We start from the raw sequence: 144,179 nt of genomic DNA, 5'->3' as shown, positions 1-144,179 counted from the left end.
TCAATGCCTGTCTTGCCCCTGGGACAGATTTGTTATTCTCCCTTCCTCTTCCCTTTCCATGCGATATCCCGCCACATCAAAACTATAATAAAGCAGCTATGGGACAATAAAAATCTCCTGTTTGAACCTATTTGAAAGTGCTTCTCTGGAGACTTTTTTAGGTTTGGGGTGGGGGGAGGGGGCAAAAATGCAGTGTAAAGAAAAGTCTGAAAAGCTAATAAGCTGAAAACAACATTAACTGCTGACACTACAAAGCGCTTGATTATCGGAGTGTGAAGAACATTTCGCTGCAGTTCACAGCATGCTCTTAAAAAACCTTGGGAAAAATGTCTTAAATGATTTACTTTAAATCTAAAAATTGATTGACTCAATGCACTAGAGCACACTGAACCTCAACTGGACAGACAGGTCCCTGTGTAGGCCAGGCAAATGCCAGCACACTGCAGTTCATGAAACATCAAGCAGTTATGATATGCCAGAAGAAGTTAGTTTGCTTCACGTAGAGATATAAGAAGAAGAAACGGTGTTCTAGAGTTTACAATCATGTGTGGAAACACAAGCCCTTTTATAATCTGTAATCATCCAGGCAAGTGTGTGCACCACAGATGACCAGTTTGTAAGAAAGTTTGTTGAAGATTTTGCAAATATGATCACCCCGTGTAGCAACAGTTTAAGACAAAGCAAGACTACAGAGCACACATTGCTACTGCATGTCACGCCCAAGAGGAAGTCACTGTGAGTCTTAATCACAACCAGGTTGGTAATAAGCAAATTAATCACCATGCAGGTCAGGCCTTGTCAGCATGAGAAAAGAGGGAGCAGTACTTGAGGGCTTACTGTAGGAATAAATCAAAAATGAGGACTGTGTCATGCGCTTAATTATGCCTCCCTAGCCCGTTTCTGGGGACCCATGAGTTTAAGTTTAATTATTTAGTGCAATGTTAACGCATGCTACCACGGAGTTACTTAAAATGGAATCTAACTTGCTGCTCTTATTAAATCATGTGACTGATGTGAGACAGTTACTGGTCTCACAGGGGAAAGAAACAAACTTTGCAATCGGATGATAAGACACTTATAACTCCAATGCATAATTGTTTGAAAAATTGTTTTCTAACACTGGTGCCATTGCTTTCACAGCTGCATTCCAAGGTTCTGAAATGTCAAGTTATTCAGATTTGATGTCACAAATGAGGTTCCCACTGTCAGCTATAGCATACCTAATCCAATGGCAGCACAAAAAAACATTCACATTTAAACTTATACTGCATGTATTTACACTTGCCCTTTTCAGCAATTATTTTTCAGTTCTATCTCAAAATATTTAAACAAACCCTATGCCAAAGAAAACACTTGTTAGAGGTGTCCTTCAAGATGACTGAATAGAAATAGTTCAGTTCTGATACACATTGAATAGACCAAATATTTGTCATATAAGTACAGTATCTGTTTAGCATTTTTTAAAACTTTCTAACAACTAGGTATTCTCCCAGCAGCTATATTACCCTGCAACTCACAACTGGCAACCCACTGAAGCTCAGCAGGTGTGAGCCGGGTCAGTACCTGGGTGGGAGGCCTCCTGGGAAAAACTAAGGTTGCTGCTGGAAGAGGTGTTAGTGAGACCAGTAGGGAGGGCTCACTCAGCGATCTGTGTGGGTTCTAATGCCCCAGTATAGTGATGGGAACACTATAACAGTGAGATGAGATCTAAAACCACCTGACTCTCTGTGGTCATTAAAAATCCCAGGACGTTTCTTGAAAAGAGTGGAGGTGTTACCCTGGCGTCCTGGCCAAAATATCCTTCGGCCCTTACCAATCACAGCCCCCAAATAATCCCCATTTATGAACTGGCTTCATTACTCTGTTCTCCTCCCCACCGATAGCTGATGTGTGGTGAGTGTACTGGCACACTATGGCTGCCATCACATCATCCAGGTGGGGCTGCACACTGCCGGTGGTGGAGGGGACTTCCCATTACCTGTAAAGTGCTTTCAGTGGAGTGTTCAGAAAAATGCCATAAAAGTGTAAGCAATTATTATTATTAGTATTATTCATAACAGTGATTACATCATAGGTTTCACATGAAGAAAACATAGGACCAATGTGCTGAGTTTCTCAACAAATTGCAATACAAAACAATGACGCACACAAGTGTTTGAACCAAATTACTTAATTCCTGATTCTAGTCAAAAGCTTCCAGATAATGTGTGGGTTTGTATTATAATACAGACAGTACAAGTCCCATTCATATGTGCTCTCTAGAGTATGAATCATCACTACATCTTACACAGATGGTGCCTTTCAGAGCCACAGTATTCACCAGAAAAGCACAGCTTTAAAGCAAAGGTTATTAAGGCGTTAATATAAGCTATAGAAAAATGTCTTTACTGACATCCAGATTGCAAAGTCATTTCTTCTCTCTGCCTTCTAATGTCTGTCAACTGCCTCCAAATCCAGCTGCAGTCTCACTTGATCAAAGCCAGCACTGCTTTTCAGATCTCCTGATACCAGGGTGTGTAAAATGAGCGTGCATCACCACACTTGCATTTTCAGATGGCCACTTGATATTTTTAAATCCTCTCCAGAGAAATGCATTGCACTTTTTTCTCCCCACTCAAAGCATACAAAGTGAAAAGTTAATAAACTTTAAAATAGCAATAAGACTGTTCACTCTAAGATCTGGACCATGGACATACTTTGAAATGAACATCTAACTGAATGAAGTGTCCTGCCTCAACATTGAATAACAGTCAGAAACAGGAGCCAAACGTGATTTTCCTTCTTTTGCCCAACAAAAAAGCAGATACGTTAGGAACAGCTGGAGGTTTCAGTACAGTGAGTGACAGAGACACAGACCTTCGTTTGAGTAAATAAACATTAACTATTAATTTTGTCACAATAGAAAAGTTGCAAAATTATACCACATGAAGGCCATATGCTGATTTTTGTGTTTCACTTGGAACATCTGGAAAACAAAAAGAGGTAATAATGACTCATTAGAGATAGTTTATTAGGTTTATACTGTAAATTCCACAATGTGGAAAATAAATATATCTGAAAATAAGGCTGGAGGACACTGCAAGCACAGCACTCTGTGAAATGAAACATAAATTCAATACATTAAAATCCACAGTAATAAGGACACAAAGTGAAATTTGTCATTAATATTCCAGTTCTCAAACATGCCTTGCAGTTTGCTTTTTGTTCTGGTATTCAGTTTTCCTAAATTCAATCATTGTGTCATTCCTGCAAGGTGAGCATCTGCATCTTTAGAACCAGACGGAGAGAAATCTGGAGAAATCTCAACAAGCCCCCTGAAATAAACCAGCCAGTCTGAATAAAAACCAAACGGATTTAGAAGTGAACAACTGCCTAATCATGTCCTGTTCTCTTTTTTGTCATAAGACATCAATTATGAAAACCGTGTCATGGGAAAGGGGCTCTCATTGAGTGTCGGCCTGAAAGCCACAAAAGTTAAATCCCATTTCAGTCTAGGATACCATCCTACTGAGAACTGGGAAGCTAATGTAAAGCAGCTCATCCTCACAGTTTCAGGGTACCCAGATAAAGGTAAACAAAGCAATTGGTTAGCATACTAAACTATGAAAGCAGGCCTTCAAAGCATCACAGGTATTTATAACATAATTACTTAATTGTATTTGTATTTCTTGGGCTCTGGGTTCAATTCCAGAACTGGGGTGCTATCTGCGTGAGTTGGTATGTTCTCCTCATGTTTTCATGGGTTTCCAGTTTACTCCCACAGTAAAAAATCATACTGGTAGATCAGCTGGTTTCTGGTGTCCCATCCGGGGTGTATCCTGCCTTGCACCCATTGCTTGCCAGGATAGGCTCTGACTCTTATTGGATTAAACCAGGAAAAAAAGGTATAATAAGCATCATAATGGTATATATTTTTCTCTTTTCTAAGAAAAAACTCAACTCTGACTCTCCTAACTTTCACTACTTTTCTTTCAAATCATTTTTTCCCTGTAACCCCTGTACTTATAATTCCAGCCGAGCCTATCGAGGACTGTCAGAACATCACAGCAGGAGTAATGCATTTCTTCCAGGAACAAGGCCCACTGCATAATACGATTCCAATATGATCTAGTGAAGCCCAGTATCTAAAAGGGAGCCCAGCTGGAGTGCTCAATTACTATTTTGACTCCATTGTTCCTTCCCTTTTTTTATTGCAATAGTTTTAAACGACTTTCAGAATCAGGCAGTTTTCATTTAGTGTTCATGGCAACGGAGAGCGAGAATGAAACACAAACTGCACCCCATGTTCACGGAAGCATTCATCTTCAGTGAAGATTATATTCCTCCAGCACAGTCATCATGGTATCACATTTACTACCAATCATATTATGTGAACGTGTTTATTTGTAAATTGTATAACAAGAAATGTGTTACATTGGCATTTCCCTCTTTTTATTTAAATCAAGGCTCATTTTTTTTTACCTATTGCCACCTCTTTTCACAGAACAAGCTTCTCATCGCATGGGAGAGATAGACCATTGTACTGATGCACAAAGCAAAGGCAGCACTTACGTCTAATGGATTTAATTAAATATTTTTTTAAATAAACAACAAAAAAAAAGCACAGAGCATTTGGACACATGTACAGATTGAAGAATTGTGATCCGTTCCCAGTGTGCAGTGTGACACTGTCAGAATATATTGTTTGTACTGTATGTGTTGACACACAGACCTGATCAGCCCTGGGACAGACTGCTGTGGGATGTGACTACTCTTCCTGTGTGGCAGCAGCCAGTTGGTGAAGATTAACTAGTTGAGATTGCCTGGCATCTGAAAGGTGGTCCCACCAATAATCTGCTGGCCTCAGGTTAACATAAAAATCTGGCCACGATGGAACCTCAAAGCTTTCTCTTGCAGTTGTTCCTAAGTAATTCAGGCACTGTGCGGTCTTACAGCATCCTGCTGGGCAATCTACACTTCCATACTGACTTGCAAAACAGAAGAAATCATTGGCTCAAGGACTTAATGTATGTCGTGTTGAGCAGTGATTATGGGCTCAGTTTGAAACAAAAGTGTTCTTATGTTAAAGCAGGCGCCAATCCATATCACCACTTCCAATGCCTCATCTATAGGCTTTAACAATGCAACAGTAAGCATACGAATTCCCAGTGTATCTCCACGAAGCTCTATCCCGTCCGAGAATGTAGTTCATTTTGTGGAAGGGAAAATAATAATACCGCCAATGCAGAAATTATTTCTTTCTGTAGCCTGAGAATTATTACATAGATCAGACAGATGCAAAGATCCTGGGCCACTATGGTGACCCTGTGCCTTCCAGGATCGCTGACAGACCTGGTGTTCTGGATTTTCTTTGGACTAATTTGCTGATTGTTGAAACAGACCATCTTATTTTCTGGCCTGACATCATGCATTGAACACATGCCAGGATATTGTCTTGTCCACACTGCCAATCTACAGTTCCAATCAACAAGCTGCCTTAAATAACTATTTTGAAAAAAAAAACAGCTAGACGAAACTTCATCCCCTACCTGCTGTAAGATCTATTCCTTGACTACAGCACATCTAACCATGACACTGCAAATAAGCCTAAATTGACCATTAACAAAATGAGTATGCTAAAACTGAAAGACATTAAGGCAGAGCTTTTCAGAATCCATCTACAGTCCATTTAGAAAATGGAAACTATTCAGAGAAACTCAGGCTGACATTTAGGCAAGGTCATTTAGAGCATTTCAGACAAGGCAAACAAAGAGGAAGAACATTGACCACTAATTGTATCTGCAGTACAACAAAACTGCTTGTCCAAGAAAGACAAATATTAAATTGACCTCTTGTATGCAGGTTTGAGGTCTTGTTTCATTAACCTGACAGTATTCATGTCTGTCATGGAATCTGAGGGGGTCTCTTTGCTAGGCTAACCTTGAAGTGATAGTGGGCCACATTCTTCTGGCCATTAATCAAGGATTACATTAGATTCTGCATGGATTTTGTTTTCAATAGAGTGATTTTTCACCACTGTCATTAGATCTGTTTCCATCTTGAACAGACAGTCTAATGAGATCATCCTGGGGTCTCTCGGAAATCTCCGGAAGTGGCGAAGAAAGAAGGAACAGAGAGTAGCTGACAAAACCAGGAAGTGGAAGCAAAGAAGCACAAAGCACAAAATGAGATTAAAACAGAAAACCCACCGGGCATGTACTCCAGCCTTTCACAGTGCTGCTGTACTACATGTCCCTACCATCTCTGCTACACCACTGGGCTGAGTGGGTGCACCTTATAAAGAACACTAGCTACTGCTGCAAGGAAGACTGAAACTCGCTGCAATACAGCTACACTGTAACATAAAACTGAACTGTTTTATCTGGGAGTCTAATAAATGCAGATATCCTGTTTTTTTTTCACAAAATTGTTCAAATTCCTTCTTTACACTAACTGCTCATTCAGATGATTTTTATGCTGCCTAGTAAGTATTCTAATGGTAATCTCTAACATTTGACATCCCCCCTTTCTCCCCCACCCCATCTCCCTGCAGCCACCAGAAAACTCTCAATCTCCAAATTGTTTCTCTCTGCTTCTTATTAAAGAACAGGAAGTCCTTTACCAAAACTGCAAAAAGGCTCCTGGTCCTGATCTGTTTTTTCCAGCACTGTGCTGCTCAGCTCTCCCCAGTGTACACAGACATATTCAACCAGTCTTTGGGGCACTGCCGGATCCCTGCCAGCTTCAACTCCTCTTTTCTCGCCCCCGTTCCTAATAAGGATCATATAACCTGTTCTAATGACTGTAGACCACTTTCTCCTGTCATACTAAAAAACCCTTTGAGGGCCTGATAATGAAATACTTTAAAACTGTCACAGATTCATATCTTGACCCCATATGGTTTTCATACAGAGCTAATAGGTCAGTGGATGATGCTATATATATTTGTCTCCATTATATCCTGCAACATCTAGAATCTCCAGGAACATTCTGTATGTCAGACTCCTTTTTTATTTTATTTTTGCATTCAACACTATCTTCTCTCCATGGCCATCGCCCTGCTTAACCAGAACACATGAGTACACAGTGTAGTGTGTATATAATTGTGGACAAGTATATGTTCTTCGTGTGAAGTGTACAGTATGTATGTACTATGTATGTTTTTGCCCCAAGACACCAGATCAAATTCCTTGTATGTGTAACGTGCTGGCAAATAAAGTCATTCTGATTCTGACCTCCTAAGTTAACCAATCATACTTACCACCTCCATTGATACAGATCATTCAAAACTATGTCAAATAGAGAAAAGCTGACGATGTGGAGTTCTGGAAGAGGATACTAAAATTGTATTCATGCACAGGTGAAGCTGCAAGGATAAATCTTAAGTTGAAATAATTATGCTACTGTATATGTGTTCTCCAGCTCCTTCTACTTTAGCTCATTTTCCAGTATGGAAACAAAAGCTAGTAGCATTTAAAGCTAAACAACAAGGCATAATAAACTTAGGCAAATAAGTGTTTAAAATAGTTATTTATAGCATTGCATTTGAGATCAATCAGATCCATGCAAAACATTCACTTTTAATTGTAAAAACAACTGAGTTTAGATTGGCCCCCTACCAAGAGCACAACCCCTCTGTAATTCACAATCAGGTAAATTTTAAAGTGCATTTAAGAGAGCTTTTGAATCAAAGAGTCCTCTTGTCTGTACTCATTAACTATGAACATGGTTGTTGTCTCAAGTTAAAAAAGGGTTCTTGACTAATTCATATTCAGAAGTCCCTTTGTTTATCTGCATTAACATGAAGATGGCTAATTCACAAGTACTACTGAAAGTGGTCTGTAATTCTAAGATAAAATACATTGTTTTCTGAATCAAAGCAAATGGTATGATGAATCAACTAATATCTAAACAAAAGAGCTGTGAAATTGATCTATGCAATGCCATTTTGTGTATTTTTATCCTCAATGGATATCAATTAAATTATTTGTCAGAACTTTATTTTAGGGTCATCCTTGATGCTGACCATAAAGAGCTATTAATGATGGGTAGAAATGTTTAAAAAAACAATACCTTTCTTCTAATTCTTCTTCCACTGCAACATTAACAAAGAATATTTAACACACTGAAAACACTGGTCTTACATATTAAAAAGCTGTTAAGTGGATTCAGTTTCACTCATGAGGGTCACTTCTGATTTTTAAATTGGTGTCTTGCTGAGAGTTGTTAGTTGGTGCCACTTATCTAAAGAAAAGACATATTCAGGGAGTTGCTTGCCAGCTCATCAGATTTAAGTATGACATGAACAAGCCTATCTTCTAAAGAATTAAGAAAATAATACTATAATGCAGTTTCAATAGTTTCCTGATTTTAGAATGTCAACAAACAACCCAGGACAAACTATTAAATTGTATGGCAGATGTGAATCCCCACTTAGATGATACATATAACATATAGAAGATAATACATCTTTTTTACCTTCCTCTTCCTAAACCATTTGTTGGAGGAATTAAAAAAAAATCTCTGTGACTGCAAATCATACTTGATAAGGTTATGATTTCCAGAAAAGAAAAGTGTTAAACATTCACATGCAAAGACATTCATTTCCTACTTTTTGTTCTGAAAGACATGATTTACAATATATTATAAATTAGTACAGTCTTTCTTGAATTCCTATGAAGGAATAATTTAAGTTAGCCCATGCAACACAATTCTTATTCTCCAATGTTTGTGCTTGGAATTCTGCATATAATCAATCCTGGATTTAAATAATTCTATCCTCCAGGTTTCTGGCGATGAGGCAATGAGGCGATCTCTAAGTCATCTTTTGCAAGTAAAACATAACTTTTTCTCCATTTTAAACATGACAATGAGATACATATCCTAGCGTATTCCTGGTGTAATAAATCACTCAGTTTTGCATTAGCATAGAAGAGGTGACTTTATCTCATTTAAAAATGTCAGTGCCTGTAAAAGAGCCATTGAATCTTCATGGAGAGCTGCATTCAACCTGGCCTCATTAGCAGAATTTCTTAGCGGTAAGGTAATTCTAAAGAAATTAAAAATATGTTTTACCGTATACAGCATGTCAAATTCTGAAACACATGAGAAAGTACCTAAGTAAAAAAATCATGCAGTGTGCTACCTTGAGAATATCTATAAAAGCAGCTGTCTAAAGAACACGATGCACAGCGGAGAAGAAAAGCAATTACTGTGAAAATGTACCATTTCAGAACACACAGCAAAAAGACCCCAGAATTCATCTCATTTTGAGAAAGGCTATTAGGCCCAAATGTCTAGATTATTATAGGGACATAAATTGCACAGCTGAAGAATTCCAACCAGCAGATGTTTTACAGAGCTGAGACGACTGCAACTAGATATCAGGGAACTGATACTGAAAGGTTTAAGCTTGGTGTGTAGCAAGATGCATTCACAGAGGTTAACTATAATGAGCGCTTACTAAACACTGTTGCAAGAACATTAATTTTTCCGGAAGTCATAATTTATACAATGTTATTATTAGGAGGATGGGATCTATTAAACCATAATCACGCGGAGGATTTGATTAAAAAATATTATACCCCCATCTTAAATTAGATGCTGAAGATAATGCATCTATCACTTTTTTTAATCCGTGCAATTTAGTCATTGACAACGGTAAAAGAGCAGCACTGTCTGTGGGCTATCAGACATTCGGTCGTTTTGGAAAGATTGAGAGACTGCAGTGATAAGTTCATTCTAAGTGTCACAGAATGAATGAATAGAAGAGAAGCGTTTTTGGCTCCAGTCCTCCAAATGATTTATAATCGAGAGCATGTAAATAAATAAAACCAGAACTCAGCAGGAAATAAAGAGCGAACGTACAGAAGAGATCTGCACATTCTGGACAGGTTTGCTCTCATAACTAATGACATTGAGAGCCACTGTAGACTGGCTGTTGCTGACACAAGCCACATAATAAAATGCAGAATTCAGATTTGACAATTCACTTTTTTCTCATGTGTAACCTGTGTCACACTTTGGTAGTAAAAGGTTTTTTACATTAACCAATTAGGGCTTTGAAAACGTATGACAGCCAGCGTGTTTGTGAGGATTGCAGTGTCCGAAGACATCCGTCCCTAAAGCCTTTTCCCCCTGGCATGACTTTATGTGGGGACTTGCAAGATCCAGTATAAAAAAGCACAGAGAAAAGCCTGTGCTTCAGAGCTGAGTGAATCAGAGTACATTACATTGGCGTCTATTACACGACTCTCCAGGGCACCTGTAATAAACTTATTTCAAAAGTACACCCAACTGCGGCTTCCTGGACACTTAAAACAACTGCAGATTTCTGCTGTGTCAGTTCAGTGGACTGTGTAAGACAATAATAGTTAACTACAGGTACATGATGCGCATCTGTTCTGGAAAATACCTTAGTAATGTCAATGTCAGAGCCTGATGGTCAGCATGTCATTCAACACATGGATTCCAGCTCAGCATGTTGAAGTATCTCAACAGCATATTTTACAGAGACAGTGGTTCTTATTTAATGTAATGTAGCCAAAGCTTGTCTTGCAAGGTGACGTGCAAACAGGCATTAGGACTAATCTGGGCTGATTTGTAAGGCTCTAGACAGGATTAAAAAGGTTTGATGTGGGAAAGCATTTACAATCTACAATCTGGCATACTATTCCAATAATGTATAGAAGTCCAGCTGAAGTCCAGTGGAGATTGGACAACAATGTTTAGAACACTTTTACTACTATGCTAAAAATGAAGCCTGCTTAAAAAGAATAAAGATAGAGCAAGCTGTACAGTATCACAACAAAGAGGAAAACAATTCAAAGAGTCAATCTTAAACAGATGTTACCCAAATGGAAAAAGAGTCTTCAACCATACAAGGTGGTATCCAAGCACAGCAACTATTTCTTAAAAATGCAGTGATTTCTTGGAATATTTTAAATATTTTGTTAAGCACATAAATAACTGAAAAAAACACAATTATAGTGGATTGAAAACACTGGGAAACATGTCTTTGACAATGAACTACGAATTTATCTGTAATAATCTACTAGATTTAACACAGTAGATAGAAATGGTTTTCTAAATATTCCCCTAGCAGTGAACTTGTTGACATGCATAAATTATACAAAAAATATTTAAATAATGCAAGGAATATGGAATTGTGCTCTACTGGGACAAATGTATCTATTAAATTGCATCCATGATTAAACAAACAGTGATTTTGAGATCATATTCTTTTAATACCCCTGGCAAATACTCTCATTATAATGGGAATTGCTCAGAGGCAGTAGTAATCATGGACCGGAAATCAATAATGTAACAGAATCCCATAAATATATCATTAAATATTAACCATTTCATAAAGATTTGTTTCATTTTACTTATCAGCCTATGTATTATGAAACACCCTGTGAAACTAAAGCACCATTATACCTTAAAGTAAAATGACTTTTCATGTTGAAGTATAGGATGTTTCATCTCTCCTTCTTTCTTGTAGAAAAGCCTTTAAAAACTGTTTTATTGGTTTCCAAATGCTATTTTTCCAACACTTTGCATGCAGGGAAGCAACTGACAAAATAATTACTGTACTGATGACCAATCGATTTTTGCATTAAGGAGGTGGCAGAAAAATAAGATGTAGATTGAAAGCTTTCTGATCACTGACAGGAATTTGCAAATGTCCAAATAATGATAGCTATGCTTTGATTACTGCCATCATTTGGCTAACCCAATAATACTGGTCTGAAAAGAAAAATGGATGAATAAATTTTTATTTTGTTTATTAATTTATTTGTTAGAACTGAGCCCATACGTCCAATAGAAAACAAGCATGCTGATTAATCTGTCTCTCTAGAGTAACTGTAACAGTGGGTATCCTGATCTGGTGCTTGGGAGAGTGATCAATAGCACGGTTTCTTACTGTCGCTCAGCTAGCTTGGAGGAAGTCCATCACAGACCAGACTTGAAAAATAAAAAGGTTTCTCCCATCAGACCCTGTTTTAATATAGATATCTGAAAAGCCCACACAGTCCATAGAACTAGTGAACACAAAACGTGACAATTGCTGTCAAATCAACATTGTCAATAACTTGAGATTAACCCTGATTAACACACATGTGCTATCTTTGATCATATTACAATACAGATGCAAGAAGAAATACATTCTCATGGGGTCATCTAATTCTACAGATTCATCCACGATGAGAAACGAATATTACCTTTATCCACAATTTCTAGATGCAATATGCGTCAATCAGTGTTTCTATAGTGCATAAAGGAACTTAATGTAAGGCTATATATTTATTATATATTATATTTTCATGTTTCTTGGCATTATGTACCTGCAGCTGATTCTTTATGCAGTAGAGGGAATACTAAGGTGATGTTATGGATAGGAAATGAAGGTACTGTAGTGTCACCTTGAAGGCAGCTCTATTTACTATCTCAGTAGGGTCTCACCCTGTGCCATGGCAGTTTAGGCTTTTGTGCAGATGAAAGTCCAGTGGTCTGATTCCAGTTACAGAGAGAAACATTGGTAAATGTTAGGTGAGCATTGAGCAATGGTAGTGGAGAACAAAGAAACAGATTGTCCTCTTATCAAACGGAGAGCAGAATCATATCACGAGGAAAGAGGTGCTGAGCAATAATACGCTCATTATCAGAAAATACTGCAAATCCAGAAGTTTACATCCAAAGATTTTATCACACATGTTCATGTGTTAGAATAAACGTCATGTAATGTTAATGAAAAATATTAGCTATTGATTGTTGCAAGGGAATCATTTTTATTATGCTTTCTTATGTGCTTCCTGGAAAATAACTTTCAGAACATTTCAGAAAAAAACTGAAGATGCTGTGTGTATGAAACAAGCAAATGTCCTGGTCATAAACATAGAGCAAGTGCCTTAATCTATGCCTAGTAGTGCATGAAATGATTCAAAAAAGTCAATTTGCACAATTATTGAAAGATCTGCAAGTTACAGTTTTTGAATGCTCGGACAATCACAGAGGGTGATTTGTATCGAAGATAACTTCCCACTGTTTCATCTTTTAGTACTGATGTGTTTTTTTCTATAAGAAAAAAAGGTGTACAACTCTTGTGCTTAGGTCTTTCAATGAATTATCTTCTTTCATCAAAGGGCCTTTTTGTATAAGTGAACAGACATTTAGGTTTGTTTTTTACTTTATCGTTCAGCAAAATATGCCCACAGTGTGGTTGATCAGTATATAGTTTACTTAACACTGACATTTCTGCTTTTATGTGTATTAGCAAGATGTGTGTGTGGCCACCTTCTAAGAAATCTATTTTTTCCTACAAAACACTCAATCTGAACATTTCTGTAAATTAGCCATTATCTGCTGTTAAATTACATACTGTTACAAAAATTCGTTAAGACCAAATAATTTAGATTAAATTGAATTTTGTAACACAGTAATGTTACATTTGTCTTTTGTTGATTGTCTTTCTTGTGGTTATCTGCAAATAACTTATTACAAAGTATTTATTCTTATGTAGCATCCCTCATGCTAAAGCATCCCAGAGCACTGTACCAATTCAAAAGCAAACAAAACCTCAGCAAATGGAAATCCGGTTGCAAGCCATTAGACTAAAGCACATTCAAAGGAAATGTTTTTTGATTCATTATAAATGATCTATTGTTTCATTATTTCTGATGAATTGGTTGGTCGTGTTTAGAGTTCCAGTAAAAGGGAGAAAATACAGACTCTAAAAAACAACAAGCTGACAAAAGATATTTGGTTATAACAACTAAATCTACATCTTTAGATCTTGGTGAGTAATTAGGCTATGAACTTAGAAGTGCCTGAGACAATGTGCTCTGTGAGTCAGTGCCCTGCTATGTTATTACAGCTGCGTTAGAGTTACTTAGAAAACTTACAGGCTACCAGTGCAACTGGCTCAGGACTGGGGTGACGTGGTCAGCAAAAAAAAAAGTTTTTTTCTCAATTGATACACAAATAAGAAGCCCTACATTTTTAATTGAACAATTAATAGAGGTAAGAAGATTAATATTTTTATAGTCAAATGAGGTTTTTTGAAGTTTGTTCATATGGTAAAAAATAAGTTCCAATTGAAAGTCACAGAACACTAGTCGTGTTAAAAAAATAATGTTCCACAATGAGGGTTAAAATCTTTCTAGAAAAAAGGCCTGTTTCAAAAGTCAAGAACAACCCACACTACATTACTGTTCTTAACCAGCTCTTCCCCATTCAATATTTAAAGATTGGTCACTCACAGGTGTCTCAGCCACAGAGAATCTCTCACATTAAAAGCCTGGGCACCCTCAACTCAACTTAACTGAAAATGCCAAAGGGGTGACATTGTTCAAGTTCAATTGTCATTCCAGCCATATACAAGTATACAGAGGAGCAAGATATAGTTCTGCAGGTTTACGGTGCCAATACAGACAGGATTGTGCAAAGAACTGTGCTGAGAAGACATCAGACAGTATGCCTGACATTAGGCAAAAAAGAACTAAGCTAAAAAGCTGTTAGGGAGTCTGGTGGAGCTGGCCCGTATACTGCGTTACCTTTTACCAAACGGTAGGAGGGTAAAGAGGTTGCAGGAGGGGTGGGAGGGATCGTCCACAATACTGGAGGCTTTGTGTGATCAGCGTTTGTGGTAGATGTCCTGAATGGACGGAAGGGAGGCTCCAATGATGTTTCCTGCCGTATTGACAATTCATTGCAGGGACCTGCGGTCTGAGACAAATTCCCAAACCAAATGATGCAGTTTGTCAAGATGCTCTCGATGGTACCTCTATAGGATGTGGATAGTATGGGGGGGGGGGAGGTTTGCCCTTCGCAGTCGCTACAGGAAGTGGTGACTTTTTTTAGCTAGGGAGGTAGTGTTGATGGTCCAAGTGAGGTCATCTGTGATATGTACATCAAGAAACTTAGTACTTCTAGCTGTCTCCACAGGGGAGAAGTTCATGTGCAGTGCGGAGTGATCAGCGCGGGCCCTCCTGAAGTCAGTTATCACCTCTTTTGTCTTATCTACATTCAGAGACAGATGAACAACATTGCACAGAATACATTCTTTGACATTCTGCATACACTGTCCGTTTTATTTTCGTTACAAATTGGCGCATTTTCCTCCATCAACCCAAGCTTCCATCCCCATTTCTATCAGGAAATAACATTAATGTAATGAAATCCCTGCAGTAACCTCACGGCACGGAGCCCATCAACAAAGATGGAGATCTTTGGCTGAAATAAGCTTATTGGCTTTGTGATAAATGTTGGAGCCCTGCATTCCTGAGCTCATGATTCTCTTCCCAAAATGCAATTCCTCAACAAACACTTAACATGCTGGCAAGGAGCCAGGGAAGCTGTTGGCTTGGGAGTGTTGATCTTGTGCAGCTCACTTGGTGCATGTCTGTCTATTCCTGGCAAACTAAGCATTATGAGAAAGGCCTATCAAACTGTCAGGAAGTTGCGACTTTTTCATGAGGTCCATTAGAAGGTTAATAAAAGTTTATTATGTGTTAATCAGCGCAAAAATCAACAAAAAATCAATATCAGGGTTCTCCTCCATTGAAATTGCCCCTTTGCTCTGCTATCTACTCACAGGAACTGGCTTTAAAGCTAGGAAGAGAGTCCCGGCACACTGGCACACTGTAGGTTAATTAGCTGACTAACCATGCACTGGCAATGTGTCAATGCCTTCTCATGCTATGCAATTTGTCAGTCAGTCCCCTCAGCAGCCCCACATCCCAGCCCAGTTGCATTTAAGGGCAACAGGACACTCTGTCACTGGTGCATACATGTAGTGTAAAATCTACAGCTTGTAAATCACATTCAAGATATACATTTTCAATATTTTGCTCTTTGGAATAGGGAGTACCAGCAAGATACGCTGATACTTAAGTGGCAGAGAAGAACAGTTAGGACTTCTTCATTTATAATGAGCACCAGATGGTAAAAACATTTTTAAAAAGCAACTTTTAAAAAACATGTATATGAATTAAGCAGATAAACTTCTTCCTTCACATTAAAAATCTACCATATCTTTAAGGAATTGATACTTCGCTTCGAACTAGGAGACACAAGTGAATTGAACTTGGTATTAAGAGGTCTCAGCTCAACCCATTCTCCACACTAATTTGCCAAAGTCGCATTTAAGATCTCTAGTGAATTCCTGCAGTCTATCTTGGATGCATTCAAACACTGAGGTGTGAGAGACTGTTGACAGGCTGGTAAGTGGTTTTATCAAAATAAAATGAAGTGATAGATGCTGCTACTCCATCTGTCTAATCACTCTATTACGATCTCTACCTTTGCAAAAAAAAAAGAATTCCACAGACATTTTAAAAACCAAAAAAAATGAATATGGAATGGTCAAAGGTGATAATTAACTTTGTACTTAAATGATACATATACCCGCAGCAAGCATCACCCACGCAAATTTCTGCATAGGTTATGATTCACATGTATCGCTGCAGTTATTTAAAATGCATTCAGATTAGATTTCAAATTAACAAATGAAAGAAAAAAGATGATAAGCAAAGGTCTGATTAACATCTACTCCCATGCAGTTCAGGATTCCAGTCTCTAGCTTTAATCCGATACAACTCAGGAGCAGACACTCACTCTGCAGACACAATCACTCTTTTGGTGATTCAAAAGATTGCAGTTTATTTATCACAAAGATAAAAACATGTTTTACTACCGATGCCGATGAAATGATCAGTTCATGCTGAGATGAAAAGAGCCTTTCACTGTACAGAAAGAGCTATAGTGTGTAAACAGATCAAATAATATTTACATCCAGAAACCCAATGTGTAGTGCTATTTTGTGATACACTCCATTGCTATTGGTAGCCACACCTTCTGCTTCACTACAGTAAGCAGTCTTTCTTAACATCACTTTAACATCACTTACTGGCCTAGTCTTGCAGAGCCAGGTGGTTCAAATCGGGTTCAAACATGGTTCAAATGTGGTTCCTTATAAAACGTGCAGCATAGTTGTGTAGTCCGGTTAATACAGTGCATTAATGTATGTTATAGCCTGGATTACAAACATGATTATTCTGAGATATAACATACTTGTTACCAAATAATCAATGGGATTATATATCACATTTTACATTATAAGTTCTTAACAACAACCCAAAAGACAAATAAATGCACCTAAGGCCTACAGAAATTTGTCTCCGAGGATGTCATTACAATGTCAGATAAATCTGAGAAATGATAACCAATACCAAAGGCAGTGAAGGCTGGTGACAAATACAAAGTTAAATGAGACTGTAGACAATCAAAATGAACCGTTAGAAGTGCAAATAAATACAGAATCTCATGGCATTAGACAAAGGACCTGCCTGTATATACTGGATAAGATAACATTTCAGAGCAGGAGAAAGAAAAGGATTCACAGTCAACATGGTCGATAGGTCAGTATTCTGGCTGATAGATAACAGTATGTCAACTGAGAATTATGGGAACAAGTCAAATACAGGACGCTTATCATCTGAATCGCTCTTTCATAAATGAGCAACAATACCAGCCCAGGATGCTGTTCTTTATCATCATTGCAAAGACAAAATAAGAGTAGAATACTTGATTTACTGAGGGCTTTGCATTATGTGATGCGTGGCTTTATGGAAAGACTCTGAATAAAGTTACAAACATAGCACTTTGAACCTGTCACCACTGTCTGAGTTCCTAAATACCCACCTTAACACAAAATGGTAGACCGGTTGGGGGCACACTTCCTTCCCAATCAGAATTTCCAGACCAATGCTCCTGTATGGTAGCCAGGTTCTTGTCCACCATGGTAAAACCACAAGTGGAATACCACATTTTAAGTCAAATCCAATAAAGATTCCCATGACACTTTTTGTAAGAGTGGGAGTGTTAAATCCCACTTAATAAGAGTGTCAGGGATAAATCCCACTCTCTGCTTGCACAATCTGGCCTCCCTAAAGCTCCCTCTTAATACAGTCCATGAAGTAGTTTCCTGATCTTCCATCTGATAGGCTGTGTAGTGGGCTGCTGGACAACAATACTGTATCTGCTGAGCATTATTTGCATGGGTACTGCAGAAATGGGGTCACCTCCCATAGGTAAAACATTGAGGCTATTCTGCGACAACAAGAAGATATTGAAACACAATACATTAATTTATAGGCTCTGTTCCTTTACATAATAATAAATAAATTAATAAATTTAAAATGAATAGATTTCTTAACATTTTGAATTTCAAAACAGCATAGTTTACAGTAGAGCCAACCACATGCTAATATCAATGAAGGATATTCATTTTTTCTCAAGTTTCCAGATCTTGAATTGTCCTCAGAATTAGAGGACCATATGGTCATCCTGATTTATATTTAAAGATAGGGAGAAATGCCTGTTGTATGGAATCACTTAGGAGCACATTCCCGTTTAGTTTACGCATTAATAGTCACTTCCTCTCTTAATGTATTCATGTTCTATCTACCTTTACAAAGTGGGAGAGAAATAATATTTTTTAATTGAATATATTTACGTTATGCCTCTACATAGTGTGTCTCTTTTTAATCCTACTCACTAACAGGTTACAGAAGGCAGCTACAGCTGTTACACCCTGATTTGTCATCACAGTAGCATTTTAATAATGCCTGTTATAACAGCTAGCCATTTAAATACACCGATTTCCATGTGCCCTCTGTCACAGAAATGGTCAAATGCTCACACGTTGGCAGTGATCAAAACTGCAAGGAAGATCTAGAATGCAGCTGTGACTCTATATTAAAGATCCAGAAGATTCCAGTTTATTAAAAACAACCTAAAATGATTTAATGTTTACTATTCACTGAGAGAACTTAAAAAAAACCAACAAGTGATACAACTCGAAAACATTCAGTCTGAGATAAGAGCAGAAGGGCTGCAGGATTTGTGACTGACTGACAAGTTTATCAAGTCTTGTTCTGTTCTTTGCTGTACAAGCTTGGCAGAGCACTATCAGTGTAACACCAGACATGCTTGAGGTAATATATGATTTAACAAAAAACAACAATAAAAGCTTTCCTGCCAAAGCATGGTGAAGTAGGCACTACAATCAATCCAAATAAAGGAAATGATTGTAAGTGCAGGAGGACTCCAATTTCCACACATACTGTATCCTGGACCACGTTACGAGTTATTTTTTACACTCGGAAATGGAAATCTAATATGATAACAAAAATGAACTGTCACTGAGTTAGCGTTGATAATGTACACACCTTAAATTATTTGCAATTCCACAAAGATATAGCAAAGCCTGATAGTTCATCTGGATGAACACATGTGTATGGCCTATCTCAATGAAATGGCTGGTGCCATTTTGTCAATTTCACCGACAGGATGTCTGGTTTGAGAGATGTCAGTTCAGCCTTAAATCTAATCCCACATCACATTTTTCTTTTGCATGGGACTCCTTATAATGGCTCCGTGGGCCACAGGCTGGGAGTTGCTGGGTTATAAGAACCAAGGTGCTGGGCTGACTTCCACCTTTATAGAGTCAGTGTTTAACTGTCAGAATCTCTTCAAGGGGAAAAACAAAGCTGCAACTCAGATCACACCGCTCGGGGAAAAGGAATTTAAATCAGTGTGCTCATTAATATTACACTTTAATATCACAGCACAGCAATGGAGCTTGCTCAAGACCCTGAGCCATCCAATGGCACATCTTTAAAGCTCTGACAGTGCAAGCCTTTCACAAAGCGAAGGGACAGGTTAAGAGCTGAGCCCTGAGCCCTGCGAATAAACAGCACGCGAGGGAGAGGGGGGAGTGTGCGTGTGTGGGGGGAGGGGGATGGCGAAAACAACTGCCGCATTTCCATTTTCGCCAAGGGGGTTATTTTTCAGGACTGTGAAATTACTGCTTTTTTATGTTAAGCGAAAAAGTAATTATGGTTATTAAGCACAGAAATTGGATTTATTAATGCAGAGCGTGACTGACCAAGTCGATTGATGGTTAGGAAAGACTTTGGAGTTTGGAGGACTTTGGCATATGAAGTTTAGAGCAACAGGTTGAGTCATTTATTATGATGATTCGCACACTGTTGAATGTAATGTACAAAAGCACAAACAGACTGGATGGACATTTGCACATTCCCTTTGTAGACTGCAACTGGAAAGACATTAAAACCAGATATGTACAGCACATGCATGCATAAACAGTTCTGTACATTTCTTCCTCCTTTTTGGCATGTTTCAAATTAATTCGTCTTCATCAAAACCAAGCTCAGTCTTTCAGCATCGGAGCATGTGAGCCCAAGAAGAGTGGGGACCCTTTTCTGGGGAGGGTCAGCCCTGCCTGAGAGGACACCGTACCCCACCAGTCTCTGGACAGAGCACTGTGGAAAAACCATCTGGATTTTTTGCTCCTCTGCCACCTAACAAGTGCTGCGTTGACATTTAATGCCACTGCCTAGATGGCTTGAACCCTGTAACAGGCTGCGATCAGTGAGCCACACGAATACTCCCCCACCGTACATTCTGTCCACTTCCAAAAAGGTGCAGACAGCTGGTCGGCACCTCATCAGGTTGCTCAGTTTTAACCGTTACAAACGACCTGTCAAGAGCTGTAAACGGCATTAAGTGTAGAAGCTATGAGCAGACATCATGCAGGCAGAAATGCTGTGCAGTGGAGAAGAAGCAGAAATGACTTATTTCTGGGGTGTCTGAACATGAAGCTCGCAATTCCAGCATATCCAACTACAATGTGCACTATTGCAAATATCAAGCCGTGCACAAATATGATACAACCAGAACATAAAAAACCCAAACTAATACAGCTTGGGAGATATACAGTAGTATCTAAAGCGTGACATCAAACAAGACCAGCCAGACAGGGACTTCAATAGTTCAACCATGATATACTGTACATTCTTTACTCAGATAAGCAAGGCTGGATTTGCACAGCAAACATAATGCAGCTCTAAACTCAACTAACAGAAATATAAAGTGAAAGTCAGTGAAAATTATCTGCCTTATTTTTCTCCTATCCAATATTAATGTCTTGTACATTCATTACAAAGGATCCCATAGCACTTTACACATAGATGGGGACTCTGTTCGTGTAGCACAGCCACCACTTGGTAAACCTGATAACCTACGCAAGCCCATCTACTGGTCAAAAAATCTACTACTGAAAATAAGAGACATTTTTACAAAATCTGTAAGGACGCCGAAATTAGGATAAGTTTTACCTCAACATCTTTGGAGAGTGAAAAATCCAGTGAAAACTAGCACCACATTCATTAAATATTCAAACAGTAATCACCACAAAAAGAGTTACAGTAGTATCTACAAGAGTTGGTGTCAATTCCAAACTAAATTGAAATTAAAATTACATTTATTTAACTGGAAGTAAAAAATAGTTAAAAGGTGAAATTGGAATCAACATCCTACATCCTACATCCAGCAGCCATATCACTCTGCAACTCACAACCTGCAGCCCACTGAAGCTCAGCAGGTGTGAGCCTGGTCAGTACCTGGATGGGAGACCTCCTGGGAAAAACTAAGGTTGCTGCTGGAAGAGGTGTTAGTGGGGCCTGCATGGGACGCTCACCCTGCGGCTCATGTGGGTCCTAATGCCCCTGTGTAGTGACGGGGACACTAGACTGTAAACAGGTGCCGTCCTTTGGATGAGATGTAAAACCGAGGTCCTGACTCTCTGTGGTCATTAAAAATCCCAGGGCGTTTCTCGAAAAGAGTAGGGGTGTAACCCCGGCGTCCTGGCCAAATTTCCCATCGGCCTTTATCAATCATGGCCTCCTAACAATCCCCCGCTATAAATTGGCTTCATTACTCTGTTCTCCTCCCCACTTATCGCTGATGTGTGGTGAGCGTTCTGGCGCACTATGGCTGCCGTCGCATCATCCAGGTGGGGCTGCACATTAGTGATGGTGGAGGGGACTTCCCATTACCTGTAAAGCGCTTTGAGTGGAGTGTCCAGAAAAGCGCTATATAAGTGTAAGCAATTATTATTATTATTATTATTATTATTACATTACATGGAATTCACCTTCCCAAGTCCACATATTTTGGTCCAAACTGGCTGATTTTCTTGAAAAAAACCAAAACAAAACAGAAACAATAGGTATCATCTCTTTCTGAGACATTTCCAGATGTAAACATTTTCTGAAAAGAAAATTGAGAACAGTTGCAGTAAAAGATGAAAGAGGTAGACATTAAACAAACGTCAGTGTTTGTTTAAACTGTGTTTACAACTTGTATTATGTCATAAATAGGAATTAACCACAGGTAGAACTGAAATGGAGCAACAGGGTGATGTATTGGTTAGCATTGCTGCCTCTCAGTGCTGGGCCTCTGGGTTCAATCCTGGATCTGGGTGGAGCTTCTGGGAAAATCAACCCTAACCAAGGTCAGAGTGGGTTTGTGTCTGCCCTACGATGGACTGGCCTCCCATCCGAGGTGTAGCCAGCCTTGTGCCCATTGCTTTCTGGGATAGGCTCTGGTTCCCCCATGACCCTGAATAGGAAGAAGCTGTTTGAAGATGGATAGAACTGGAATTGTACAAAAGGAACATATCACAGTTCTGGTTTCAACACTTACTGGGTTTAGGACTATCTGAAACATATGCCCTTTCTCAGTGAATTCATTATTGCTTTGCATTAATCCTGTGGGGTATTATGTGAACAGTGACTTGCTTCTTTGTTTAGAAGAACTGTAATTTTATTGCTCATCAAAAGAGAAGCTCTTTTCCTCTATTAGTACACAGCACATGTGTGAGGCTTATTCATACAGAAGCTTTAGTTGACTAATCATAATGCAAATTAGGCACCAATTTTAATGTCAGACCCCAAAAAGCAACTTCCATAACCTTTTCTGGATAGACGGTAGAAAGCTGAATAATAAAACTATTAGGACTGATGGTAATCTCATTAGAAAATTGAACTATTGTTCTTTACCAGAATTATGACCTGCTCAAATTGAAGTTTAATGAGTTTCTGTGCACAAGGCAATGGTTGCAGAAGCGTTTTTAATTTTTTTCATGCACACAAAAAATAAGTGTTCCCTTGTCTCCTCTAGGAAATGTCAAATTTCTATTTTTTAGCTTTAACCCCCCCCCCCCACACACACAATTAAAAGTGCTGAATTTAACTAGTTTCTTGTTTTTCAAGAATTTCTTATATTTTTCAAGACCAGTATTTTATATTGGGCAGTGCAGTATAAAGAGTGGGGTACAATGCAGCTTTGTGAATGTGAAATACATAAGGAAATGAACTGCCAGTGTGGAGCATATTATATTGCATTTACATTAGAAAATTATCAGGTGTGTTATTGTAAGCAGGTTTCATATGTCTCTTAGAAACTCTAACAGCAGGTGAAATCCTGTAATTAAAAAAGTGCCAATTCAATCTGAGAAATAGTGTTGCAAAGACTGAAAACCTTAGAAATAATGTATTTAGTCTTAAAAATGTCATCATTACAAAGAGCATTGACTTTTTAAATCAAAATCCCCTTGGACCCTTGTGTGTTTAACAGCTACAATCACAAACATTAATGCTGGTTATTCATGTTTCCTAAGAATACCCTCCCTTACCCTTTAGGAAGAATGGCCAGTGTTTAAGTCTGCTAAATGGCAGCACTGACATGGAAATCTACCCTAAACCAGGGGTTTCATTCAATTTCTAGTGCTTACGGTTAAACCCTGGACCCAATGACTCACCTGCATTACAAAGGTTTGAACCCCCTTTGACTCACATATTGTTTTGTGCAGATTAAAAAGCAGTAAGGAATTTCTAGTTATTTCTAATAAATGCCATGTCTTTCGTGTCCTTGACATCTTTCTCCTGTAGTCTGACTGCATTAAACAGCTTCAGTGTTCAGCCATTTCTCATGTTTCCACTAAACGGAATGGCTGTGTCTCTCAGCTCAGCCTTACTTAATATCTGTGGCACCTTGCTTGTTGAATGATCACAAAACCGCCACTCCCAATACCCAAACAAATAAAAGAATACGGGACCACCAATGGCTCTGTTGAGTGTGATTATTACTAAGTTGTTGCTTCTTCAATTCCTCAGTGTGGAAAAGAACCAAGGTCACTTCTTGCCGGTGAGAGAAAGAAATGTATTTCTGAATTATATGGAAACAAATAGCTCAAAAGTGTTACTGACAATGATTAAAGTACATTCTGGCCAGAAATCCATTATGGTGCATGTCATTTTTCTGGTTGTCCACTGAGATAGCCGTGCTATTTTCCCCATCAATTACATTCAACAATCCATTAAAGCATGCCTACAAGATCTAAGCTACAAATAAAAGCTTACTGCAAAGAATAAATTGGTTGCCTGACACCACATCGCCGTTTCCAGGTTGACCTTTTATCATATAAAGCTAAAAAAAAACAAATACAAATGGTGTTGGGCAAAACTCAATGTAAGAAGGCATAAGAGTTGGAGGGGATAGAGCAGCATGTTCCCATGTGCGCAGTTACAGGAGAATCTTCTGCTGGCCCAGCACCTCCTGGGTAAGTGATACAGCACACTAGGTCCCTGTCCCCCAGCCTGCAATCATTTTAACAGTCAAACAACTCTATCTTTGCTCCTTAGCTTATTTTTAGCCACAAACTGAGAAGCTAGAGCAATGAAAAGGAGAAAACAAACATTTCAATTTCTACACTTTACAGTCGCCTCTCATTTCCTCCTTTGGTAATTCATCTTTCTTTCCATCCACAAGCGGAGAAGGCAGAGCAATCAATCAAGGCAAAGAAGAAAAAAACAATATGGTTCAGTGTTTAGTAGACAGTCAGCTCAGTATTTCTTCCCTTCTCAATACGTACTCTTGCAAATGACATGCCAGGGAGATGAGTTTAAAAGAAAAAATAAATTAAAGACTAGGCAGCACTTTGCTGTATCCATGAGTGCTGCTGCCTCACAGCTCCTTAGCCTGGGTGCAGTTCCTGGTTCGAGCATGTTTTGTGTAGAGTTGGCATGCTGTACCCATCTCTACACATGGTCTCTTACAGTGCTCCACTTTCTGCCCACTTCAAACATTCTGTCCACGTTCACTGGCATCTCTGAAAAATTTAATTTGCATCCCTCTGCTCAGGAGTGGGTCTCTGGAGATTTATCCACTGATAAAAATAATTTGTGAAGACTGAGGTAAAGCAAAGAAATATCCTGCATGACAATTGCTTTGGTCTTTTTCCTATTTTAATTTTTGTTTGCTGTCCATAAAATGTCTTATTCTATCCATTGTACATTGTTTCATACACAAAAGGCAGCTTTAAGATCTAACTTGAAGCTAAATGTTTCATTTCCTAACTTCACTGCCTACTTCCACAGTATCAGTGAAAGTATGCATGCACAAACAATCCAAACAGCTCTTGCAAAAAGAGCTAGTAAAGTAAGTGTAAAGTAATCTGAACTGCTCACATTTTCTTTCTGGATGTCTTAGGAGTTATTTCTCGGAAAACCCCAATGCACGTTTTTTCCTTAGCTACTCTATCAGATTGTCAGAGGGAATACAGTTGATCTTAAATTACTGCTGTAGTTTATTACAGGAGTTATTGATTTATGCTTACACTATGGTTTCTGATTCCCAAAAGCAATTACACTGAATAAAGACTTCCTGATATAACTTGATGTCTGCGGGGATTAAGACATGTCAATATTTCAAAGACAAATAGCTGTAGGGTGGCACAGTGCCATGGTGGCTGGTGCTGCCTCCCAGCACAGGGTCCTGGGTCCGATGCCAACCTGGTGCTCCTTCTGTAGGGACTTAACCTGTCTCCCCCATTTCCACATTTTCTCAAAGTGGCCTGTTTTCCTCCCGTCTCCCAGAGACATGCACTCTCCTCCCTGTTGATAGGACTCTAGGTGGATGAAATGCAATACAGTAACACCTTGATTCAATGAGGTAACAGGAAGGGAAATGCTGTCCTTTCATGGTGGGTGTGCATTAAATCATGAAGCGTACTGTATATATACACATATGTATGTGTAACTATCACTAAACATGATAGCGTAAAGTACCGGTGACAACCTGTTACACAATACTTGATCAGTAATGAAGGCAAACAAGAGTGCAGTACAACTAATAGGAAACTCAAAAATGGAGAACAATGTGTAATTTAAAACAATAATGAACACTTCAAATTCCTTAACCAGGTACTATCATATACTATGTAGCACCAACAGTAGATCATCTTGTTGTACCTACATCAACTTTTAATGTAAGCTCTTATAAATTTCCTCTTTTTTGATATCAGACACAGTTTGTTTCTTTCCACCATGTGCTTGCTTTTCTCCCCATCCTTTTGAGCCAGGATGTACAGTATATTCTCCCCTCACGTCTGCGCAGAAATTGAATCACAAAAGAAACTAGATTAGGGTCGTGGAGGAGTCATAGCCTGTCCCAGCAGGGCAATGGGTACAAGGCAGGGTCCACCCTTGGACAGGACACCTGTCCATCACAAGACACTCACACCAGGACCGACTTTTCCAGAAGCCAATTAACTTACCAGTATTACTTTGGATTGTGGGAGGAAGCCCACCCAAACATGGGGAGAGCCTCCAAAGTCCACACAGACAGCACCCCAGAGCTGGAAGTAAACCCGGGGCCCCAGCAATGCTAACCACTGCGTCACTGTGTCACTTTTAAATGGTGACACTGAAGTTGAAATTTTTAAACTGACTTCATGAACCAGATACACATTTGCAGTACATAACTACTGAATCCCGTGTTTTAAACAATGAGTTGTATATTACCCTCTCATGAGCTCAGAGCTTATCAGACTGCAAGGTGATGTTCCCCATCACAGAGTTTCGTGACCCACTTGGCTTGTAGGTTTTTTTTGATCTAGTGGAATTTAAGATATGGAAATGAGAAACATCACCTGAAAATAAAAACACTGCAAGTAAATTTAAATGGAATGCAAAAATCCTACATAAACATCTGCACAATGGATTACTATCCCCTTATGTGCTGTTAGATTAGGGATCCCATTATTTTTTCATGTTTTTCAGAAAAATCATGTACAGTGAACCATAAGACGTAGCAACAGTGACTGTGTTTCTCTCCTCAGTTACCCAAGATTCCTCTGTGGTTTCTATACTTTTCTTTCAAGCTCTTTGTTTTCAAGGAGTTGAAATAAGACTTTTCTGCAGGTCAGTTACACACTTCAAAGCTTGAATTTCTTGAAAACATGGCCCATTTTTATGATAAACCACATTTTAATGAGTATATAGTTGACTGGGGATGCAGAACAGAACTCCAAGCCAAACAAAACTACTGTCAGCAAACTAAATTGATTAAAACAGCATATTTTAATTACCCTCCACATCACTGAACAGACAAGACTCCAAGAATCAAATGTGTTCCCAGCAGAGAAGAGAAAGTTCCATCATTTCCTTCAGCTGCACTTTCTGCGTACTGAGCCACTGCTCCCTTGAGTCACAGGAAACTGGCTTTCAGAGGAGTAGCTGTTGTAAAGTGTGAAAGAATTCAGAGACATCTTAATACAACACCCAAGTTAGATAAACATAATCCGTGCGTGCTTAAATAAATAAACAACTTGTCAAAAACTCCTAAAGTATCTGATTTTGAATTTCCCCTGGAAAAAATGTCCACTTTATTTTTGGAACATTAAGGCAAAACTATTTGACATTATAAAAGGTGTCAGGTCATTGGTAGATACCCTGGATTTAGATTAATAATATTTTACTTGAAATCACTTTTCACAAAATGCTTGTTTCACCAAAGGTGTGCATTTAAGAACCCAGTTCCCACTGTAATGCGTCTTTGTGAAAGGAAGAGAGTTGCCGACAAAATGGTATTTGTAGAAGTGGCAGATTCCATTAGTTTGAGGACTGTTATTACAGTAAAATCATACCAGATGAGTTCCTTGAGACAAGGCAGACTGAAAATATTTCAAAGGATGGACAAACGTGGCAAAAACGCATGGAAATTCCCTGTGCTAATGGCATCTGTGATCCTTCACTCATTACAGGCATGGGACAATGCTTCAAGTCAGCTTCAGATCTCCTACAGTATATCACAGGGAGATCTTCAATATCACACAGAGGTCCCTCTCACCACTCTGTGGTATTGGAGAGAAGCACATCAATGCATCTCTGATAAAGGAATAAAAAGATAAGCCATTCATCCTGTGGCTGGACAATGCATGTTGCAAGATTCATTGCACCCTTTAATGCAATTGATTATTTCCAAATGAATTACGTGAGGGTGTTTCCACATGGAATACCTGTAACATTACCCTGAGAGTGACACCGGGAAAAGATTTTACTGCACACTGCCATTATTTCCTGAAGCAGTTTATTTATTACCTATGAATATGACCTTCACAAGATTTTTAAAATATAGAAAACCTGAAGAGGAGCAAAATTAGAGGAATAAACACTGGGCTTACGGAAGAAATCAACTGAAAAAAACTGAAAATGTTAAATATTTTTTTAAAACGAATTGACTGTAGCATAAACTCAAATTTAATTTACATGACAAATTAAAGGGGTCAGATGGACATGTGAATTTAATTAACAAGAAGCCACTTCTCCTTCTCAAAAAGACTGCAATATCTTTTCATAAACATGATTAACTTAGGTACCTATATCAGTTTTAAAACTATATTTACAGTTTTCTGTCTTGCCTTTCTCTTAAGCAACTGATTAAATTTGAAGTGTGGATAAAACCTGTTGATTTAACTTGCAATTAAAAGTAAAGAGGACTGATCATCAATTAACACAACAGCTTTACTGTAATCATGCCAACCAAATGTAGATAAACCTTTTTAGCTAAACAACCTGAAAGAATATACAAGAGAGACTAGCTAAATACACCATCTGTAAAACACAGACTACTTTGATTTGAACTTTGCAGCCTCTGTTAATCAAAACATTTTTAAAAACAAATCACTTTGTTAAACACAAGTCCACATTCTGTTTATAATTATGGCCATTGCATGAAACTAACATCAGGTCACTCATCAGAAAACACAGAGGTGCTATACATTAATAACCAATGTCTAAAACAAAATCTATTTTTTTGCACTAAATGATGTTAACGTTTTCACATCCACGCTGCAAACATATGATAATTGTATCCATAAATGTGGATTTATGGGAGAAATAAATTATTGACAGCCAACATTTAACCACCTAAGCACTCATTCACAAAGTCTTGAGTATATGTCTACAAAGACATGTAAAATATGCATAACTTCATATTGTATTCATAAAGTTGAGTTCTGCATATGGAGATCATTCCCACAACTACATGTTAGTGACATGTTTAATTCATGCACAGTTAATATGAGAAGATAAGTTCCTTATCAGAAGGTACCCAAAGGAAATAGGACATAGGTAGCACTGGCTATGAAAGATAGGGCAGACACTGAGAACGTGTTTGCTGGAGAGAGAAAATGTCGAAGCAATTAATTTTATGTTTTCCAAAAACTCTCTGAAGTATTTAAAATAACACTCTGGGTAACACAGCTCCTTCAGGCTCTGAATCTTCCTTCGTCATTCCTATTTAATAGTAATAACAGATAATAGGGTCTTTTCTTGTGTGCAGGCAGTGTCACCATGCTCAGATAATGGCAACATTTTATAAGGATATCAGCTCATTACACCAGGTTTTCATCAGTGCAGAAAAATACACAAGAGAAGACTGAATGATGGAACTTTTTCACAAACAGTGTACATATCAATACTTAATCTTCCTCATCATTTACATACATTAGCATATTAAAATGCTTATAACTAAGCGTACTGTAAAGGACTTTTTCCATGTTCTTTTCATAGCTTTGAAATAAAGCATAGTATTTCATTACATGCACTTTTACCTTGCACAGTTTTGATCATATTACTAATATTATTAGAACCTTTTGTGAATGAGGCTCATGGTGTCTGATGGACTTTCTTCCTCAGAAATCAGTTGAACTAATATATGACATGGATGGCAAACTGTAACAACATACAGAGCTGCAAAGGCAACAATTCAGCCATGCAAATATTAAAGACAGGTAATCTACTTCTCACCTTCCTTTCCAACAGAAGAAAATGTGAAGGGGGTCTATTCCCAGCCATGGAGAAGTGGAATCTGGAAGTCAAATGTGAGCTGAATATAAACAATTTGTTAAAACTAATTTGCAAATACAAATTAAAAAATGTGCCACTCTATCCGTTCCAAATTATCCATCCATATATGCAAGATTTATTAGTTACCTAATTTTGAAAAACACTACACTATTTACGAGGAAGCAATACATATAATAAAATCAAAATGAATATCTAAAGAAATCTTGAGTCAGTTGGCTATTATTGAGATGGTGACTTCATGCCATTAATAATAATAATAATAATAATAATAATAATAATAATAATAATAATTGCTTACACTTATATAGCTCTTTTCTGGACACTCCACTCAAAGCGCTTTACAGGTAATGGGGATCCCCTCCACCACCAGTGTGCAGCCCCACCTGGATGATGCGACGGCAGCCATAGTGCGCCAGAACACTCACCACATACCAGCTCTCAGTGGGGAGGAGAGCAGACTAATGAAGCCAATTCATAGATGGGGATTATTAGGAGGGATCATTAGTTGAACCAATATTTCCTGTTCCACTCACTCATCCTACATTCAAAAATATTTTATTCTTATAAATTTAATAAATTATTTCCTAAACAGTCCTGGTCTATGGATTATCAGACAGGATTATGTGGGACATCAGATTCATCAGTCCCATTTTGACAATTTGTTATTTGTCATATCACAAACCTTTTCCTCTTTTCCTTTTCCTCCTCAGTACCTTCCCCCTGGTTAAAAAACCCTGATTACACCATGTATAAATCTAATGAGGCGGCTAACTTTCCTAAAAACAAACCTATTCCTGTATTACCACTCCTTCAAAAAAAAATACAAAGAATGGTAATTAAATGGGAGTTTTTTTATTTTTAGAACCTCAGCCATACTGATGTTTCTAACAAGAAAAATTATTTTGCATAAATAGATACTGTATACTTCATCCCTAAGTTCAATGATAAATTAATCATCTTTTAAAGACTCCTTAGGGCCTTTGACACTGATGACCATACGAAGTATTAACTTCTTATTTTATAAATTTTGTATCATCTTCCGATTTGGTCACGGCATCTCAAGAAAGACAAGCACCAGTCACTCAAACAAACTTCATCTACATACTGTATTTCCAATGTAGCATATCTGAAACCTTCTTTTAAAAATAAAGGTTAATCACCTTTCAAAACAAAAAAAAACAAAACAAAACAAAACAAACATCTTTTTTTCCTTGAGCAAAAACAACAATATTCTCCTTCCAATTATTTGTAAACACATATGCAAGTCTATCACAAACTAGACACACTTATATCCATCACAGAAAAACTGAACCACAGTCTTGGATATAAAAATTTGGTCAAAGACCTCCTCACTGTTTAGCCAAAAGGAATATATTAGCACTCTCCTTAAGATCATCCCTCACACTACAGATATAAGGGCTCAGCAGATGCTGGTGGACTATCATCCTGTCAGCTAGTGACAGGTACTGTATCTCTGTGTGCACTAAGACTCCAATCCAGTCAACTTCACCTAATGCACGCTTGACAGTCCCAGCTAATTTGCTGTCGTTATTGGAAGCCTTCAGCCACAGTCATTGAACAGAAGAGCCTGGGATTTAAATGGCATCAGAGAATTTGGACTCGGCCAAAATTCAGAGGATGCTTGACTCACTAAAGAGCCAGGTGAAGACTTTTAAAAATGTACTGGGATCAATAAAGTCTATGAAGCCATGACATGAAAGAATCATAGGTATCTGCAGTCAAATGTGAAGCTTTATAAAATTCCATTGTATCAAGGTCAACTACTCATGAGATTATGCTCAATGAACTGAATATTAGTACTTCACTGACAGACACTCATAAACACCAACAAAAAGTAGACTGTAGGAGACTGTAATGAATTTCAGTCTTTACATTTACTGTATGACTCTTCTACATTTTGCAGGATCTAGTGTGAAACAAGTTCTCAGTCTGTATAACGTCTTTATTCTTCTGCTTGGGCTCATCTTCAATAGTAAGCAGTTTTTAAAGTCTTACAAAGTTAAATTGCAGAGAAGACACATTTACATAAGTTCTAGAAACTAATATACCCTTACTTGTTGTGTAAAACATGAACTATATTGCTATAGCAGGGACTTGACATCATGGGGTAGGTTGATAAATTGTTATTTTATGGTAGATTTCATGTATTAAGATGTGATCCAACTTGGCTATAATACAAAAACAAATGGACAAAATCCAATCCTCAATCCATTTTTTAATCACTGCCAAATAATTCTCATCCAGTGACCCTGAAACACTACAAAATAGTACTGCCGAAATGGTAAATGGCTTTGAACATTATTTAGTGCCAGTGCAATCCACTGGTGATGAGCTGAACTGGTCCGTTAGTAAATATTTCATGATTGCTTGCATATATAACATCAAACGTTATGCGCCTTACTTTCAGCACTGCAGCACTTCTGATATGAAAATAACGGGAACAACATCTTTGATGTTTTCACCGAGTACAGTGTGAATACACGTATACATTTCACATTTCAAACACGGGTTGAATTCTCCAGTATCCATTTGCCTGTAGAAGCCTCGTGTATGAGTGCATGCAGCACAGATGAGAAAACGAACTCGCTACACCTACTCTTTCAATCTAGCTGATTTTTTGTTCACACTGTTGTACCATAGCTGCTAAATTCTTGCTCCTCCATTTTATTGTAGGGATGCAGGGAGTCATGGCGCAATCCAGTGAAGGTTTGAGGTTAATTTAATTGTAACGAAAATGGCCACTCCCGGAGAACACTGAAGGAGACACACACAAGGTGTATTTCCCACAGTGGGTTTTTATAGTCCCTGTCCAGCCATTTTATTACCATGAACGGGGGCTTAAAAGACCACATTCTACTTATGGTCCAGTGGCTATTCTTGATGATGTTAAAAGTTTTAATTTTAAAATTGCAAACAAGAGGAGACATTCTAATATGAGGAGCAGGAAACACAACCAGATCCCAAAGTTTAATATAAAGTAATCGCTAACTTGATTATTTTAGAACCCTTAACATGTAATGATTCTTTAAACATTCCTCTTTAAAAATGCCCCAGTTCAGGGGTCAGCAATTAGCCAAAATCAACCCAGCCGATTTATTTGGAATGAAAAGTGAAATATGAACCCAAAGGGCACAAGTGGATACTATGTTAAGTGATTTTAAACCATGAGCAAGATACTCATTAAAAACCATTTTGTAGGAGTATAGAACCTTCTCTCCATCCATGTTGTTGTCTTATCAGTTCCAGGCTTGGAGACCTTTAAGTGTGGAGTTTGTTTGTGTGTTTCCTCCTGCCTTCTAATAATAAGTCCATATATGATTTTGGTTCCATTGAAGAATGCAGCTAAATCTCATTACTCAGCCCTGATAAAACTCCAGATGAGGTACCATACTAAAATAGAACTCTCTTTATACTCCAATTCTGTAGTCGACTACCAGATCATGACCGGGCACCTACAGATCAGTACTACATGGATGGTAATGGAGTAAATACTAAATATAGACAAAAACTGTTGCAGCCAATTAAAGGTACATTTTTCTCTGTTTTCTCTACAAATATGATGTGTTATGGTAGGAATGGCATTTTAGAGCCTTCTACAAACTACAAAACACAATTCTGCTCTATAGCCTGTTATCTGTGATGCAAATGTAAAACTGGGTAGAAATCTTGAGAATGTACAATGTTCAGAGTGCCCAATCCCCCACAAACTGTACTTTTGTATTCTTCATCTGCTTTAGGCCAGAATGCATAAAGGTCAGACACAAAGTTCTGCAGACAATAGACTGTTTGCCTCTGTTTGCCTCAGGCACAGTAGAGCTGATAAGAGCTGTACTGGGATTTTAATCGATCTGTAACAATGCATCATACCCAACACACTAAGCTCCAAAACTGCGTATTCAGTGATGCTGTCTGTAAAAGTTTTAAAAGAAAATGTCCTATGAAAAGAAATCACAAAGCTCAGGCCATCTGTGGAGACAGATGTTAAAGTGTTAAAATATGGCATAAAATGCTATGCATCACAAGTAGTGCAAGAGGATGAATAGAATTTCCTTCGGGCTTAAAAAAAAGACTTTCCAGATGCCGGCAATGCTGATTTTTCATGATTTTCATGTACATGTTTGGTGTGGTTCTTTTCATTAAGATTCGCTTCACTGTTAATTACCAGGTGCAGCCGTTTGCATCCTATTTAAAGAATAGACACTAGGACATTTCCCCACCCAATCCTTCCCCCTTTTGCAAGAGAGTGTGACCATGGCAGGAAAACCAATTCTTGATTAAGGCACTGCTTTACAAAAAGCCATAAGGAGAGGGAAGAATGATCAGGCTGGAAATATAGTTTCAAAGCTTGTGGCAGAGGCAAAGGCTATTCAGATATCCTACATTCCAAGATGGAAAAGGAGCAGGAAGGAAGTGTGATCTGGGTCTTTAACTAAGGTAACCGTCAGGGTGCTCTTACACACTCTCTGTGTCAGTGTGGACCACACACCTTTTCTAGGTTATATGCTGCAGCGCAAAAGGTGCCTTAGGTTAGTAATGCAAAAGTGTCCAAGCTGCGGACCTGAAGCACTACATGTAATATCTTTGCGTTTCTGAAATTGCAGTGCCATCTGCTGATAAAATGAAACAAAAGATGAAAAGTGATCAAAATATTTAATGTTAGTGCACACCCATGCTCACAAGGACCTCCGGAAACATATTTGCAACAAAGGCCGCCAATTGAAATGCATATCAGAATTGCAGGGTCTTTTGTGAAATCAATCCAAAACTCATATACAGTAACTCACTATCCAAAACTCACATACTGAGTAATACATCATTTATCTCATTAATGTCATTTATCAATTTACCTTAAATAGAATTATGCTGCCACATTTATGATGTTTAAAACTCCAAAGACAGCGTACTTCTTACCCAAAGCCATGTGCATGGAGAATAATACGGTTTGGGTCTAATACATTTTGGCTGATACAACAATCAGCGCAGACCAGTATGAGATCAGCAGACCAAGGAGAGACAGGCCATTTCCTGGAGGGCAGAAGGTCTCTGCACTAGCCCAGGGTCATCACATTCATCGCATCCAAATAGCAGTTTCCAGGGTGCTGTGGCTACAGCACAAGACATTCCAGGAATGAATAGGCCACAAATCATCAGAATTACTGTATTTCATTGTCAGCATGAATAGAACTGGCATGCTCCCAAGTCACTCAGGGTAAAGCTGGGAGCCGAGTGATGAAATCACCGTCTTCCATGGGTCAGAGAACATCCAAGGTGGTAATGTTTTATTTAACGATGAGTGACCTTGACAGACTTGAAGGAAGACCACTAGTGGAGACTTTGTAGAGAGTTATGCTTTTGCATTATTTGATCAAACAGGTAGGGTTTGTGGAAGTGTAATATGGGTAGAATTCTATATCATAAGAAGACATGTGGTGCAGACGGTGTGGCTCCTTACCACACAGCGATATATTGGCAATGTCTTAGAGACGATTTCTGTACCTGGAAGCCCATACAGGAGTGTCAGTTTTCCAGCAGAGCAATACAAATGCAAGTGATCAAGAAGTGCTAGGCTGACAACAGCAGAAGTTTCAAGAAAAATGTTATGGCTCTGCCTTAGTCATATTTTTTTTGTCAGACTTGAATCCTAGAGAACATCTCTGGAACAAATCCATCCATCCCATAATTACCAGGAGACAACTGTGACCAGCCAAACTCCCTGCTGCACAGGAAGAGTAGAAGAGCACCCCACGGCAGTCTGTCCCTAAAGGTAGCAAAGAATCAGCTTAGCCATTCATTTATCACTGGTCTGTTTTGGGTCACTTAGCCCCCTTTCCTCAGGTGGCTTGTTATCCATCTAAAAAAGAAATTCATTTCATCCATCTAATAGGGTCTTTCTCATAAGCCCCCATTGATCATGTGCACAAAACTGACTCCCTGCAATCACAGTGGACCACACGCGGACAAGAGTCAGAGTCTGGTAGCGAACCCAGACTCGACCAGCTCATGCACAAATTTGATGGCTAAAGACTGAATTAACTTTAACTTCCTTGCATTTTCTGTTTCCCACAGAACAATAGCTAAATTACAATATTAACTGTCAGATCTTCCAAAAAATAATATAATGAGTGAACAGTGGCTGTAAGAGAATGAAAGGGATTAATTACACATCAAATAATATGTCAGCAAATGCAACTGCTAAATAAAAAGCTATTGATTATGTATGAATTACCTTTTGCCACCCACAGAGCTTATTGATTTTGCCAGGATTTGGTAGGATAAATGTTGTGATGAACCACCTGCTACACTGCATATTGAAAGAGCAGATGAAAGATTTGACTATGATGTCTTCTGTTTTGAACTGCATGCATATTCTGTTTTTAGGTGCTATCTGGGTAAAATACCATTCCAGTTTTAAGAACTATCTGACCTCCTTAAAACAACTTCTTAAGCTCTTAAACAAAGGTCTATTGCAGAGGATTACACTAGAGGACATGTGCTATATAGAGGTACTGTATGTGGATTGTCCTAGAGTTTGAAAAAGCCTGCTACCTGTTATAGACAGTTCCTTTCAGGATGGAATTTCAATCAGAGCTAGTGATGTTATAGCATGGAATGGTAATGGCTACTCTAACACATATGAATGATTGTAAGACTGCCAATACACTTACTCTTTCCCATTTTCTGTTCTCAATTTGATGGTATTTCATGAAAAAGAAAGACTGTTAGACAGACCACTAAAATGATTGTGCTATAAGCATGACTACAGAAATTAGGCAGGTCAGAAATTATTAAAGGTATGAGTCCAACAGTTCTGAGACTAACCAGTGCCCCACACTGCTAACCCATTTTTAGTGTGTACACCTTACTATGTTTATAGTGATAGAGCACTAAACCAGTCCAATCAATACGAATAAGTGTCCTTCTGTTTGCTCGCTTAGAGGTTCACATTTGAGAGCCTTGTTAGTCTTATGGCAGCGATTGCTATCGATCGCTTGCAGATTACTCAGTGAGAGGTCAAAGAAGCAAAACTGTTGGGTCATAAATCATTGCAAAACAGCACAGAATGGTACATTTAATAATTTTGGAGAAAGACACGGGAATGGAGAACTGGGTTTGTTTAAAATATGCACCCTTTGCACAGATTTCAATTAATTCCTACTGATTTAAAAAACAGAGCTCACTGGAAGCCAACTAATCTGTCATGTTTTGTTGTGCATAAATCTACAATACTTTTGGATTTTTTTTTGTGGATTTACCATAGTAAATCTGGCTTGTATTATACAGTATCCTACAGTTAATTTTAGTTTGACTTTATAGATGCAGTTTATGCTATACCACTACGTTGAGAAGCAGTTTGGGATATTTAGATCAGAATAGTAAAATATGGCTTACATGGAAATCCTTCTAAGAATAAAGAGATTTAGGAATATAGGGTAAGCTTTTCACATGATGCCAGTTTAAGCTTTTTAAAAAAATCCAGTAAGTGTTAGTGATAATACCATTTTTAATACAAAACAGATTTATTTTCCCAAGACAAGGATGGAGTAAGTGGATCTAAGATCACACAGGTCCTTTTGCAGTTGTAATTCCAAATTTTCCAGTAATAGAAAATGTATTTCACATTCAAATTGAAAACATTTACATCACAGGTTGTTTTTAACCTCAGGACAGTTTCAGAAAAGCACTACAAATGTTGTATTACAAAATGCCAACCGATCAGCAATTAAATAATTGTTAACAAAAAGTCATCTTTTGCAAATGTAAGATGGCATAAAGTACTGTAGCTAATTCTTTTATTTGAAAATTTCTCAAAGACAAGTCACAAACATCTTTGAATTCAAATTAAATCTCTTCAGAAAGGATCCGATTTTTATATTTTGACAGGATCTGAGATCTGGCTCTGCATATAAAGGAAAAATAGAAATCAGGAAACGTCATTAAATGAGTTATTGAAAGTGATAAATATATATCTTGAGGTTTCCTGGAATCTACAAAAAAATAAATAAAAAAAACATAGCAAAAAAATATTTGTTTATGACCAAACTAACACAATCTGACCCATTTGTTTGCAATTAAAATATAAATATCATGATATAACCATGTACCAGAAAGTAGTACAGTACATAAAAGTCAAAGCAAACAATAGTCTTAGTCTAATCATCCCTAATATGCCTCAAGTCTCATTGACCACTATAGATGGTGGCAGGACTCTCTTCATAGTTCTCTTATTGGTTTTGCAACACTTACCATAGTCCCACATATTTTCACAAAAAAAGCATTTGACCATCATTTGTTCCCATTGAGGCTGTTTTCAGCATAAAAAACAAACAACAGCCTTGTTGTGACCAGACCATAAACTCTGTCTAATGAATTCCAGTTCATTTCAAGGACTGTCATTGAACCTCTACTCACCAAGCCATATGTAACACCACATCTAGTGGAGTGGCAAGTTATTAGTTCGGATTTATTAAGAATGAGTGCAATGAAAGGGCGGAAGATGCTTTTTGTGCGTGCCCTGGTTATCAAAAACAGAGCACTCACCTCTCCATTGTGAGCAAGAGAACCAGTAAGCCAAGTCTTGGAAACGGTTTTCTGTGAAAAGGGGAAATAGTTTCTCACTAATTAATTTTGTGACACACTAATTATCATCAAAAAGACCTCAGGATGCATTGTCATTTGAGATTCGAATAGAAAGTGTTTCAATTTCCAAAACAGATTCTGTGGCAGTAATTGATTGCTGTGGGGAACAGGCAGGGCACCATGCTCTGCAGATGTGACTCCAAACCCTGTGGGGTTAAGAGCAGGATTTGAGAAGCAACAATTCTTTGCTGGTAGAGCAACAGATAATGCTATCTCTCCGAATAATGGAGAGAAAACTGATTCCAGAAATAAGTTCTCTGTCTGACAAAGTGTTAAAGTTTGCCCTCCTGTGGTTTGTTTAAAAGGATAGGGACTAACTGGAAAAAAACATCATTTTATTACATTAGGCCACAGACAGTCACCCCTGTATCTAGACAGGCCACCCTGATATCATCAGTTTGAAAAGACTTAAAACACGTGAGCTTAGATCTATTTTGTAGTTTAATTGGTACAATTGTGAATGGACAATTGTGGTGTTGGGAGCTACAGGGTGCTGGAATTTCAGATGATCTCTAAACTACTTAAATAAGCAAATCACCCTGACTTGTGTGACTACCAGTTTCAGTTGTCAAAACCTCCCTGTATTATCATCTGTATAACAGAATTCAAAACATTGCAATCCTAAATATTGTGCAAGAAAATGCATCCAATCATTTATGAAAGGTTAACCCTATGTTAAAGAATATAAAGACTGCTTTTCAATGGGATAAATGTTTCTCTATTAAACACTTCACGTAGCTTTTAAGACATTGGATTAAATCAATGTCAGTAAAAAGTGAAAATGTAGCCTTTAAGCAAAATGACAGATTACCACATGTCAGGAATCAGCAATGGGTTGATCACTTTAAAAACGAGAGGCCAAGAACTGCCAGAGAAAGAGTTATATGGTAATGAACTTCCAGAACAATGAAGACAGATGTATCACATTCTGCCAAAAGTAGAGCCACACAGTCATCTTCACTAATCAATAGTCCGACATAATGTCATTAACAACAGGTTGTCCAATATCCATAAAAATCTCTGATTCATCAGGGATTTACAACAGATTAATAAAACAGGAAAGACAGGCACAATGAAAGGGAGAGACTTACTGTATCTCCTCCAAGTCTGCATACAACAAAACACAAGCAGCTGCTCCATAGCTTATGCAAAACTTCAGAACACTAGAATAAGGCTTTCTTCTACAATGCAAATTTTGCATAATCTTTTCTGAAAGCAAAACACTGATAGATAAAACCATTTACACTATAAAGTCTATTTACTTAAGCATAATGAGGTACAACAACTGAACTTTTTGTCTGTTATTCAGCATTTTTCAAACTAATTGCTTGTTTCCAATTAAATGGAGTCATCAGGATCATCATAATGTTTGTTCTATAAATTACAGGACTGGTTCTTTATTCTGTAAATCACAAAGCGGATATCAGTACAGCTACAGTGTGCAAAGTAAGCAAAACTCAACCAGTAACTACAGAAAGTAATTACAACAGAAGTCATACAAAAATTTATTTTCTATGCTTGTCTGCATATTTGTGTTACACTTAACCAGGGGTACTAGCAAATTCTTAAAACTGCAAAAAGTGGTTAATCGACAATAGTATTCATCTTTGCACATCCTGGTCTTGGAGTAACCTGGTCTTGTTCCTAATGAACTTTCAGTTATTAAGCTTACTATTCCTGTAATTAAACTACAGTACTTGCCTTTAAAAATCTGTTTCCACTCCTGAATACTAAGATAGGATAACAAATTAGCATTAACCCTGGTGTCAAAGAGTGGATTTGTCTTGTTCGGGTTTATTTTTTCAATAAGGAATTTTGTCTGTGCATCACTAGGAATGCTTGTACAATGTGTTTTTGATTCCTACCATAACTAACTCATAAACAATCAAAAGCTGTTGAGAAAAATCAGGAAAGCAACAATTTTGAACTACACTAAAAATGAGATCTGTTTGCTACATTTCATGGAAATATGGCATGAAAAGGAAATTTCTGCAACTGATGGTGTGTCAAATCCAGCTATTGTGAAGGAGCTATTGTGAATTTATTGCCATCTTTTGTTTTTCAAAATAACCCACTCAATAGATCAACAGAGTTCACATTTTCTCAGAACTTCACAGCCAAATGTCAGCATCTCAGGAAGATGGAAGAATTGGATCAAAATGAAATCTGGTTTTAATTACTCTAAAATCTCTCTGATGGATTAATAATAATAATAATTCCATACACCTCTGTAGCGCTTTTCGGGACACTCCACTCAAAGTGCTTATCAGGTAATGGGGACTCCCCTCCACCTGGACCTGGACTTATTGTTTCAAACTTCCTCGGGTTAATTTAATTTTCACTGCGGACTATGATGCTCAGAGTTCACATACATTGTACTGACTGGTGCAATTCTCAAGTACGTGGAAGGCACATCCACTCTAGAGACTCCAAGTTGCAGACATATGCAGGCATTCTATCAGGAACAAACTAATTCTGTGGTATACAAATGACATGATACAGGATGCCAAGTACTTAAACTATCGATTCCATAAAGACCTCTAGTACACTTCATCATGAATCATTTAATTCATTAGAACATCTTAAATATCACTTTCTTTAAAGGATGAGTGATCAATTAACATCAAAAAGCTGTCATGGACAAAAAAAACTGTGGTTGAGTATAATACTTGAACAAATACATTTGACGGTGCAAACCCATTCATTCAAGGTGCCAGTGCTGAAGTCTGCAATTAAACATTCAAAGAACACCATTCTAATAGAAACTACAGAATAGCTTTCATAGAACGTGGCTGTACTAATGAAATATCTTAAGGTTGTGTCAGCACAGTGCAGTACACAATACAAAATTGATTTGCTACAAAGCTGTTTCCTTCCTTGAAGACTATAGTATTCAGTGCCGGAAGTAAATGATGAATTCAAAGATGGGGATCATTAGCAGAAAGGCATTTTACCTTAAAAAAACACCAGGCCCACTCCTCCCACTGTGTGATCACAGTTCTGTGGACCTGAGTGGGCGTGCAACTGTGCCATACAGTACATAGACTGCGTGGGTAGGAGTGCTTCAGCTACCTTGGTGCGGAAAGGCACACAAAGAGTCATTTTCAATGGCACTGAAACAGTGCCTAATGCAGTCACAAAATAGCATGCATCTGTAAAAGTGAGAAATCGGTAAGCTAGCAAGATGTCATTCTTGCAAAAAAAAAAGATTTACGCATTAAAGCTTGTGTTTTGTTTCAGATCAGTAGATCTCACTATGGCAATTGTTTCACAGCTCTTCTTTGCTACGTCTGTGGTAACTCCATTAAATATATGATTCCCTCGTCAGAGTATAATATTCTAGATTTTTTTATCATCATCAAAACAACTGTGAAATAAAGATTTACATTTCACTGGACTGTAGATATGCATGTCCTTCATAATGTTGTTCTGCACCTCAACAGTATCAGTCTTTATATCACTGTGACGAGAACAACTTACCAATTGTTCGTTAAAAAGACATTATGTTGTAAATGTACACGGAGCACATCGCTAATATTTCTTTTCATTAAAAGCAAGGGTTGGCGTACAAGATGCCCCACCACTCCACACAGAAAAAGGACAGCTTTCCAATCTGGTGCCAGAACAAGGTGTGGAACCAAACTGGCGTGCTCTTAAGTTTAAGAAAATCAACCTTTTTGCCTATTCGACCTCAAACCTCCTGCTAAATACTACCTATGCTGCTTGGAAAGAGAGAAGCTCACGATACGTTTGGCTGTAAATATCATCTCGCCTAGGCAGCCAATAGTTATCAAACACTGCTACTGTATGTTTTGTTTCAGCCACACCTGGACTTTCTACTGCTTACCTAAATTAAGAATATATAAATAGGAAGGTAAACATGTTTACTTTTCAAAGCAAACGGCATCATTGTGCCCCTCTTGATCTCAAAGCGTGTTACACATGCACAATAAGACACTCTCAAAAAGGAATCCAATATCCTTCACTTTCACTTTGTAACCATGGCAACAATCATCTGAGGAGGAGGAGGAGCAGGAAGTCTTATAAAGTAAAATACAATTATGACCATTCAAAAACGACAAAAAATAAACCCCAAAATATGCCCAAATACTGCAGAAACAGTAGTAATGGACTTTACACAGTACAAAATGTGGTGTTAATTGTTGTTTATATACGGCTTATATATACATGATTAATAAAAACAGCGTTTTCAACTTAGTTTCTTATGCTAACACACACTTGGACAGGGGGAGAAAATTATTTTTTTAAACAAATATGCTGACTTTTCTTTTTTTAGACAGGAATTCAAAATCTTTGTGCTATTTTAGTAAGTTATGGTTGACTTTTGTGGCTTATTTCAGTAAAGCTCTGTATCTTATAACTTGCTTGATTTTTTATTCTTACATGCATACAAGAGGAGCAGGTTAAAAGTCAGTTATTTATCATCAACAGCCCTCCGGATCGACAGTGTCTGAATTACAGCAGGTATTGTACCTGTCTCGTCTCTGTATTTAAAGTGCTTTAATTGAAACACACACAAACAACACAAAGAGGGACATTATATCTATACTTGTGGGTGCTTCACTGAGTATTTGTGAATAAACCATTCTTATGAACCTATTTAAATGTCCACATTCTGGGCCGTGCATTTAAGTTAAGCAAGCGTGTATTGCATTGAAGTACACCTTGAAAACAGTGATTGGCCATATGAACACCTGTATCGAGGAACAGGGCTCTGTACGAAAGCTTTTTAGCGCCGCGGAGAAAAAAAAAAAGCGTTTATACGAGATTCTTACAGTACACGAAATAGCTCTGCTAGCACGTCACAAGCAGCAAGACTCTTCAAATTCCCAGCCCGCCTTGCGTGGGCATGGCCAAAGGGGACGGAGCGGCCGCTAAGCGCCCCACCTGGGCTCTAACCTGCCCCCCACCTAAGAGTCGAGCGTCCCGCCGACTCCAAGCCGTCCCTCCAGGCTGCTCCACGGGCTCCGCTGGGGCCTTCGCGTTGCCAGGGCTCCCCGCTCCACGCGGGGCGCTTACCGGCCGCTCAGTCCCCTTTGGCCATGCGCACGCAAGGCGGGCTGGGAACAGCGCCTGGGGGGCGGGACTTGGGGGAACCGGACTGTATATAAGGGGGCGGGGGCTATGGGGCGGCCTCCTCCCTTTCGTATCTGTGTTGGTGTAGCGCTGTAACCCCTGTCCCTGTGTGTGTACCTACAGTATCCCTGGTTCTGTTTAATAAATGTGTTGTTCAATGTGTTCCCCTTTTCCTGAATCTTACGCCTGCTCCATTCCGTGCCGAACCCCGCGGTCGTTACAATATATTAGGTTATATGGTTTACAAAGTAATGATCGAAACAACTGCGTTAAAACGCGTTTATACACAAAAAGTCTCTCTTGAATTCGGAAAGTATCTAGTTTAAAGGCAAAACCTTTTTTTTTTCCCCCCAGTGGCGCCAATAATAAGCTTCCATAGCTCTGACCTTGTGAGATGGAGTTCTGTAAGAAACGCAGACATTTATAAACCAGGTTAAGAGATGCAAAGTGAAGATGTAGGTTATGCTGAAAATGATAGTATACTTTGAGATCTTCAATTTGTTGAGATGAAACCTTTAACCATTTCAATGGCAATACAGTGGACATTTGTAGATTATTTATTAACATGATGGTGAAGTCTAATTACTTGTGCTAGGCTTTTTGAGTACTGATCACATTAGAAGATTCCATGAAATACTATTATTTTAATATAACAGATGATACATTTAAATATTGAAATGTAAACATTTTTACCTATCATTTATTCACTACTCTGTTGATAATGGTTTGTGAGAACCTAGATTCTGACCTTTATATTTCAATATAAGTTCCAATACAAAGTGCTTTGCCATTCATAGTTATAGGTAAATAATTATATATCCCATAACTGGAGCTGGATCAAGGAAACAACACTGACACAGTGCAATCTAAGGTTACTGTTTCAGTATTGAGCTGGGAAAATCTCATTGCTAATGCTTTATATTATTTAAAGGAAGCATTTATAAGCATAAATATTTATGAAGCACCCTATATTGGATTCTCGCATTTAATGGGAGTGAAATTTCATTTTACATTCTCATGTGCAGGTCTTTGTATGGGTATGTGTTCTTATGGTGTTCTTGTACAATGGCGTAAATGTGCATTTACATGTAAAAGAGCATATCCACAGAAACATAATCAACATTTAACTAGCATCAACACTACCAGACTTTAGAGCATGCGATCATATATTTGCCATCCAAGATGTGCTGAATGGAATCCCATCACATGAATATTTAGGAGTATTCCCATGTGCAGAATGGATAATAGGTTTTGTTCGAACTTTGTGGAGGTGTTGAGGGGGTGTTTGTTGTGTTAATTTCAATGAACTTGACCACATTTTTCTAAAGTACGATAACAGTAAAAAAAACGTCAGTTTCCAAAGCTGATTCTGTCATTCATAAAAAAAATTAAGTGAATAAACGTGGCCCTAAAAGAATGACTCTGTCTGGACATATCCGTTGTTTTAAACACTGCAGAATTGCTACTGGTCATATGATTTCCCACTGGGGTGTAACACTGCAGTAAATTCTTGTATCCTCAAGGCTGTAGCTGCTTTATGAAACGTTAATCCAGCCTTGTGAGTTTGGCATTGCAATCTCCATTACAAAAACCTCCAAAACCTTAACAGACACCTCTGAAGAAATACACATTCGACCAGCTTACAGGTGGCAGGCCAAATTCCCTTTTTTATAAGATAAGATAAGATCACTTTATCAATATACAATTTGGCTCTGTGGATAAGGATCTGCGCCTGTGGCTAGAAGGTTGCCGGTTCAAATCCTGCGGCCAGCAGAGGAATCCTACTCTGTTGGGTCCCTGAGCAAGGCCCTTAACCCCAACTGCTCTAGGGGACAGCGTATAAGTGGCTGACCCTGCACTCTGACCCCAAGGTAAAGTAAATAAGATGTGCCATTTCATACAGATTCCTCCCTTCATAAGCAAAAACCTAACTAACTCGTGAAGTCAGAACATCTGTCAGGGCAGGGGTGGGGCTCCCAGTCTCATGCAAGTAAAGGGCTCAGTCACAAGGAAAGTCCCCATTACCAGGATTGGGACCAGTGTACTGTACATACAGCAGCTCCTGATACAGTACAGTGTAATTCCCAACAGATCACAGTTTTACTAACAAAGTGCTGAACGATCCAGAGAAGGCTGGGTGAGATCCTTGATTCGAATACCTACTAACTACCAAACAAACTAGACTCATTTGTGACCTATCTCTTGTCTTCTGAAACTGTTAAAGTCCAAGAATCTGCACTCTCAGGTCCTAGAGAGAGCAAGTGCTGCAGCTTTTACAGGCAGCCTTGATGATTAATGAGCACAGATCCGGACAGCATGTTAATTCTTTCCAATTAAGGGACTGGTCGATCTGATTAAGTCATTAAGAGCTCAAGTGGAATGAAACCCAGTAGAAACTCGGGTTCACGAGGACAAGGGTTGTACACACCTGGTTCAAGGAATAAAGCACAGGGTACACACCAGCTTTCTGGCTCAACGCAATAAGTGCAAAATCATTCTCAAGGTCACACTGCCTAATGTAACTCTATAATGCCTCTGCCAAGCTTCTGCACTTGTTAAGTTTAGATCATGGTGAAAAGCAGATGCTTCCCCATTGTGAAAACAGCCAGCCCCAGCTGCATCTGTCCAAAAGCCCAGCCCTGTGAATGTCTGAGCTTTGTCACGATTGACGAGAGCAGGATTAGTGATAGTGCTGAAGTGTGCACTTTACTGTACAAGAGGCTTATCAAAGGAGCCACAGGCTCCCTAACAACTCTTAGGGAGATAAGAACCCTTGCCTGTATAAATTCCTATAGAACATGCATTACTAAAGATTCAAAGAGAAATGGAGATATGTCTACATAAAGGACCCTACCAGTGCTCTGTGGCACAGATGCAAGTTTTGACACTCCACAGAGAAGGCACGTCTCAGTGGGTTTCTTCTTCATTTGTCCTGCCAAAAATCTTCTTTTAAAAACAAGGTAGTGCAGCCCATATACTCTCTATAGGCGCTACTACTTGCAGTGTTTTTAAAAGCATGATGTGGCATTAGTGTTCATTTGGTTTACTGCATTAGAAAAGCATTAGTAAGTCAGATGTGAGGATTGAATAAGAAAAGGGGTGAGACACAACAGAATCATTCTGAATGACTACTCAAACAGCGACCTATTCAGCCCGTGTAAAACCACTCTGTAAGATATCCTAACTTGAAAATAAGCTCCTATAACAGAAAAATACTGACTTTTAGTTGGATGCAGTCTTTCCAACAATTTCATTCTGCATTCTCCCCTGCCCCCTGCACCTCACCCCTCGGTCTCAGGGGACACCCGGCACCCCTAATATTCAGGTAATTGTCTTTTTTTACTTGACACTGGTCATACTGTGATACAATTGCACTTAAGCTCACAGACCAATATGCCAACAGCCTATTTGCCCTTCACAAATCCAAAACAGGCAAATGAGCTTTTCACACACACATTGAAAAGGTATGCACATCATTATCACTGTCTTGATCTTTTTTATGATGGGAATTGGAAACGATTAACATTTCCCTCTTGTGTCTAAACAACACTAAAACACACACCCGTGGAGGACTCCAGCTGAGGTCCACACACCTATGTTGATCGTGTCCAAACAGGTGGGATATCGGAACAGGTTTGGGACAGTCAAACAAGAATGGTCTAAAAATCATGAAATGGACATTGAAAATCATTCATCTACAACAATAGAAGCAACACATGTTTATAGATAGTATAATCTTGTCAGGTTATATATCAAATGTTTTGTGTAAGCTTTTTTATATATTCTTTTATATATTATTTTAAAACCCCGCCTACATTGGAATCGAAACTGTCCATATTCACTCTTGCCTGGAAATATCCAATGTTCATTAGTGTGTACGTGAATGAAAAACCAAGAAAAGAGGACGGCGGACATTTAGACGAGAAACAGGAATAAGGCATGTTCTTGTTTTGTAAAGCATGTGTCAGTCAGTAAGGCAGAAACAGAGCAAGAAGGCTCCACAGACGAAACGTTGTTTCCTTTCTTTTTAGCATGGAATAAACCCGTTACCAGTTCATTTGCAGCCTACGCAAGCTGACGCAGCTACCTACTTGAACTACAGAGGAGTTTTGTCTTTACGGTAAAAAAAAACCTCCTCCACACTTTTTCCAGCCGCACAGAATTTTATCCCAACGACGCTGAAGGCGCGACATCTGCAATTGTTACTGTTTTCATCGCCTTCCTGCTTAGGGATGAAACTGACACAAACAGCAGAGCCGGGGGAACGGAATTCTTAAAAACAGGGCCCCGCAATCTTTCACTTCTTGGCTGTGCTAGTCAGCTCCAGCAGGCTATTGAGGTATTATGTTCAATTATGCATTTGAAATAGCTTGCGAGTAGTAGTGTTCCGTCAGTACCGCTGTACCACTAAATCACCTGGAGACGATTAAGGCACGATGGTGTTTTTCCCCATCTTGAAATCAGCACGGGTAAATTTGTTGAAATAAAATTGAGGATTTAAGGTTCGGATTTTTCTGGAGATGGAATTTGCAACTATTCACTTTTTTTCACTTCAGTCTATGCATCAGTACACTGAAGACAAAAAATAAAGTCGGACATACTAGTAGTACTCCATTTTACTTTCCAAGAACAGATCCTTTATTTTACACTACACTACAAGTTGTAGCAGTTCTATCTCTGCGGCAGGGTTTGTAAATTCTGGAACGCCTGATAAGTAATGGTTGTACACAATGATTTCGTGAGGAATTATGAAAAGAGTATTGAAACAATGGGTCTTAAAATGAATAATTGCAAAGGCCGGTATTTATGAATTAATACTTACATTTAAAATACCGACAATTTTGGTAGTTACCGGTTGTAGCGCAGCAATTTGTAATGAAATTAAATATTCGGGTTTAAAGTTATCTGAAGTGTCAAGATTTAATTTGATTTCCAAACTTAATCCCCCTTTTTTCTCAAGTACCGATATCTTCTCATTGTATATATTTTCTTCCGCGAATTTCCAGTCGCTTCTACAATGTTTTTTCTGAATTATAAAAAAGGCTCGGTGGCACTGTAATGCACAACAAAAGCAGAGGCCTTCGGCCTGTAATAAATTAATTATGAAGATTTAGTCGATCCTTTTAAAAGCCATGCCATGTTTATAGGGGCATAACAAGAAGTTGGACAGACAAACGCACGGCTTTGGATGCAACAGGTGCAGATTTAAAAAAATAATAATTTAAGTAGATATTACAATTTTAGCTTGAAAGGTTGCAGTAAGCATACAAAATATTTAATAATAAAAAACATGTAGTGAATGTGTTCGGTTACCTTTCAGTTTAGGCATGCTGATATATAGCAGTGTAGAAAATAAGCTTTAACTACGAGTCTTCACACAGAAACTAAGCGCCCCACGTGTCGAATGTCATGAGATTTCAATTCTTGTTTCAGTACACGCGTACCACGGTACTGTGATTTTGATCACTATTACGGTCTTGCTCTTTCTTATGATGGAAATTTAATTTTTTTAAAGATTTCCCTCTCGGGTCTAAAAACACAATACCCACTCGTTGAGGACTCCAAAATCATGATATGGGCATAGAAACACGCAACACAATACAAACGTATTGTAACGCTTACGGCCGACAGGCACTGTGTAAGAGCCGGCGTACCAGAGCAGGTGACGTCACCGCCCTTCCCTGTGATAGCAGGACTACAGCTACTGAGCTGTAGGGAGATCTCTCTTTAGCTCACGGGGCTAGGTCGCTGCAGAGAGACGCGGAAGTCCCGGGTTCGAGCCCCGGACAGTGTGGGGCCGACCTGATGCGGCAAGGGCGCCCGCCTGAGCCCCCGTTGCGTTACAGTATTTACTATTTTAGCAAATGGTAATAAAATCTTATTTAAAGCAAATTTATCTATCATACGTTTCAAAAACTAAATGCAAGTCACGTCTTTGACAGAAAAGTAGCGTTCAGTGCGACTCTTAGGCGCGAAGGCGGATTGTGCCTATGAAGCATGTTAATGAAGCATGAAGCGTTGTGGCTCATGAAACAAATCCATAGGCGCTATTCTGAGTTGTTTTATTTAAAATTTAAACGTAGAAGGTAATTTATGGAAACAAACTTAGCCTACTGGTCGAAGCAGATACATCCAGAACTCGAGTCTACTGATTTTTCTCAGTCGATGCATCTAATCAGTTTGGAACTGTGGGACAAATGAAACATAAAAACTATGAATAATATTGCCGTGTACTAAACTATTGCAAATATATGAACTCAGTTGCTATGCTTTTATTAGAACCAGTTGTATTTTGAATTCTATTATACTGTCATTGGAGTTGACCTAAATAAAAGCAGTGTCATTTAGACCAGTATAGTGATGACAGTCTATTACAAGTGGGCAAATGGTGCTTTCTGAGGCCTTCTGAATAGTTCCAGGTTGGGTCCATTTGCACTTTGGGCTTGTTTCGCAGCCCATGAAACCTACTCATTGATGTCATATAAGTCCCAGATGAAGTACTGATCGATAAAGCCGAGCTGACCATAGTATTGTTGAGCCTCAGTGTTGACACCCATCAAACAGAAATTGTGTTCTTCTTTTTCGCCTCGGAGCTATTGTGTTTGTTTCGCTGAGTTTACTCTTGAGCCACCGGTCAAGAAGTGAAAGATACCCCCGCCCCCCCCTCCATTAAAGCCCCCATACTCACCAATGGAGAGTACATCTCTCTTCCCCAGAATGCTCACACCCTTCTCCAGCTTCACTGGCACACTGGGCCTTGGCCATCAGAGTAAACTGCACCTCCAGAGGCCCGAGTGGAGAATTCCACACTGTCTAGGTCCCAGCGATCCCCATTACAGGCAGCCCTTCAGAAAAACACATCTGCAGCCAGGTCATGCAAAACGTGTGGAAACTGAAACTCTGCATGGTGGGCTACCCTGAATCCTGAGTCACCAAAGTTCTTGCTGTCCAAAAACTTTTTCAATCCCCGTTTTTCGATCGAAAGGAAATGCTTACAGATAGTTGGCAACAGAAACACAGATTTCGCCATGCTTGTAGGTTTTATGCTTAAATGATCCAATTCTGCATACAGTACAAAAAGGAAAAAAAATGACTGCACAAGGCAAAAAGAGAACTAAGAGGTTTTGCATTAAAAAACGTGATCCTACAAGTGGTGTCCTGGTTTGCATTTCAAAGGCTAGAAAAGTGCTTAGAACTCTCATTCCTCCCATTCAAACCACAGTCCAGACAGTACAGCATGAATCATAAGCACCTAAAACAAATGTAACAAAAAGAATAAGGCCAGGTTCTTAATTTAATTAACCATATTCTTATATATGTTTTTGTTTTAAATTTAAAGGTTTAGTAAATCATATTTTCTTAAATGATAATTACAATGTGCGACATGGTGATGCTGTGGTTAGCATTGCTGTCTCACAACATAGAGAGAGTACTGTCAATTGTAGTCTTCTGAACTGACTAGAGCTTCAGTTGTGTTCATGACACTTCTCATCAAAAATACCGACCACTACAATATTGTCCCATTTTAAAACCAGAGCAAGGCATTTATTAGTGAAGTATTTTAAAGTCAGGCATTACTGAAAGGCGCTAATTATGTTTTTCTGTACTTCTGTTCCTAATCGGATACACCACACGTTTCATGGGTACGTGCAAGCTACGTCGAGCATTTAATATTTCTTATAGAACACTGCCCTCTGGTGGTGAGCTTGTGGTAAGACGCAAGCGAACCAATTAAAATAGTTCAGACAAAGCCAACAACAGAAAGGGCAATTCAATTCAAACCATTAATCACATTCATTTTTAAGTTAAATAAGTGAGAACTTAGCTTATATTAAACCCAGAAGACACAGGGTTCCTCTAGGATCAGGGTTAATAAATCCTGCCTTAGGAAGTTTTCTGTGCTGGAGGAGTTCACTTATGGATAGCTATGGTCATGGACTCAGGACGAACAAGTAGAGTACAGAAGATTGATTTTGTTTTCCGTGTTTGTATGAGTCACTCTGACCCACGTCTGTAAACATCTGGAAATAACAGTAGTGGACCGTTGTGACTTATGGTAAATAAATGTGTTTTTAAGTATGCCGCCTGGTTATTACTTTGTTACCAAGCTGTGTCGGATAAACCGAAAACTCGGGTCATGTAAAGCAGCAACCCACGACAACAGGGGGTGTGAAATTGTTAGTACTGATAAATTTGTGTCAGGACCCAATCTGATGGACATTTCTTATTGCATAATTTAATCCCTCAATTCTGGATGTCTATCCAAACTTTTCACTTTGCCCTGTGAAATTAATTTGTAATAACGTCAACTCAATCTGTGACTCACTTGACTTCCTAAAAAACATTTAGAGCTAAGTTGTCCATATTTTTTATTAACTTATTGTTGGGGGTAACCTTTCAGTTCAGGTTATTTACTAATGGCTGTATATCCCTTACGGTTCCAGTTTTCTCCGATTCAAAAACGACTCGAATGACCGATGTTCATGGCTTTATCTTAGTCTAGCAACGTAAAAAGAAAAGTAAATAGTTACAGAAACAGGTTCACTTTCCATCTTTAAGGAATACATTAACTTAGCCTCCTTTGTCCTGTTAAATATTGTATGCATACTTAATTCCTGTATAAACAACAAAATCAGATTACTGCAAGTGAGTCATGAAATTATGCACAGCAGGAGATCAATTCTAGAGACGTCAAAGCTCTTAATAAGAACTTCTTAAAGCAATCTCTTAAAAAGTAACCCCTCTCTTTCAGATCAGCTTGAAATTAATCCAGTGGAAATAATTAAATCATTACCACCTACTCCTATCTGGATTCTGTAAAACATCAGTTAAAATAATGCCTTTGACATGCCTATAAATAAGACTCTACCTTTCCTGAATAAAACCATCTCCAAATTCAAACTTGATCCTAGGTACAGCATTGGAGACCTGCTGCCTGATCACTAAGAAACCATTCTCAAATTCTTAAAATTAATTAATTATTAATTCTCAAATTATAACAGTCCCATTGCAGAGGGAGAGAAGTCAAAAGGCTGCATTCACATGAAACAACAGCACCTGGTAGCTTATGGGATCACAACACACAAAAGGCAATACTGCCAAAACTAACTACTACCTGCATGTTCCTATTTTCAAATGAGAAGAAAACCAATGCTGTATACACCATGATTTTTTGTAAAGCAAACAAGAAGTATATTAGTTACAATTAGAACAGAATGTTAGCTTGCTATCACAACACCTGCAAATCTTGACAATGCAACCAAGAAGTCAGCAATAAACATATCCCTCGTCTCTGCAAGAACATCAGAATGACCTAGTTAAGTTAGAATTGTGTAAATGGCACTGGCGATCGTGAGAAAGCCAGAAATAAATGTTCTTAAAATAGCACAGAGCATCCTGCTACACCAATCTATATCAATCCAGCTTGAACCTGGTTCATGGAGCTGAAATAAAGGACTATTGCCTTTTGCTTCATGAGGGACACTTAGTACTAAAATAGTGCAGAATGTAGATTCTACAATATTTGGGCAATTTCAAACTTTCACCATTGATGAAGAAAATAAACTGCAACTCATCAAGTCAGTTGTTTGTTCTTCAGCACTAGAACAAAACTGAAATTTGCAGGTTTACAAACGGAATGCACAGGGCACAGTCTGTCTCTGAGCCATGAAGGAAAAACTGCTCCTAGTACACAAACCACAAGCAGCATTTTCAAAACTGCTCTTAAACATCCACTTCACGTAATGTTAAGGCCAGACTACAATCATCAAAGCCACTGATCAGCATTCAGATCAGATACTGTGGCTCCTTATTTTTTAAATCATAATACATTCATCAATGCCACTTTCTCTATTTAATAAAAAACATTTCCTGAACTTCTTGGGTAGAACAGGCTTATGCATATAAATGTGTACTTACAGAAAAAAAACATGATTCATACCGAAATACCCATTTCAACAGTTAAGTATATCAATATTAAGTAGCATGCTGCACTCACCGTTTATGAAATCACCTTGGACCACAGCGGGTATTACAGAAAATATACTCAACCAATCAACAAAACTTTCAGAGGAATAACTGATCATTACTCTATTGTCTGGCAAGTAGAAAAAACTTTTAGTTCTTTGGGATTGTAAATAAGGAAATCCATTGCTAAAGAGTATGGAGAATTATTCATCCACTCCTTTTCTGTTGTTCATTAGCTAAATAATGACATGGCTGCCATTCTTGCCAGACACGAACACCACCGAACACTTGTGAGATGAGCTGGAACGAGCTCAGGGATCAGTGATCAGGCTCATGCTTGTCCAGGCTCTATGAGGAATGGGACAGAATCCAAAAAGTCAGCAAGTGCAGCCTATTACAAATCCTGCATTAAAGACAGTTGTACTACTTAGTTTGCGATTTTCACACCAGAAACCTTGTTGATCAGCCTGAGGACAAGTGTTCACATGGATAGTAAATATACCTTAAATGTGTCACATCTGTTCAATAAGATGATACAAACATATTTCACTTTCCTGATAACCATGAATTTGAGACAATCTTCGTCTGATGCCTTAGGATAATTAGTATGGTGCTAAGATGAGGGCTGGCAATTATTTAATTATTTTTTTTACAAACTGATCCTTAATGTGGAACGTGTAACTTGGTTTCTTACGAAATGTTTTGAGATCATGCATGATCAAATATAGTACTGTATTACTGCACGATGATGTTAAACGGCAGGGATAAAATTAAAATGTGCTACGGTTTTAGGTTAATATTTAGGCAGGACCATTTTGATAGTACTCACGTAATCATAAAAGTGAAGCCACACAACTGAGGATTAAAGACAGGCATACCTATACATTTCTAAACTTCATCTGCAAATTAGAGACCCCCCCCAAAACAAAACAAACAACTACAACCAGACTTATACAATAATACAGGGCACCTTATGCAAAATCTCCAAACAGCCAGGCCGACAGGTCTCCCCAGTTGTGAGGGACAGTGGAGTCCCAGTCCAGTAGATTTTATGGGTAAGCATAGATTTCTAAAGATGGAATAATTCAATTGTAATCAAAGGAACAGGTCATTTGTTAAAAAGCATAAGCAACCCTTAAGTAAGTGTCTTTCACACTCGGGACTGACAAAAGAACAAGTTAAAATTCTATAAACAAGCAAGCAGATCAATGACGTAATCTATTAGCACTGGAGATTTCATGCTAATCAGACACAATATTCCTCCAGGATTAGGAACCACTATCTTGAAGGTGCTCATGTATGCTTTAGCATATGCATACGCACTTATTGACTGCCTGGAACTAATTTAACTGTAATAGATGTTTATTTTTATTCTGTTCCTTTAAGTAAGCAGTGTTCCTTGTCTGATAACATGCAATTATATCAATTAATGGATTTCTGACATTGCTAGTGATTAAGAAGCATCAATTTAAGGAATGAAAATGTTCATTACTGATCATCAGCAGCTTTGGACCTAATATAGGGGTAATTTCAAACACTACCTCTGACCCAAGCTGAAGCCAGGATAGTCCAGTCCATTACAGAGTATTTAACCTTTATTGCTATATTGATCTTTCTAAATACCAATTAGTTAGAAAACTGTGAATTGGAAGGGCTGTAAGCCAAAAGGCCTAACCTGCATTCCCAGTTTATTTTAATTAGAACTAAATAAGTTTAGATCATGTTTTACATAACAAAGGCTAATCATGAGGTTAAGGTTATCAACACCGTATTTATTGCTTCCTCTGAATTAAGTTTAAAAGGTTTATAGCAAGATTCTAAAAGGTTGTTTTTTTACACAGCTGTACGTCAACATCCCTGAATAACATTCTAAAGAATTTTTATAAAATAATTAAAAAAATGAACATACTCAAGCTAAAAAAAATATATTTTCTTTGATCGTATTCTAGCAATCCAACACCAGTAGAAGATATGGCTCCCATTGACCCGAGCAAGACTGTAACAGGGTTATCCCCTCTCTAGGGTCACTGAAGGTTCAGTGCAGAAGTCTTTCCCCCTTGCTCTCTCTCTGCGTGGACTGGGTGCAAATCAGCTCTCCTGCTTTTCCTTCACTAGTAGGACAGTATGCTGCCCCCCACTGGACACTGACAACACTTCACGGTTCTCCAGCTGCTTCCCCATCATCTCCACGGGGCTCCACTCATCATCTTCCTCTCCGGTGCCCAGCTGCAGATTGGTCCCCATGCCCCAGGCAAACACAGACCCTGTAAAAAACACACATGTTGGAAGTTTCAAGAATTAGCTGGAGCAAAAACCAAGATGGCAATCCCTAGCATATATTCTGGGATTGCCCCAAAATGAGGCTTTTTTGGACAGGTATATACACGGAGCCCTGAAGAACACGTTTGAAAGGGATTTCCGCTTTCTATATGAGGTGTTACACTTTGGTAAGTTGGATTCTTATTTGAGGAGGACTGTTGGGTATCTGTTTGGAATTCTTTTGCCTGGAAGTAAAAAGGCTGTAACATGACTTCTCTCCGATTCACCAGAGAATGACTACCGATTTAAAAAAATGAAATGAAATGCATCTAATGGAAAAGTAAACACTTTCACCTCACTTACGGATGAATACATTTGTTAGACATTGGTTGAGAAGGGGTAAATACAATTCAAAAATAAATTTGAGAGACAGAATAACTGAAACTTGAATTAAAAAAAATGTTTCTTTTGTTGTTCTTGTCTCTCTTCCCATGTAATGTGATTTTCTCCCTCTCTGTAGTCCTGAAAGATTATACAGCTTCATTGTCTTGAGTATACATAGTTCTTTTCATTTGTATCTAATGTGTTACTATCTTTCACTAAAATAAAAAAAGAAACAGCCAGAGCAGCTACACTGACCACAGTGGGCAGATCACAGCGCACCGCGCAGAGGACTCACCTTGCATGGTGACAGCATAGCTGACAGACGCTCCACAGGCCACAGACTGGACATCCACCATCTCTGGCACAGGGGTGGGCTCGGCCTTCTCCTCGGCCCCCTGCCCCAGACCCAGGCGCCCATACTCCGCCCGCCCCAGACTGTACACCTTCCCTGTGGGGAGGACCACAGCAGCTCAGTTACGCACTCCGACGCTTCTTTCACTAATAGCGCAGTCCTTAGCATACCTTCACCTCAAGGGCTCCACAGAATATCGCCCAGTCAGCACCACCTAATAAGGACTCTTATCACCTTTAAAAATGTTTAACAAAAGCTACAAGATCCCTGAGTTACGCACTCTTCGGCTAAATCTAAACAGACTTCAATGACTACTCAACAATAAGGCTCAAAGCACGCCTGAATGGCTTAACCATGAGCCCAGGCTGAACGTTATGTTTCTATTCAGATCCCAAGTCATGCCACTGTGTGCCCATGACCAGGACTCCTCAGCTTTGGGCGTACAAGAGCATGACTTCCCTCAGCTTTCCTGCTAACTGCCACCTCATGACTGACCAGGTACCCTTCAGTCTTGCAGCAGCATCAAAGAGGAAAGCACCACCTCTCAGCTTAGAGCTAACTCTCTTTGTCAGGTATGGACTACAGCAGACTTAATGCAAGTTAAGATTCTGTCCCCTTAAACCAACGAACAAGAAGCTTATTCTGCTGGGGACACTGTGATATCTGGGTGCCTTACCCTCAGAATCAAGACAGATGGTGTGATGCTGGCCCCCAGAGAAGGCCACCCAGGATGTGGTGGAGTTCCTGAAGGCAGTGAGTTTGACGGGAGAGAAGCAGGAGCTAGTGCCTTGTGTCCCTGCAACAGGAAAGAGTCAAAGTTAAAAAATGGGTAATCCAGCTTGGGCAGTCTCAATAAGACCAAAAACTGTTGCTCTACTTGCTCATTAATGACACACGTCGACGTTCCCTGCCAACTCTTACGGCTGAAAGCAAAAGCTAAAAGATCTCGCACTCTGAGCGCAATCTTGGAAAACTACAACTATTTGAAGGGGCCCCTGTGTGGCTCACCAGTAAAGTGCTTGCCTGAGCACTACCCATCATGTTAATCAGATGTTTTTGACTTTGGAAGTCAAAACCCTGTAGGCTTGGGAGCCGGAGGTTTGGATGATGGAAGTAATCTGAGACAGAACAGATTTTTAATACGACCCTGCCCTCAGACTGAACTGACAGTGGACCGGGTCGGCATTAGAAGAAACATGACAATGTCGAAGAAATAAATCGTTGCACAGCTGATGCTTACCAAGCTGGTGGTAGTTGGAAAGCCCAAAGCCATAGACATGTCCCTCTTTGGACACAGCAAAGGTGAAGTATGCACCGCAGAACACATCCTTAAAGTGAACTTTGCCTCTGGCACGAACCAGGACGCGCTGGGGCACCAGGAGACGCTCTGTAGTGACACCAGACAGCACAGAACTCAAATCCGGAAATAGCGTCACAAAATTCCACTCAGAGTATTAAGAAATGAATGAGCTAAATAGTTCTTCGACAAAACAAGTGGAGGATGCATGTATTTTTGAATCCCATCCGATTAAGAAATTAACTTTGCAGCTGCCACGTTCCTCATCACTAAGATGCAAGTCATTATCTCAACACGGTCTTGTTTCAGCAAATCTAAGCAGATAACTAACAAGACAGTCCAGGCAGTGAGTGAAAATATCTTAATGTCAAGACCGACTTTTATGTGATGAGAGTTTTAGGGTTACAGGGACAAGAAGCAAAACCAAAACGTTCACAGGGCTCAAACGAGAAAATGTTATCAAAAACAACAACAGAACAGTGGCGTCAATGCCCATGTCATGTCAGGCCGAGCCCGAGTCCCTCTTGGGGAAAAGGGGGTACGGTGCACCTACTTAATCCCTTCCTGCCCCCTCTGTTGGTGAAGCGTTCAGGCACCCTGCCCAGCTGGCCCTGTTCACCACAGCCCGAGCTGTACAGCTCCCCACTCAGTGTCAGCATCACCAGGTGGTCATTACCTGAGGGAGGCAAAGCAAGGGGTGAGTCTTCAATTTACTCTGCACCGATCCTGGGGGTACCCCAGTGAGGTGGCTCTCAAAGCGCCTCTCTATGCCTTTTGAATATTTTAGATGCCAAGAGCTGAGATTTCATGATGCCACGCCTGACAAGAGTAGTTTTGCACACAAGAAACACACAGCTCTTTAGGTTCCAGGTTTTGTTAGACTATGACTGAACTGGCAAGTTGAAACCAGTCATCCCAGACGACAATATTTCTGCCAGGCATTTTCATAGGAATGCGATGTCGGCTGTTAATAGAAATTTTAAAATAGGGTGTCAACCTTAAGACATTTTTTCTTATTATCATAACCGTGAACTGTAAAGTGAAGTCACCTCACCTGATGCAATCTTTACAACGGGTTCATCGATAGGAATCTGGACAGGCAACGTGCATTTTTTCATTGGCTCCAGCAGACCAATCACTCCATTGTTGTCCTGAGGCAGTGGGGAAGACCGTAAAGTTAAGAAAGCTCAGAAACAAAAACTGTCACCATCTCACAGAGTTCGGAGTCTCCCGGGGTGCTTCTTGTTCAAAGGCTCCGTACCCTGAAGGAGCCCCAGATGTAGACGGTGCCGTCCTCTGTCAGAGCAGCTGAATGACTGTCTCCTGCTGACACCTGCACCACCTTCTCCTGCAGCTCCACCTTCCCCGGCCTCGTCTCCGAGCCCTCCTCCGACGTGTCCCGGCCCAGGGCCCCCTCGTCGTTGCAGCCAAAAGTGTAAATCTAGAAGCCAGACACAGAACAAGTTTACTCAGACCACGATATAGGACTTTCATATTATGCCATGACAGTTGCAAATAATTACAAGCTTTTCTCTCTATAATAGTGGCTTGCAGTTAGCGCACTGAGTTGTATGTTTTAAATCACTGGCACGCTTTGTTGTAGTCAGGGCTGTAATATACCATGTTAAAGATCTGTTAAATAAGCAAGGCCACTGTCAGGTTAATATATTATTTAAAATCTGCAATACTGGCATAATGGACAACTCTTTACACAAAGGGTTGCGGGTGCGTGGAACAAGTTGGCCTGCCGTGCTGCCAAATTCGATACTCTGTCGGACTTCTTTCAAGAGAAACCGGATGAGATCATTGGATCAATTAGCTTCTTGCTACCAAATGGGCTGAAAGGGCTAAATGGCCTCCTCTTCCTCATGCTTGTTTGCCTCCTAAATAACAAGAATGGTCCAATTAAGGGAAGGCTATCGGGCCCATCTTGTCTAAGAAGTTTGCCCAGTGTTTCGTGTCCTTAAATTCCACTGGAGCCTACCTTTACACCACACTGAAGATCCTTTATTTTATTAAAAGTATCTGCTGGGTAAAGAAATGAAGTTGTCCTTAGGTAGACCACGGGTCTGGCTTTCAAGACTTATTAAAGGTGGAGGGGGGTGGAAGTCACTTACGTTTCCAGAGTCGCTGAGACACACCGTGTGCATCCCTCCAGCTTCGGCCTGCACTACACTCTCAGGCAGGGAGACCAGCGCCGGCCTTTTCCTCTCCATCACATCCTCGCCCAGCCCCAGCTGCCCAACGTCCCCCTGCCCCAGCACCAGCACCTGCCCTGCCTGTTTCCCATGGGAGCTGTGGGACACTGTGGGCGGGAGAGGAAACAGCTGGGGTTATTCGACACGTCAAAGCAAGCACATGGTCGAGTGAATGCGCTTGGAAATCTGGCAAAGCAACTTTGCGCAAGGTTCTGCTAAAAAGTGGTAGGTAAATAAAATGCATGTCAGGTTTGTGCTGCAGACTATGAATTCTTCTTAGAAAAATGTAAATTCCCACAGAATACCGACCGATGCCCTCACATAGGTGTTTTAAAGTCTTTCAATGCCGACTTAAACAATTGAGGAATTCCGTGCAATGAGTGGTTAGGTGCAAAACGAAGTGGTAATGTGAAATTATAGGAGCTTGGAGTGACTGTGGAAGGGAGTAAACTCACAGGTTCTGGTTATCTGTGCGGATTCCTGAAGGAGTGGTACATAAGGACTATGTATAGGTTGATGTCGTTTGTGTAATGTTAAATCTATTTTAATCTAATGCTTATTAAACATAGTTTTTGTATGTTTTTTTCCAAAAATTAAGAAATAAGGTATAACTGTATTGCATATGAATGAGAAAAACACTTATAGTGTCATTCAAATACACCAGGCTTCTCATTTCGGTCAAGATCCTCAAGTTCAACTTGTCCTAATTATAGGTGAATACTGCTGGTATTAACACTCACAGATCTAGAAATGGGCAACACAGGACATGGATGGATCGGAGCTTTAAGCAAACCAGTATTCTTATACGGGGTGCTGTACTTCAGTCATGCACACATTGGCCCCAGATTTTACTTGATGTGAAGTTTACATCATATTTGGGATGAAAACATAAATACAACTACTTTACTGACTGCAAAAAACACCCAACAGAAGAATCGGATCATAAAGTAGAAGGAGAGAACCCTGAAAATGCGAACTTGTTTACAATAAAAGAACACCTAAGGGAATGCCTCCTCTGAAGATGTGTAGTTTTCTGATGTACAGAAACCAGCAGTAATTAATAAACACCATTTTACAGCCAGAACTCTTCCCAATACTTTTCAGCAGCCCCAGCATGAGAGGGCTACTATAAGTCAGAGAGACCACTGGACACTCAACGACCTACCTTTTACTTTCTTGGAGGGCTTGACTTCCACTGATGGGCTGGGCCTCTTTGCAGCCTTTTTTCCAGGCATGTTGGTCTCTTCTACTGTTAGAGGAGACAAACAGAAAATCAAACATACAGGCCTTATACAGATCTTAACATGCAGTGCACACAGATATCACGACTTTGGCTACATATGTTAACAATATAGAGGCAGATATTACCGCTTGTCACAGGTAGTATAGGACCACTACAGAATATTTGTATTTATGTCTCTGGGCCATAGGACTCACACCACTTAGTAAATCTAGCTACAACTGATGTCCAACACCGACACACCATGCCACGTCATTGTACCGAGATCCAACGACCAACAGACGTAGGAATTTTGATACGTTTGATAAATAAACCCTTAAGAAATAATCATAACTCACTGAAAGGAACTGTATATAAACGCGCCTACACCGCGATTACGCAGAATCATTCAGTTATCGTGCAGCACCGAGAAGCTCAGTTAAAGCAACTGCTGCTGCCTACGCGCATGGCCTTTGGTAAACATGCAGAAAGCTTTTTTAGGACTTGCAAACTAGCAAGTCGACAGAAAACAACGTCACTCACAGTGTTTCAGGGGTGGCAACGATAAAAAAAGTCCTAGCGACTGGACGAAAAATAGAGGTAAAGAGTATTAAATGCAATAAATCCCTTATCGGTTATGTCGAATCGATTTTTAAAATTAATTTCTGCCTGTTTTTTTTTATGAGGGGGACAACCTCCTTAAACGCACATGAACTACAGCTGCCGGTGCAGCGATCCACGCGTTTGCAAAAGATCTCCCGATTTAAAAAAAAATGACTGACAGGGGCTGATGCACAAAGTTCAGGAAGACTACAAAACAAAAACCGCTCTGTTCCCGTTTCAGATGCATAGGCTCAGAGCCTTATTTTAGGAAATGCATTTTTAAAGCATGGCGGTACTCGCTCCCAGTCATTCATTTCCTGGTTCACAGTGTATTCGCGACCCGCTATTTTTTTTAAAAGGCCACGCTGAGCCATCCAGGTTTAACCAGGTCTTTCACACAACCCAATCATTCTTTTTTACACACCGCAGGGCTCTACGAAACATTAATCTGCTCTTAACATGTAATACGTTACCATTACTTTCAAGTCTGGCAGGATTACCACGAAGGGCAAATACATATTGAATAACTTTATTGGCACAATTTGAGCACACGTATAGGACAGGGTACTTTTAAAGTAACGTGCACAGACAATCATGCGCAAACATAAAAAAGCTTTTTATAAAGTTATAATATATCTAACCAAAAAGACTTTTAAAATAAAAGACACAAAGCCTTTTTTTTATAAGTCGAAGTCATAAGAAACCGAGCCAATAAAATGTTCTGGAATTGTCTGTTCGCTATTTAAGTCGCGAATTTCAACTTTGACCGTCGGATATTACAGTTCATCTACAACCTTTCAGTTGTATTCACTAAAAAATACTGCGAGAATAACAGTAACGCGCTAGTTTATTGCCATACTTTACCACAGCCGAGAGTGTCCTGTTGTTAAGTTGAAAACCACGCAATTTCCACTCTCCCTCTCCATGCGGTTGCTCCTGCCTGCCCTCTTAAAGGGACAGACACCTCTCCTTACAGCTCCTACACCGTCTCTGACGTTTTGGGGGAAACGTTTGTTCATCGGGTGCTCCACACAGGTAAAAATGTAGATAAATACTTACACTGTAAAGCCTAGCATATCTGCTGATTGGTGACAATCAATGGGTACAATCGCAGATAGAAAAAGAAACATAAAATGTATACTAAGGATTTTAGGTGGGATTATATACAGACATGTACAGTGCCTTTTATAGAATATTGGATACAGTTATGACCACAAAATATTTTCCTTTAGAATGAGTAATTAGGTACATTTCTGTGTTACAGGAATGCACTGACAGGTTAAAAGAACCAAATCATTTTAGTTTTGAACAGAAAAGGCTAAGAGTGGTGACCTGATTCTAACCTGATTTGGATTACTATATATCATTCTGGTCTCCATTACACAAGAAAGACATTAGTGTTTTGAAATAAGTTAACAGAAAAACAACAGATATATTTTTCCCTCTGACGGAACAATGCTACGTTGTGTTATGCCTGTCTTTTTTAACTTAACAATTGCACACCTCCCTACATTTGGGGGGGAAAAAAACTAACGGATAAAAAAAGGGTAAAAAGCTAGTTTCTTATTGACACCAGCTACTCCCATTGGGGATGAAACGGTAAAGTCGATAAAACAAAAAGAATGAAACAAAATAATCTTTAATTCTTTCCCCTTGGTCAGTGTTCACACAAGTCCTAAATTATGCAGTTACTAAGAATGTCTTCAGAACGATATGGTGAAGGTTAAGTCGGAGTGCCATCTCATTTAAATTTCACACGATGTACTCTTTCAAATGCACATGCGACACGGCGCTATTCACACTAGAATTTGGGTAAACAAAACCAAACCCGAATATCGCATGCACAGATCACTCAAAGACACCCAATTCCCTTTCTGGGGAACAGTAAGGGGTCAGGAACTGCGAGACAACTGTCTCCTGACAACCCACACCTTTTAACAGCTTTCAGCCAAACTTGGCAGAGTGCACATCTCCGCTCAGTTAAAAAGTTAAAGAAATCACTTAACTATTTCGTAGCACGAAAGAGGACAAACACAAAAGAGTGGAAAACAATCGCCACCCGTGACTGTCCTGAACAAAAAGATGTTAGACCCAATTAAATGAAATTGGGATGATAAGCTTTTTTTTTCATACTGTAATATCTTGCCGCCAGATGGTAGCAAAGCTACAAGATTAGAATTGGCTGAGTAACTGAAAACTCAGCTGTTGAGAGAACGGGAATAAATCATTTTCACTTTCGGAGCTTTTCATCTTTCTCGCTTTTTAGAAAGGGCCAATTGTTACAGCCCCGGTATGCAGCTAACCCGTCTAGTTTCAATAAATGCTACAAAACCATGCGTCGCTCGCCTTTCAAAGCCAAGTGTTGGGCATATTATACGCAGCAGACAAATCTTAGTATTTTAGCTCAATTGACAGGTACATTGCACGAATAATTTGATTGTCAATCGTTGATGTGCGAGGGCCATTGAAGACGCTGAACGTTTTTAATCGCAAAAAAACAAAAATCTCCTCGCAGCTCAGAAACTGACAAAAACAAATCGAGGGAATGTTTCAGGAGGAGTAACAATGTCAAGACCCTCCCGGCACAGAACCGAAATCAGGTTTGGGAGAATTCAGAGCACAAGACGGCAGACGGGTTTGTAGACTAGATGGTCCAAAGGAGTCTCTTCTAGTTGGCAATTTCTGTATTCTTACACAGATGACTGTATGAGCCTGACGCAAGCACCTAGCCATGGCGGTGAAGTTGGTTGTGAGGTCGTTTAAGAAACTGTTATAATTTCTATGGGGTACATGACAACTCACTGAGATCAGGATTTTTTCTTGCTGCTCTACTTTGATCTCTTTCTAAGGTTCGTTTTTTATGGTAATAGCTACCATGGCTGTACACAATATTCGAAACGAGTCTCTGTTAAATCTTGAGTACGATTGTCCTCTTAAATTCCACTGCTGTTTAAGCCTCAACGATGTTTGGGTTTTTTTTCTATTGCTTTGCTGCACTGGTTTGACGTGGACATTAAAGATGACTTTAAAAATGTGCATTTTTTTTACATTTATACAATTTACATTAGTATCCCCTAATCTTTATTTCAAATTAATCTGCGGACAATCTGACAGTTTTAAAGTGGTTAAGAAAGCTGATCAATTTAACTAAATGGCTGAACTGACATTTCATTTAAAATTCAATTTAAAATAAAGAAATAGAACCACATACCCTTTCCTAAAAGTTTAATTGACCTCATTCTTTTACAAACATATCCTTGTTCAAAAAGGTTGCCAGTACATTAAAAATCAGTTTTACAGCTGCATGATTTAAGAGAGATTTTTTGGAATATTAAAGGACTAACAGGTTTTCTATAAAATGAAGCTGAATGAATATGCAGTTAACTGTTCATTAGTCCATATGGAATCATTCAAAGGACCGAGCATTCAAAAGGCGTCAATGTTCACCAGCTATAACATTATACATCGGATCCCGTTCACTTCAGCTGTTTCTTTACCCGTGTTGATAAACACGCACAATTACAAAGTATGTGGCCGCACTTTGCTTTTGATTATTTCCAAAAGAACTCCAAACGTCCCTCCATTTTGAAGATGTTCAGACATGAACATATTCTCTATATACAGTATACAAGAGTCTGTTGAGGTTTTCACAGTCGAGCCAATTAAAGGAGCTCGTTTTTTTAAATATATCTAATAAAGGTATATTGAAAGAAGTTCAGTGGAGGAATACACTACAACAGATGAGACCATGCAGTTACCCCACAACGCACTTTTTAAAATCGAAACAAAAATGATTTAAAGCTGTGCTGAAAACGAGAATTCCTTTTGTCCTTTGAAAGTAATTTCTTGCTCTTTTATCTTGTATTTCAACGGTTATTTCCCCATCAATTACCCTTCGTCAATTAAATGCACTATTTGAAATAACCTGACATTTTCCTATTTACTTTGTATTAACGGGTTTTATGGGCTGTCAATACACTGTAACTGTACAGTCATTCAGTGAATTCAATTTCTGCCACTATCGCTTCGTGCGACATCATTTTCTCATCTCCCACAGTGTCTTCAAAGCTGGGAATTTAGTTTGTAATTTTTGCAGAGCACATGGCAGTCTTTTGAAGGTGTTAATTTATGCATTTGTTCTTGGACCCATAAGATAGGAGTCATCAGGCATACAAGAGGAGCCAAAAAAAAGCATGCTCTATTTCCTAAAAACTTTTCTTTGCTCTTTTAAGAAATGCCATTAGTTCTTAAATGGTAAAGATACGATGCTTGGAAAGAGACATTCATATCATTGACCACACGGCGAAACCGCATGTACCACACGTATCTTTAAATAAGAAAATTTGTATGAACAGTAAAAAAATGTGCTATTTTTTACAACAAAAGTCCCGATGACCACGGCTGCCACACTTGGTATAAAAGCACTATGATGTCTTTTCCTAATTACCTCTTGGTCATTTCCTCCTTTTAGGCTTGTATTCTGGGTTATAAATACCCAAAGGACCAGAACTCATTTACAGAAAAAAAAATATTCTGCCTAAAGGGCCCTGTATGTGCAGCTTCATAAGCCAACCAGCCGAATCCTAAGGGACTGAGTAGTGGAATACCGAGACTTATTCGAGAGAGAAAGCAGAACTTACCTAAAGGTTAATACAAGGTATAAAGCTAAGCTGTTCTTGGGGTTTAGGGCAAGTGGTAAAAGTATTGCTTTAGTGGTGACATGCTGGTTACGTTGCTGTGTTCTTTAACTGCTTTCTCCCCATCATTGATCATGCTTGGTTACTGAACTGGTGGTGGGTTCTAGGTTTGTTTGCTTGCTAATTGTGCACGCTTTGTGTACTGCAAAAGCTCTTTACTATGGCATGTAAAGATTAACATTCTGCAACCATTTATCTTCTGTCACTGTGTTTCTAATTGTAAGCTATCTACATTCTACTCTATTCTCCGCATTCTAACAGAGACTGCACATAATAGTCTCTTTTATAGTTTATTAATGCACAACACTTTGTGAAGAATGCATTGCTTGAAAGGCACTGTTGAAAATTGATTCATATCAAATAGACAACATGGACTTAATCCAGCAGAGTCTGTAGAAAACCTTAGCCCGACAGCATGATCAATTCCCCCCCCCCAAAAAAAATCTCCTCATACATAAGAAATATAAGACAAAAGAGGCACTTTTCTATAAGCTTTTAATTTGATTCTGCAGTGGCTGTTAATTGCTAATTAGAGAGGTGCAGATATCAACTGCCTAAATTCCATAGCATTTCTTTACAAAAATTATACATCCTTAAAATAAAACAGACGTTTTTATATACCAGTCCTTGTAGTGTTGCTGAACCACCAACCATTCTGTCATTAAGAAAAACAATGAAACAGCCTATAATACTTTTATTATATTTAAAATCTTTTTTTCTTTTTAAGATAGGAAGACAAGATATACAATGCATTCACTTAATCTACAGAATAAATCTATACAGCAGAGGTGAGGAACTTGTTTCCTACTGGCCCCAAAAAAGTACACTAAAACATTGTAAGTAAAAATGAGGAAAAATATGTTCCTGCCGAAATGATTTTCCCTGTCATCCATCAGAGAGGCGGATTCTTTTTTCTGTAAAAACTAAGAGAGCTGACCCTGAATGTTGATCTTTTATTATTTATTTTACATTTACTGTAAAGGTTTAAGGTGCTGTGTTCTCTAGTTGCTAAAAGTTTCAGTCTGCACATTTTTTTTTCAAGGGAGGGGTAAATAAAATAAAAAGAACCAAAAAAACAGTTAAAAGCACTTATTGGACAGATGTTTGCATTTACTTCTGTCACAGTTTAACAAACACGTTTCACCGCTTGACAGATGATATGCATAAACTGCATTCTACTTTAAGACTGAAAGTTTATGGCAGAAAAAAAGAAAACATTCGGAAACAACCAGCTTTTCCTCCTATGGTGGCTGAGAATTTTTAAACAGCCCCCCCCCCCATCTTTCAGAGACGAGGTGCACCCATATTTTAAATCTCCATAAAAAAGTTCAGTAGTGATTAAAAAAAACTTTGTGCATTAGGAATATTTTCCTTTGTACACCTTTCCAGGTTATTACGCTATGAAACATTACAGTATTCTATACACACATACACATTAATTCCCAGTGCACTGTTCTACGTTATTAAGGTCCATAACTTTTTCTTTTTTTTGTCTTCTCCTGATCAAGGACAAAAGAGAACAAAGCATCTCGTACAAAATGAAAAGGCAACCCGGCTAATCCCAAGACAAGGGACTGGCTGCAGAGACCAGCGTCTCCCAGGAAAGTCGCAGCATCCCTGGACAGAGTAGCACGGCTTCAGAAACCCCAGAAACGTCTTTCAGCTGCATTGGCACATGGTTCCCCAAACTCCTGGGCAAAATACTGCATTCTTCCTTCCAGCACTATTGATGTGATTAGTAGCGGTAGGATTACTGTTCCAGGATTCCTGAAGACAAGCTGGTACTGTACATTCAGAAAAGGCAGTCCATTAGTGAGCACCATGTCCCATCACATCTCTAAGTGCTTTGTTTTCCAGTCGGAGGGATGCTAAGGCCGATGAAATCTGAAACGAGACAAACATTTTTAAATTGCAAGTTGGTGCTGGAGAGGCTGGGGTTGCTCTGTAATGCAATACAGTGTTCAAATAAAGAGATGACAAGAATTACTGCCTTTTCAAAAGTTCAAAATCTACAGCCTATTGCTTTTCAAAGTTTTACTCCCATTGTGCTACAAACGAACTAGAACTTTTTAAAACCAGATTAATTCATTCAAAATCAGATCGCACATCTCTAAAAAGGAGAACCTCTAATGTTCCTCTGGTGTAGGCATAAAGTAGATATGATAGAGAGTGATGAGGAAAGGCTATTTTAAAATGACAAATGCAGACACACATTGGTATATTAAAACACCTAGTCAAAGTGCATTATGATTAGAATGGGGATGAAATTATATACAAAAATCCAGAATGCAAAATAAAGGGACTATAATACTGCTGCAAATACCTTGTGTATATCCTACTATCCTCATGAACTTCCATTTCAGAGCTCTTGAACTCATTGAGTTCCTTTCGGATTGCAGCCTGAAAACGGGGGAAAAAAAGATCAGAATTGGTCAGGAGATGAAAAAGCAGGCTGTTGGCTTCAATTGAGGTGTTTCCATATATGCTTTCATATTGAGACATGCTACTTCAGCCAAATGACAAATGGCCCTTTTGCCTCTTGTGATTCTCCTGGAGAAGTTCATTTTACTTGAAGAGACTCTTTCCACTAAGGAAAAAGGTGAAGGCTGATAGCAAATTAAAATTGTATAGTCAAGACGCTGTTTTCAATGAAAAGCAGAGAAAATACATTTTCCAGTGACAGAGAAATGCACAAGAACATGCACAGATGGAAATGCATGCAGTGTTAGAAGACACCTTATTCAAGATAAACTGTATTTTAAAGTGCAGTGTTAGGCTAGTTTAACAGGTGGAAAATATAACAAAGAGACACTCAGCACGAAAGTATAATACAAAACTTCCAAACCCAGCTGTTTATACATCACCATGGCTGAAAAACTACTGAGACAGAAGGCTATTGAGCTCTGGATCGGATCCTAAAGCACAAGCTCATTTAGAATTTCACATGGACATGGGTGTGGATTCTGTATTTTATGGGATTTTCCCTGCCCTTCCTGTTTTTTCATCCCCTGGAGCACAGACTCCCTTCTCTTGATTCTTTCTCCCCAAAGAGCACATGGATTGCCCTTCACTTGATGATACCACAAGCAAACACGCCGATGATCATGAAAACATGAGCAGAAACCTGGCTTGGCAAACAAGGAGCTTGGATTTAACATAATAAGCGTCAAAGGATTGCCACCTTTATAATCTAAAACACCCAATTTGGGACTTTCTTAAAGGACAGGAGAAGAAAACTGTGGTCTTGGCTGTTGGTGAACTGCACTCTATGAACTGCGAAAGTGCAGGTTGTACCTCTAATTTTTCTTTCAAGCAACAAGAGTAAAATAAGCTGAGAAGCTTTATGCTTCCCTGGGTTATAAACCTCTGTACAATTCTGAAAAAGAACCAGTGAGTTTGGGGGTTAAAGTGGCAAACTTTCAACAGGCACAACTCGACAGTAAAAGTTAACACTTAACTTAGGCAATGCAGCACAAAAAGAACTACAAAGGACCTAAGATTTTATTTAATTTTAAATCTTATTACATTACAATTTGATGAGAGAGAGAGATGAAAAAAAGCACTCAAAGACAGCCAATGTCACGATAAAAATGGTTATGAAGCAATAACCGTTGACCTAATTACTATACACGTGTCTGGTGATACAGGATAATAAAAGCGAAATGAGCAAGTCTCGGATCATTTTTTGTCTGGCGCAAAAATACAGATGACATCCGAGGTGTGATTTCTTTTTCGGCAGGAGGAAAGGGTAGAGAGATCGGATCGAACGGTGCAGGGATCAAATATCAAGTAGGCGGAAGGGGATCTTACTTTATCCGCTGGTGTCAGCTTGGTCCAGGGTTTGTCAGCTCTGCGGTCGTAGTCATGGGCGTCTGTGACCTCCACGTACTCATGGAAGCGCAGGATCTTCCGTGCCTGCAGCTCCGCTACCGTGGGCCTCTGGCTCAGCTGGAATAGACACGGATGCATTTCAGCCCCTGCCAGGACTGGGAGGGAGGTTTCCAAAGCACACATCTCGGTTAGAGACGTCGCTGCTCTCGTTTTGCTGATTTTTCAGTGACACAAAGAAGCTTATGGCTAGCAGTTAAAATAACTGTTTCTTGAGGTAGCTCATTAGGGTAAAGGCATCTGCTTACACGCAGAATGAAATACGTACTTACTCATTTTTACATTTGAAATGTTTTGGCTTTGTATGAATTTACCTTTAAAAGTTAAATCTGAACGGCCAGAAACACAGTATATTCCAGTTCTAGTTACTACGTTTTTAGTAGACCAGTCTCACATGCTGTGAGGACACCTGTCTCTTGTCTTTCCCCATCATGGCAAGCAAAGCACTGTTCCTACCTTTCTGGTCAGTCGTCTCTTGATCTCTCGTTTCTCTGCCTGCCGATCAGCTTCATTCTTTGCTACAGGAAGAAAAGAGATCAGAGAATGACTCCAGAAAGTGATTCAGAAAAAAAGTGGCTTTAAAAAGAACCCCTTTTAATGCTTGATCCTTCTCTTAAAGCCTGATTAATCAAATTACAGTTTATCATTAGAACACTGAACTAATTGAACACGTGCACACAGAAAAGGCTAAACTGTGATTTTTAGATTTAATTAAATTGTGCAGTGCAATACTTTTAATGAGGTAATAATTTTACATCCTTCCAAAAACCCACTAACCAGACACCCCAGGACTTTCTTTACAGCCTTATGAGACCACAGGTCGAAGGGCTTCCTTCATAATGACAGCCATGCAAATTGAGTTGGTAGCTACCTACCTGTGTCCTTGGTCCTCTTCCTACACCCCTACTCAAAACTAGCTTCTCGGCTCCTTGTCCACTTATTAGTTACCTCAGCAATGACCTCCCAGAAATCTGGTATCCCACCTGTAGGCTTAAGGTCTGGTGTTATCTCACCTCCACTGAAACAAACCTGGCCAGAACCACTAGGGGCTGAGCTATCAGTCAGGGTCTGGAGAGAGGTATTTACAGAGATCTTAATGATTTAATGATGTAGTTAATGATTTCTTGAAGGCTTCTGTATCATTTGCCATCACTGAGTTAGGTTTCACTTCTATTCTTCTTGACAGAGTGACTGCAGACATACTCAAAATATGCACGGAGTCCTATTTTTTCCACGAATGTCTTTTAACCTATTGTTCAGTTTTACTCTTGGCTCACAGTTTTTTTTTGCTGAGCTTTATTTCTCCTACTATTTATGTTTTGTTATATTTATAATATTGGACATTTTTTTTTCCTTGAAAAGCACTCAGAAAATTGTACTGTTTACTATGTAATAATTTTACCCAATTTGAAACCGTCTCAGTAGTTAGTCCTATCTCTCTCAGACTTTAACTTACCTACTATACTAGTTTTTGCAGTTCCCTTCTAACAACTGTTGTCTAAACCACAAATACTGGACCATATGGTTAAAAGGTTCTTGGTAAAATATGGTAAAAAGGTGTTCTTTTTTAAGGATTTGTATCATAGTTAACTTCACAGATTTTAGAAATCTTAAATTCAGAGAGGCCTAAAAATTAAAATGGTCTCAATCAACTATTTTAATTCCCCCTTCTCTTAAGTGCAGTAAACTATGATAAAGGCAAATGTATGTATTTGCTGTACATCACCCAGCTAGAATACCAACACCAAGGGCAATTGTTGGCAAGCAATGAAAAAGCAGGAGAAACTGTGCTTAAGGTGCCAAAAGTGATATAATATTGTTTTTAAAAACATTTTGTGGGGTAATTTCACAGTACCTGGAAAATAGTTTGCATCACAGTTTGGATATGACACCTTTAGATACATGTGCAGTAACTGCAGTGATGAAACACATGCCTCAGTTTGTAATGGAACAGGCAATCTAACCATGAACTATCAAGGGACACAACGGGAAGCATGAACCATGCACAGGTCAGAAAATCTGATTAAGATGAAAGTGCATGATGTGGAAATAGAATTAATATCCTCAAACCATTTCCCACTTTCTTTGGAAGGAGAGATCGGTGTGGAGGGAGGTCTCAGCAGGTGAGATTATAAGGAGACCTGCAGATTCAGAGCCGTGCGACAGAGCTAATGAAATTAGAGGGAAAAGGATAATAAAAACTTACGCTGAAGAATATTCCTCTGCTCCAGCTCTTCAGGTGTGGGCCTCTGGCTCAACCGTCTGGAAGGGCAGAAAAGACATAATTAGTATTACTAACACTGCCACATCATATATTATTAACCCAAAGGTCAATGCCACAGAGCACCACGAAATGTACTAATTATAAAGGAATCTGGGAATGTGGCCACACATTAGTACATGTGTGGAAAAGTAAAATAATAGACTCCTCTGTCAAAGCTTTAAAAGACATTTCTAAAAAGTGGTGTTCAAGAGCTTCTTGCACGTTTATTTTTAAATCAGGAAACGGGAGAGGCAAGACCCCATATGAAGACACAAATATATTTTCATTTTTTTCATTGAATTTTCAATATCAAGTCAATCTAAGAAACACAAGAATGGAGACATGTCCAAGAGAGGGCACTACATGAATTTCAGCTGTTTATACTTGATTGAAAGGAATAATCTAATGAAATTAAATTTAATTAGTTGGAATCATTAATTAGAAACACACTGAGAAATAAACAGGATGCCTCTTAAAGCTGATATTTCAACAACAGTAACTGATTAACACTTGTTCGAATTAACTCCTTCAAAGAGCAAGGCTTAAGCATGGCTATCGTAGGTGTTGTAGTCAGACTGAATAGATAACGGAATGAACTGCTGTCCCCACAAAGCAGATCCCCAAGTTTTTAGTATGTGGGACCCAGCTATGCAATTATTTTTGCCGGCTGAGTAGAAGAATACTTCTATGCTTCCTACACCGGCTTTATCCCTCACCTCTCCAAGTGATACACCAGTGACCGCATCGGTGCTGCCCCACGCTCTGATGACCGACTAGAGCATTTCCTGCATCACTTCACCAGCTTTCACCCACCCTTTCAATTTACAATGAATATATCTTCCACTACTCTTCCGTTTCTGGGCATAAACCACTGCATTAACCATCCGCGCCTCTCAGGAACCAAAGTTTGCCAAGCTGCGAAGAAAAAAAAAGAGCTGGCACGCATCCCCATTTCTATTCAGCATGCGTGGGAGAGGGCCTGGCGAGTTGTGTCCTGTAAATCCAGCTAACACCTTGCCTGTCTGTGTGCATACAGCTCCTCCTCGGTGCCCCAGGGACTCCCACAGGTCTAGGCTAGGCCCTCCCAGCAGGCGGCTCCCTCACTGAATGTTTGCTTTTTTAAAGGTGTGACTTGAGGCCCGCCTGTAACCTGATCACACCACCCACACAGCGGAACCAAGCACATGGAGTGGGGAATGCAGCTAGCTTCTCTCTTCCCAGCCAGGAAAGGTCAAAGGCTTTTAGCTGCAGAGTGCCGGCAAAAGTATCTTCCAGCTCAATTCAAGAAGTCAGCACCACAAACATTCTGATAATGCTAAAGCAGTAACTGGCAGTTTAAGGCTTCAGAAAAAAAGGATGTATATAATTATTTAAACTAAAAAACCAGGACGTTTTTACAGACGTTTAACGGGCACCTTGTACTTGAAGGAAAATGATTCATTTAGTGTAATAAACAACGATAGTTTTAGGGATAGCATACACAACTTCAATGAACACTCATTCTAGCAAGCAGCACTTGATAATCTGGTGGGAGAACAAGCCCCTCTGTTCGGTGTAGACGGCAGGAGTGTGGCCCGCGCAGTGCTGTCGTACCGTGTGAGCGTTGTCCCGATCTGGGTACGGATGAGCTCCCACTGCTCCCTGCTCTGCCAGGTCACGGGGTTCTTGTCCTCCCGGTCTGGGGCTGACGGCCGGCTGCTCAGCTTGAGGGCCAGAGTGTCCTTGCGCTTGACCTTGCTTGCCAAGGAGCCTGCAGCACAGAAACGACCTCTCAGATCAGAAAAGGTTAACAAGCACACCTTGCAATGTAAGCCATACATTCAAAGAGGATCCTTCCAGTATGGTGGAAGCAGCATATGCATATTAACACTTATCACCTGTATAACACTACCAACACCCAAGAGTTTTTGAGCAGTCCTGCCCCGGGTAGTTCTCTCTCATTTTAACACCCTTTAATAACGTGCAATGTTATAATTCCAATACCTGATGGTATATAAAAGGTGTGACGGCATCCTTTTGCATGCTTGAAACCACAATTTTTACAGAATTATTTTATTTCAGGAATGATTTACTTGACTGGGTGCTGGTGTGTAGACATCCAAAAGCTTGTGTTCATTTTCATCTTTTAAACAAAAGTATCTGGCTTTACTTAATAAAAAAAAAACCTTTTGTAATTGAGATTAAGTTGGCCAAATTAACCATTAAAGGAAAGGAGGGGTAAAAGCCTACTGAATGAGTGGATCCTGTCTGAAGCATCATAGTCTGGGTCACTAGAGGTTTAGTTCATTGCAGCTTATCTGCCAATGATGCTGTCTCTTCAGATTGTGAGAAGTTGTAGCCGAAGGTTTCTAACCATTTACCTATAGCATTTTACATGGAAAATAAGTGAAAGGTGTTGTTAAGAAAAAATAAGTAACCGATCCATGCATAATAATTAAGAGAGGCATACTTGTTTGGGTGTCATCTTCATCCTCCTCCTCTTCATCCTCGTCTTTGTAGAGGACAGGCCCGTCCGAGTCACTCTCCTCCTCTTCGCTGCTATCGGACCCCTCCACCTCGGGGATCACGCTAACAGACAGGTTGTCGCCCACGTACCCCCTGCGGCTCCGCGGCTCCAGCTCCGGATGGGTCGGCTGCTCCTCTTCCTGCTCCTCTTCTTCCTCGAAGTCGTCATCCTCGGGGCTGAGAGGGAAGGGGTGAGAGCACTTATCAATACGGCATTGAATAAACCCGTAATTTCGACACACTGACAATAACTGTGTGTTGGAGAACGGCATGGTGGCACAGTGGTTAACAATGCTGCCTCGCAGTGCTAAAGCCCCTGGTTCAATTCCCGGAGTGCTATCTGTGTGGAGTTTGCATGTTCTCCCTGTGTTCATGTGGGTTTCCTTCAGTTGTTCCGGTTTCTCCCCCAAAGTCCAAACACATACTAGCAGGTTGACTGGTTTCTGTGAAAATTGGCCCTGGTGTATATGTGCGTGTGTTGGTATATGCCCCGTGACGGACTGGTGTCCCACCCAGGGTGTATCCTGCCTTGCGCCTGTTGTTTGCTGGGATAGACGGTTCCACTGTGTCGCTGTATTGGGTAAACCAGTTAGAGAACAGATGGATGGAATATAACTACGTCCAGCTGAATTAACCCACTAGACTAGCTTCTTGAATTCCTTGGGATACTAGGAATGACTTGACACTGCCCAAGCCTGCGTGTAAAAATGGTTTTGCTCTTAAGAGAAACAAGGCAGCCAAGACAGTACTCACAGTTTGAGGGGCTCGATGGTGACGGGAAGGGAGCGCACACGGGTGGCGGGGTCGTTCTGGACCTCGGGGGTGGTCTCAAAGAGCAGGGAGTGGGCCCGCTGGGAGCCGTCGGGATTAGGCACGGCCGGGCCGGGGCTGTTGAGCGCCCGCTGGATCATGATGTGCAAGGGCACGGCCGGCTGGCGCGCAGACTCCGGGGCGGGGCTCGGCGGGGTGTGCTGGACCTGCGGGACGGCCTGGGGCTGGCTCGGCAGGGCGATGGGCGGCAGCGGAGGGGGGTGGGTGCGAGGCGGAGAGGGGGGAATGTGCGCGGGCAGCTGTGGGGAGGGGGGAGCCGGGGGCGGCTGGGAGGCCTGGGCGTTGGTGTCCTCCGGCGGGGGGGCGGCCGTGGCGGCGGGAGTCGAGGGCTCCTCGGGGTTTCGCTTGGTGACGGGGGTGGTCCTCTTCGGAGGTAGAGGCGGGGATGGCTTTGCTGGCACTAGAGTGCCCCCACCAGCTGCCTGTGAAAGCTCAGCTGTGCACAAGAAGAAAAACAACATCCAGACCAATGATATGAACTGCATGGCCCAGTGGAAGATGGCTGATGACTGCAGGGTGGACAAGCACTACTGAGTCAACATGTTAATTTCAGGTGTGCGCACTAGTCAAAGCAAAAACATTACAAGTTAGAAAAAAAACATGCTGAGTCACTTAACCCCTTAAACTGCTTCTTATAACAGCTTCAGCAATCTTCACACATAAGCACACGGATTATCCAGTGAGAAAATCAGTTTAAGGGGACAAGGTGCATGATCTGAGGAATGCAAGCAAATGTTTAAGCTTCGCAAGGATGATTAAAATGAATCTGACTTTTTTTACGCAGACTGTTGCGGTCTTAGCGTTTCAAGAAGTTCCGATAAACTGTAACCAAGGATGATTTGCTAAGGAAACCTGACTTTAAAACTACTTTCATGATTATGACAAATTAATTAATCAGCAAAGGAACAAGTAATAGGTTTATTCCATGCTGAAAAAAAGAAGAAAGAGAACACAACGTTTCGGCCGTGGAGCCTTCTTCAGGTGTGTGCTCAGGTGTGTCACACCTGAAGAAGGCTCCACGGCCGAAACGTTGTGTTCTCTTTCTTCTTTTTTTCAGCATGGAATAAACCTATTACTTGTTCCTTTGCAGCCTACGCATGCTGACGCAGCTACCCACCTGAATTAAACTTTTTGGTTCCAAACTGTAAATACATGTCTGTTGCAAATCAGAATCTTGAAAATGGAATCAATGTAAATATTCTAGCTAAAATCAAACAGCACCTTTAACGTCTCATCCAAAGTTCAAGTCATTTTAAAACGGAGCTGGGCCAGTGGGCGTTTTGACAAACACTAACAAATCACGCAGCATTGCCACTCCACGTCCGAGAAGTCATCTCATTTCAAGTTAATAGCATGCCATGAAGTCACAGCTGTGGGGTTATCATGCCATCAATCTGCATGCTGTCGCGTACGCAGCATCGCTTACAGTGCGTCATCCATGCAGCCTCGTAAAAACACTCCGGAACAGAAAGGCTCTGTAGGTCTCTTTAGGCGTAAGTATTAGTTCGTCTCTGGTACATGAAACAAGCTGCAGATGTGTCAGCCAAAAAAAATAAAAAATAAAGATGGAATTCCCTGGTGAGTGAGGGAAGCAGCTGGAGGCCGGACGCCGTCGCCATGGCGAGCGGTGGCGCCCACCTGCCCTTTACCTGAACGGGGGGCTCCAGCCCGTCTGCAGAGATACACAGGCAGGGAGAGGTACGCGTCGTACTCGGCCTCACGTTTCCAGCACGACCAGTACAGAGGGAAGGAAACGTTTTCGCCCCTGTGCAACGTTGAGGCTAGCAAAAACGAGTCAAGAGGTTTTCTCGGCGTTAGGGTGGCGTGAAGCTTCCGGGGGTGGCGGTAAAATCTGTGGAATGTTCCTTTTAGACAATCGTCACGCCGACTTTATTTTAATATCAGGTTCATGTCACATTTGCGAGACTGTGTGACCTGACAGCCATACAGCTCAGACAGCACAGGAAATATTGTCAAGGGTAAGTACCTTGATTTAACCTGTGTCTGGGGGACATTCTAATGTCCTCTGAGAGGCTGTTCCACACACTGCCCGAGAAACTAAAGGCTGCTCTACTTTTCTCTGGGGGAAGACATATGTGGAGCGTTATTATATTACTATTTTTGGAAGATGGATTTCAAGGTGCATTTTAGGCTGGATCACAGAGTGTGGGTCAAGATGATTCACAGATCAGGAGGTATGCTGCTCAGAAGTCCATTCTGTAAGTCAATGTCCCCACTCCAACCAAAAAGAGTCATGTCGGCTATATTACAGGTCCCTGGGATATAGTTATATACGGGCCCTAAGGATATTTGCAGTTATAAGGTTGTATTAGTATTGAAAATATAGCTTATCCCATAAAGCTGTGCTAAGAAACTCTATGGTCCTGTCTCTGAAGTTTAACTCAGTGGATCCTTACTACACTGCAACTATACAGCCGTAAATTGTTTGCATAAATAAATGAGACCTTTTCCTACAGGTTCTTTGTCTTTGCATTGCACAAGACATTTAAAAACACTTTACAGTTAAAAACGTGCAAACAAAACAGATAAAATAGGATGAAGAACAGAAACAGGCTGATTAAGAAGGGAACATGAGAGCACTACAATCCAGCTTCTTAAACAAACCTTATTTCCCCAATACAGAACAGCGTCTGGCTAACCTTGTCCCCAGAGACCATGAGTGATGGAAAAAAAAAAAGTCTCCTCTTGTGATTTTTGCACCAGAGATAACAGCTGTTGAAACAGCGGGCAAATCCTAGCTGGACAACACCCATGCCTCAAATGGGAATGTCTAATTCTGATCCGACTGCAGCAAGTGCGTGGGTGGGTGTGAACTTGTTTTCCTGAGCAAGTGTGCACATGCTCAGACATCATATTCGGAGCACAACACATTGCCTGCAGTCTAGCATGTTTTGAAATTAAAACAGCTGTGACATGCTGAGAACACAGTGGCTACTGAACCTACCGATCACAGCACAAAATAAGCCTGTCTTTAAGCTAAGATTCTCTCCCCATTATTTATGGACTTCAGAATTAATACGCAGAAAGGAAAACCGATTCAAAGTCTGTGAAAAACACATCGCTACCAAACACATACCCTGTTAAAGGAGCTAGTCCGACAACAATGCAAACATGACTACTACAATTTTAAACTGGGCTGCAATTTACATATTCTGATTCTGTGGGCAAGCAGAAACCAATCATGTTTTTTTCCCATAATGTGATGTTTGAAATTCCTCCTCGGATCATGACATTCTTGTTTTTTTAGGCTTTTGCCTTCTGACTACACTTTGACTTTCTTCCAGCTTCATTTTGTTTCTTTCCTTCTTTCATTTTCAAAGGTCATATATCACTTCATTTACTCTCCATTTTTACATGCACTACTGATGTGCCAACAAGCATACCAAATCACAGGTACAGTATTTTCTGTGGTATGAGGGGATTAGACCACTTTGAATCTTCTGTACATTATTCTTTCTTTTGCAATCAAATCACAAATAATTATGCAACGATTTCCCAGGTGAAAAGGCAGGGGAGTTTTCATGTTGAAGATAAAATTACATGAAAAGGCAAATAGTACCATAATCTCTTGCTTGCAAGCATAGAACAAGTTAATTCTATGACAAAACACTTAAAAAGTGCAAGTCCAGATTCTAGATGAACATAAGATGGGATATAAAGATGGTATTTTATGGAAGTTTGTTCTGTATATTTTGACTACTAATTTTATGAGTATAATTTCTGAACAGTTTCTGGCAAGAGAAAGTGCAGCCTTCATGAGTACTTTGTATATAATAATGCACTGACATCAAGCACTCCACTGTAAGTCCTCCAAAACCTAGAGAGTCGACCACAGGGTGGAACTCAAATCCACAAACTGCACAGCAAACACTGGCAAAGACTACACACAAACTAAGGTAAATTTCCTCCATTCAGTCTGTAACACAACTGCCAAGCCAACGATGTTGGGGGTCGTTGCTATTTAACACATTTAACACATCCAATGAATCCCACAGGTCCTGGACTGGGTGGTGGCAGTCAATCATGTCTTGCATTTCCATCATATTTCTGATCACAAAGCACATAGGTGGAGCGACACTTTGTCCACCACCGAAAAGCAGCGCCCACCTGGGTGAAGCCTTGTGGCCGGAGAGAAGCTGCTTCATCAGCTGATGGCCAGAGACACAGTAGGCTCTGCACTGAGCCAAGACTGAAGCAGGACGGCCTGAGTGGCACTTGCCAAGTGCAGAGGAACACTACTTTGTTGACGGTTGAAGGGATTATGTTGCTGTAACAACCGGTAAAGCAGGTCTCAAAATGTGGTCACCATAGCCACTCAGGCATCGACTTTTAACAAAGTTTAACAAAGAGGGGCTCCTGATGTTGACATGAATCACCAAAACAATGACATTCCATACACAGATATCACAAACTAACTAGGTTTGTTGTCCTGCCTGTATAAATGCATTCAACCATCACCAAATGAAAGATGATGCCCAGATACCACAGAAAATACCACACTTTGCTACTATTCATGGAGTTGCAGCCCTTCAGTCATGCCTCCCAGTGACTCTGAATCATCACGCTACCATTCTAAGTGTCCAATGACTTAATCATGTTTATGGGTCTGTCATGGTGCCTGGATGGGTTTGTCTTTGCTGTTGGGAAGCGATATCTCAAATGTTTTTTCCAAAACTGACTCTCCTGTCACTGGGGTGGTCACAGGTGCTTCCTGCTTCTGAAACCTTGCGACTGTGCACATTGGATGAGTGTTTTTCCACTGCGTTTGTGGATGAATTGCACAGCGATTAAAACTGGCAAACCTCTCTGCTATTTAAGCATTATCAATACGTGTACGTTATCTACTATGCCCTTCGAACAACCAAACTTCCTAACACACAGGCTTGAAAGGGGATGTGATCTATAACATTTTACATGCTCATCACAACCTCCTGCACTATTACACTCAATCAGGTTAGTAAGCATTGCAGAGGCTTATATTGAGGGACCTTACAACCAACAGATGGAGATCATAAAGAGAGCAACAGTAGTACATTAAAACACAATAATTCAAGCATAATTTTAAGCATAAATAAACGAAAAGAAGCTTTCTCTGCAAGTTTCTAACAAAGACAATCTGCTCATGAGCTCTGCAAACGAGAGCATGAAATAGCTGCAGTGGTGGGCAGTCAGGGCTGTCAGGAGTGCTGTAGGAGGGCAGGGCCTCCTGTAATGCACAGCTGCTGTCGCCGCAACAGTTCATTTTAACAAGAGCGCTCGGTCTCTGTTTTGTGGCTGCAGGCACACTTACCTATCAGCGCAGGGTTGCTATTCCTGTTTATAGGCTTGGGTGGCGGGACGGGGGGCTGCTTGGCAGGTGCAGGGGCGGCAGGGGTGCTGCTTGGAGCAGGAGGATTAGTGCTAGCAGAGGAAACAGTCCTAGCGGGCTTGGTGCCCGAGCCAGCAGAGGAAGTAGAAGATGAGGAGAAGGTGGAAGAGGAGGAGGCAGTGGTGGTGGCGGCGGATGAGGGGGCAGCGCCGGTGGGGTTCTTGTGCATGCCGTGATCTTTCACCGGCCCGTCGCCTCCAGCCTCCTGCACCGGGGAGACCATCAGCCACTTGGGGGGCAGGATGGGCTGTTTGGGGGGCAGCGGCTCTCGCAGGGTGTCTCTGGGCGGCTCGCTCTCAGAGGCCGGCCGGCTCCCGTTCGACTCTGCGGGCGGCCGCGTGGCAACGAGACAAGAAGACACACAGACAAGCAGTCAGACGGAGCGCAGACATGCACACACTGCAAAGCCCCCCCCACTTCTGAACCTTCTCAAACGAAAAGTTCTGGGAGATCAACACATCAAACGAGAAGAAAATGAGGGTTTGTGTGTTTGTGATTTAGTTCATAAGCAGCAACCCTCTAGGTAACATCCTACCCTATACATCAATTCACATCCTCACAAAATTAAACCTCAAAAAGAGGCATCCGAACAAATCTCATATCACAATCCTTTATAGCTAGCAAAAGATTTTGAGAAGTCTCTCAAAATGATTAGTTTTGGAATAACCCGACTATTCTAGGCCCCATGTTCTTTCTATTCTTTTTTTAATCTATCTAATCCATTCTTCAAAACTAATGTTTTTTATCTTAAAATAGAGAACAGTGGGTATAACAGCTTTATCATTATGACATACCCGACATTCAAAACTAGGTCAGCAAGCAAGAATACTGCTGCACCTAGAAAAAACGAGTTGTCTGCTGTATGCAATGGGACAAGTCTATAGTAGATTTTTAACAACCAACAGCCAAAAATCAATCTTTTTGTGGGTATCTAATTCTTTGCTCTATTTGCTAGCATGAATAGGGCTGGTTTTGAAAGGAAAAGATGTTGAATGTCAGTCAACACCACAATTTCAAAATAACGATGAGACTTAGAGCAACACGAGATCAATAAAGCAAGCTGTTAAGATTTAGTGGTGCTCAGCAGAAATGCTGAATGTTAAGCAGTGAGTGGCTATACAGGAACAAAAAGCAACATTGTAAAACCAGTTAGAGCTGACTTTGGAAGGAAAAATTAATTCAATGACCATCTATCAGGAAGCGGTCTGTCCCATTGGGATTAACCTGCAGTGCCTTTTCTTTAAAGAAAGCTTACACTGGGCTTGACAGACTCCCATTTAACAAAAGCCAGCAAATCGTGGCCATTTTAATTATGAGGTTTCCTGGAATCTAGAATTGGACATTACGGAAAGCCCAGTTTAGGAGCTGTTATACAACAGACATATAGGCAGCACAGTTATAGGATGCAACAAATAGCCCCTGTCCAAACCGGCAAGATCCCAGCCAAGAAATACACACCAGCTCTGCAGAGAGGCAGGCATTACATCACCATCACCACCATCACTTTTCTGAGGAACCCCTGACAGGGGAATGAATAGAAAAATCCCCAAAAACCCTGGAGATAGAACTTTCACAAAGAAACTGCATGACAATTAGGCCTTACCTTTCCCCCGATTATTTTTTTTTTGGGGGGGGGGGGGGGGGGGGGAAGGCAAGCATTAGTTCAAATCAGGTTTTAGTTTTAAGATTCTGAGAAACTTTGCTTTTGCTTCCAAAACAAAAATCGAAAGAAACCCACTTGCAACATATCAGAACTGCTGAGAGTTCATAATAATGTACGGGAAATTACAAATACACACGGTATGTTTGACAACAAAGCAGCTTCATTAATCTGAAAAAAAACCCAACAACTAGCATTTCGGAGATGTTTCGCAATTGCGAATTAAGCAGCTTTTGAAAGCTAAGCTGAAGGAGATCCGTTGAGAACCCAGCTCATGCTCCGATGCTCCTTCCACCACACGAGACCTCGGATTCCGACTTAAACTCAAGGAAGGGGCCGGGAGGGAGACGACTCCGGGAACTAGGTGCTGATCCCACGTGACCCATCCCCTCGCTCACCTCGTCGAAGCCTGCCATCCTCGTCGGAGGGCTGCTTGGGCAGAGTGCCCTTCTTGTCGGCCTCCGAGTAGGGCCGCATCTTCCTGCCTTCCTCCGAGGGCACCTTCTGCAAGCTCAGCTTCTTGTCTGCCTCCGAGTGGGGCCGAACCCGCTTCCCTTCCTCCGTGGGCCTGTGGACGGCCGGCTTCTTTTCCACCTCCACATGGGGCCGGCTGCGCCGGTTCTCCTCCTGGACGGGGGCCCTGGGGAGGGTCGACTTCTTCTCTCCATCAGAAGATATCCGGACCTTCCTGCCGTTCTCCCCCTGCGGCAGCCACGAGGGGTTGGCTTTGATCTCTAACTCCGAGGGGGGGCGGCCCTGCTCTGAGCTCTTGCCCCCTCCCACAGGCACCGTGTGGCCGTTTTTCATTGTGGGGTGCTTGGAGCTGTTCACGTCCTCCCCTTCTGCAGACAGGCAGAGAGACAGAAAAAACCCACACAGGCCCGTAGTAGAATTGAGGAACAAACTCAATCAAGCTCCCTGGAGCTCTAAAAACCTTCACCAGCAACGGCTGAATTCTGCACATCAATCATGAACAGGGCAGCTTTAACGAAGTTAAAATAATTCTGTTAGGGGAGGCAAATCAAAGCCGGCTTAGACTCAGGTCTGGTCTGTCAAACAACTTGCATCTGTTTGCTTTACAAGAGAAATAGCCACATTCAAAAACACTCTACCTCAATGCTTGTGTTCAATTTATTTTTGCTCATGTATAATATAAATAATTATATAAGCTCCACGTTAACAGTTCATTTTTCCAAAATGTTTCAAAAATAACTCTTTCCCCACACTTCTACATCTTTAGTGTACCCTACAAAATATCTTCTTAAAAGGTGCAAAAACAGGCATGTTGATTTTGCAAAGAAGACTTCATTCATTTGTGATCTTCTATGTGTGTGGCTTAACCATTTGACACTCCATCCAGAGCACTGGTTTGGCTTTTTAATCCAGATATCAGTGGATCAGATCTGGGGCATGTTAACTCCCCATATGCAATGCTGCTTGTGGTGGTGGGGCTTGTAACTGTTGAGGTGTGCAGCAGATGTTACCTGTACAAGTGTACCTTATTGCACAAAACTACAATTACAGCATTATCAGAGACAGGACATTTCATTTCCCAACTAGCTCTGAAAGCAGCATTGTAGTTTTGACACGTAACAATATAACACAATGTTTCAGAGAATGAGTACAGTGATCTGTTTGTGTGATGGTCACAGAAGAAATTGCCAAATTGTAGAAAAAAAAGATGTGCTTATTAAGACAACAATATTTCTTGGTATAACTCATGCAGTGGTGCACTGACATCTCACGTTCTCTTACCATTATCTGGAATCTCCTTTAGCACACCCTTGTCTATCAGCTCCTGCCTGGGCTTCCTCATCGAGATCTTTCTTTCCAAAACTGCGCACACAGAGGACATTGATTAGAACCTGAACTAGATTTATTTACTGTTTTTTTTTCTTAAAATAAGAAAGTGGCTATTAGTTGACTATTAACAAGATTTAATACCACTCAGGAGACGGGGTAAGTATCAGGTTGTGTCAAAAGGGCTTCAGTGGGCCACAGGACGATGTGGGTTTCTGTTAATCAGCAGCTTCCATACCCAGTAGGGTAAATGCAAGCATGCAGTGATCAGACAGCTGTTTCAGTACTTCATTTCCCACTACAGGGGAAAGAGGTGGATTGCTCTGACAATGCATATTTCAGCTGGGACATGCAGAGTTCTTATTCTTCCTGCACCGACATGCACAATTAAATAAAAAGAGAAAAAGTCACTTGTCTCAGACTTTTGATCCTTTGCTAACAAAGTCTGAATTGCCACTCTTATGTTTTAGGTTGTTTTTGTGTCAATTCTTCAAGAGACAAAGGAAATCGTGTTTAGGAAAGTAAAAGCAGGGCATAACCGTGAGACTTACTCTTGTCACACAATTTGGAAACAAAATGCTAAACAATCACATCAAAGTACCTTCCGAAGTTTCCTTAAACTTCTCACTGCTTTTCTTCTTCCTCCACTTCCAGGGTTTGAAAATTTTGCCGAAGTTGGAGAACTTGCCCTTGCGTCTGGAGGGAGGGGTGCTGTCCCCAGAATTTCCCCCATCACTCCCTGGTGTATTGAGCTGGTTGTCGACTTCATCATCTTGGGGAAAAATGAAGACAAGAGCGGGATTAGGCACAGATTCCAGCTGCTTCATCCGGTAAAACTATGGACGAATCTGTACACTCCAGATGTCGTGAATTATCACTAAGCACAGGATCACATTTAGAAGCACATACTTTCGCCACCCATTGAGCAAAGCATGTGCACCACATCTCCTGAAATCACTGGGATTTACCCTCTTTTGGATGTGAATTAAATAACGCTGGCATGATGTTCACCACAACAAGCTGAACATAGAGCTTAGAATTGCCTGACCAAAATTACACACACTGACCTTTTGGACGAATATTTTTACACATGACTATAAAGATAAGGCATCATTTCTAGAAATACTATATATTCATTATCAGGATAAAGGACTACCTTCAGTACCCTGCTTTATGCATTTATTTACTGCTATACATTACAGGACTACAATAAGAATGTATGTCTAGCTTGACAATGTTTCTGACTATGTTAATGTACCCTTACTTAATTTGTTTCATTACTCAGATTTGCCCAACAGCATCATTAAATGAGTAGCAGCACAATATGGCATATGGAATTATATACTAAGACCTGCATAGTTTAAAGAACCACTCAATTTAGGGATGCACGTATATCTCAACACCCTATTTGTCATATACAGTTGGAGATGGAAACTAGATAACTGCAAGAATGTTACAGCTCTGAAGAATACCAAGCAAAAGACCACATGACTTGGCAGCACCTTTGTGGTTCTAAATAACAAAATGCCTTTGTACAACATCTGAGGTCTAAACAAAATACCTTTAATATATACCAAGAATAAAGGTGCTACACGAAAAAAACCTGCCCTTACATCAAACTCTAGTATTTGAGTCTCAACACATCAGTTATTTATACAGTAGCGTTTAAGCATGAAAACTGGTTTCCAATCTGTTTTAAGGACTTTTTCCTTGTTTAATGTGGTAAGTAATAAGTGGTTACACAATTCTATGGATTTAAAGGCTATCGGATTAGAACAGTCTTGACTGCAAAGTAAAAAAGGGCTAAACTTAATTTCCTGAGAATTCCAAAGACTAAAACTTAATTAAACTAAAACGTTTATATATTTTAAATGAATAAATTAAGCTGCAACACTAAAATGTGTTACTCAACTAAGATTGATTATAGTCAGAATTTAGTTGACTAGACTAAATTAAAGTTTGTGACTAAATATGTAACACTTCAGTCGACTTGACTAAGGCTACATCTAATCAAAAGCTGGTAACTAACCCCGAATCAAAATGGTTATGGAATATTAAAGTAATTCCTTTCCTTGATCTGACAAGTACTACTTAGAATTTTATTAACAAAACAACACCTCCCTATCTTGGCTTTAATGGCTGTAAAATCTGTTTACTATCAATAGATATTTTCTTTCATGCATAATTTGTAAGTATTGCCTTTTTGATTCAACAGCAAACATAAGAATAACACATTTTCAGATAGCTAAAGTGTACTTTTAGAAGAATCCCAGCATGCTTACAGAAAACTAGCAAGTAAAATCTGCCTTCTCTTAACTGTTCAGACAAAGGGCAAAAGTTTTGTTTCTCAGGCGAGCCTCTTTGTTCCAGCAGTCAAAATATTTACCAGCCACAATCCAACTAAAATACAGAACCAGGCCTCTGTACAGGATGTCCTGGAGACACTGTTTCAAATTATTTCCCAGAAAAAAACATGCAATATGTATCTGCTTCAGACAACACCGAAACTGCGGCTAAGAAGCCATTCTTTGGGTTAGAATTGGTATTTCTTATCCCTTAAAGCAAAGTTAACTTAAGACTTCAATGGATTTAAATGGAATTATTTTAAAAGCAAGACAGCCAAGTTCCCCAACAAAATCGACATAATCTTTAAAAAAAAAGATTATTGCTGCTAATATAAATTTTAAACATCCTGGACTTTAATACATTTTTTTAACCAACTCCCCCTTGCATTTAAATCAAGAACATCTAAAAAAACAAAGGCCCGTTTTATAAATGTACAATGTACATCCTGGAGCTACACAACACAGTACCTGGATTTGGAAAGCAACTCCGAAACAGAATGCACTGTGCCATAAGATCGCCCCCAGAACACTCCAGCCACGGCCGCAATACTAATTTCAGCAATCCAGGAGCGCACGGAGCACACACTGGAAAAGCTGAGCCGGAGACACAGAAATGGACCACGACTAATGAGGAGAGAGGAAACAGCACTGTACACGGTGGCACTCCACCCATCGCTTAACCAGCCTGGGGACCAGGGAGGAAGTGGGATTACACACTATATTGGAGATACTGATGTCCTGAAACCTTTCAGTGCAGTCAACTGTACAAGGAAAGATTTATCCTTCCAGTAAGATGTTCTATTTAATCCAAGCATATTTTGTTACCAAATTAATGTAAGAATCTTTACAGTCGCTTTAAAATTTCAGATCATGAAATGCATGAGGAGCATCTTTAAGAACAATGCATACAGCCGTGCGTAATCAAGAATTTTTCTTTCAATTGATGGTACCTTCAAAACCTTTTTCTGTTTTGTTGCTTAGCTTTTTGGTTATGCCAATCAAAGGGTTAGTGTATGGGATTTGCTGTCTGGTTTGACTTGACCTAACTGCAGCACTAGAAACGGCAAAAATAAAAATGTTCCCTACAAAATAGTATGTTTTCCAAAGAATTATATGAACGTACTATATCTACTGTGCCAATGAATTATGTACTCATTAGTGCAGAAGATTATGATGTGCACTTGTCCCTTGCCTTAAAAATGTAATTAGCTCAGTATACAGTACTCTCAGTATTTCAAGTAGGGAGCTGTGTCAGCATGCACAGGCTGCAAAGGAACAAGTAAAGGTTTATTCCATGCCGAAAAGAGAAGAAAAGAAACAACGTTTTGGCTGTGGAGCCTTCTTCAGGTATCAACCTCAGTATTACTGCAAACTCTCAGTATTACTTATTTCTAATCAAACAGAGCACTGAATCATCAATGCACGAACACTATGGCTTGTATTTAATAGCTACCCTATCGAAAATTACCCTACATCCTAATACAGTAGTTTACAATATGAATCGACAAGATAAATAAGATGCAAAACATTTCTAAGAACGCAGGTACACTTGGGAATGGTGTTGTAGGAAGCTGTAGTGAGATCATACTAAAAGGTTGCCGATATCTTTTTGGCTATAAGTAACACACCTTCCTTGGAGTGAAAATCACTTTGGAATGGCGAAAAACAGATATGAAAAGGCATGCCTTTTTGTTGCAAAAGTTCATAAACTGGGCGGTCCTAAATCAAGAAATAGTTGTACACAGTAACTGTTCTATGTTCATAGGAATTTATCACCAGTCAGGATTCAGTCTGAATTATACAATTATATGTGATTTTGTCATGAACAAAAATAATACATGTTACAGTCCATTCCAATTCATTCTGCCTCTGTCACTCTATTAACTTCTATCCAGCTTTGCTTTACAGATCTGAATTAATACAATATTCTTTGTCAAGTCTGATCCCAAAATGGTCTCACACCAAAAATAAAACACCATTGGGATCTAGCCAGAATCACACCTGTACAATTCAAATTAGCATGAAGAAGCTCCAATTCACAATGTTCTGCTTTAGAAAAAAATATCGCCAAAGGCAGAAAAAAAAAAGATGTCCTGTACCTGACAGGATTAGCAGCACAAAAATATATCAGCACACTCCACTGTATGTTTTTCACAGAAACACTTAAAATGCCCAAGCAAAAAAAAGAGAAAGCAAACCTAATCCAGTTTACTAGAACTGATGTAGCAACGGAAATGCAGAACTATTTTCAACTGAGTATGTCTCCACAATATTATCTGTATTCATTGCAAGAAAAGAATCTTCCCCAGTCCACTGTAGCAGTAACATGGAACAAAATCAAGAGAAGGATTAAGAAATCAATCACTGGAAATAAATTGTTTTGTGAAAAATGATAATAGGTTTAAATGAAACTTGATTTGAAATGAGGAAAAGCCCAGTCTCATAAAATATTGCTAAATTACACAGAGGGGATTTTACGAGATAGATTGCTTACACTTATCTCATTTAGCACTGCCATTCCTGTGCTGCTCTCAGATTCTCTGATTTCAGGCTTTTAAAAGACTAGGCTTAGTTGAGCACTCAGAACAAATATCTAAGGCACAGGCAACTATGATCAACATAAATGCAGCCCCTCTTGCTTGTAGATTTTCTAACACTCAGGTATGACTAGGTGATGCTGCTGCTGGGCTAGTCTTGCTGCACCAGCACTTACTATAGGCTGCTGGGCAGGTGCCACACATGTCAAAGACACTGACAAATCTGAGTTTTTGAACTCTTTAGCAGTGTGGTTTTTTATTTATTAAACCACTGCTTCAAACCTTCCACAGTTATTACCTCAATTCTTAATCGCATAGGTTGTTACCTCCTTCGCCCTGGACACGCCATTTAAGTTTCCTTGAGACTTCTTCAAATGAGTATATATATATAAAAAATTAAATTTAAAAGGGATAATCATCAACTTTGGTCTTTACTGACAATTCACATTAGAAATTCAAATTCATATTAATTAAAATGTGACTAGTTGAAACACATTTTGAGTACTACAATTTAAAACAGAAATCCCACCTCTAAGAGAGTATACTGTACTGTACTATGAATTTCATCTGCATTTAGTCTGGCTCATCCAGTTACGTTTGCATAACAAATGCGATACATTGTACAGTGTGGCATCCTGCACAGAGTAACTGCTCCTTTGCACGTGTTTACATGCGTGTCTGCAATATCCAAATGTTACGTTTTAAGATGACAGCCAGATGAATCAGCATTCTGCAGCGGACACATAAGGAACCACATAGGACACACAGGAACCTGATCCAGCCGAAGCCAGGGAATGACAAACAAAAACAGGAGCCTCTCAGGAGCGCGACCTCCCAAACAAATGCGTTCCTTAACTTTGTTTGAAGCCATTGTGTACGACATCTGGACACAAAATGAAAAGAAAAGGAGCTCTGTAAACAGGGTTTGGCTGTGTTGAGAAACAGCCGGGTATTGATGCAGGTAGCACACCTTTAATCATCTGAGGCATGAACCTAGTGCACAGCAACAAGTAATTAAATCCTGAAACTGAACACGAGATAACAAGCACCTCCTGCAATCCCTCCATTGTTACTGGGAGATAGATCTGCAGATCACACGGCAACACGAGTTAAACCACCAAATGCACAGTCAGCAGGACAGCTGCCCTGTCCTGGGATATTAAGATATTATACAAATAAAAGGCTTATGTGGGTAAGTACACCACAATGTAACGGTTTCAGCGACATCCCGTTTGCAGTATCATTACTGTGAGTTATAACACAGGGATGAGGGTATTACATAAACTAACCATAATTTAACAAAGTTCTTTACTAAAACGTAAATAGAAAGCACTGCAGAGCATTGTGAAATCAAACGAGCGGTAAATCTCATTTTCAGTACTTGCTGCACAAAAATTAAGTTATGTCAGCCGCTCAGTCAGAGGTTCCTTGGATTCTGGGAGAAAGATTCTGTGACCGAGCAGCCGATGCCTAGAGCCGATTTTGCAGAATTAAGAGCAGCACGCAGCAGGGCTCGCACTCTGCGTTTCTAGCTCTCCGGACAAACAAGCTCCAAGTACAACATGAGACGGGAGGGCGAAATTGCACAATCGCCGCATTCCAACTGCACATTCCCCCCCACACCTGCTGTTCTTCCTTAGCTCGGACTGCTTCGCGAAAAACTTTCAGGGGCTTACCGGAGTTCAAGCCTGGATCCTCGGCTGCCGACTCCACATCGATAGCCTGTCCCATGCTACTTCTCCCTTCCCCTGTGCTCTCAAAAGAGAGGGGGGGAGGGAGGGGAATATAAATAAAAAAGCCTCACACAGCTTCCAGTGCAGGGCTGCTGTAACTTAAGACGGGCTTCTCTTGCTTGGTCTCTCTCTCTCTCCTTGTGTTTTTCTCTCTCTCCCTCCCTTCCAGGATCTCTGACTTCATAAATAAAGTAGCATGCCAGCAGCATTAACAGATGGATGCTTATCATTCCTGTGTGGAGATTGCTGAGGGTCAAAGGTCTCCCCCAGGGGAGGAGGCAGGGAAGGTTACTTGCACCAGATGAGCCCACTATCTGCTGGTGTGTCTGCGGAGCAGCCAACACATGGTTTTCCTCCACCTGTGCTGTCAATACTACGACCCATGGAGCTGCGGCAAAACACTGCACAAAGCAGGAGGGACGTTCCAGGGAGCAGCCACTCGAGACTGAAAACGTGAGTCAGGCCAAGGTGGAGTCAAGCCCGAAGAAAGAGGAAATGACATCACAGAGGTGTCCGGTACATGCCGATACCCTGTGTTTGTTTTTCTGCAATACTGCTGTATTTAGTATTTATAATATCTTCTTTAATCTTAACATACAACTAAAAAAAACAAACCCGTCTCAAATACAGGTGGTACACGAACGAGGATGTGTCTAGGTCTGGGATTTTTAAGCAATATCACGTCATGTTCTTAAATTTTCTTATATGAAGAAACACGAGATGGCTCTCATTATACACTGTTTAATTACTGAGGAAAACAATCATCACAATTAAAAATATTCAAAGTTTAACCACTGGATGCACTTCAGAGAAATCAACAAAAACCCAGATAGAAAAACAAAATTCTGTTTGATGTCAACAAAGGCATTGAGTGCAGCTAAAACAAATAAAAACAAGATGAGGTTGGGAATGGAGACGAAGCCAAAACAAAACATTTTGTATATCATGCCTTCGTAAGAGATAAAATTCATAGTTCCGCTCTTCTCTGCAAAACAACCAGCTCTCTAAAATACGAAAGGTTGAATGAGGAGAGACTAGGTCCGGAAGAAATGGGACACATTCAAACAGATACAGCAGAACATTTCTTAACAAAAGGTCTTGAGCTCACTGTGAACTGCTCTGATAAGACTGTAGAAACGTATTTCCATTGAAGCAAGAAAAAAAGAACAAATATATATATATATTTTTGTCCAGTTATTGGATCTAAATCTCAAGAATTATAAACATTTATACCTGTGAATCTCCCTAAAAACTATTAATACATTCACACCCTGTGCTTTTGTAGAAAAATCTTGAACGGAAATATGAGCCACAGCAATTTAGGTGCTGTGGCTGTTGTGGTCATAATCAAGTGAAAGACTCCTTGAAAACAAATACAAAACAAAGTACTGGACAAACAACAAGACAAGGAAGACCTTAAAGGAATATGTCGAGGAAAAAAAAAATACAGTGGAAGAGTACAGGAAAAAGGCCACAAAAATATTTTCATTTTGGAGGAAAAAAAACAAGCAAACATAACCACATAAAAATAAGCAGAACAGACCACAAGCTAAGCAAATGAGGTCACCAGAGCACGGTTTGTACGGAACAGTGCAATACCTGCTGGTCCTGCAGCACCTGGTATTGGAGTACTGTAAACACCGGGACTGTAAATTCCTCTGTGTGGAATGCGGCTGTTATCTCGATTGATACCCCTCCCTGCTTGGCTACAGAGCTGTTCCCAGATTGCTGTGTATACTCATACTCGGGCAGTGTGGCCTTGTTACTGGGTCATGCGTCACTCGGGACTTTAACTTCAGAGCTGGAATCATCAAGGGTAAAGAGGGAGGGGAATAGAAATAAAACCCTCACGTCTCTTCCAGCTCCACACTCCCTTTAGGTAAAGGGACAGTTAGGTAAAGGTCTTACAGCAGCACACAAAATACCCTTATAACAAGCTGGTGAAGAAGAGAGCAAACAAAGAACTGACTCATGAACTGGTAGTGTGATGCTACTGTGTGATAACCTCCGATATTACTATCCCTCCTGTTCTTTATGTCAAACACGTGAGAATAACGGCTCTGATCAGTACGATTTTCAGCATACTACAATAAATATAAACACGTTAAAGGATAAACACTCTCAAGTGAAGTCAGTCCCACTGCTCTTCTCTATGTTCACAATTAGCCAAAACAGCTTTGCTGTCAAGAGCACGTATTATCTCATCACAATATTATCACTTTACATACTACTGATGTGGTGGGGTTCAGAAGAATCATAACCAATGAGAATACATCTGTCAATATCTTCTAGGACAAAAACGTTCCATTGATATTATGCTAGATGCTTTTCCTGTAATTTCTCATGAAAGAAAAACACACAGTACCAGACAGCACAAACACTTCTTGCAGTCCTTTCGTATACACACTTTGTACACACAAATAGGAGGCACGTTTTTACACAGAGGGCATGAAAGGCACAGACAAATGTGCCAAGTTGTTGAAGAAACTTCCCTAGGATCCTTCCAGAAGGAGCTAGATGACGTCTTTGGTGAAGTAAACTAGTAGCAAGGCAATGATTAAGATTGTAAGCACACAAGCCTCCAGACCATGAGTGCCAACACAGCAGATAGCAGACAATGAATACAAGGGCGTCCAATTATTAACCACAACACTCCACTTGTGAGCGGTTCTACAGCAGGGTGTTCAGGCTAACTACTATCCCCCTCTAGGGCCCACAGAGTGTTATGACATCCCTTTCACTGGGGCAACATTTTCAATAAACCCTTGCGAAACGGAATTCATAACTCTAGAGAGTAGACTGCAGCAGAACAGTTTTGTACTACCACTTGTGCGTTTATGACCCATATTTTGTTTTACAAGACAGATATTAGAGCAGTCGTCTCCTGAATGGCCACAATATTAATCAGGCAAGCGAAGAGGTCAGTGTACATACAAGCCAGAGCAGTGAGAGAGGATTAAACCCCACATTAGTGTCCTTAATCAAGAGGAATAATTCAAAAATCAAAATGATTAAGAGAATTAATTAAATGCTTTAAACCTAAATTAAAACCATGTCAAGCATACCATTTTCTAAATATCCGTCCAACCATCCACTTTCTAACCTCTTTATCCAGTACAGGGAGGGTCACGAGGGAGCCGGTGGCAGGTGCAAGGCAGGATACACCCTGGATGCGATGCCAGTCTATCACACAGACACGGACACAAACGCACCCTCATCCCAAGGCCAATTAACCTACCAGCATGTGTTCGGACTGTGGGAGTACTCCAGCACACCATGATGAAACCCACACGATCCTGAGGACAACACCCCAGGCTCGGGATTGATCATAGGGCCCCGGCGCTGTGAGGCAGTAATGCTCACCACTGCTCTGCCATGCCACCCACATTTGCTAAACATCTTATAAATCACCACTGGAAACAATGTGAGAAAAATATACCACATAAACAGGATCATCTACATATCCTATTTTGCACGTCGTACTACTCCACAGAACTCCTCATGTATGCTTTATTATAGTAATGCTCTACTGGGGCATGTGGTTGTCCAGTCAGGTAGGCATCAACCCTTTTTGAAATCAGAAAACAAAAAAATAGATGGTGGTTCAGTGAATGTATACACTATTGGCGGTCTTCTAAACAGATAGGCTACTTCACAGTGTAGGATATTGCCACACTTAGCTCAGTTTATTGTAACCAATTAAAGAGATTGCTGATTTAAAAAAAAAATCAAAGAGCAATGGGCTTGATGACACTTCTTATCCGACATCAGGTCAGAAGCTAAATGAGGCTTTCTTCTTCAGCTTAGCCTGACATCACCACATAATCCTGCAGGCCGGGCTGGCAAAGGGCCAAGAGGCATTGGTAGCAGGTGAGCATTTCAGCCTGAGCTGGGAGACAAAGTTCCCGGTGGGACTTCACAGACACCACTCTTGTTTTTGATTGTTAGCAGCTTCCAGCTGAAGACAAATAATCAGGGAGCCTCAGCTGAAACTCTCCAGAACAGAAAATGCTGCTCTAGCAATCAGGCTTTCAGAGAGCAAATCCCCAAGGAGTCTTTCTTGTACATCACAAGCTAATGCAACATAAATTAGCCATTTGTGTGTGGACTGTAAAGCTACTATACCCGTGACTGCTTTTAAAGAACCATATTTATCCTTTCTCACTGGTCACAGAAAGTATGCATTAAGCACAGTAATAACACATCACATGATTGCTACAATTTCTGCATCATGTTTCCTCTTCTGGGACAACCACTGCCACCATTCAGTGAAGGAAGTGAAACCCCTGGCTGCACAGTTTCAGTCTTTCAGACACATCTGCCACTGCTATCACCAAGCACAGGCGTCTCCAAAGGACGTTGCTCTTGGTTATGCATCTCTAAATTTAAAGTAAATTTCCTTCCACTGTGATATTTCCCTAGTGGCGAGTTTTTAAAAAGGAGCTATTTAAAAAGAGTTTCGGCACTTTCTGATCTAATTCAGGAAAACCCCAGCGGAAAGGATTTATAGTGCCTAAGCTCACATAGCTAACATGGCAGCACTATCTTCCTTTTTACTTCATTGGGTTTTAGGTTACACGCACACCCCAATTTCCCTACATCACAGATTTTACACCTCAGGTAAGATATTTTGTTTCTTTTGGTAAGAACCTGTTGACAACTACCTTCAACTGTCAGTTTAAAGATAGCAATTCTTTTCCAGGAAAAGTCTGCTGAATATTAAATAGAGGAGACAAAGGGCTCAGGTTAAAATGAATCTCTATTCCTTTTTTTAAAGAAACTTTGATTTTTTTTGTTACTCCTTACCAGTTGAGAACAACTCATTTTTAATCAGATTAGATTTACTGCTGCATTTTTGCATTAGTAAAAATGTGACGAGGACAAAGCATACTTAACACCGAATTGTGCATTGATGGAACTGTCTGAAATTTTCCCGCCATGAGTCCTATAGCATCTACAGGACAGTCACTACTGATGACACTCTACACCGGAGGAGCTGTTGTTGTGCCTGGAGGCCAGGCATGTATCAGATTAAATAAACCCCTCCAGCACTAACTGGTTGGGCACAGCTGGGCAGTCTAGACTCGAAGCAGTGAAAATGCTTCTTTAACCCTACTTTGAACAAGCAGGATGACCTCACCTGGATCTACACGGGTCCATTAAAATCTCCCCATTCTTCTAGGAATCACTTTTCCACGGCCAGCTTATATAAAAAGTATAGTTGAGTTCAAACTGTCATGCTTCACTGAGCTAAGAATGGCCTGGCCAAATTTAAAAGAAGGCTCCGCCATTGAATAATAACACCCATTAAAATACAGTTATTTTACTTCAGTTTATTTAACATTGGTTCCAGTTGTAAATGGGAGGCACTAAGATCCTAAAACAACAAAACCAATAAAACCCCCACCGATCAGATTTACCACGTGTTTGGACAAAATTGCATCAGGTATACCTGTGTGTGAGTGTTTTAATTAAGTGTTTTAATAAAGAAATTGGTATTGTTCAACAACAGTTATTACACTTAATAAATAAATGTTTGTTTTTTTTTCCAGAAATAAAATGCTAAAACTTCGGCTATGTCTGTAAAGAGATCTTCTAAATCAACAATGAAAATAGAGTATTGATATATACAAGAAAGCCCAAATTCACAGAGATGAAAAATATATCCGAAGGTTCTCAATTTTATTATAAATGTTAAAAGAACTGAAACTTGACAATTTTAAACATTGCAATTTTAAATTGGGGAAGAATGAAGTGCAGGAAAGAACAGTTTAAATACTCAGTACTGTTAATACTTTCATTTCTATATCCGCCTGCTTATAAATCACCATCTTGAACGGCATTACTGTCCCAGCAATATATATAAAAAAAAGAGCCTATGTTATTTTTACTTAGCTATAGCAGAGCGATGAATAATTAGTTATTTAATCTGGGTCAGCCCTGTTTCCTCCTACAGACCAGCTATGTCCCTTAATGACCTGACATCTGCAGCAAGGTTGTGCTCTCTGAGGGACCCTGGCTCAATGTTTTCACTGCAACAGACACCTGCCATAAATAGCTGAAATCAAATGATTGCACTTGTAAAACGTTACAGAACCATACTGGAGATGGGAGACTCTAAAACCTTACTTTCTAGTAATGTGTTTTAACTAGTAAAAGTTATGATCCGATAACCCTTTTCAATACATCTCTGCATTGCACAGCTACCTTTTGTTGTTCTTAGTATGTTGCTGGAGACAAGGCTTTTAAATCTACAAGAGCTAAATAATGTGCATTAGATATCGCTAAAAGGAGAAATCAAGTGAGCAGCTAGTTTGTTTCAATCTTGCTTTGTTTCCTTATTAAACTCAGCAACAAAGGTAGCTCCTATATTCCACTGCATGTGTCTGATAATTTACATTTAAATTTATAGAGCAGCTTCCTTTATTGCTGCTATGTACTGCATTCTGCTAAAAAACAGGGCAAACAAACTTTTTATACAATTCAAATGTCACCGTTTGATATTAATTATGAACATTATATAACTGGCTGTTCAGGCAATATTAGACATCTAAACATTCCTGTAAAATCTATATTTACCTTTTATTTCTTTATTTCTGTGTTCATATGTTGTACCGTTTTAGAATAGCACTTTTTGTGTTCAAGCTCAGGAAAAAAGCTTTTGTGGTGAAAACACAAAACAAGAGATAGTGAGCAGAAGTAAGAATCACTTACCACGATTTTCCATTACAATATCTGCAAAAGTAACGGCAGGCAGCTCCTAGGAAAAAAAAAAACACCAATAAACAAACAATAGCAGTATTTCCACAGAGAAACTAAGCCAATCACATAAACAGTGAAGTACATTAAATGGAAATTCTCGGAATTTATATGAATTTCCTTGGCTAGAATGTCAAGCTCTGTGTGATAAAACGGCCGCTGATCATCAAAGCTAACCATAAAAACAGAATCCTCTAACTCTTTCAAATTGTAAATATTTTAGAATTTGGCTACAATTTGATATTTACTAAAATAACACTTATGCCATGAACGAGAAGGGTCTACTTTGCTGCAGATACATCCCCCTGAGTTTATTTAAAACCACCTTCATTAAGGTCTTAACCCACATCTTAACCCACTGATCTTAGTTTTTTGGTTTGCTGGGTCTTGATTAAGAGAGCGAGTGGCAGAAGTAATCCAGTGCTTGGGCCGCAGTCCAGCTCCAAGATTCCACCACAGTTCTGCAAAGAAGGTAAAGAACTGAGCTGTTCTAAGAGAGAGATCACTTTATTGGCCATATACAATTTCTTGCATTAGGAATTCGTCTTTTCGCATACCCCAGCTTGCTCTCTGTGAGACACAGACACATACAGACGGGGAGAGAAGCTTGGGGTCAGAGCGCAGGGTCAGCTATTGTACAGCGCCCCTGGAGAAGTTGGGGTTAAGGGCCTTGCTCGGGGGCCCAATGGAGTAGGATTCCTCTGCCGGCCGTGGGATTTGAACCGGCAACCTTCCAGCCACAGACGCAGACCCTTAGCCACAATGCTTCCGCTCCGCCCCAGAATTAATCTAATGATTGTTTTGACTTGACACTTTAAAATGTTTTTAAGCTTCCAACTTTTGAACTTATTATACTGAGTGATTTTAGGTCAATCAAGGGCAAGACCTCCCAGTTAAATATATTATGATTCCATATTGAAACACAATAAAAATGTTCAAAGTGTCAAAGTCAAAACAAAATTCTACAGATCCACCTAAATGAATTAGAAACATGAAACAGAAAAGAACCGATTCATCCCCTTTTACTATGACACACCTAAACAGGCTCTGGTGCAACCAAATTTCTTTAGAAGTCTAAAAAAGAAGAAATCTTTAGTCTACCTGTGTGCAATTAGGGTGCCATTTGGAGTGATTCTAAGAATCTAAAAAAATAGATGGATGATGTCAGTAACCCTACAGATGGTTGTGTACTGGAAGCAAGGCTAGTTTTTTTTTGTCAAAATGCATGCAAAATAAGCATTTTGTATCTGTATAGAAGTAGACTAAAATTTAAACTCGGCTCCAGAGTGAATTTTTATGACTACAGATAGTTCTTGGCTTACGTGCTCTTAATTCACAATAAGTCAAAGAATTTTGTAGTTTGTACCAGGTGGTTATATTAGATTAAAATTAATAAAATCAATCTGTTACATTTTGTTTAAAACTGATAAAATACATTTTAATCTATGAAGAAATGTATACATTGAAATTGCTACAGTGAAAAATAAAATTTAAAAGGCTCACTAAGAACACAAGGATTAAAGACAGCTGCCCAGTTGAGATGCATCTATGGGCACATAATTCCTGCTTTTCCACACTGTTTCCCATCCAGCGACTACAACAGTCTTCCCTTTATTTAACCATGAAAACTTCTTGCATGAGCAGAAGTGTGGAACTGTTTTAATTTGGGAGTTTCACTCTCTGGTTGAGAGTGAACCTGAAACGCATGCAGTCTCATAGGAAATCAGTTGTTAATTTCTTTTTTTTTTTACGCAGCATTTTTCAGGAACACATCGAGACCTGTACTCCTTCTGAGGTGGAAAAAACTATCACATTCTAATTGCTTAGGTGCCTAGTAGCGACGGTTTAGAGAAATCACCATAAGCAAGAGGAGACTTGCTAGAAAAGGGAAAAGATTTACCATGCTTTAACTTTTTAATAATAATTGGCATTTTCAGTCCTATAAACTTCCATCACGTATTCATGCTGCACAATAAGAAACTCATACTTTTATCTAGATCAGTGGTTCTCAGTTCTGGTCCTGGGGGATCCCAGTGTCTGCTTTTGTTCCAACCGAGTTCTTAATCACAGGCTAATTTTATTTCACTTTTCTTTTTAAGACCTCAAATTTGCTTTCAGCTCTTAAAAAGATGAATGAGATTTGTAATGGGTTGCACCTTGTACTAATGAGTAAGTTTCAGGACTGGTCTTATTCAGGTGTGGGAGCTGAAAAACCACCAACTGGATATTGACAGCAGAAAAAAACAAGACTCCCCTCGGTTTATTCATCATTAATTGATCTACAGCTCTTTAATCAGATATAAGGGAGCAAATTCCTATTTTTCAAGTTAAAAGAGAAACCACATGATGGGCAAGATGAAGTTGTTGGAAATGAAACCAAGTCAGCTACAGGCATCAATTAAACCCTGTTGATTAAGGGCCGAGTTTGGGGGAAAAACAGCAGACAAAGGGGTTCTCCAAGACCAGGTTTATCTACTCCTCTATATGTAAATAATTTTTAGGCAAATGGATGAGGCAATTGACAGAAAACTCTAAAGGTCACTCACCATTTCTGTTTATACATAAATAACCAGCTGGTCAGTTTAGGACACTTATACTGCAGTCTTTTCCATTGCAAATGTTTCCTCATTTCCTGAAGGCAGGGATACGTGAACTTACGAGCCTCCCTGCCATACAAGCCAGACCCAGCAAGATAATGTTTTGTTCGATTTACTAATACATAATGGCTTTACTGAAGAATGTAATAAAAATACATTGAAAAAATGGGAATGTACTGAGCATCTAAGGAAATGCATCACTTGCAATTTTTAACAAATGACGCAGATGCAGTGATATTTTTTACAGACATGACAAATTCATGATGACAATTAACATTTGGCTTTGAAAAAGGTGATTAACTGTGGGTCTACTGTGGGGAAAAAAAAAAAAACTTTTTGCAGGATGGAAGCTGCCCGTTTCATTTCAAGCCAGGAAAAAGCACAAGCCTGTTCATGGGTTTCTGAGTCCTAGTTGTCAAACGTCAACCCAGCTCATTCCACAAGTGTTCAACAGGCCTCATGTCTGGCAAGTAAAGCATCCATAACAGTACTGTCCATTGTCATCTCCCAGGACAGCGGGTGCTACTGTACATCAAGACTTGCGCGGTCATGGAATACTGTCACGCCACGAAGAGACTACAGGAAGGATAGCAAGTCAGGACCCAGTTAATGATCAGTGCAGCACTTTGTAGTCAGGTTGCCAATAATTACCTTGATTGCAGTTCTACAGTAACTATACACTAATGCTCTCCCCCACAGGCAGTCACACTTGGATTACCCCATCGATTGCTGTGTTCCACAGAATTAGCCCAATCTAATTCGATCTATATGTCCGCACCACACTCTTCAAGCTGGTCGACACCAAACCTTGATTCATCACTAAAGAGGACTTGGCTCCATTGCTGGCTTGTCCACCCGAGGCACGTTTGTCTCAAATATACCCTAGCACAAAGCTGGTGTTCTCTGGATAAACAGAGAGTGCTGGTTCCTTGCATTTTTCTTTTCTGATTTTCAGCAGGAATGGCATTCAACAGGGGAAATAACCTCCTCACCTAAACCCTCTTGCTAATGAATTGATTTAATACCCTTTAGGCAAAGTAACTCAAGGGTATCACGGTCAGTCATGAAACATCAAACCAGGCATTTGAATCGATATCCAAGATTTGCATGGTTTTCTTTTTTTTTTAAATCACACATGCCTGCATAGAGCATTACGCGGCTCCCGATGAGCAATGTGCATTCCTTGTATTAACCTACCAGTTCACAAAACAGGCCCCTTTCCACTCCTAATTGATAGGTGCTCCTAGAAAAAGAACGAAATAAACAGAGATAGTGTCCTATGAAGTAGGAGAAAATGCTGTTTTTATGGAGGAAACAAATGGCACTGAAGGAGGACAGACAGGGCACATCTTTCACATGTGACTTTGAAGAACAAAAAGGGAAATCCATATGTATTTCTAAAGAGTAGCACTAACTGTATATAAAATTGTAATTTATGTATATTAAAACTAATATACATTTTTTTTTATTCTTACACGAAATACAGCTATTTACACTTTTCAGTTTAGACTGTAATTTTTGTTTTATGATGATATGGCAGAAGGTCAGCCCTTTAATAATAATAATAATAATGTATTTTATTAACTATTTGAAATTACTGTACTTAAACAAAACAGATCTTCAACTCGTTGTATTGTACGTTTGAAAGAGACGTAATGGCAATGCCTCAGGAACTGAAAGATGCCTTATTTTTGCACAATTTGCTCATCATGACAGCGACTATAAATAAATAACATTGATCTTTTGAGACTGTGAAACTGATCTTCTAGAAACACCTACCCACCAGAGGATGCAAAATAAAACTGCATCATGTACTTAAAATTAGTAACAAATCACATTTGCTTTTTTTTGCTAGAATGTCACGAGTAAAAACCTTCTCGTCTGGCTACAATGAGATCTTTTTTATCTGGTAAATATCTGGTAAAAGTCTCAAGAATTTGCTTCAAGTAATTTTAAGTCTTTGTAGAATGTTGCTCTAAGCAAATTCTTCTGATCAAATATGAATATAATATTAAGCCAGAAGAAACACAAGCTTCTGCAGAAATTAATTTTAATAGAATAGCGATAAGGACTAATTAAAAAGGCAGTTCCTATTTCAGTCAGTCGTGTTCTGCTTCCCCAGGTTTCTATGACTTCTTCTTGTCCTATGAACAGGAAGAACTGCATCCTATTATATATAGTTGACAGGCTTAGATTTTTTTTATAATTCCCCACACCGTCACAAAACGCACTACCGCACAATCACTATTTTATTAATCGATAATTCTGCAGCAGCTCTTATTTTTTAACAATTACCCACGTACTCTAGAGCTGCCTCAGTCAGGACTATTATTGTGGGAATATGGCACCACATGTAGCTTAGTCATTTTTGCATAAGGACCAGAAAAAAAACAGTATACAGCTTTTTTTAGAGGAAGGAAAAACTGCAAGCCCGTAAAAATTACAGTATTTACCTAGTGACCTACTCAGAAACTCTTATATGGAACATTACAGGTTCATACAATGAACTCGGTACTGAACAGAGGAAAAAAATAAATACACTTAACAGGTTATAAGAGCTCTCAACTAAAAAAAATCATCTTAGCAATATAACTGCATTGATTTCTCACACAAACTACAGCTTGACTTCACACAAGGGTATGAGACGGTTAATTCTGGCACTAGAGGGACAGGGTGCCTGACAGCCAAGCCTCTGCTCATTCTGATCAGGTGAGTCAGAGTCCACGTGACACAAACAAAGCAAAACTTCAGATGGGGACACAGGGGAGGTGTAGCTGCAGGAGGAAAAGGAACGGCAGTAACTCACAGTTTCTGTCTGCACTCTGAGGGCTAGCAGATTTCCTCAATCCCTGTCAGTTTTGTCAACAGTGCGTACTCTCGATTGCTTCAGTCTAGATAAATTACTCAGCAATGCCAGTAAAACGCATTGTATAAGAACGCATTGCTGTAAGACAGTTTACACTACACATAACGTCATTTAATACTCATCAGGGCTTTTAATTTGTGGGGAAAAAAACCCCAAAATGCAGCTGTTTCAACTTCTCTGTTGCTTTCACATTGAAATAACATGCCTTGCCCAGTAAGTGGAAGATATTGAACTCGTTAAGTCAGATCAATGAAGTACACGTTCCTCTTCTTTCTTCCTCTACTGCTAGCCCAGGAGCTGCATGTTCCACAAACGGCACCAAGTCAAAAACATGCTGGTGAAGAAAGGGTTAAAAGGAACTAATTTCTCTCATTTTCATCTCACATTTAATTGTAATCTAGACGTTACACAACTACAGGGAGCGTGGGCGCAGTGTGTGGCAGGGGGTCCTCTCTCTTCTTGATTTAACACCATTTGCACTCGGATACTAAAACCATTTTCACGAGCAGATTTCCATTTCAATATTTAATGACTGGAGCCGTCTGCAGTCCTGCTTGTAAATACTGCAAATAACTGCATAACCTGTCAGGATAACTTAACATCCTTTGGTTCTTTATTTCTAATTAACTGTTTTAATACTAACATCCTTTCTGTTTCTGTTAATAAAGTCAATGTTAGGTCAACCCTGGGTATAAAAAAAGAATGCTTACTAGGAAAAATATGTTTTGCAGAATGTAAACTGTTTATTGATTAATATATAAATATGCAGGAATTATCAATAGGATAACTCAATCTACATTTGCTGTAGATAGTCATTTGCCTTAAGTCAACCATGGTCATAAAACAAATATGCTTAAGTAGAATTTTTTTTTGCAGAATATAGACAGTTTACTGACTAAAATATAAATATTCAGTAATTATCACTCAGATAGCACCACCTACATTCACTGTAGATGCTCATTTGCTTTGTGATAATTCCTGCCAATGATGCCCCTCAGTCCGTGTTGAAAAGCTCCAATGCACAGCACTGTCTGTAGATTCTTCCTGCAAAAACATGGATCAAAGGGACATTTACTTAAGAATACATTGAATGGAACTTGCTGTAGTTTTAATATGGTCATAAAACTTTCCTTTCTAGCATTAGAATAACAAATATAAAATTCTGAACACAACATTCTCACATTAGTTTTCACTGCAATCTGCAAACAGCCAAACTGAATCTCTGTTAACAGCTGTATGAAGATGACCTACATGTGAGACAGCACCTGCGTTTTACAACAACTACTACGAAAACACTGCCATTTATAAAAACTGTTCCCACCTAGAGATTCAACAAGCATTTGGAATTTGTTTTTGAACCACTGTCGGTCTGTGGGCAATTTCTAAGTCACCTTCAAATGATGAGTACTTCATCGATACATTACTGAATGGAAAGCATGACAGATGTGTGAAATAAGACGAACCCAGTTGGCAACCAGGTCTAGTGCAAGTGATCACATCACTGCTATCCTGGAGTCCTTGCACTGGCTCCCGGTCAAATTCCGTGTAGACTTTAAAATCCTCAAGCTCACCTATAAGGCTCTGCATGGCTTGGCACCTCAGTACCTGTCTGAACTATTATTCCCCTACTCCCCACATCGCAACCTTCGCTCTTCTAATTCTGCTCTCCTTACTGTCCCCCAAGCCCGTCTACATTGTATGGGTGACAGGGGCTTCTTCTGTCAAGCTCTGGAACTCTCTCCCCAAGGATATCAGAGAGTCACCTTCTCTAAACTCCTTCAAATCCAGACTCAAAACCCTCTTCAGAAAAGCATTAACTGGTTCCATTCTTCACCCCTCTGCTTTTCCTAGTACCATCATCCACGGTCTCCTCTTTACATTGTAATAGTGTTTTATCTTGGGTATTCTTCTTATTTATTATTGTTGTCATCCTGTAAAGCACTTTGAGAAGCCACCTTTAAAAGCGCTATATAAAATAAAGTTTATTATTATTATAACTCTAATTGTCTGCCTGGTATTGCCACACATCAAGGTGAAAAAAGGTCAGTCTTAACCATACTGGTAGGAAGACTGTGCAAAGTGTTAATGAAAGAGCCACCTCATTGTGGCAGATATCTAGGGCAGAGATTTTTAACCTTTTCAGATTACATACCATTCTTTCAAGCAAGAGCTACGAAGAGTAACAGTCAAATGGGGTTGGGGGGGTGGCTCTTTCCGGCAATCTCATTATTCTATACAGAATAAGACTCAAAGAGTGGGTATCTAGCCGCCTTATCCAATACAATCCTTATCCAATCTCCCTCCTGTGAGATAATACTCTCGTAGGGGGGAGAGAGCTGAGGGAAAAGTACAGATGGAAAAGCCTACAGTTCATACTTGATAGCCTACTGCGTGCCAAAGGCAAGACATTCTCATCCCAGTATAAGTATAACCACTGGTCCAGGCAAAATAAAGTTCAAATAATGTAATTTACTTTAAAAGTGAAGTGTGAAAATGTTGCAATCTTCTGTTAAAGACTGCAAAAGAACTATTTAACAAAGACTATACTGAGTACTGTGTTTAAAAGTAACTATGTATCTATGTCCTAATCTATACACCTCATAGCACCACACTGTTATCTGCTTGCTGTGGGGTGTCCAGGGATTTGATCAACATAATTTTTAGCGTGTTAACTCGACAAGGCATCAGACTGCAGCACGATATCCTCGCTTAGATGGCGAAGGACACAGTCATGCAAAGCAGACATCTATTTGACACACATTTTTAAGACAACATGTCAGTAAGCAGCTGCAAATGTTCACATTGCATTTCTCATGTTTGCACTGTACATGTGTATTCAGGGTCAGAGCCACTATTTGCTCTCAGAGACCGAATCTGACAAACAGGTTGGGCAACTATTACAACCGACAGGCCGAAACAGCTTCAGACTAAGCTCACAATAACACTGCTATTAAAGGTGAAAGGAATGTCTTTTACACCTAGTTAGGGCAAACCCTTAAAACTAAAACAAAAAACTGATCCCACAGTAATTGGTAAATACATTTTACACAGTATTTTACTAGAAAAATCAAACAAGAGAAAAATTCTAACAAGAGAAAATCAAAAGTGGACTACATTGCACGTCGTCTCGAATGTACATGTATGATATCGGCATATATAATAGGTAGAGTGTGATTCTGAACACATCGTGCAAATACTATAGGACATAAACGATCGTGGACTTTGTACCAGAAAACATTTTTACATTAAAGAAATTTAAGTTCACCAAAGGCAAAAACTCTTTCAATAAGTTCCAATAAGTTTACACGACCGGCTAGACACACCACTCCAAATATTAGGATCGTTATCACAATAGTTGACATTTACAGTAAAACCTCACAGGTTTTCTGAATTGCACAGAAGGAACGTTTTCAAAGTTAATTTGGCTTTCTTGGTAAACACTGGTTATATGAACCTAACGTAACCTAGAGACGGTAAAAAACACCTACAGTGTCTCTCCCTCTTGATGGTGGTTACCATCACCAAGCCAGTCTACAGCAGGTTTAGGAACTGCTGCAGCCTAGTAGCAGGATCACACCCAAGTCTGGCCCTGGGCTTTGTCTACACTGCTGAATCGCATTGGCGTGTGCCCGTGTACTACTCACAGTACTGCAGTTACTGACACAGCACCAAGTCTCGTCTGAATCAGGAGTTATTAGCTCGTAAGTGGAAAATGTAAGTCTAAGGAGCTCATATCGAAGTAGCAGAAAGCTAATGCCTTCTCTACTGTAGCTCTACTCAAAGATCCTGCAGTATCAAGAGTGACTTGTGATGGGGGAAGGGTGTCTGTTGATACCATAAATAGCAGCTGCAGGAAAGGCTTCCATTTTCTTTTGCATATTCATTGGAAGTAGGTAGAGCACTTGTGAGAAGTGGGTAATTCAAGGTATGCGTAAAGCTGTCCTTTCCTGAATTGCGTCACTAGACCTTCAGGTTACTTCAGATAGCACTTTCAGTCCTTCACTTGTGCATCGCGCAATATAAAACTGAGTGGGGAACATTTCAAAGTGGTAGGTTTTAATCATGGCCTCTGAATGTAAAAATCTGTTCCAAGTCTGCAGTTTGTTCTTACATCACAGACAAATTCTTTCAAAGCTGAATCTGGGGTTGCTGAGAAAGCCTGGCCACTTACAAAACAAATGCCTGAAAATCTGTGAGTTGGCAGACAATTTTAAATTTTCTTACTTGGAAGAGTCTAATTAGACAAGTGCCTTTCTCAGTGGAACTGACTGAAACTAGGCTATATGGTATTTACTGGTAAAAACGCACACAGGTACAGGGTTTAGCCTCGCTGCCTTGCACCTGGGCGTTATCTGCGATGAGTTAGTTCCCCCCGTGATTCTGTGGGTTTCCTCTGACTCCCTCTCCCAGTCCAAAGATGTACTGGAAGGTTAACTGGCATTTGAGACAAGTGGGCCTGGTGTGAGTGGATGTGTGTCTGTGTGTGCTCGGCGATGGTGTACCCTGTCTTGCACCTATTGCTTGGCAGTATAGGCTCCAGCACCCCCGCAACTCTATATTGGAAGAAGCTATTAGAAAACTGATGGATAGACTATAATGAAGGCCAGTGCTTGCCTTGTATAGGCCTGATTTTTCTCCCCACTTCAGACAGTGAGAACATAAGCAGATCAGATACATCACAACTCTGAATAACGTCATTGGTTAACAGTTTAAGGCACGACAGAATGGAAATGACACGGCATTGTTTTCCTTTGACCGGCTGACTGCTTTCATCAACATAATCACAGAAGTTTTATTCTGGTAGTTGCTGCTTCTTCAGATTCCAGCCCCAGTACAACCAAAAATATCTTTTCAAATTTGAGCACAACCGCAAAGTCTGTCACCATGAAGACAACCATAGCCAGTGGCACTTCCTTCACACTCACTGCAATGCAAAAAACAGGTAGTGCTGGTCATGCACTACAATTCTTTGAGTAATGAAATGCTGATCAATTCAACGATCATGCACACAGACTGGATGGAGATGTACTATTTTGGAACAGCTGGTGTTTTGCATTGCAGCGGGTGTTAGCTCACACTGCAACCTCATGGGAAAGCTGCAGTGTTAGAAACGGTAGCACAGGAGCAGTGTCCTACAGCACAGAATCACATCACAACTACAGCCCCATAATCCAGACATTGCATATCCTAAAATCTCATAGCAGGTGAGGAGCCACAAATCCTTTTCATTCTGTGCATTTTTGTAGAGCAATATAACAAAATTATACATTGTTCAGACAGAATTCTACAATAAGAATTATTGCCGTTGGGCACTGGAAGAATTCTTTCCATTGGCCTAGTGTATCTAGCACATCAGGTGCAATAGAACCATTTCTGCACATTTACTCTAAGAGGTGCAGAAGATGCAATATACCCTACATTTACCCCAAGACAAAACACATAGTAAAGGAATATTTCTGCATTTCACTAGCTCATAACCCTCTTGGTGACAAACAGCACAACTTTGTCATAATATACCTGATGATTTAGTGCTCAAATTAGTTGATATGCAAGTAAAACTAACAGAACTAGAACTCATAAATAACTATGAGCTGCACTGGCCACTTGTTTGAAAAGGATTCAGTCTCCCTGAATTACAAGAACTCTTAGTTTCCTAAATTTGTTCCAGTGTCCACTCATCCTAAAGCTCATCCTCTGCTGTTACTGGGTTAGAGACCACAACTGAAATCACTGTAAAAAGTGCAGGACAGTTACATAATGCTAGGAGCTCACACAACAGTACACAGACTTTACATTTTCTCTGAAATAGCAGCAGTGGTTACATGCTGTCAGTGTTTGGACAGTATTTACGATCATAAATACTGGATGCTGCACACTGGTGGTGGTGGAGGGGTGCGCTTTGAGTGGAGTGTCCAGAAAAGCGCTATATAAGTGTAAGCAATTAATTAATTAATTTATAAAATACACAGCAACAACTACTGACTCAATCTTCTTATCTGGAGCACAGGGAAAATACAGAAATATAGACTGTTTAGTGTCTAGCAATTCCTTCAAGCATCTTGAATGTGCAAATATCTGCCTACAGAACTGGTTCAATGTGCATCGGTCTAACAGCAGATATGTTACAAATCTACAAGAACAAAATCATAAAAAGAATTAAAAAATGAAACAAAACACGAGGCGAAAAATAAACATTTACTGTCCCTGCAATAAAAGCTCTCAATCACACTTAAACAATACATCCTGCATATTTTAAGTCAAATCACCAGTTTAGGGCAGCAAAAGAAAACCTCATTTCAACTCAGGATGTCTACAAGCCCTTATTCCACTAGAGAGCTTTTCTCAAGAAGTACTTCACTGTGTAGCTACAGAAGTGTGGAACATTCCTTTAGCACTTTAGATACTGCAACCCAGAAAACAATAAAGCACAGCCAACTTGCACTTACTCAAAGCAGCATGACCGCTGGACATCAAGAATCAGTTTTCAGAACCCACTTTGGATGAACCCTGGAAAAGCAGCAGAACTACACAGGACTTGTTCTGCACAGCTCCAACCACCCCCTTCCCAAAATGAACAGGTTGCTCTGTGCGTTCTCGATCCAAGATGCCTAACGTCATCTCTAGCTTGGCCTAGAAAAAAAAACAACTCACCATGGGGACAAGTGGCCCAGTTCTTTAGAAATCTGCTGCCTTCTTTTTTGGACTTAACTTTTAATTTGACTTAGCTGCTTGTTGTTAATCTTGGAGATGCAGGATCAAAGAAATCTAGGTTTAACAAATCCTTATCAAAGTGATTTATTTCTCTTAAAAACTTAACATCACTTGCTGCAAACATTATTCTCACGTAGCTTCCCTAAACTTCCTCAATACGACCCGTTGAAAAGAAGAGGCTGAGAAATTAAGAGCTTAAATCTCTCTGCAAAGCTGCAGTAGACTAGCTCTGCTCACTCTAGAATCACACAACACAAAGAAGAAAAAAGTTAACTGATTTATAGCCAAAGGAATGTTCAAAAAGCACAGGAAAAGACAGATGAAATACAGTACATACAAAAAAAAAAAGAGTAAAATGACTTTTGATGCAGAGGCACAGCTAGAGAGAATAAGAATGAAATCTGATTTTAAAAAGGCTCTTTTCCAAAAACAACAAAGGGCCAGCAATCCATTCATGTCTATTTGTCCAACATTTGACTGTGCGATTATTGCTGTTTCAGTTTGAAATGATGCAATACTATATATCCAACAACTGATAAAAATTATATTTAAAGAATAACATTTAATCCCATTTCTCTCATTAAAAAGTAAACAAGAACAACAGAAAACATTTTTTTTACAATGGTATGGATAGTCATAGCAAATCCATGCAGAGGCATGTTTCTTTACATGACTTTAATCTACGCAACTCCTCAGACTCTTATGTTTCAGGCACCAAATCCAGCTGTGTACAAAGTTCAAAGCACTTAAATTATTACAGGGAAATACAGTCCATTACAATACAAAATACATTCATCAGCTAACCAATAAACTGCAAAATGCAGATTACAGAGAAATTACAAACCAGGACAGAATGTGCAGAAAGAAGATTCTTTTGCAGGATTACAGGAAAGGCTACTGCTGGGCTTTCCTGCATTAGGTTTTGAAAATCACACCTCAGCGCTGGTAGAATTTGGGCCCGGAATATGCACCGCAGTACCTGCAGCTGGCAGACGAGAACAGTGCACTGAGCCCTGCAGGAGTGTGTCACAGCAGTGAACCTGTTGGGGCACGTGGATGCGGATCCGAGAGATCTTCCTGAAGTACAGGTATGCTGGAGGCGGGGAATGAGACACCTCCAGAGGATAAATCCCTTTGAAGTCCCTTTCTTTTTCTTCTACAACCAGCGCTCCTGCTAATGATACAGTCAAGGCAGGTGACATCTCACTTGGGACCAAAAACAAACACTTAAGTCAACGGGCAAGCTCAACACCCGAGGGCCTGCTTGTTGAAAAGAATTCTTTCACAAACCATGCACATGTGCGTACATCCTCCTTCACATACCCGCTCACAGAGTGGATCTTTGAAAAAGACTTTTAAATGACAGTGGAAGATGCTCCTTGTGTCAAGAGGTGGCAATCATAATCACCTATTTAGTACTGCTTTTATTCTTCCGAAACATGCAAAACTAATACATTGACATCAATTATGAACGGCAGTTAAGGAGGTCGCTCTGATTTCATGGACAACATTTGTAGTTCTAGCACTAAAATCTGTTCAGACCTAAATGTAATAAGCCAGTTAATCCTTGGATCTTTGGATATCTTTGGATCTGCCATGGAGCAGACTTGGGGGTGGGATCACCGACCTGCAGAGTGGTAGAGCCTTTTGGTGGGTTGTTCTCATTCTGTGGTTTCCACACAATGAGCATCATGTTAAAATGGAAAGAAGCAAACTGGGCTCTGAGTTTATAATGGGTATGTAACATCCAGTACATCGCTTGGTACATGAGCTGTAACTGTGAACACCTAATCACTGTGTAATTTACACTGTACACGGAGATTAAAACTATCATTAGATGTACATGGCGAATATTTTGAATGCCATAACTCATAAACATCAGATCGTTTGTGAACCTGAGCTGCATACTAGACTAATCTGACTATGCTGCATTTCAGTGTCTTTCTGCAACAAAAGCAGGCCTCAAGTCAGTCCACTACAGAACAGGAACAAAATCATGCAACAGCAGTGGTTCAGTCCTGGTCCTGGGGGACTCCTTTGTCTGCTGGTTTGTGTTCCAGATGAGTTCTTAACCAGAGGCTAATTTATGAGGCCTGAAATTTGCTTTCAGCTCTTAAAAAGCAGACTGCATGAGATTTGCAGTGGGTATGAACCCTGTGCTAATGAGCGAGATTCAAGACTGTGCACAGCTCAGGTGTGGGAGCTGAAATGTATCCAACTGGATATAAGCAGCAGGAAGAACACTGACTGACTCACCGTGGGAGTTGTCCGATAGTGTCATTTCCAACTGTGTCTGCTCACCATTAGTTGATCACCCAACTGAACTCTTTAGTCAGAAACAGGACGGCACACTGGAGCAGTAGTCAGCATTGCTGCCCTGGCTTCAGTTATAGACCAGGGCTGCTATGTCTGTGGAGGTAGAATGTTCTCCTCGTGTCTGTGTGGTTATCCTCCAGGTGCTCCAGTTTCCTCCCACAGCCCACAAACATACCGTTAGATTAACTGGCTTTTGGGAAAATCGGCCCTGGCGCGAGAGTGTGTTTCTGCCTGCCCTGCAATGGACAGGGGTCCCATCTAGGGCGTACCCATCCCTTACACCTGTTGCTGGCAAGGATAGCTTCCCTCTCCCCTGCAACTCTGAACTGGAAGAAGTGGTAAGATAATGTGTTGATGGATAGTCAGAAATAAGGGAATGGATTCTTAAACGGCAAACTGAGGAGCTTCTGCGAGCACAGACTGTTGGAAACGATGCACTTTAGGTGGTGTTTGAAACCAAGGACAGAGCGCACAAAAGTCTAAACCAGCAAGGAGATCTGTTCCACGCACCAACTAGCACCAGTGATTAAGAACCCAGCTGGAACCGAGTCCAGCAGACATAAGGTCCTCCAGACTCAGTTTTGAGAGCCACCGATGTGCTGTGTACCAATTGTGGCGCTTACCATCTTAATAAGAGATTTACAAAACACAACTGAATGATGAAAGCATCAGTGCAGACTGTTAGTACAGCCACAGTCACCTGTAGAAAAGATGGGCTGCATGCCTCTCTGACAGCCGAATTTATTGGACTGAACAAACGACCAACAAACTGGAAGGCAGAAATTCCAAGCTGCACCAGGCAGCAAACGAACACACTGTCATCCCATTTGTAATTTGGAAGCACGTATAGGCCATCCCAATTTCACATAGAAAAATGACACTCGCACATTCCACATACAGCATATAAAAGACAGCAGCAGGGACCCCAAGATTATCTGGCAGGCTTTGAGAGGGCTGCAGGATTGCTCAGTCTTGTAACTCATCCTTATTTATTCGGAAACATTTGCTGAATGGGGGTGGGGGGGGGGGGGCACTTATTTTCCAACAAAATTGAATTTATCATAATCAAAATACAGTTACAGCTCAGGAGAAGAAATGCTGACTGTAACACATCCAACATAAAGACGTCCAGGGAGGGCGGAACCCACTGCTGTAACCTACGGCATGTAGGGCTGTAAAGGTTACAGCAACGTGTCAAACACTATACAGATATGACCATCAGATTATTATTAGAATACGCATGACACTGCGGAAGGCGAAGGGAGCGACTCCTCATTTGCTCCACATATCCAAGAATCACGAGAGGACGCAAGGCACGGCAAACTTGCCGCTGCCTCTTGGAAATTTGACCACACATCAAATCGCAAGAGACACTCGGCTTGATATGTCAAACTCCTTTCAGATATCTTAGTTTTACAGACCAGGAGGAATGATAAGCCCGTTGACGGGAGGTCTCTAATCAGAACTATCAGAACTATCAGGGCACACCTATTCTGTTTTGCCTTGATGAATTCTGGCACACCGAGATTAATAACAAGGTGGGAGACCCCAGAGCTTTTATGGAAATTGAATTTTGAGAAAAAGACGATAACAAAGACCGCTCCGACTCGCCATTCAAACGAACACTGCCTCTTGACCTACCACTACCGGAGAACACGTAGCAACACACGGCATGTTTAAAAGGTGATCGTGGTTATCGTCCGTGGCCATCCGATCGCGACGTTCCTCTTTCTCATCAAAATACACTAAGGGAATAAATTAAGGAGTAGTTGAAACACTACAGCAGCGCCACTTCGCCTAAATTCGCCGTGCGCGCCGCAATCAATTCTGCACGAATCGCTTGGCAAACACAATAAATTCAAAACCAGACAAAACTGGACGCAGCGAATCTATGCCGCCGGAACCGTGAGGCTGGAAACGCTCCGGTCACTAGAGCTGCTTAGGGAGCTGTCTCGCAATTAACAGGTGCGAAACAGTGCGAACTCAATTTCACACACAACGACAGCAGACTAATCTTCTACCTGTCAGCGGTACTCCGGATTATCCAAACCGACGGAGCAGAGAGTTCCGCGTTAGGCATTAAAAACCTCTGTTAAAGAGAGAGTTACCCGAACCCATTCTGGAAAGTTAAATCACCCGATGGGTTCAGAAAGCTGCGTAAAGCAGACAAAACTATTCGTTAGCAATCGCTTTGTTCCCAGCGAAGATGTAACAGATGTACACCTCGTACCGCCTACCAAATTCACAAGTGAAGATAAGAGTCGGCTAACGTCCCCACACAAGAGAAAGCAAAAAAAAAAACCCCAAGCTTACTTTCCTTTTTTGTTCTCTACGGTCTTTGCGAATGCAATTACAAGTTTCACTAAGGTTGAAAACTTTTTGCAGACTTCTATTTGCCTTTGACTGCTCAACTTTGAAAAACATTTCTTACCTTCCTCTCGTCTCGGTATCCCCTCCTCTTCCTTTACATGCAGTTTCAATCGGTTCAAACAGCAATACACTTCCTCGCCACTCACTTTTTCGACCCCAGCATATTTGTTATCCCGAAGCGTTTTTTCTTTACCGGAAGCTATCCCCAAAGGCATTTTGGTACCTGTAGTTCGGATATGCACCTGTAAACCAATTCGGATTGTTGAGCTAAATCAGTAAAAAACGACAATACCCATGATGCTATAGAAAACCTCGAACCGCATGCGCAAAAGTGACATAGTGTTTGTTTACCGTATAATCGCGAGATTAGTGGCCTTTTCGTTTGTGTGCTTGTGTGCTGTTTTTATCAATAAACAATAAAAGGGTAACAACATTATATTATTTTTAAAGAGATTACTAATGCACGTATATCAAGAAGCCGCATAATATAAAGCTCCAGCATCTGGATTTAGCCGTCTTAATGCATTGTGTTTCAATCCTATGTGTGTACAGAACCGCTACTTCAAGAGGTGAAGGACAACTGAAATATTATATAGGATTGTTTAAGAATATCGCCTTTAAAAATAAATGCAAAGCGGTGTTAAAGAAAATTGTCGTGTTAGTTAACATTCATATAACAGTTTAATAGATCCATAACTAATTAAACATAATCATAAAAGATGGCAGATTAAATTGATAAAGGTTAACGAACAATTCTGCTTTAAATGGGTGAATACTACAAACTCGTAGGGACGACCACACTGAGAAATAAATAAGAAGTATGATTTTTTGTTCCATTTTAAAAAATAACTTTAAAGGGAGTCAGGAGGTGTTCAGGTATGGAGCAATACTTGGTTCAGACCTGCAAAAACAACCTACTGATGACCTGCATGAAGGTCTTTATAGAAAATCCCAATCTGTGCAGAAAGATTAAAAGTGCCAGACTCCTTAAAAACAAACACTTAAACTAAAAGACAAGTTTCTTGGCTACGGGGTTAACTTATGTTTGTTCAATAAAGCACTGCATAATTGTAGTAGAGATTTAAGTTTCACGAGTGGGTATTATTAATGTCCATATCACAATAAAGAACAGTATTCACGAAAAAACTGTTGCGATTAAGCCGTCTTGGGACCGTTTGTTTCAAAGCCTTTTAAAAATCTGGTCTTTGGGCGCCCCCTTGTGGTTCATTGTATTTACAACATCATGGTAAAGAGCTGGAATCAGTCGGGATATTATTCATCTCACTTTTTATTACTTTAGGGTATCCAAAACTATAAAATGGAAAAAATGTATATAAATCTATCATATATTTTAATATTGGGTATGTCTTGGAGTTAATTCAAACACAAATCTCAGGTTGCTGAGTGTTTATGGATTACTGACTGACTGGCCCAGTACACCGGGTTTCAGGGACAAATATCGCCACTATGTAAGGAATTCGGTTATCCCATATGCAGATGAGAAGAATTTCAAATTCACTCTTTCTTACAGTTAGGAGCTTATTTTGTAGTTTAAGACACTTTTTATAGCTCATGTAAACACATTTCTCTATACTCTGTTTTAAAATCATGGTTTTCGTCATCAAATGATATACATGTTCAAGTTGTCTTTTGTAAGCGACTTAAAAAAAATCCCACACTGTACCAAGAATGTTTTATGAGCGCCTATTTGTACAGCACGCAAAAAAAAAACAATGCCCCCTGTGGACTGTTTTGAAACCTAGGTTGAAAATGAAGATCTCATGAAGATCTCGACATCCTGACCATTCAAAAACAGTAAAATAAACCAAACTGTTTCCATAGCGTGTTTAACACTACATGCACTCTTGATCACTGTTACAGGAAGTCTCCTAGGTGTTCTACATAGCTGAGCATAGTGGAAGAATGGCGCGGTTGAGATATTTATTGCGCAGGAAGCCAAACCATAAATGCACTTTCAGTTTCAAGCTTGGACCTGAAGTTCACAAATTTCCAAGAAACCGGGGTCTTTGGGTAATATGACAAAAAAAAGCTTTTCTCCTTTTCAGATAGAAACTTAGCATATTTTGTATGACTTTGTGTTTGCCTTACTTCATAATTGTGAAAGACAGCAATGCAGAATTCGGGAAAATAAAAATCATATTTCCAGTATTATATTTTAAAATTAAACTTTAGTAATACCACAGTATAAAGCTTTATATAAATCACTGTAAAGCAAAATAATCCACATTCTTTTACTGGCTTATTGTCATTCTTTGGTTTTTATTACAGAGTATAAGTGTGTTTTTTTGTTTCTTGGGTCATTTTGATCTATGTACATTCGAGAATTCTGTCAAATCATTTTCTTGTCTGTTTATTGAAACAGTGAATGTTTTTTTTACCCTGCTCCCACAACCATTTGTGTTATTCCTGAGAAGTGTCTTATGCCCCCAGAAGAGATACTTCTGGTTTGTCCCTCCTGCCTTCCTTCTATCACAAATGTTCTGCTTGGGCAAGTCCCAGGCAAGCTAAGGAGTGTGCCTATTCACTTGTAATTCTCAGTAATCAAATATTATATGAGGAACATCAAATGTATTTGTTGAATTTACATAATTTCTTGCACAATCTCTTTACTTTAAGCAATTTTATAACTTGATTTTTGAACTTTGGATAACACCACACTAGTTAGTTTTGCTTGATATTATCATCTTATTGTCTTCTTGGCATAGAAACAAACTCTATGACAGCTGTTCACTATCACTACCAGCAATTAATAAGATAGTTTGTTGCTTTAGTTAATAATTACTAACTCAGTATACTGCCATTGTTCATAGATGTAAACCTTGACTTTTAGTGAACAAATGTACACAAGTATTTTTGTGATTGAATTAGGTCACAAAGCTAAATACATTGTAAACAGGGTGAATAATCTACTTAACTTCACCTCACAGGTAATGTAGCTCTGGCAAACATTAAATGAGCTTTCCATGATATTGTGGTCTGGAGTGCTGCATTTGTGGAAGGAAAGTCTAACTGTCCCATTGAGATCACATTATAGCTTTACTAATAATGTGACGATGCTGCTGTATCCCTGTACATTGTACACTGTTTACCCTGTACAGCCCAGGCTGTACACCCCAGCTACAGACTGTTTGACTCTCTACTATCTGGAAAATGGTACCAGAGCATTTGGGCCCAGAGACTCAGAGACAGTTTTTACCCCCCCACTATCAAGCTATTAAACTCCCAGCCTCTCTCACCTCTGATCTGAACACTTACAGTGCCGTCTCTCTTTATCAACACTCAAACGCAAATTTAAATCTACCTCTACCTCACATGTCAAGACGTTCACTCCCCATCATTTTTGTATCCTTTATTTCATTCTGTTGACGTATGATTTTGCACAACTGTTGTTGTTTTGCTCATTACCTGTTACCTGTTGTTGTTTTGCACATTATCTGTTGTTTTGCACATTGCCTGTTGTCTCTTTCTTTTCTTACACAAATTTATTGTTGTTTTTTGCACTACTTACCATCTGAGAGTCAGCTAAATAGCATTTCGTTATACCTTATACCTGTGTATGCGTTATAATGACAATAAACTTGAACTTGAAGGAATATAATGTTTCAAGTTGGTCAGTATGCAGTTAGATTTAAGAGAGTGTGTTTATGAGCATCAACCTTTATCAGCCCATTTTCATTTTATAGTTATTTAGTAGCTAATCAGTCCTAAAACATCATCCAGATGCTTCTTAAAGGAGCCAAGTGTTTAGGTTTCAACCATTATTACCACATTATTCTATTCTATATATAAAAAAATCCCTACAATTTCTAATTGAGATCAAGTGTTCTTATTGCACTTCTGAGCCCTGAAATTGTAACCTTTTCTCCTTAGGAGTTTATAAACTTGGATTGAATCATTATTCAGTCTTCTTTGTTCCAAGATGAAGAAGTTCATTTAATTTAATCTGTCATTATTCAGTCTCATTTATTTCTAAATCATGCTACTATTGATATACTGTATCTAATTTGGCTGATCCATTTATCCAAAGTAACTTATGTTTGCCCCATTTGTATACAGTAGCTGACACTTACATGGTCTTTTTACAAAAAAAATGTCAACATTTCTTACATTTTTTACAAATGTAAACCTTAATTATTTGAAAACCTTATACTGTATAACCTCTATATTACACAAGAGGCAACAGGAGCACACGCTGTCTGGACAGCTTGCTCTTGTCCCAGCGCACACGTTTAAGAAAAGGCCACATTCAGCTTCACTTGCTTCAGAACAACAGCATGTGAGTGGTCTGTTCTCTGCTAGAGATTCAAAGTCCTTAGAAATGTTCTAAGCAGCGGTGTTAAGGTTGTACATTTCCCTTTCATAGGCAAGAGTGTGATCTCTTTAACAGAGCTCAGTAAGGCACTTTAAGACGTCAACACAGCCTTCAGTTTGCAGTGTGGTCTCAGGTTTAACTGCTCCTGCTCTTTGCCCCTGGTAGGTCTATAAAACTATATCTGGGATGCCTGTTTGCATCTGTCTGCTTTTCTTTGCCATTAAATTTTTTTGATCTCTTTGTCTTGTATCATCTACAAATCTAGTTTTCAAGTCTTCCAAGCTTAAAAGCCCTTTCTCACACCCACCTCCTGCCTTATCAAGCCGGGGGCTTAGTTAAACTTTATGAGAGAAGGGCACCTTGATTGCTTTCAATGGGGCACTTCCAAATCCAGCAGATACAATGCAGCATTTCATCGCAAGTGTAGTAATAAGTAATCAAAACAACCTTTGTGTTGCAGTCATTGCTCTCCTGTCAGGCCTCTTCCAATGCACCCTCTCCCCCCCAACAGCTTTTGAACTGTAAACAGAATAAAACTCTATTAGAAGTCATCATTTTCCATATCCTGAAAACTTTCACTGCTATGCATAAATGCCAGGAATCAGAATTGCACTACGCATCAGTTAGTATTTCTATTAAAGTCATCTTGATTGGCAAGAGTTTTATTTCTTTATCAGTCTTTCGAAAGTACTGCATACTTTTATTTAACAGCTCTTTATATCAATATAAGCAAAAAACGTGTTTTACTTGCTTTTGTTAAAAAACGTTCACAACGCAAACAGCCAAAATTATATCGGAATTGCATTGCTTCAAGTTAGATTTGAGAGTAGGGAAAGGACAAGACAAGCTCACAATCTTTATGATTCTCAATAAACTCTGGTGCCAGTCCTAAGATCAACTGCACTTTTGTTAGGGACAGATTGCTATAGCATGCCTAGAATTTCAACAGTGCTCTACTGGCACATATAACTTTTATGGTTTATTTTAATTACCCTGACCTCTTTTTATCTGTTTTTATTGCAGGTTTCTTGAACTTACCAAAACCAGGCAATATGGAAAACTGTATAAACATATCCTGTCTTTGTGTTTCAGTTTTCTTTTTGTGTTGTAGGATTTCATAATAAAACATTTTGCAGTTTCAGAAGCATGCTAAAATGTGATCTCATTTTGTACTGTGCGGTTTGTGAGCCACTGCTGCTGTTGAGCTCAGTCATTTCAGTTTGTAGCTCAGGTGGTTTGCAACTTGCTGAACTGGCAGGAGACACATCACACATCAGACAAAATCAAATGTGGACACTCAAAGTAGGCTCTGCAGCTGAAACGTTGTGTTACTTTTCTTTTCAGCATGGAATAAACCTTTATTAGTTCCTTTGCAGCCTATGCATGCTGACGCTGCTGCCTACTTGCAATAATACTCTTTTCACTGATATTATTAATATTACTGTGAATAATAACAAAAATGATATAATTTATTGTTATTATTACTATTGCCACGACAACTCTTGTCAGGAAAAGTGAACTAAAAAATGGACAGATGGACTAAAATATTTAACATCTTACATGACACAGCTTCGCTTGACAATTTAAAATAAAATAGCATGTGTCTACAGTATATACCGAATTTGATACAATACATCATGCAAAATTTTAATGTTTTGTCAAAAACTCTTCTGACCTTTTAAGAGCTGAATGCAAATTTAGAAATATATCAGGAATAGAAAACTGACTTTGAATGACCTGTAATTAAGAACACAGCTGAAGCACAGGACCAGGGGTGGGAAGTTAGGATGAGGGTAAATAGGGTATTACCTACCTGTGTAATCTTATGGTTTTATAATGGTCCTGGGAAAATATCTTCATGAAAAACCTTCAATTTCCCTTATTGTGAGATCTTTGCTAGCTTTCCCATCCTGGTGTTCATATTTAGATATCTTACAAGCCCTGTGACGTCTAAGAATCTTGATTTAGCTTGCTTGTCCTCTAATAAGTTAGCTATGAATCCCATCAAACTGCTTGATTTATTTGGCATAGTACGTAAGCATTGTGGTTAAAACGCACTTCCTCGAAGTATTTCAATAGTAATAATGCAAACATTTTACTTCCATTACAAGGTTTTTTGACAACAAGCTAAATCGTAAAATCTCATACCTACATTTACTCAGTTCCCTAGAAATCCTTCAAGGTAAAGCATGAAAGACTTTGTCTTCATTGAGGTACAACTATGCTGTCTGTCACACTTTAGATTCTGATTGTGTTTGTAAATGCAATAGCATCAATGCAGAAAGTGAAGTAGCCGACATTTCATGGAACATGACCAGAGTTCGGTTCCAGTCATGGACATTAATGCATTTCTGTTTTCAGGAATAACATGTTTCCATTCACTGAACTTCAGGATTTGGGAATATTAGAAAGACCATTCGGCTGTTCTTGCCCATTTTGTTGGACAATAGTCCCAGAGCCAGCACTGGTTGCACTGGGAACAAACCCAGCCAATATGAAACCCCCCTCTAAAAATGTTATCATATTTTAGAGTTGATATATAATATATCAGGGTAGGCTTTCAGCCCTATCCTACAAGTCTTCAGGGGCTAGGAAGAAACTAGAGCACCAGGGAGAACATGAAAAATCCACCCAGACAATCACTTGAAGCTGGATTGAATCCTAGACTGTGGAACTGTGAGGCAATAGTCCTGAACACCGTGTTACTATTAGTAAACCAAGCTCTCTGATAATAGTCCATAATATTTAATAAGTACTGGACCAGTGGATTACAATACTCAGTGGATTATTTTGGAATCTTATCTAATTACAGTTGTGCACTCTGCTTTGGCCTTGAAAGACACTTTATAAAATATTTTATAATCTGTAAAAACTTCAACCAATTAGTAAAATTATTTTTTCAAAGTGTATCAGATCTATCTGATGTTTCATTACGAAGTTATGATGAGGTGGAAACAAAGCTGGTGGATCAAGAACTAACTCCATTGTTTCTATCATCACGTCTCTGAAACATGGAAATGTGGTTCTTTCTTAAAGGTATTGTTTAACCTTAAAAACATGAACAATAAGGAGGTGATGTTAAATACCATACCCTCAGAACAGAAAGGACCTGGAATAAACAAATGGAGATTCATCTTTTCCTACCTGTAAGGTAACACATTGACTGACAATTGGGGTTAACGCATTCATGTTCCCCAGTGTTATCCCTGAGAAAGAGATTCTCAAAGTGATTGCAAAATTTTTAAAGTCTTACAAAATTTACTGGTTCCCATCTTGATTACGTAATAAAGTTTTGTTTTGTGTTTATGAAGAACTAATTCATGTTAGCTTTGTAAAACAAAAGGGTAACATCGGGATGGTTATACATGATTACATGAACATTTTAATTCATTTCAAGCAAGGTTATGGTATGCACAATAGAAGAACATGAATCATTATTATCTGAAACAAACATTGAAGAATTGGTGTGTACAATTTCCTTTTTTGTATCATTTCATTTTACATTTTCAAAAGCCTATATTGTTGGTGTGTAATGATTCGGTGATGTGTTTCCTGCTTAGAACTGTTTTTTTTTCTGCCCAATTACTCGCTCATGTTAAAGTTTCACCACTGGTTCTTGATAGCCATTGTAGCTTGTAGCAGGAAAATGTGTGTTGTAAAGTTGGGAAAGTAAATTATGGAAAACAGAAACTTTAATCTTCCTGGAAAGACAAAAACCTTGGCTTCCGACCAAGTCAGTTAAAATGATACTTCTGCTTTCCCCAAAACAAGAGCTATTTTTAGAAACTCCTCTGCTCTTACTAATCGGCACCATTATGACACAATGACCTCTTGTAGTCACTCATGGCATAATGCAGACAGAGCTCTGCAGGGATGCTGGAAAGGAGATCTACCATGGAATTTCCTTGAGTGAGCTGACAGCTGTGGCACAACTGCTGAATGGCATTCAGGGAACAACTGTCTTCCCTTTCCTCTGGAAGACTCCCCACTGACTCTTACCCAATATCTCCAGATGCACTGCATCAAAGGAAAAACTCAGTCAGCATTGGGGTGGACGTGGAAAACACTTCACAAACTGGTGAGCTGCTTGAGAAAGCCCTATGATTTTGATATTTTACCTTCTTTAGGTAAAACAAACCACTTATTATTGTTCGTGGCCAGACAGCCAAGATCTCACAGGCAAACCCATACACAGAACTTTAAAAAGATGGCTCTGAATAAAAGATACTGATACAGTCAGGATTATGCAATAGCTAGTGCTTTATATTTTTAATTACATGTAAAGAATAGACATGTACTGTATTGTTTTCTTAAAAACCAATGTCACACTGAAGTAAAATGGTGGTATCAATTGAAGATACATCCTTATCTGAGTTATGGTTTACATACATAGATACACTTCCTCAGCTTACAGTATGTGCACCCCATGCTGCAAAGTGAACCCTCATTAACCAACAGGGTGTGCTGAAATAGAAAAGCAATTAGCCTTTGGTTTTAGTTTGAATCTCCACGGGAGACACTTTAAAAAAGCGGTCAATTTGATCAATAGCAAATCTCAACAAGAGGCATCCTAGACACAAAATTCAGAAACATAATGAGACAAAAAAAGGAAATCGTTTATCAGGTGTGACAGAGCTTCTAAGAATGATTCTGTATTAGCGGAATTGTCCACTGTTTGACTGTTTCAAGACATTGAGTGCAAGTATTGTATGCTGTCCATTACTAATGCAGTACAATTACAATATGTATCTTAATTGTAAGGTACCTTGCTTAAGAAATTCAGCATTAGTGTTTATACTTGGGATCTGATTTACTACTAACTCCAAAGCCCTTACCACTGTATCACACTGCCCAGTATGTAGCAAAGAAAACCTATAAAATATTTTAGCACAAATCCACGGTCAGAGTTTCCACCCACTTTCTTACTATGTGAACAGTGTGTTTTCCACTCCACAGTTTGTGCCCTTTTCCACAATGCATTTTGTTTCCCCCAAAAGGCAGCATTTCTTCAAATTACCAATTCATACAATAAAACAAGCGAGCAAGTCAAAATCTGCTTTAAGAAAGTTTAGAATTTTTTAGGTCTGACAAACAAATAGAGGAAATCCTTCCAAAGAATTAGAGGGACATTCTTACTATAAATAAACCACAAGAATGCAATTTAGAAGAAACAAGTAGGAGCAGCTGCACAGTATAGATGACATACACAATATAGTTAGCACAAGCACAGCATTCCTAACCCACAGCTTCCAGAAATAAACCACAGGAAGATTTTGGAGGTTTTAGGCATTTCGAATCCAAATTATTTCCGGGAACAAGCTGATAGGGATAAAATAGAATGCCAACATGAAGTGCATTCAAATAGCAATCAGGCGGATGTTTTTTGGAAAGGATCAAGTAGAGGTGAAGTCCGTGCTGAAAAGTAGAAAGAAAGAGCAAAAACCCCAATCCTCCAGCTATGGAGCCTTTTCATCAGGTGTGTACAGGAGACGAGGATGGGGCGGGGCTATAAGATTGAGAGAGATGAGGGGAGAATGTGTAGGGGTGGTTATTAGGGGTAATTGGGTGAGAAGGCTAGGACAAATGATAGGGGGGGGTGTTGGAGGTGTGAAAGGCAGCAGTCGTAAAGTTGATGGGGAGATTATTTAGGAAATTCTTACTCCGGAGGCTGTAAATCCACACTCGCTCTGCCCCTGCCTCGCCCACACAACTCTGTGCTCCCCAAAACTATGTCAAATGCGCACCTGCGCAGACTTATCTCTCCCGGACTGATACTCCCGTCCCCCGCAAAACCCAGCCGGACAGCTGCTGCAATATGCAGAAGTGAAAATGCCCAAGAACCCTTTCCAATTGCTCGCTGAATTTGGCCAATTACATATCTGTTATATGACACTGTCAATCTTTTTAATGACTTTCCTCTTGTACAGTCTTCTACTGCAAATACAGTCCCGGAGAGTGACAGAAGATTCTCATGAGGCAGCTACCAAAGCAGGGAGAAGCTTAATGAACCGCAGTGTGAAGGTTCGAGATACTGGTGACAAACAGTGGACATCGCTCCATCACCTGTGAGCCACTAGGACAGGGGTTCCCAATCCTGGACTTAGAGCCGAACACAACTCCGGGTTTTCATTCCAGCCAAGCTTAATTACTTAATTGAAGTATTGGAAATAATCAAGGTGCTGGAACAAGCAAGTTCAGAACTTTGTGTTATAAAACTTGATGATTAAAAGGCAGCCTCCAATGTGTATAAGAGCTGAAAACGGTCAAACATTTTAAAATTAATCTTATTAAGAAGTCCGTTAAGGGTTCAGTTATGTCACCAAGAGCTTGGCTGGAAAGGATAAGGTTAGGATTCTTTTAAGATGCATTATTCCTGGTTTTTATCTAAATTTTGTTATAACAAATGTGTCTGGCAAAATTTGAGATGAGAAATTGTTTTAATACAGTATACCTATTGTGTGGCTTCCAGGTGTGGACTTTCAGTAAATTCACAGTTAACTGATAATGACAAAGCTCACTCAAATATTTTAACAGCCATGAATTCCTTAAGTAACAGTAATAGTTGTTTTATTCTTACTGTATGGCAGAAATATCTTATTTATTGCGCTATTTAATAAAAAAAATGTTGTTGTCTGGAAACGCACCATTGCTACAATAGTAAAAATGTTCAAATGTGAGTAAACACCTCAAAATAACTTGGGGCAGCATTCATATGAATTTAAGGATGTTAGTGATCATCATCTAATCAGTATCATTTACTAAAAGACTATCTTCAGAAATCAGAGGGCATAGTCTTCAGTTAGTCATTAGGAATTTGGGTTCATTATCTTAAAATGTTGCCCAATTGCAATTAATCATACAATAACTGGGAGTAATAACGAATGTCTAAAATGTTTTCTAGGAATGCAGAGCCATGGACAATCCAGATGACTTCCATTTTTTATCAAGATAGGAGTGCAAATATGGTTAATTCCTGTTAGTCCTGCAGGGAGTGAGTTGTTTGGAGTTCAGTTAAAAATTAGCCTGTCATATATTTTAAGTAGGTGATTTCTTGATAAATAAATCCTGTATGCATCATAACTATATACGATGGAAAAGGCAGGGCATTTTATAACAATGCTCTTTTAGGAGTGAGCCACCGTTATATCACTGAGAGCAACATTACTGCAATCTAGCAAGAGGTGAGAAGCTAAGAAAGGCTGGGTCTGGTCAGTACTAGAAAGGGAGACCTCTAAGGCAAAGCTGCTGCTTTGAGTGGTTGGTGTACCAGTAGGTGGTGCTTTTCCCACTGGTTCATAATTTCCAAGCCAATGACTCAATATGACCTTGCGCATTAGGACGTACCACCCTTAATATGTTAAATCAAGGTTACTTGGTCAGTGGTGTTAATCACAGTCTTCTGTTTAAAATCCACTCTGGGCCTGCCTGGAAGTTTCCCCTTAAGTAAATTAGTGAAATAATTTCTCACTATTCTACTTGAACTACTGTAGCAGGGATGCTAGCAAAAAAATGATTGGGGTAATCCACTGGGGTGCTGTACTTCAGTGACAGATGAAAGAGAGGCCTTCTTATGCGTAAAGTGCTTTGGTATCCTTTGAGATAAAACACACTACATAAATGCAAATTATTCTTATCATTCTTACCCTGTAGGTGTTGTTATGGATAAAGCATTCTGCTGCTGTTTTGTTCCATTAATCTACCCAAGGCACAGCGATCAGGGCACTGGCTAAAGGCAGGAGGAGATCACCCAGGCTGAGCCCTGCCCCAGCTCAGAGGTCACTCACTTATCTACAGGCATCCTCCCCGACTGCTTTTTATACTACAGGCAGGAGGCGAAATAGTGACATACGCATTCCAGGCTGGGAACAGTAAAGATTGGAATTAGGAATTCAAGTTCAAACTCTCCTGCACAGCACAAGACATCAAAATTCCACTGATAAACGCTTTAAGAAGCAAACTTTAAAGGCGCTATATAAAATACAGTTTTTTACTATATTATATGGCTCCCCTAATAAAATGTCATCAATGAAGATGATGCCCGAGCATGAATCAACAAGGTGGTTATTTTTCACTTTTCTTATTTGACAAGCTGTTTCAGCACTTAAGAAAATCTGAAACTAGTAATAAGAAACACCTTTGAACTGCTCAGATAAAAACAATACCAAGATAACATTTTCCTTGACAAGGGAACTTTTTTTTTCCTGCTCTCCTTCCTTTATCCAGTCCAGTGACCCATGTCACATGGTCTCCATTAGGACTCCAAAATAAACTCTTGACCTTGCTAATGAGGTTCACTGCTGTTAAAGGAAAATCAGACAAAAACAATTCAAATTTAGAGTCAACATTCATAGGCAGCACCTGCAAAACCACATTCAGGTGTATAACCCATTACCGAATACCTACATGAACAGAATAGCATAGTGATCCTATCTAACATGCAGCATTAAATAAACTCTGCATTCCACCTTGTCATTTAGTGTAATCAGAGCTCACATCAGTTGGCACCATCGTTTGCTCAGTCAAAACAGCCTGGGAACTGGGTACATATTTCTTCTGGCTTGAACTCAGATGGGGATCTTGTATTGCTATGTGAAATATTTGTGGAGAGGGAACAGCAGTCATTAGTATTGTTCCCATTTTGAAATCCAGCATGTTTCTTAGGTCATGCTGTCCTGCTGTCAGCTTCCTCAGTGAGAAAATTCACAGTTCAGGTAGACTGTTTGACTTGGTCTGGTTACAGTGCTTCTTAGCAGAAGAGGCTGGGGCAGATGCAACCACTCTGGATTCGAATTCCATACAGAAACAACAAGTTATCAAGTATTAAGTGCTTAACCGCATTCGCCTGTCTCACAGATACAGAAATAAAACTAAGACATGTTATCATTAAGAGAGGAAGAGAAACATTTTTCTAATGTTTCAGTGATCCTTGCAGATCAAATGCAGATTTGCGTCCATGTATGGTACTCTGTAAAAACATTCAGCCTTTAGGCAGCATAATGGCCAGCAACACTAAGCTAGTACAGTCCTGCAGTGCATCTAGATTTTCAGTATGTCACTTAGGACAAAATAAATAGTAAAAGCATGGTGCCCCAACCTCAGTGTTCACACAAATCCCTAGAGAGTTTGATGTTGTTCAGATGGGAGATCACCTTGAAAAACACATTTATGGATTACGAAAGAGGTTCAGGTAAAGACGGTGAGATTACAGAATGTTAATCAAAACGAGCTCCTGTTTGCATTTTGGAACAAGTTTCCACTCCTCAACTTTTCTACGACTCTGGAGTTAGTTGTGTTAGGCACAGAAGCCAGAAGCAGAAGCATTCCAAAAACAGACATCCGTTTATTGTCTTGACCTACTAATCTTGTTATTAACAAATTCCATTCATTTTAACCATTTTACACTACAGCTTGAAGTCAATTCTTGTCCGACTCACTAACCAAATGCATATTCCCAGGTACACCATTTCTGACCAGTCAATGGCTTCCTTTTCTGATGAGATGATGAAAAATACGATCATTGGAATGAAACACATCTATTAATATTTTCCATTCCCACAATTTCCAAGGTGGAGACAGCGCTCACTGTCATTTACCTACAGTATCTGACTTTGTTGAGCCCCATTCCTGCTGTGCATGGTGAATTTAATGCAGTATCTCCAGTCTATGAGATTCATGAGGCATTCTAGGAAGGCTCAATTCATCTGGATGTTCAATACAGATTTTACAATTGAAAACAAACTTTCACAGATAAATAATACTGAGGTTAGTAACAAAGGCAACATTATGCCATTTTTTTTCTTTTTGTTGGACATCTGTGGGTGATATGTATTAAATACACCAGGGAAAACTATTTTCAAACAACTATTTTTAACTTGGACAATTTACGGTGTGGTGAAAGTCCAATTTCTGTGGTCTAGGAAGTAGTGAGTCAAGGATGCTTCTACAAATAATGCTGATATTATAAGCAAAACATATTTGAGAAAGATGTCATTGAAACAACAGATAACAGATATCTTCTGGAATTTAATTCCATTAAATGAGAATCATTGGAATACTGAGAACCTTTAAATAAAACACTAAAGAAGAGGTTAACAGTGAAGTTCTTAAGGAAATTGCGAATCAGTTGTCCATTCCATGATATGAAACACAAAGAAGCCTTTCTAGTCTATTTATAAGTTAAAGGTGTCTATCTCCAAAGCACCACAATGAAAGATGTTTTATGAAAATATGTAATTTGACTACTGACATTGTTTCCTAAAGGAGCTGTCTGTTAATAACCCATCTTCTTATCTATGATTCGTTTGATCAGAACAAGGTCACACCTTATAAATGTCAGCAATCTGCACAGTCACTTCTGCATTTCTTTTTTATCTCACCTGTGCTTAGTCTTTCCGGCCAAAAACAGTAACGTCATATTTTGTCATGGGCAGTATATCAATTTCAGACGTAAAGGACATAAAAATTTGCATGTACTGTATATGCAATGACGAGTTAGCGTTATCTGATATAGACATAATAAAATTATGCATCTAACGATGCGCAAACAGATTTTAAGCATATTGTATGCTATTAGAAATTGAAGTTTGCAAATACATGCTAAGATTAGATGTTAACTGTTGAGCATCAAACAGGTTTTATTGAACCTATCCACTTACTCAGGTATTATCAGACTATAATGTAATTTTAATGGAAATTTGTTTTCCTTCTGCAGTATAAACACATTGCTAATCATATACTATCACCTCTTAGAAGCTAAAAATAGGATCACAAATGCTTGTGGCCATTGACCAACCATTCCAAAAGTGAAGACAATGCTTCCTTGTACAGCAAAAGCTTTATCTTTTTTTAAAATGTATTTTATTGACATGCTTGTCGGACTCATATGGGAATATCTTGACATTGTCCTTCGATAATTTACTATGGTATGCCTCATGATTTGTTTACTTAGCATTCTGGAGATTTAATCCATAATTTGGCTGGCCAGGTTTTACTCATCTACCACATTGATCAAAATTGTAATACCCATGTTTCATTATATCAGCAGGTACAAATATGCAGAACTCAAGGACTGAATAGTTCTCTGTCCAGAAAATACAAATAGACTCTTTGCAAGAACAATAAATTTAATGGAAACAACTCCAATGGCAACAGCATACCACCGCAGTTAATAAAGGTTCCTGTTGGGTAGTACATCAGGTGCACACAAGCCCTTCAGATTCTTCTGGCCAAATTAAAAACCTTTTGTAACATAATTAAATATTTGCAGTTTGAATAAGATTCTGATGAAACTGAGAGTGAGTTTCAGGTGTTGAAATCTGTAATAAAATGCACTCACGTCACCCTCAAGACCTTTATCAAAAGGTTCTGCGTAAATGCAGCTTCTCTGGTCAACATATTTAAAGAGCCAGCTATAGTTCTTAGCCTGTTGACAACACCTTCATAAGTAAACACACCGGTTGTAGTTTCATAGCTGATGTTTTAGATGGACCGGGCCTTAAAAACAATGAGAAACAACACTGTAACCAAGTGAAGCTTATGGATTACTATGAATCACATGATAATACAGCAGCTGTGCCCGACAGAATCAGTACAAGAAGTGGCCTGTTTGTGATCATCTACCTAGGACATGGACATATGGTCGCACTGATATCAGAGCAGTTCAAATGGATCCATATAAAATGATGGAGCAATGACATTGCTGGTAAATTTAAGTTTGCTCCATAAGAATTGGGAAAGACATCTAATATGTTGAACCCTGTAAATAGATTGATTTAAGCTATAGAATCCTATTTCCTAATCTCCTACCTATTTTCCATTACTACCTAATCAAAAGCCAAAGGATAAACCAAACAAATGTGACACTGTGCTATAAGGTATTCCCATCATAGAGTAAGTTCTGTTCTATAATATCACACCCAAAACCTAGTAAACTCACTAATAAATTGATCAAGTATTTCTAAAACACACAATGAGAAGTCTTTATCTACCCACGTTATTTTTGCTCCATATTCCTAACTTGCCCTTGTAAACCAATACTAAAAAGAGAAGCATCTGAGCTTCTTTAAAATCAGTAATGCCCAAGAGGGAGAGATTGTATCATTCCATCACAGGCAATTGTAAATGTGGCAACTGTCACAGGTATACTTGTTAATGAGTTAATTTTGTATATATTATGAATTTGTTTAGCCGATGCCATTGTCTACTTCAGCTGACAATCAACAAAACATCTTCACAATAAACAATGAAACACAACCCCAAAGAAACAAAGAGGAAAGTGTGGGGCCGTGCATTTAAATGGGAGAACAGGGGTCGGTTTTAAATGTAAAAAGGAGACTTGTTTACACAGAGGGCTGCGGGAGTAACGGACAAGCCGACAAGCCATGTTGTTGAAGCAGACAGCCTGGTTTCCAGCAAGAAAAGGCTGGATGAGGTCAATGAGCTACTGGGGAAAACAAACAAGATGAATGGGTTAAATAGCCTTCTCTCATTTGCAGCCCTTCTTGTAAGCTTACAAGTTATTTAAATAAATGTGTGACTAGCCTGTTAGGAAAGAGATGCAGTGCCCATAGGAATGGATTCTATGCATTATTATTTTGGATTCAGTGATAGCTGTTCATTCAGGTTGGGGGATTCACTTTAACTTTATAATCCTGAAAGCCCCACTGAGGGTGGTGACCCACATGTTTGCCCGCTGGACAACGAGGCCTGTCTGATGCAGTGGGAAGGGTGAACTCATTATTGTTAAAATAAGTTGACGTTGTTGGGAGATAAGATTCCTCTTTATTGTGGGCAAGTAAAAACACAAATTGCCCACATTTTCCTGAACACCTACTCTTTTCTCCCTTTGGCTTCCCTTTGAGGCGGTGGAGCTTGTGGATTCCAGTTCTGTTTTTCTAACTCTTTTTTCCACCTGCAATAGGAGGCTCATATCCTACCAGCTACAGACAGAATGGAAAATAGGATAAAGTGCTATTTTTTGAATGCAAGCAGAACCCAAATTAGAAGATCTTAGGCTCTGGTAAATGTCAGATAAACCCGCAGAGAAATCCTATGGCTCAGACATTGCAGCTCTGTTGAAAGAACAGTTTACTGCTCTAGATTGTGGGTGTAGTTAATGAAAATGAAGTAAGTAAGCTGTCCCAATCATATTCCCAGCATTTCCAAAGCTGCGTTTTAATTTGTTAATCAGAAAAATCTAAAAGAATTTCTGCCTTTATACAGCCCCTTTCACCCAAAAACATTTTAAAGTGCTTTCAGATACAGTATAGGTAGTGACCCACTTCATCCACCAGTGAATACAGCAGCCATCTTGATATACACAGCGCCCATTCAGCACCACCAGCCTGCCACACAGCATCATGTAGAGACGTGAGACTCTGCTCCACCAGTTAAGGGAAAACTTTAGGAGGGTCAGATTTTACAAGGCTAGAGTAGAAATTAGTTGGGTCATTAGAGTTTACAGCTTTACTCTTAAAAACAGTGCCGTAGGATCTTGAATTATCTTTAACCATCATTGCATTTATAGTTTAGGTATAATTTCCTTTGCTGATTATTTCTCATGTAAAGAATTTAGCGATTCATGCAGGATTAAGCAAAAGAGTTCTTCAGACGATAACTCCTATTCCCAGCAAAGAAGATCTGTCTCAAGCACACAATCTTCACCATCCAGTAAACAGCAATACAAAAAAACCTTCCTGGTAGCCAAGAGATCCTAATCTCAACACCTTTCTTCTTTTCAAACCTTGGTGTCTTAGTTGAACCTTAAATATACCTTTCAGTGCTTAATTTATTAGACCTTTAAAAACTGTTTTTTAACTCCTTAATACTTTTCTGATTTCCTTTTATGTCAGATTATCTAACTAACAGCTAAATGCTGAAACTATTTTTAAGAAGCTATTATTATTTCACACAAGGTTTCACCTTATTCATGGAAAGTGTGGCTGAAGTGACTAAGCACAAGATGCCAAGGTCAAAGAAACTGTGGCTGGAAAGTTCATCGACAGCATCTCTCTGTGGTAGAGGCTGAGCAAGGAGGAGTATTATCTAAACAAACCAATGCCCTTGAATGAAATTTCTGATAAGGTGAGGAATCATTCTGTTTGGAAAAAAGGGGTGTATCCTCTGATCCAGGCAAATAACATTTTTCAAGCAAAAGGTAAAGATGACAAAATACAAATTTAAGATAAGGTTAAGATTTGTGGTAGGCTTGTTCACTGCTTGATCAAGCCAAGACATTAAAACATTCTCGGATCAAAAGTAAAAATATTTGGACTCTCTGTTTTCAATGTCCAGAGCATTAGTAGTTCATTTTCATATTTCCACCCTGTACCACTCCAGACCTTTGATTCAACTTTCACATCAACTTCACTTAACTTACCCTTAACTGATCACAGGACCATTTTGTTGACTTTTACAAAATGAGGATGAATTGGAAAAAGACTTGTGGTTCAGAAATGACCAGTTTAAACTGATCCAAACCCCCATTTGTCTAGTAAATAACTAAAGAGTGACAGAGAATGAAGTCATTTCTAGACAGTGCTGCTTGGTTCCTTAGGAGTTGGGATGAGCCAAGTGGGAGAGACTAGATAATGGTGATAGAATCAGATTTTGTAACACTTACACATTAATGAATTAAAAAATAAAGTACTGAAACACGTGTGCCATTTACACTGTGGGACCCAGTCACAGACTTCGGCCAGGCGTCATACTGGTACGCAAGAAACCCTTATTTAGCTTCAAATCCTGTCTGTTGGCATGTGAGAATCAAGCCCTGTGAGATTATTGAGATTCAATACAGAGGAAGGCATCACGAGTGCAGGTTTCAGAGCTGTTGACGTCACTGGTGAAGAAGGCTCTGTTTGTCTGTGACCCCTCCCCCCCCCCCAGCACAAACACATCCACCTTGAGGCAAAACAAAGTGACCTTTTCCTCTGGTATGGTCTTGGGAGAAGGCATTCACTAACGTGTGGCACGTCACACAGCAGCGTGGCTGGGAGACAACTATTCCACCTATTGCAATGATACCCGATACAAGCAGGGTGGTTTCCTTGTGCTTCCCTAACCTTCAGAAAAAGCCCCAGGTGATATGCCAGAGCCAATACAATTAGGAGAAACAAGAGCACATAGCTTTGAAATTAAAAGCACCACAAAATGCATGGTGTGGCAACTCAATCAAACTGCTCTTAACAATAGGCACATAGCTTATTGTCAGCTGTATGACACTGCAGCTGTAAAGCTAGACAGGGTTCATGCTTGGAAGTAGTTTGACTGATTAAAGACAAATTTTTATAATTCTATGTGGTGTTTCTGCCCAGCAATGGACTGGCGTCCTTTCCAGCGTTGCCTATTGCTTGCTCCCCCTCAGCCCTGAGGGAGGAAGAAGCTTTAGAAAGTGGTTGGTTGGCTGTTGTGATGCATGACAAGATGTCGTATTCACCCGCTCACCCAGGCACAGCCCTGGGCTGCACTGAAAGGACCGGGGACCACACGCGCGGTGGCCCATGAGCCATGATCAGTGCCAAGGCGGTGTCGTCCTTTCACACTGCGATCTTGGAATGCAAACAACAAGGTCCTCCTGCCAGCAAAGGAACGAGCAGGAGAAGCCACAGAGTAAAGCAGAAAACATCATGTTGAGGAGCATTTTGTATTGATAGATAGACCTCCATTTGGTATTTTAAGATAGTGATATGAAGAGAGCAAGAGATAGTCATTTGTTTGAATCACAGTGTATTCCTGTCTAAATTTAAACCATGTTCACTGATTAATGTCAACCTTCTGGACGTTAATACATACCCATGCTCATGTTTTCCTTATTTGAGCACCCAAGCAACCAGTTTCACACAGACTTTCCTATCGCAAATACTTTTCATCTGGTCATGGCTCCTTAATGTCAAGGCTGACCCGCTGAGGTAACGGGAGGATGGTCCCTATGCGGTACCTAAGGAGTTAAATGAGAGGCGAAGTCCGAGTCGGGTTCCGAGGTTCGTGGGAAAAGGGCAAGAAGAAGGTTTCTGAACCAGAGAGGGACAAGGCTGAGGTCGAAGTCAAGTAGGCAGATCCGAGAGTCAAAAGGAGGAGATCAACGAGTAGGCTTCCAAATCCGAGGGGCGAGACAGTAGACGAAGTCGAGGGTGAGTTCCGTGGTGAGTAACTAAGAGTCAGAAGGCAAAGAGATTCAAAGGCAAGGCAAAGAGCAGAGGGTTCAGAAGGGTTTAAGTACTGTGCGAGGAAGAAGGTGCGTTGATTGAAGAAGTGTCGTGGTTGGCCGATTTGCAGGGGCGGTGTCGTTTGGCAGAAGTGCTCAGGGCTGGAGTGTAGTTAGTGCGGTTGCGTTTCCGTGTGAGAATGTGGTGAGTAGAGGGCGTGACACTTAATTTATATTGTGAACTAACAATGTTGACTGAGCACATTGGTATATCCTGTTCTTGTGACTAGCGTGATGTATACTTTTTGACATGGGAACTCGGTTTTATTGTCCATAAGTAGTACAAAAAATGTATTTTTATTTTCTAAATGGCAAACATACTCACTTTCAAGAAAGTGAATACATTCCAAGAAAGGATTGAAGTGCTTTGGTAGAATGTGTTTGCTTCTTACACAAGGTATGGGATAGGCATAGTGTGAAACAGCGTTTTGCTTTTTGTACTTTATCTTTAAGAAGGTTTCTGGAAGTGAGTAACTGACTTGAGCAAGAACTCAAGGTATTCAAAGAAAATTGGGTGCTGCTTAAGAAGACCAGTTTTGTGCCCACAACTACATCATTTCCTTGTACCACACTGATGGCTCTTAAATTCAAGTGTTTCTCCTTTTATTCCAAGAAGCCTGAAAAACTAAAAAAAGATAAGAATCGCACACTACCCTCTTTCATGGGAAACATCACTTCTGAAATATAACGTACACTGATACAGTCCAATTATTTCATTCACACATGTTGACAGGGGGTTCCTGTTCCTCTGCACAGAAGATTTTCCTGGATATGACAGTCTGACAAAAAGCACATCACATCCAAGAAATGAAATGCAATCAGTTATGAAAAAAACACCCTGTATTTCTTTCTTTTCACTGATAAGTCAGAGTTGAACCCAACTATAAAACTGTATGTCAAACCTGTGACCCGTTGGGAGACTCCCATCTCTTCATGAATCAGCCAAAGTACAGTAAACAGTAAATAAACAAATGTATGAATGTGAAATGAAGAGACAGAGATTCAATGAGTGAATTTAATAATAAGTACATTAATGGTCAGGCAACACATATAAGTTTTGAAGAGGGAAATTAAATGTTTTAAATGTGGATTTAAAAACATCAACCAAGGCTGCTTTTTTAAGATGGGCAGGAAGAGTATTCAAAGGACAAAGGCAATGAAAGGACAATATCTTCACAGTGGGGAATCTGCAACCTTAAACTGATGATAACTAATGATCTGATCTTAATCTTTAAAAGCTGAGTCAGAATGAGAACTCTGCGAATACACTGTCCCTCCAGGACCAGGTCTGGACAACCTTGCTCAACACCTGAAAGAATGAAGTTACTGTAACTGGCTCATAATATAAATCCATAATCCCTGCTACATCCTCTCCATGTGAACTGCTTTTGAAACATTAGAACCCCGTCAATAAATAGACAAATCTCAGCTAGTTTGAACAGTTTTGGACAACCACCCATCTCCTTTCTTGGCAAAAACTGACCTCTATCCAATCTCAATTCTCAATCTGGTGGAACGTCCATCAATTCAATCTCACAGACCACGGCCTTCATTACAGCCTCAAGAGGAATGGGATAATGCTGGGTTACACATATTTCCAAACCTGATAGTTCACATGCCCACTTGTTCTGTAAACAGTTCTTGATGATCTAAATGATCGCGTTAAGGACCAACATTTAATTCAATGAGTGTCTGAATATTATAGCTATCCATTTAGGATGTTGGTATGTACACTCTGAGCTCCCTAACCACAGATATTAAATGAGCATATTTGTACTTTCACCACAAGGTTTGCCTTTTAAAGAAATTGGAATGCTTATGAATGACTGAGAGAGTGACTTCACCTTTAAGAGGTCCCTGTTACTTTACACTAGTGAATCTATTAGTCCTCAAATGGCTATAAACATGGTATCCTGATGTTGGCAACATATGACACTGTCTCAGCACACAGCCTTAGATACATGCTGTAGCCCGCAAACGCCACCACTGTCCAGCTCTTTCCTGTTAATTTCCTCTAATCCACCATAATCCCAGTTTCATCTCTAAAACTGTTTGGGAGACTTGCACAAGATTACAATAGGCTGAGAGAGGCTTAAGGCACATGTTTTGTGGAGGATATGGAGTTTGTACATTAAAAAACAGGATATGCATCCACAGACACAATTATCCAATTAACCCATTCATTCTATACAGCTCACCCTTATTTAAAGAGACAACATTCCATCTATGTCAGAATTAGCCATAACTAAAATATGACAATAACATTCAAGTATTCCAGGAATTTTGTGATGGAACACATAAAATAACTGAAGGAATAACTTTTCTGAAAAGGCTGTTTTTAAACACAGATGGACTTTGATTTCAGTACAGTAGCTAGTTCTGGTGTGTTGGTGAGATTCTAAAGTTTGAAGAACTGCTTTTCTCTTTAGCTAACAACAATTTCATTTACTGTTTAAAAATGTCTAAGGTGATGCTGTATTATTACATTTTTTTATTTTTTTATAGCTTCTACTGTCGTCTTTAAAATGAAGATTAAATGTCTCTTAAAATGAAAACATTAAGAAGAGCTTGAAATATCAAGCAAAAAATATCCTTGCTCCTCACCTGTGCTAAAATGCTGCTGCTGATCTTCAGTGTCATACAACACGTCCCTGAATCCTACTGAACCCTTTTATCATAAGAAGCGTTTGAATCTCAACACAGAGTTGTCTTATCAGCATTTTGTTTTCATTCCTTAACCTGAAACCTTAATTTACAACAAGGAAATGTTAGACTACCAGTCGGAGTAATGATCTCAAAGACGGAAAACCCCTCGTATTTTTTTTGCTTCTCAGAAACATCTCTGCAATGAATTGCACCTCACCTGCTTAATCTTGATGAACTGAGACGTGGGTAATGGCAGCAAACAATTTTTTTCCAATAAACCATTCCTGGAAATATTTTTTTCTTTTCACAGAACCTTTTAGTGTGACAGGGACGCTGCAGCACCAGGTATGTTTTCATGATTATATTGTTGCATTCATCCAATCAAAATCCATTAATTGTTAAACCAAAGACCTGCTCAAAAAGCATACAGGACCAAACCTTCTATTCTTCACGGCACTTGAAGACATCTGTATCTTTTACTACGTTTGCTGAAAGGGCTAGGTGTGATGCAAACATATTTTTTCTTTCGCATTGTGAAGAATAGATTATTTTGGGAATCCTAAACCAGTATTTGGTTGTTACTTTACACCTGTTGCCTGTCAAGGCTAGAGAGGTTGTATCAAGGATAAAAACATTCCACTGTTAATGCTTCTATAGTCACTTTTTCCCTACATCTACCGTATCATGCTGTGTTCACATATAACTCCTTCACACAGTATCCAGGATCATAACCCACAGCAGCTCTCTTCAAGATTCAGAAGCAGAAAGTAGATATGCATGGAGTTCCAGCAATGCCACAGAGTTCATGCCATACTGATTGTGAGATTCGAGCAGCATGTCTCGAGCCTTCGGATAAAAAAGCAAAAACCCCAGTTTCGCAAAAACAAAATTCCATTATTTACAAACATTTTAACTAGAACAGTTCGTAAAAAAAAAACATGTGCAGACAGCAGTAAAGGATAAGGGTCTTTGATGCATAACTAGAAGTGTGTGTTCAAATGTGGACTCAAGTGTTGTATATCATTCTGATTGCACCTTACTGTTTACATGGTACCCTTTAAATTGCTTTGGATAAAAGCATCTGCAAAATAAATCATATTAAAACATAACTTATAGAATATTCACAAATACTATACATATTCAGACACATTCAATAAATAATAACTAACCATTTTGATTGTTGTTGTTAGAATGCCCATTCCTGCTCTAGGCCTGTCATTTTCACAACAGTTGAAAGTGTCTGAGCCCATTGCTGAATTCTGGTCTTGTGAGTAGTGTGGCGTGTTCTTTGAATGACTTTTTGGCATGTGTTTGATGAGGTAATATTTATAAGTTACTAACCACACACCCCCAGCAAATTCCACAGTTCTTCCAGGGGGGTCTCCTGTGGTTTCTCCCACTGAGAATGAGTCCCCACACCCCCTACTGCCCAAACTGTCCTGGTGATTCAACCTGACCTCTCCTTGCACTTCAATCAGTCAAAGACGCCATGGAAGAGTGGGTGAATTCTCCAGAATTTGCATTGTGTTGTTTACACAGGCACAGAAAGCCTGCTGTATATGATCAATCCCATTATTACTTTCCACAGAGGTTCACAGAAAAACAGAAAAACCACAACTGGGGACAGCATGCATTCTTTGCCAGATCCTGCTAGTTTTGTTTCATTAACAACGTGTACAGGCAGCGTTTTTGTTTGTTTTCTAAATGCAATAAAAATATTGGAACATGCACACGCCTCTCTCTAATCATAATGGGGTTTGAGCCTTCCTTTCTATTTTGGATACTGACCCTGGCACTTGTGCAATACTGGATTAAAAGATTAGACATTATATAAACAAAACCTCTGCTCTCAATTAGAAATGTCATTCCGACAAGACAGCAGGAAGCCTCCCATTTTCCTCTAATACTATTGTATTAAAGCAAATCCAGAACTGTAGAACATCACTGCTTAATATTCATGAACAATTTTGAAATTAACAGCCACAACCAACAACATGATAAAAATACAGCAAAATGCTGAAAGTTTTTTTTTCAAATAATAAACAAAAAGACATTTCTGCAGTTATCAATGTCTGTGCAGACATTGCTCTGTCTCACATTGGCCAGGATGAAATTTCAAATGCAGTATCTGCAAAGACACGTCGCGTCACCTATCTTACTTTCTTGCTTTCTGGTGGAAACGTAAATGTTTTAGCTCAGTGACTTCTGTTTTCATCCCTAGATTTTTGTCAGCCCAGAGACACAGCACAAACACCGACAATTCCTGAGCCCTGCCGTCAGCGATCAGGAAAGTTCCTGAAAAGCAGGGGGTTATCACACAAGAGACTGGAGCTAAGGCAGCGTGTTTGTCTGGGCCGAATCTGTGAGACTGAGGAAACAGCTCCATCCTGTTGTGGAGTCGGCCACACGCGAGCGCTGGCGTCCAGGGTGGGGGCTGGGCTGGGCAGTCGGAGTGTGGGGGGGGTGGGGTTGGATCAAGGTGGTGTAGGGTCACGGCTGGCCCTTTGTTCATGCATTCCAACCAAACACCAAGTGTGCTGCCATGCTGATGCTGAGAACGGTGCCAGCTCACTTCCCAGCTTTTCCTGGCATCAGCCACAAAGCAGCCAGCAGTTTAAAAAGAATGCTTTTAACACTCCTTGTGTCTTCAAAGTAGAATCATTTTTTTTAAAGCCAGGCAGTTAAACCAGCTGAGCGGTTTAATGGTCTGCATGATTTTGTTATTGTCAAGTTCCTTTAGCCATGTTGCCCGATAAAACACAGAAAAATGCTGAGCAAAGGCAGTCCCCAGCTCCTGTCTCTCCTACAGGCACAGAATCAGAACCACAGGGCGCACATGAACATAGCGTGCAAGGATAACCGAAGCTCCAAGCTTGTTTAGGGACACTGATTCACTCAGAACTTACAATGACCTGTTGAGCACATACCCTTGTCTCTAACTTTTTTGAATGTCTTACTTTCATATCTATTGCAAAATGTCTTTAAATCTTGACATGAACACATGCACAAACACTATACACCTTCACTGCACACTAGGCACACATGATGCACATCTCCACAACTTGAGAACATGCAGAATAAAACTTTGTCCAGTGTTATTTGGCCAAGCCAATGAAAGCTGTCATTTTTCTTGAGTGTGACATGGGAGACTCATGAGATCTAGGATGCTGGCTTTTGGAAAGACAATCACAAGAAATTGGCAGATTTGAACAAACTTTGAAACAAAGTATCAAGCCAGCAGCTGAAAGACTGTAGAGACTTTGATTTAAGATCCCTCACAAGACTCTAGAAATCGCCTGTATAATAAACACATCTAAAAAAATAATTTGGCACGCATATAATAACACAGCATATTCACTGAAGTCTGGTATTATGTGGCTGGTTACATACAATAAAACATTGTTTTGCCCCTTCATAGACATGCCAATCTGTAAAAGCAGATGACTACCAGACTGCAATGTGGGCAGTGTCATTAAGAATCTCCTTCAGACTACTATTCTTTCACAAGACACATAAACCAACATGTGATGGGTATCTGAAAATGTATGAATAGAAAAATTAAGATTGTTATCTTGTTTTGGAATTGTGAACAGCGGCTTTGTAAAGAACCTGCGGACAGTTTACATAAACCAGTGTCCCAGCCACATGTGCCCATGAAGAATGACTATCTCACCATCTGGACTACGTGTGCCACAGCACACGTTAATTAGACCTGCAGCATGTCGGGGATTCAGCATGAGGTCAGCAGTGCTGAGACACCAAATCCAGGCAGCGTTTGCGCTGAACACTCAAGACCCACAATTGCTTCTCGGCCACAGAGTTCCGTAAAAATGCCCCATCTGTTTCACAGCTTAATTTAGAAACTGTACAATATTCTGTGTAAGATAGGAAGAGTGGTCAGAAACTGTATTTTCATTTCTAACATTTTCTGCGTTGTGGTGGGGTGTTTCATTCATAAACTCAAAAATTTGGAAAGCAGCCTGTGTTCCACCATTATTGAAACATGGAGATGCTACCAATGTAATCCATCAGCTTATTTCTAATTGGTCAATGTCAATAAAAAATAGAGTTATTAATTCACAATTATTTGTTACTTATTTAAATGAGTTGTGAGTTGGGGCAAGATATTTCAAGTGATGTGTGGTTGGACTTTAGAATGACTCATAGTACTACAAATGCTCCTGCTTAAGGTAGCTTAGTGCTGTAGATAATAGACAATATTACACTTCCAGTTTTAAGTAAGTTTAAGTGAGGTCAATATGGGAACTTTATTAATTACTACTACAAGTTATCAATTAAGATCTCAATGAAGATTACACTTTGCAGTTACAAAGAAATGTACTGGATTTGGAAAAAAAGGCTTTTACTTAATTTGAACCATGATCCTGAAATTCCCTTCTAAAAAACCTAATTCTGTCATTAAAAAAGCTTTAAATTAAAGACATGATTTTATTTAACTTAGCTTGTTAGGGGCTTTGATCAACCAGTCTAACTTTCAGGTGCTGCTGTTTGAAATAGATGTAGAAAATATATAGACCCTCCAGGTCCAGGACTGGACAGCTTGTGCCGGTGTGTTTACTTCATCCTAGGGCTACAGGAATCTATGTAGCTCCATAATATATGTTTACCATTTTGCAGCCTCAGAAGATGTTTTCATTCGCTGGAAAGTTTTGAACTAGAAGATTCACATCTTGTTTTTTTCTCTTTTGTTTCGACAGTGTAACTAGGAGACAGGGATGAGATGAAGGAGAGATGATTGGAAAGGATGATAAGATCATTAAACTAGGAATCTGCATCCATCCTGCAGACTCCCACATACAAAAGAATGCCATAGGGGCACTTGAGGAGCAAGGAAGGGAAAAGACAAGTAAAAATATAATGGGCACTCCAAATAAATAATGGTAGGAATTATAACACATTATATATAAACACTACAGGGAACATAACTGTGTCTTTTACATTATTGATTCCCACCAGCATTGTCAAAAAAGAACGATTTTTGGTGGACAGATTTGTTTGCAAACAGGTAAAGCACAACAACAAAGCTAATCCATAAATCCAAAAATACCACCTATTCTCAGTTTTAAATTTACTTTCCTGTAGTTTCCACTTGCGTCCTTTGTTGATGTTTCACTAATGGTTCAGAAAAAGTCCATTGGGTTGACTTTGCCAATGTCTTTGAGGATTTGAAATACTTGAATTCACTAATGGGTTCAGTTCTTTTAACTCTCAGTCCTGTCAGTGAAGGACATTCCTCTGCGCCCATGATGGATCCTATTGTTTTTCTCTGGACTGGTTCCAGAGCATCAACATCTTTTTTTTGTATCTTGGTGACCAAAATTGTACACAGTAATCTAAATGAGATCTTACTAATGAATTGATTTCATTTGAATGTTTTACTTTTAACAATATATATTGCCATTCTGATTACCTTGTCTATTTCTTTCATACAGTATATAGAAGGCACTACCGCCATGCAAACAAGGTAACTGATAAAATTGTATACTTTTAAAAATAACACATTAACCCAATACAAGATTTTGTACAATGCCATATAAACATCCATTTGAAAGGTATATCTTGTAAGATATAAAGGTATATCTAAAGGTATATATTTCCATTGCTCTGAAAGCTTTT

The 144,179-nt window shown here is 39.6% G+C and overlaps 2 protein-coding genes across 18 annotated transcripts; both read right to left on the bottom strand.

Annotated features, from left to right (window-relative positions):
• Window positions 1-55,531: 55,531 nt before the first annotated feature.
• rcc1 (regulator of chromosome condensation 1) lies at window positions 55,532-63,031 on the bottom strand. Of its 4 annotated transcripts, none has more exons than XM_088933289.1 (10): window positions 62,957-63,031; window positions 61,436-61,519; window positions 60,190-60,377; window positions 59,334-59,513; window positions 59,127-59,223; window positions 58,626-58,748; window positions 58,016-58,162; window positions 57,452-57,571; window positions 56,719-56,871; window positions 55,532-56,044 (listed from the first exon to the last, which is right to left on the bottom strand). In XM_088933289.1, exons 2-10 carry the CDS (start codon window positions 61,503-61,505, stop codon window positions 55,869-55,871), a joined length of 1,254 nt encoding a protein of 417 aa, XP_088789415.1. In that variant the 5' UTR covers window positions 61,506-61,519; window positions 62,957-63,031; the 3' UTR covers window positions 55,532-55,868. The 4 variants fall into 4 exon arrangements, with proteins under 4 accessions (XP_088789415.1, XP_088789416.1, XP_088789418.1 ...); XM_088933290.1 differs by having other exon boundaries at window positions 62,952-63,028; XM_088933292.1 differs by having other exon boundaries at window positions 61,436-61,516; window positions 62,957-63,005.
• A 4,236-nt stretch (window positions 63,032-67,267) lies between these two features.
• phactr4b (phosphatase and actin regulator 4b) lies at window positions 67,268-115,510 on the bottom strand. Of its 14 annotated transcripts, XM_088933274.1 has the most exons (17): window positions 115,421-115,489; window positions 104,905-105,006; window positions 102,294-102,339; window positions 98,455-98,500; window positions 85,727-85,897; window positions 85,081-85,161; window positions 83,724-84,167; window positions 81,588-81,989; window positions 77,926-78,057; window positions 76,199-76,712; window positions 75,390-75,622; window positions 74,534-74,690; window positions 72,884-72,939; window positions 71,134-71,195; window positions 70,600-70,737; window positions 69,113-69,189; window positions 67,268-68,673 (listed from the first exon to the last, which is right to left on the bottom strand). In XM_088933274.1, coding segments are annotated over exons 2-17 (2,577 nt in total). In that variant the 5' UTR covers window positions 104,907-105,006; window positions 115,421-115,489; the 3' UTR covers window positions 67,268-68,657. The 14 variants fall into 14 exon arrangements, with proteins under 14 accessions (XP_088789400.1, XP_088789403.1, XP_088789404.1 ...); XM_088933277.1 differs by lacking the exon at window positions 102,294-102,339 and having other exon boundaries at window positions 115,421-115,510; XM_088933278.1 differs by lacking the exons at window positions 102,294-102,339; window positions 115,421-115,489 and adding an exon at window positions 110,409-110,534.
• Window positions 115,511-144,179: the final 28,669 nt, after the last annotated feature.

Source organism: Atractosteus spatula, chromosome 14 (assembly GCF_055471065.1).
Source record: "Atractosteus spatula isolate fAtrSpa1 chromosome 14, fAtrSpa1.hap1, whole genome shotgun sequence".
Lineage (NCBI taxonomy): Eukaryota > Metazoa > Chordata > Actinopteri > Semionotiformes > Lepisosteidae > Atractosteus > Atractosteus spatula.
This window is presented reverse-complemented; position numbering and strand designations above follow the sequence as displayed.

What these genes read in the sequence shown, in the direction of transcription:
- rcc1 (XM_088933289.1), bottom strand. Translation starts at nt 61,505, where the DNA reads ATGCCTGGAAAAAAGGCTGCAAAGAGGCCCAGCCCATCAGTGGAAGTC. An exon ending in ACATCTGGGGCTCCTTCAGG is followed by an intron (nt 59,224 to 59,333) that starts GTACGGAGCCTT and finishes CCACTGCCTCAG; the next exon opens with GACAACAATGGAGTGATTGG. An exon ending in CATCTGTCTTGATTCTGAGG is followed by an intron (nt 56,872 to 57,451) that starts GTAAGGCACCCA and finishes TCCTCCCCACAG; the next exon opens with GGAAGGTGTACAGTCTGGGG.
- phactr4b (XM_088933273.1), bottom strand. Translation starts at nt 114,699, where the DNA reads ATGGCCACGGACGATAACCACGATCACCTTTTAAACATGCCGTGTGTT. An exon ending in TATTGTAATGGAAAATCGTG is followed by an intron (nt 85,898 to 98,454) that starts GTAAGTGATTCT and finishes TTTTTCCCCAAG; the next exon opens with ATGATGAAGTCGACAACCAG. An exon ending in GCAGAGGAATATTCTTCAGC is followed by an intron (nt 71,196 to 72,883) that starts GTAAGTTTTTAT and finishes TTCTTCCTGTAG; the next exon opens with CAAAGAATGAAGCTGATCGG.